Source organism: Aegilops tauschii, chromosome 1, assembly GCF_002575655.3.
Source record: "Aegilops tauschii subsp. strangulata cultivar AL8/78 chromosome 1, Aet v6.0, whole genome shotgun sequence".
Lineage (NCBI taxonomy): Eukaryota > Viridiplantae > Streptophyta > Magnoliopsida > Poales > Poaceae > Aegilops > Aegilops tauschii.
This window is the reverse complement of record NC_053035.3, coordinates 99,899,659-100,043,837: the sequence shown is the minus strand read 5'-3', so window position 1 is coordinate 100,043,837 and position 144,179 is coordinate 99,899,659.

Here is a 144,179-nt window from a genome sequence, read left to right as displayed (position 1 = left end):
ACACTGGGTTCAATTTGTGATGTTTGCAAGTCAAATTAATTTTCATATGGGTAGCAAAATGAAAAAATATAATGCAATCTAGACTTTTCACCTATCATACCAAAGATAAGCTGAAAACGCAATGAAAAGAACTGGTTGGCTTATTACATGGAGCTTATATTCACAGGTGCTTATTTTCTTAGGATAACTCGTAATAACTGTCCCTAAGAAACTTGGCCAATAGAACCGACATACAAATAACATGTCACGATGATTGCAATGGAGGAGTGATGTACCATAGCACACTGTATAGGCTCACCGCTGGCTCTCCTTTTTTTGCGATGTTCCATGAAATTGCCACATACATCTTGTACTTTTTCATTGTGTAACCCAATCTGCAAGTTGGCACGGCTAATTTCAGACATCTCTACATGATAATACATTGCATATCCCTTGCGCATATTTAAACCACCAATTAATGATTGTGTGCGTAGCATAAACTAGCCATGACTATGTGTGCTGGACTAGCAGGCACTCTAAGGGAGCCTAATGTAGTGTACTGGAATTCCTACATGCCACCTACGATTTTGTGTAATGTACTGCCTCTGTTCCTAAATATATGTCTATGCAGAGATTCCAGTATGGACCACATACAGATGTATATAGATGCATTTTCGAGTGTAGATTCACTCATTTTGCTCCGTATGTAGCCTATAGTGGAATCTCTAGAAAGACTTATATTTAGGAACGGAGGTACGAGGTAGTATCATGTATGACATCTACATATCTAATTTAGCAGCCAGTAGTAGAAATCATTGTCTGCACAAAGGGATTACTGGTCGAAAATCCTAGCAAAGCACGCTGGCAGGCACAGAACAATACAAGAGAGAGAGACACGCTTACAAGATCATAGCAATGCCTCGGACCAGGATCTTGGTTGGCCAAGCTGTTAAATCCAGAAGAAACATCGTCCTTGTAGTTTTTGCCAGCTGTATAACAGGTAACAGCGACATGTTAGTATATTTGAAGTACATCGGGCAGGTGATGCTGGACGGGTTTAAAGGTGACAAGTACCTAGGCCGTGGCGGGTGCTTGGCATCTTGCCAGACGGTGGGAATCACGTTAGAAACGTCAAGGGTGATGACGCTGTGCTAGCTGTCGGGGTCCGGTAAGGAGATCTAGAACCATCGAGTAGGGTGTTTGTGGAGCAGCTCCGGTAGGGTGGACTACGGTGTGGGCGAAGCGGATCTGTGGCCGTGGACGAGGGCGTAGGTGAAGCTGCTCCGGTGGTTGGGTTAAGGATGGTGTCGATGATGCGGATATGCGGCCGTGGACGGGGCGTCAGAAGCTGCTCTGGTAGGTTGGATGAGGGTGCGAGGAAGCGAATCTGAGGCCGTGGACTTGTGAGTTGGCAAAGCGGCCCCGGTAGGGTTGAAAATGGTATAGGCGAAGCTACTCCGGTGGGGTTGACGATGTTGTGGGCGAAGCGGCTCTGGTAGGGTTGAGGAAGGTGTCAGCGAAGAGGATCAGAGGCCGTCGACGGGGGCGTCGGTGGGGCGGCTCCGGGGGGGGGGGGGGATGGACGAAGCGTCTCCGATGGGGAGTATGAATGAGCCGCTGCAGATGCGCTGCGGTTGACGAGAGTACCGGCGAAGCAGATCCGGCGTCGTGGACAAGGCCGGCACTGAATGGGCTGTGGTACAGTGGTGGATGAGCAGTCTACTTGTTTCTAGGGGAGGTGGGAGGGGTAGATGCGGCCACAGAAGCAGATCCGGTGAGGTGGACGCCACTGGCAGTGAATGGGCTCTGGTACGCCGGTGGATGAGCAGTCTAGGGTTTCGAGAGGGGAGGGGAGAAAGGCCGATGAAGTACGGACGACGTGATGTGAGATGCTCTGGTGTGGAGTTAGTCATTTTTGCGGGAGGGGGAGAGGAAATGGGGGTGCCGTGTAGTGGGGGGAACCGGAAGTTACCAAAGCAGCCCTGACCTATTATGTAGATGAGGGCGGTATTGTAACTGTTGGTCTCCGTGCACCAAGGACAAAAGGGGAATTTCGCATGCTAAAGACTAAGGTGGCGGAAATTTTAGAAGGAGGCGGGAGATTTTGCCGCCCGCGGGATCGTTCGTATCCAGTTTTAACTAATTTTGGACCGTGCTAGCGGGAAGGTCATGCAAGGCTGTGTACACGGGGCACGCGTGAGCAGTTAATAACTGGTGTGTCCACCCCAGAAAAAAGACAATAACTCGGGATGATGCGCCGATAACTTGGACATTGACACGGGCGCGGCCAATCGTACGGGTGTAGTGGCGCGTTCACAAAAAAGGGATCAAACGCTCAGCCTATGTATTTCTCGTGTAAATAGATAATTTAGTGCAATTGGTTATTTACTTTAAACATAATGCATTGACGTGTTAGTGTAGAGGCACACAAAAAGAAATGGATATTGTAGTTCGCTACTTAAAAGTGTTACCTCATATGATTACATAGCCTCCATTTCATAAATTGCGTACCCGTTGAATTCATATATGAATATTACATATATTACTTCATAATAGAACCTTAAATCATCCAAGACTAATGATTTTGAATGCAAGAGTAACAATGGTGCATGTACATGATAGCTACATTGGTTGTTTGAAGAAACATCACTGTAACTTTGGCATGCACAACTGAAAAGGTTTATTTAAATAGAAAAAAGTGATATGTGAGTGTCCAATCTTTATAGAGTTGAATCGATATTGTACCTTTGGCCACGATACGAAGTAGATATTGATTGATGTTCAAGCGATGCACGTCCACGATCGCTAGATAGTGATACGTGAATGAATTGTGCAATCTCTCTCACACGCATACATATCTCATTTCCCTGTGGTCATCAGAATCACACACGCGCACTTCGTGTATTTCTCTCCCTCCGTCAAGGTTAGAATTCGTCTTTCTACCCAGTCCTACAAGTCTCTCACACAGAAACACACACGCTCTCTCTGTCGAACACGCCCACCCCTTTAATTCCGCCCACCCACAGCCACTAATGTCTCAAAGTATAATAATGTCTCTCACACATATGCCTAAGGTTAACTCGAGTTCCGGAACCATATGGATACATACAATGGGATTCCAACAGAGCACCTTTTGTTTTGAGATTTCGCTCTCTCTCTCTCTCCCACACATTGTTTCTCGCTTCATTTTTTCCGGCACTTGCATGCACACAATTTTGTTTATCTTCGTGATGCTTTAAGTATGCCTCGCACAAATGCTATCTACCTATCCCTTAATATAGCTAGATATGTGTCACACAAACTCCTTCTCCCTACTAGCAAGATGCCCATGCGTTGCACCGAACATCAAGATGCATTTGTATGAGTAGTTTATCTTGTGGGAGAAAAGGATGAACGAGGGAATGCCTTATTTGCAAATGCGGAGAGGGGTGTGGGTATCTTTTTGCAAAATTGCCACAGTTTCCTTCCTATCCGTCGGGTATAAATCGGATGGCCTATATTGTAGGATGGCAGGAACACCATCATCACCAACTCTGTTTTTTATAAGAGTAGGGATATGTAAGTGTCACTGCCCCCCCCCCCCCGACACACACACCCACACCCACACAACCACACACACACACACTTCCCAACACCGAAGGAGTAGGGTGACACCTCGATCTTGATACTAATCTATCGACTGGCTTCTCTCTCAAACACACACACACGCACACACACTACCCGACACCGAAGGAGTAGGGCGGCACCTCGATCTTGATAGTAATCTATCTACTCCTCTTTCAAACACACACATACAAAAACACTCGCTAGTTGTGCCTCTGTGCCTACCGTGCACACTCTCGATACATCTTTCTCTCCCTCCCCTCCCCCCACCACAACAACGACAGTAGAAGGGTGACAACTCAATCTGATCATAATCTGTCAATTGGTTTCTCTCTCGAACATTGTTTCTCTGTGCCTCGCTCAGTAGCCCCCTCGATATGTAGACTTCTCGCGCGCGCACAGCTATAGTGACGATGACGCTGAACCCAGTGTGCCTCGTTTTTATCGGCCTCATGTGATAGTTTTCACCCTGTTTTCTGTTAATTAACAAGGCAACCTTTTCTTTGTTACTACTAGTGAATCCGAAATCATTCGGGGCAAACATAAAATATATCACTTCAACCCAATTATCGCAGTAACTATTTTAAAAGAAACTAGCTAGATGCCAGTGCGTTGCACGGAACATCAAGATGCATTTGTATGAGTAGTTTATCTTGTGAGAGAAAAGGATGAACGAGGGAAGGCCGTATTTGCGAACGTGGAGAGGGGTGTGGGTATATTTTTGCAAAATTGCCATAGTTTTCTTCCTATTCGTTAGATATAAATCTGACGGCCTATATTGGAGGATGGCACGCACACCATCATCACCAACTCTGTTTTCTACTCCCTCTGTTCCTAAATATTTGTCTTTTTAGAGATTTCAACAAGTGACTACATATGGAGCAAAATAAGTGAATCTACACTCTAAAATATGTCTACATACACATCCGTATGTGGTAGTCCATTTGAAATCTGAAAATACAAATATTTAGGAACAGATGGAGTATAAGAGTAGACATGGAGATATATCAGCAGCATGGTCTACAACAAAAATGTGCTGGACTGGTTAGCGCCGGATGCTCGCAACGCGATGAAATGAGTTCGAATTGTGTCTTTAACTTTAGATTTTTATATTATATATTACCCCCTCCGTCCGGAAATACTTGTCATCAAAATGACTAAAAGGGAATGTATCTAGACATATTTTAGTTCTAGATCATCTCTTTTTATCCATTTTGATGACAAGTATTTTCGGACGGAGGGAGTACTTATTTAATATATACTTCTTTCGCTACTGTACTGACAGTGGAACCCACAGAGTACTTAGAATACAAGATTAAGGATGGACTTGTTTCTTTTTAACTTTCTGTATGAAGCTGTAGCCACCCTGCAAGTCACGTGTACATTGTACATGCAATTAACTTTTTATAGAGGGACAATCATACACGCAATTAACTCAAAAGGATTGGATGTCACTCTATTATTTCCAGCATAAGAGCATCTCCAACGGCAGCCGGCAAATTTCTTCCCGTTTCCTTCCGTGGAGGACGACATCAAACGCCAGCGGCATACATTTTCACAACTCTAACCAACCAGATGAAATTCGTGCAAACACAGACTGATTTCATATAAGCATGAAGGATTTCGTATAAAAAAGCCGGATCTTCATATAAACATGATGGATTTCATTACATTTACATGAACTAAGCGGTGCCAATCCGGCTATCTTGGTATAATTAATACTCCCTCCGTCCGGAAATACTTGTCCTAGAAATGGATGTATCTAGACTTATTTTAGTTATAGATACATACAATTTATCCATTCTTAGAACAAAAATTTCCCGCCAGCTGGAGAGGGAGTACATAATCTAAATGGCCGCCCGCGGATCCCTTTGTCTTCCTCATGTCCGGCAGACACTTTGCGGGGTCGACGAAGGTCCTCGAAAGAGACGAAGAAGCAAAGAAACCACCTGAATGCGCAGTCATCGCCTCAGCGGTGGCCTTCATGGGACCCAAGTGGCGGCGGCCTCCCGTGTTCTACTTCTCCTCGATGATGGCGGCGGACACGGAGAAGCTGGCCACCGACTCGTCACTGTCCACGCACCCGGCTTCTGTCTCTGCCTGCATGGCACTGCCGCAGGCACGGGAGGCGCGCCCACAGACACGGGAGGTGCGGTACGACGCGGCAGCGATGACGCCCGTACCGGTGTGCTCGTCGCCGTGCCGGCGTGGAGCAACTCGCCACTCCTCATCGAGCTTAACTGGAGCGGCGAGTTGCTGAACCACGCGCCTGCTTGGGGTGGCAACTGGCTCCATCGGGCCAAGCAAGGTTGGTGAAGCACCGAGCGGCCTCGCCCGTATCCGGAGGGCTCGGCGGGCCACCCAGCCAGGTAATATGCCGGAGAACGGCTCCTCGGAAGCCATCGGAAGAGTGGAGAAAATGGTGAAGGCGGAGATGGGGGAGCGGCGGAGGGGTGCGATTCTTGCCCGCTGTCTGTCTGGCCTCGTGTAAATAGAGGGCGGACGATAGGAGCTTGGCCGGCGTCTGGCCTCGTTTAAACTGAGGGCGGACGTGAGGAGCTCGACCGGTGTTGCGTTTAATTCTGGCCCGCTCATGAACGGACGTGTGGCCGGAGTAGGTTTCTCGGTTTGCATGCGGGTTTAACGGAGTGGTTTGATGGAGGCGAGGAGGCGTGTTCAGCCGGGCGTGCAGCGGGCGGCGCAGTACTATTCGATTTGACAGCGGGCGGCGCAGTTCCTGATACGGCTTTAATGCAGACGAGTGAGGGAGTAGCGGTTCTCGAAATGTTGAACGGCCAATGCATCCTCCTTCAATTAATGCATGAGGGAAGTAATGGGAGGAGGACCGGGAAAAGAGGCTGCACGATGTGAATGCAACGCAGTTTGCCCTCATATAAAGGCGCCCCTCCATTCCAATGCATCTCCACATCGTATGCACCTAAGCATTTGCCTAAGCACCTACACTAAGCGCAAAAGAGCTCACTCCAGACCCATGGCGGCGATGCGCGCGAGCGGCCAGCGGCTGTGCCAGATGGTCCACAACGTCGGCCTGCGGCATGGCGCCGAGGATCGTCTCCAGACGGTGTTGGAGACCGACTGGTGGATGGCCGCCGTCGACGCCAACTACCACTCTCAGTTGGACCAGATGATCGTTGCCACCACCAACAAGTTCACCTTCCTCAAGAAGCTCGTGGATGACATCGCCGTACTCCTCCAGCCCGCGCGCCCGGGCTCCTCATTGCCTGGCACTCTAATTGGCCTCCATGGCCGGAACCTCTTTCAAGCACTGGTGGCTCTGCGACTGCCCGCCGACGCCACGAAAATGTCCACCTGGAGGTCGCGCTCGCCGCGAGGCGCCTCGCCCTGCAAGAATTTGTCGACCTACACATCCACGTGTACGAGCAAATCGTGTACATAGGTATCTACAAGGCCAGTGAGGACGCTACGACATTGGCCTTCCTCAACCGGCTGGAAGCCTTGGATGCCTTTGCTGAGAAGCACCTCGACCTCGCCACAAAAGCCGCCGCTCCTTAGCCACCGGTCGGTGGCCCGGCGCACTAAGTTGAGGAGGAGGAGGTCGTAAGTTGATGGATGCATCTTTCTTCTTGTCTTCTGTAACCACCACTGCGATCGCATCATCATCGTGGCCTTAATTCTTATTGTGGTGTTGCATTCTCGTTCCAGTCAATACCGACATCTGCGATCCCTTTGCTTAATTATGTGCATCACTGTAACTAGTACTCCATCCGTCAATTTATAAGTTGTGCTTACCTTTTCCATCAACTTCGTGCAACGTGCGGGCATCTTGCTAGAAACACTAGAACATGTCGGACCGCGTGTGACCAAACCGACGATGCACCAACCTAGCTACTACGTACCCTGCTTATCTGGCGGAAATAGCCCCGCCCTAGCGTTTCCAATCGTTATTTCTATCTATCGATCATGCCAAGGAGCAGAACCAAAATGTTACAATTTATACATGTTTCTCTACTCCTAATCCTATAAAAGACTAAGTTGGTGATGGTGGTGTGTCTGCCATCCGTCGTTTCTGACCATTAGATCTGCATCTAACGGCTGTGAGGTAAGTTGTGGCATTTTTGCAACAATAGCCCACTTCTCTGCTCCAATTTGCAAAAAACCCCTTATTAACTTGAAAGCAACACACGGGCACATTGCTAGTAAAAGGAAAAGGCCTGCCGCGTTCGTGTCGCACTCCCCCCCCCACACGCCCGGGAATCGGGAGTACTCCACGGCCCGTCCGACACGACACATAGCTTAGGGAAGGCGTGTTGCCTAGCATTTTCACTTTCATGTGGGACCGCCGTTGAGCAAATCGACTATTGGCAAAATGCACCCCGCCCGCCGCCGGGTTGGAAAACAGAAACGAGGGAAGATCTAGCTGTAGCACGGAAGCCAAGAAATTTGGTGTCAGATGGGGCTCGTTGATAGAGTAGGAGCATTCCGTACTACTCTGCTCTTACTAGTACCAAGTTTGTACTATACAACTAGTACTACCACTATACAACTAGTAGGTACGTGCACGACACAACATCGTAGGAACAAAAAACGGGAAGATCTTGTTTTGGGTGATTTATCTTTTTTTTGTCAACGTAGTATGAATAATATGATGTGGGGGGCACCCATGAAGCTTATGTGGCTTGGTTGCATGGCTACGAAAGGTTAGAGAAAAATAAATAGATAATGTGTTTAGAGTGCACTCCACTAAACAGATATACTTTGGATCCATTGCAACAGGCCGGCACATCTATATCTATACCCCCTATATAGTGTGTGAATAACTTTGAAAGTTGGTCGTTGGATGAAGCCAATCCGACGGTACAAACATGGCAAATCCGAGCACTACTGGCCGTTGGATATCATCTACATTCCACCAGATTCTGCCACATGTAGAATCTAGAAGACTCCATGGTTGAACTTCATTCATGACTAACTTTGCCACAACTAAGCTTAGGCAAAGTGTGTCTGAAACAAAAAATGTGGCTAACAAAATGGCCACCACAAGTGTGGCAAGATTTGGCAAGAAGTTGAGTCTATGACATGTGGACCATGTAGCTAGAAAAGTGTGGCAAGCCACAAGTGTAGCAATGAACCAAACACATGCCTGGTGTGTTTGGTAGGGTGTATGAAGGGTGCATGATCCCAAGAGTTCCCTTCTCGACCCATTTTTGGGTGTTTGGTAGAGTGTATGGAGGGTGCATGAGTCCACACTAGATTAGCACAAATACACTAGAAGCATGCATGAAGAGAGCATACATGAAGAGGGGTGTTGAGTTGAGCATGCATGAAGAGGGAACAACTATGCTGAGACGAGAACGCAACCAAACACACTGGTGGCATGCCTAAGCTTAGGCGTGGCAACCTTAGGCTGCAAACCAAACCATAACTTTGAAAGTTGGTCGTTGGATGAAGCCAATCCGACGGTACAAAGATGGCAAATCCGAGCACTACTGGCCGTTGGATATCATCTACATTCCACCAGATTCTGCCACATGTAGAATCTAGAAGACTCCATGGTTGAACTTCATTCATGACTAACTTTGCCACAACTAAGCTTAGGCAAAGTGTGTCTGCCACAAAAAATGTGGCTAACAAAATGGCCACCACAAGTGTGGCAAGATTTGGCAAGAAGTTGAGTCTATGACATGTGGACCATGTAGCTAGAAAAGTGTGGCAAGCCACAAGTGTAGCAATGAACCAAACACATGCCGGCACGCCTAAGCTTAGGCGTGGCAACCTTAGGCTACAAACCAAACCATAACTTTGAAAGTTGGTCGTTGGATGAAGCCAATCCGACGGTACAAAGATGGCAAATCCGAGCACTACTGGCCGTTGGATATCACTGACATTCCACCAGATTTTGCCACATGTAGAATCTAGAAGACTCCACATGTAGAAGCATAATGCACAAACCACCAGAATCTCATGCGTGCAATGCACGTGTACCTTACTAGTAGTTGGTAGTAGTAAGAAACAAATTCCAGGTTTGGCACGAGCTCGTACTGCGGGAGCACCACAAGGCCTGCCGCAGGAGTTACATTTCCCTCTCGGGGCCCACGGGACCGAACTTCAGTGGCTTAGTGCCCGGCCTATGAGTCAATGACATGCGGACCTTAAATGCGGCTGGCCCACATGTCATTCTCATGGTGGTGGTGTGGTTCGCGACTCACTCGTTCGAGATGAACCGGCCGGTGGTGGCGTGGCCGTGGCGAGGGTGCCACAGCTGGGCGTTGGGGCGTTACGAGGCGTAGATGGCCACACCGGCGGGTACTACCTGTAGTACAGAAGTACTCCAGTTGAGGATTGATGCCCGGGACGAAATGTGTCACAGCCGCTGGATGAAAATTCGATGGTGCGGGACGTGTGGTGTCATGGGTTCGTGCGGCGTCGTGGGAATCGCATGTGGCTGTGGTAGAAACTTGATGCTCGCCGCATTTAAGGTGGCCCACATGTCATGCACACAAAGGCAGAGGGGCGGTGCGGCCGAGAGGGGTGAGGCGCACGTCGGGGGACGTGGTGCCGTGGGTTGGAGCGACGTCGTGGGAATCGCGAGTGGCAGTGGATGAAACGTGATGGTCGCCGTAGTTGAACTTCCATGGACAAGCTGTCATGTCTACGGACACATGCATTGCATACCGATCACTAGAAGGAGTAGTAGAGAAAGCTAGGCGGATAAATAGTTCCTTATAGTCAAGCGGACCCACGCTACTACTTGTTCCAAAGACATGCACACCATCGAAATAGTCCATCTATATCAATATACATAGAGAGGGAATAATTTTTTACAAGAGAGGAAATAGTTCATCCATCCATAATGCGCTGCTGCTGGTGCAGCATCTTCTTCTTCTTCTTCTTCTTCTTCTTCTTCTTCTTCTTGTTCTCATTTTCTGTGGGAGACGGCTTCGCAACAAGCTCTCTGGACCTTGCAGCTATCTCAAAACTCACACGGGCATCGAGGGCAGCATATTTTATCCGCTCGTACGTCAAGGGATAATTCTGCCATCAGACGACCTTAATGCCAGCGTCTCGTCACCCTTCTGAAGATTTGTTCCTAGCACAAAATTTGCTACGCCGAATAGGGATGGTGTCGGTTTATCACAATCTTCTACAGGAATTTTTATTCTGGTTTGTAGGTCAGCGATGCTTTTCAAATCAAGGTTGTACGGCTCCAACTTCTGTTTGTCCCCTGCGATGGCTGCCCCATAGAAGTATATATCCTCCCGAGACAAGAAATCGTGAAGCTCACCTGGTATGGAGGGCGCGTGTATGATGTGGTACACCAAAACATCATCTTCGAGGCACAACTAAAGGACAGCGGCGCGTTGGATCTTCCCAGTGGCACGCTCCGTGTACTCTGCGTCGAGACCAATGACATTCATCTCCACCTTTTGGAGGGAGTTGGATACATTGTTGATCCACTTCCGAACAACCCTTGGGTGGTCGGTGACTGTGGCAACTATGCTCAACGAGCCTTTGACGAGGACATGTTGGACGCTAAAAACCTGCATCTCGATCTCTTTCGCCATTTGGAACCGTTGGACCGGAGGGCTATGGTTTGGAGAATTAGGATTAGATGGCTAATCTAACTGAAGAAGATGATTATTTATAGGGGCTTCAGAATTACTCCAGGAGGATGTGAAGAGGTTAAAACAATGTGAAGGCAGTGTGGTTTGGATGCAAATGAAGATCAAGGAGTAGTGAAAAAGCCGAGGAAAATCGGTTCTCGATGGAGAAGTAAACGGGAGAAGTTATGCGCATGCATGAGGAGAGGTGCGGTGGTTTGACTGCTGCATGCAATGGATTAGACGGGCTCTTCGGTTGCCTTTTCTCTCTCCCACACGCACAGAGTGACCCACTTGCATGCTGCAGTTTATTGGCTGGAGTCGGGCTGCAGCTGCTCATGCGTACGCTAATTAATGCTGTGAATGCGGGGCATGGAGGGAAATGGGCACATGCAAAAGGGTATATACACAGACTAATTAGAGAAATACTGAAAAAAGTTATGCGCAGACAAAAGAGGACCGGAGGGAGTACTACTCATGTTCCTACTACGGTTAAGGAATATGCGGTTATCCTCAAAAAAGAAAAGTCCTTCTTCGCGCTTCCGCATGCACGAGAATTTGGTTCTGCTCGCAATATGGATGATAGCTGGAGGATGAAGTGAACCCAGAGGCATGCTAGCATGGGAGTGTACTCATGTTCCTACTACTCCTACTAGTAGTAGTAGTACAACTATAGTACACTTTATGGTCAAAATACTATTATTCATCCGGTCCTCACAGTGAAGTGACAAGACCCTGCGCCCGAGGTGACACCAGTCCAGGCGGCGTGTCCGGGTTACCAAAGTCAGCCTCACCTTGTGCACTGTGCAGTCACTGTCACCATCGCTGTATAGCATGCCTCGCCTCGTCTCCCTCTCCCCTAGCACCACTCCATCTCCATCTCCGTCTCGCCGGAGATCCTGAGGTCACTCTTCATCATCTCACTGTGCCCCCGCGTACGCTCGCCTCGCTCGCCTCCCCCAGTACCACTATTCCCTCGCTAGCCGCTCCAGCACCGACAACCTTCTCCCTCGTAAATCAAGCCCCCCAAAACCCCACCTTCCAAACTGCACCATGGCCGAACGCGAACCGCGCAGGATCCATATGAGCCGCGATTGGAGCTATCTCCCCAGTGACGTCCTCGACCTCTGTTGTTCGTGTATGGATATGTTGAGCGCCCTGCGGCTGGCTGCATGCTCGAGGGGCATGCACACGACCATCGTTGAAGCGAGGCCTAAGCTTTTCAAGACACCCTGCTTGCTGCTATCTGGTCTTGCGAGATTGGCTCACCATGATACGGAGGCGTACATGATGCCCCTCGACTTCAATCCGATCTCCATTAGCCGAAACTTCTTTGCAGGTATGTAGTGGGTCGCCGTACATCATTTCCCTCGACTTCGATCCGATCACCATCGCCCGAAACTTCTTGGCAGGTATGTACTGGGTCGGCATGAACTCCCACTGGATGGCTGCCGTCAGAGAAGACGATAAAAAGTTAGTGCTCGTGAACTTCCAGACCTCCCATGAGATTATCCTTCCTCCGTTGGATTATATAGAGTATTACCATCGCGGTCCTAGTCATCTAGATTACCACGTCAGTTGGACGGACCTTGTTTTGCAAAAGATTGTAATCTGCCAAGTGCCCACACGACATGCGGATTACACAGACTTCAAGCTAACTGCCTTGTTCGACAAGGGACTTGCCTATCTTTACGCCAGTGCCTTCTTTAGATGGAGACAACTCAGCTCGCAGTGGATCGTCGTCAAAGCTGATACACACTTCTGTGATGCTATTGAACACAATGGCATCATCTACGCAATTGACAAAGCAGATGGCACCACGTATTGCTGGGACGAAGCGTGTAAGTTGTTTCCGTCTCATGTTAATGATGACGCCATGACACTGTTTGAACTTTTTGTGACGATTGGCATATCCCCGTTTGAGCAGAATTTGAGTAGAACTATGGCAATGTATTAGAGACGCCGTAAATCAGCTATATTTGGAATGAGTTAATTCATGCGATTGTGATCATGTCATTACAACCAATTTGTACTCCTGAATAATCAAACGGTTAGGAATATATGGATATTCTCCTTATTTTACAGTAATCTATATACTACTATTAAATATGAGTGTGTATCAATGGCCATGTTAGTTTCCTCATTTTCATGATGTAGAAACATGCACCACAGTATTGGTTTCATCTAACCATACATTAGGGAAGTAAATGTGCATATGGAGAACTCTATATTTGGAAGTAGTGAAATCCTGTAATGCTTACCATGTGTACATACCTATATTTGCCCTTCGGCAATCAATGGCTAGAATAATATCCTCACAAAAAATTTGCCCACAGAACACGAGTATATAACAATGCATGGTCTGTTAGTTACCTTGAAGAATTTGTTTGTGAGGATAGAACATGATTCCATAACATGCATGACATGGTAGTTTCCTGTGAAGAATCGATTGCGAGATAACATGAGTATAACCATGCATGGCACTTCTATATTTTCGAACCCAGTATACATTTCCCTGTATTTTCCTCCCAGTTCCAACAGGGACATATCAATGCCGTTTCTTGCATTATCCTACTCATACTCTGAACAATGCTGATCTTACATAACAATGCCTGTCCTTTTTGATATGATGTAGTGTCCCTACAGTTACTGCCCTTTGTAATCACACCACCTTTGCCAAAAACAGGGAAGCACAACTGGTTCCTCGCTCGATCAGACGACAACAAAAGACTGATGATTATTCGGACACATGAGCCAGAAAAGTTATATTACAAAAACCCCACTGTATACAAGCACCGTGAAATGCGTGAGTATCCGGACAGTGGCTGTTACGTCTATGAGCAGGATACCAGCTTGTTGGGGCCTTCAGGATTTTTTAGTTGGAGGCGGGTAAAGAGCCTTGGTTCACACTCTCTGTTTCTCAGACTCAATTATCCGATTAACCAGGAGATCACCGTTGGCAAGGACCTTGATGGTAGAGAGGCTCTGTTTGTTCTGCGATGGCACGCTGGTGAGCTTTGATCGATGGCACCCAGGATGGGGCTCGGTGCCCTCTAAGCTTGAGTTCTTAACAAAGCTTACCTTCCATGACATGCCTCGACGTGCTTGGAACAGTGAGTCCATGAATGAGCTTATCAACGACCTTGGAGGTGAGCTCATAAGTATGTTTGTTCCTCCAGACAGCTGGGCTCTGACGATTATGGCATGGATGAAGAAGCTGTCCACCATACCAAAGGTGATTGGTGTTGAGATACCGGTGCAGGAACTGGGGTTGTACTATTCGTCGCCACCAAGGCCGCCACAGACCACGTTAGGGATGTACCTGTATCGAGTGTTCGTGCATGTCGAAGAAGTGGTCAATCCATCAATCGAAGTCCTGCCGCCGCCGCTGGTGCCAGGGTCCGTCGACGACGTCCATTACAGGAGTCAACGTCAGACTTTTCCCGTGTTGCTCGGAACGATGGATGGCACAGGGCCTACTCCATCACGCGGCAGAGGCCACTGCTTCTTTGGGAGAAGAGGCAGGGCTGGCTGCCTGGATGTGCTCTAATTTGAGGTAACAACTGAATCTTGTCAGATACTAGTTAAATCCAAGCTATGGGTGTGAAGCACTGATGTGCCAGTACATTTGATTGTGACCTATTCTAATTTTGTACCTGAACTTTTTTTAGGAAGGGCTGTACGTCAACTTAATTGTGTTGTCTGTCTGTTTTCTTTGCACAACATTCAAGATATTTCCCTGTCATTGATAAAGAAGATGAACCGTTATGTACGAGTTCGTTGGTTTCAACATAGCGCTACCCGTAGCGATCCACTGCTTCCATCCTGATTGTGCCGCCTCCGTGAAATTTTTGTATGCAAATTAAGTGTGCTATGATGTTCTATATGATTGTGTCAACTATATAAGTTTTTAGTGAGCATCAGCAATGCATATGGCTGAAAGATGTATTTACGAGCATCGACTGATGGGTCTCTCTCTCTCTCTCTCACACACACACACACGCACAAGTGGGACCCGTTGAATTATTTCTTTGCTCGTGACAGCTTTTAATTAGGTTCCACTGTAATCTAACTTTTTTCTTAAGTTATTAGTTGAGCTCAGTGACTTCAAAAAGTTGTACAGAAGCCTTGTTTGGGACTTTCCGGCATCGCTGAATGTGAGCTGAGTAGCCATGTTAGGTTGTACTGTACTACACATGCCTTTTTTTTCAACATCAGCAATGCAACTTGGCCACAGTTGTACACAATATCCGGGTCAACTTGTTATTGTCCGCCCCGCTGGGCTACAAACTTTCCTAGGTATGCATTAGGCTTAACAAGAAAATGGACTTTAAGAAATAATAAATGGATGTAATTATAATAACTGGGCAGTAACTATAAAAAATGCACCAAACGCGTAATTAGTTTAAAAATATATTATTTTCGGAATTTGAAATTTTTAATTTCATTACTTGTTGCGCGCGCAATATTTCGTTGGATTTTAACGTAATACAACTTTATTTTGAAATTATATTTAATCTGACTAGAAATTTCGGATAAAAATATTTCGGATCCCATAAAAATGTGGGATTTTTTTTGAATTCTGTTTTGAGCGGTTGGTTGAAATTATTAATCATTGTCCTAGCTAGAAAATGGGTTGTACTTTTAACAAACTGTAACTGGGCTGTAGTAAATTCCATTAGAATTAAAAAATAGGCTGTACATTCTTACAAATCGCAAATGGGCTATATGTTCTCTGCCACACACTTGTGGGCCTTCTAAGTTGACGCGTCCCCTAAAAAAAACTAAGTTGACGCGTATGCAAGGCTTTGTCAACAACACACGGTTCTGGCAGCTGTGGCCGTTGGATGTCCATCCAACGGATGTCGTGCTTCTTCTTCAATCTCAGATATTCTTGCTTCAGCCGCCCAAAAAATGATTCCTCCCCCTGACATCTGGGGCGCACCGTTTCGGAGGCTGACCTGTGGGCCTACTAAGTTGACGCGTACCAAGGGCTTTGTCAACTTAGTCAATATAAATGATTCTAGCTGCAGTGACCGTACGATGTCCATCCAACGGCCGCAGTGCTTCTTCAACCTCTGTTCTTCTTGCTCCAGCCGCCCAAAGCAGCGCCGGTCGTGCCGCGTGCTCCTGCCTCCCGTGGCCGGCTGTAATGCTGCGGAGGCCTCACCGCCCCCTACTACTCCCACCGCTGGCCAGGCCATCCCTCTACTCACCCACACCCCCTGTTATTCCGCGGCGACGGCAGCCTCACACCACAGCCGAACCAGTGAACCCTTGTACTCCTCTCCGCACGGGCTTCCACTGCCGCGTCTTCCCCGGCTCTGCGTCGTCCCCTTCCTAGGCCTCGCCGTCGTCCACCGCCCTGGTGCTCTCGGCGCGGCGTGGTCAACGTGGTCAAGGAACGGCTTCCATCGGACGTGGACTGTACGTGGAGAGGCTGACAGCTGGGTCCATGACGGCAGCAAGGAAGTGCCTCCTTATTACGCGGAAAATAATGATTCCTCCAGCTGACAGCAGGGACCCACCAGACGGGCCACCGTATTTCGCGAAAAAATGTTTCCCCCCTGACTGCTGGGACCCACCGGACAGGCCACCGTATTGCGCAAAAAAACGTTCCCCCCGCTGTCAGCTCGGACCCACCGGAAGTGCCTCCTTATTACGCACAAAAAAAATGAATACTCCCCCTGCTGGTTGGGGGTGGGAGGCTGACTTGTGGGCCTACTAAGTTGACGGGGACGGAGTGCTTTGTCAACTTAGTCAATATGAACGATTCTAGCTCCAGTGATCGTACGATGTCCATCCAACGGCCGTAGTGCTTCTTCAACCTCTAGTCTTGTTGCTCCAGCCGCCCAAAGCAGCGCCGGTCGTGCCGCATGCTCCTGCCTCCCGTGGCCGGCTGTGCTACTGCGGAGGACTCACCGCCCCTACTATTCCCATCGCTGGCCAGGCCCTACGGCGACGGCAGCCTCACACCGCAGCCGAACCAGTGAACCCTCGTACTCCTCTCCGCGCGTGCTTCCACTGCCGCGTCTTCCCCGGCTCCGCGTCGTCCCCTTCCTAGGCCTCGCCGTCGTCCACCGCCCTGGTGCTCTCGGCGCGGCGTGGTCAACGTGGTCAAGGAACGACTTCCATCGGAAGAGTACTGTACGTGGAGAGGCTGACAGCTGGGTCCACGGCCGCAGCAAGGAAGTGCCTCCTTATTACGCGCAAAATAATTATTCCTCCACCTGACAGCGGGGACCCACCGGACGGGCCACCGTATTTCGTGAAAAAAATGTTTCCCCCTGACTGCTGGGACCCACCAGCTACATCTTCACACGCAAGGAAGTGTGTCCGGGCAAAAAAACGATTCACCCCCCTGACTGTTGGGACCCACCAGCTACATCTTCGCAGGCAAGGAAGTGCCTGACAGTCGGGACCCACCTGGTCGAAGCGTACGTAGCATTGTCATTCTGGTCACGAACGTGTACGTACATACTGGTCGATGTAGAGGCGCGCACGTGTCATAGTAGAGGCGTGCATGTAGCATGTACACATACGTACAGCGGCCAGGGTGCAAGAAAGTAAATACGGCCACGTACGTACATATGGGCGGGGTCTCGAACGCCTACTCGCGTGTATGTACGGCCAGGGCTCGTGTACATGGCTGGGTCGGAACGGAGAAACATCATCGTCGTCGTGTTCATGGGGAGCCAACCGGCTGGGTCGGAACGGAATGCGTCGTCGTGTTCATCGGGAGGGCTTGGACGGAACAGCCGGTGGAAACGAGGCCTGTCGTACCGCAGAACGGAGGAAACGGCCTTGTGTTCGACCGGCCACGTTCGAAACGGGATCCTGTTCATCGGGAGGGGTCTGGCGTACCGCAAAACAGAGGAAACGGACCTCCTACGGTCGAAACGGGGGTCCTGTTTATCGGGAGGGGTGTGGCGTACTGCAAAACGGAGGAAACGGACTTGTGTTGGAGCACTACGGTCGAAACGGGGGTCCTGTTCATCGGGAGGGGTGTGGCGTACCGCAAAACGGGACTCTACGGGACACTGTTCATCTCCACCGTCGACCCCTCCAGCCTCCATGGGCTACTGTTCATCCACCGTCGACCTCCTCCAGCCTCCACCTGCGACTGTTCATCCACGGGCTCCTGTTCATCCAGTCTCCACCGCGCGCTACTCCACCGGCTACTATTCAACCAGCCCTCTCCACGGGCTCCTGTTCAACCACCCCTCCACGGGCTACTGTTCATCCAGCCCTCCACCGTCTACTATTCATCCTGCCCTCCACGGGGTGGTCCTGTTCATCCTGGCCTCCACGGGGTCCTGTTCATCCAGCCCCAATCGGCTCGATTGATCGGGGTACTGTTCATCCAGAGGCAACGCCACGGGGTCCTGTTCATCCACCCCCACCGGGAACTGTTCATCCAACCCCCCCGCAACGCTCACTGTTCATCCAGAGGCAGCATCAATCGGCTTCAGTTAGTAGCAGTAGCGAAGGAATCGCTCGATTGGGTTCAGTTAACAGCCATCGATCGATCGCTCGGGTTCAGTAATGCGTAGCCTGCAGTGCAATCGCTCGGGTTCAGTTAGAACCCAACGCCTCGCACACACGCGCGTACGTACGAGAGAAACGCGCATCGCTCGGCCACGACCACCCATCGTAACCGGGGACTCCCCGATATTTTCCGCGCTCTCGCTTCTACCACGGTTTTCTCCCTCATGGACGACCCAAAGAATGTCATGCAGCCGCGTCTCCGGCCCACCCAGGATGAAAAGCCCATTTTCTGTCATGATTTTTTGTCATAGAAGTAGGACCCCACCACATCTATGATGATACCGGGTTTTGTCACAATTGTCGTCATAGAAGTGTCATAAGTATGACAGAAAAAAATTTCGTTCGGCCCAAAATGTCACGGATGTGTCTTTGTTTGTAGTGCATGGGATCATGCGTTATGGAATGAGTAAATAGAGTTGCCGGTAACGAGATTGAACAAGGTATAGGAATACCGATGATCGAATCTCGGGCAAGTAACATACCGATGGACAAAGGGAATTGTATACGGGATTGATTGAATCCCCGACATCATGGTTCATCCGATGAGATCATCGTGGAACATGTGGGAGCCAATATGGATATCTAGATCCCGCTATTGGTTATTGGCCGGAGAGGTGTCTCGGTCATGTCTGCATGGTTCCTGAACCCGTAGGGTCTACACACTTAAGGTTCGGTGACACTAGAGTTGTAATGGGAATAGTATGTGGTTACCGAAGGTTGTTCGGAGTCCCGGATGAGATCCCGGACATGACGAGGAACTCCAGAATGGTCCGGAGGTGAAGATCGATATATTGGACGAAGGGTATTGGAGTCCGAAATTGTTCTGGGAGTATCGGGTGACGACCAGCATGACCGAAAGGAGTTTCGGAGGCCCCGACAAGCGTTGGGGGGCCTTATGGGCCAAGGGGAGGGGGCACACCAGCCACTAAGGGGCTGTGCGCCCCTCCCACCCTATCTCACGTAACCTAGAGAGGTGGGGGCGCCTCCCCTAGGGCCGCCCCTCCTGGCTTGGGGGGCAAGTTTCCTAGGGTGGGGGCGCCCAAACCCATCTAGGGTTTCCCCTGTGGCCGCCGCCCCTCCCCTAGGGAAACCCTAGGGAGCCTCCTCCCCCCTCCCCCCTATATATAGTGAGGGAGAGAGAGGTCAGCCGCACCCCTTCCCCTGGCGCAGCCGCTCCCTCCTCCAACACCTCCTCCTCCTCCTCCATAGTGCTTGGCGAAGCCCTGCCGGAGAACCACGAGCTCCACCGCCACCACGCCGTCATGCTGTCGGAGTTCTCCCTCAACTTATTCACTCCCCTTGCTGGATCAAGAAGGAGGAGACGTCCCCGGGCTGTACGTGTGTTGAACGCGGAGGCACCATCGGTTCGGCGCTTGGATCGGATCTTCCGCGATTTGAATCGCCGCGAGTACGACTCCATCAACCGCGTTCTTGTAATGCTTCCGCTTAGCGATCTTCAAGGGTATGAAGACGCACTCCCTCTCTCTCGTTGCTAGCATCTCCTAGATTGATCTTGGTGACACGCATGAATTTTTTTGAGTTATTACTACGATCCCCAACAGGTGGCCCACTTGTCATTGTCAGTAACTAAACTATTCTAGTTTATTAGATAAATTAGCTCTAGGGACTCCACATGTCATAGGGGGTTAGTTAGTCTTATTAGTGCTAAACTAATTGGTCGGCCCCATGTGTAGTGCCACAAGCCGTTCTCACGGCCGTGCACACACACACATAGGGCACATGTGGCCATGGCTAGCAATGGCGCGTACGAGGGCGACCAGGAGCAGCGCGGCTGCGGGTACGCATGCAAGTAGGCGCGCGCGTGTGTATGAGCAGCTGCGCGCTGATGACCCACAAGTATATGGGATCAATTGTAGCTCTTTTTGATAAGTAAGAGTGTCGAACCCAATGAGGAGCAGAAGGAAATGACAAGTGGTTTTCAGCAAGGTAATGTCTGCAAGTGCTGAAATTGTAAGTAACAGAGTAGTTTGATAGCAAGATAATTTGTTACGAGCTAGTAATGATGGTAGTAACAAAAGTGCAGCAAGGTAGCCCAATCCTTTTGAGGCAAAGGACAGGCCAACACGGTCTCTTATAATAAGCAAAGCATTCTTGAGGGTACACGGGAATTTCATCTAGTCACTTTCATCATGTTGATTCGATTCATGTTCGCTACTTTGATAATTTGATATGTGGGTGGATCGGTGCTTAGGTGCTGTTCTTACTTGAAAAAACCTCCTACTTATGATTAACCCCCTTGCAAGCATCCGCAACTATGAGAAAAGTATTAAGAATAAATTCTAACCATAGCATTAAACTTTTGGATCCAATCGGTCCCTTACGAAATAGCGCATAAACTAGGGTTTAAGATTCTGTCACTCTCGCAACCCATCATCTAATAACTACTCCACAATGCCTTTACTTAGGCTCAGATATGGTGAAATGTCATGTAGTCGATGTTCACATGACACCATTAAGGGAATCACAACATACATACTATCAAAATATCGAACACATATCAAGTTCACATGATTACTTGCAACATGATTTCTCCCGTGACCTCAAGAACTAAAGTAACTACTCACAAATGATAATCATGCTCAAGATCAAAGGGATATTAAATAGCATATTGGATCTGAACATATAATCTTCCACCAAATAAACCATATAGTAATCAACTACAAGATGTAATCAACACTACTAGTCACCCACAAGCACCAATCTATAGCTCCGATACAAAGATTGAACACAAGAGATGAACTAGGGTTTGAGATGAGATGGTGTTGTTGAAGATGTTGATGGAGATTTCCCTCCCCAAGATGGTAGAGTTGTTGGTGATGATGATGACGATGATTTCCCCCTCCGGGAGGGAAGTTCCCCCGGCGAAATCACTCCACCGGAGGGCAAAAGTGCTCCTGCCCAAGTTTTGCCTCGAGACGGCGGCGCTCCGTCCCGAAAGTCCTCTCCTTATTTTTTCTAGGTCAAAATGACTTATATACAAAAAGATGGGCACCGGAGGTGGGCCAAGGGGAGCACAACCCACCAGGGCGCGCCTGTGTCCCTAGCGCGCCCAGGTGGGTTGTGCCCACCTAGTGGGCCCCTCTGGTACTTATTGGCTCCAATATTCCTCATATATTCCATAAAAAATCTCTATAAAGTTTCAGCTTGTTTGGAGTTGTGCAGAATAGGTAGCCTGACGTAGCTTTTCCAGGTCCAGATTTCCAGCTGCCGGAATTCTCCTTCTTTGTGTGTACCTGGCATATTATGAGAGAAAAGGCATTAGAATTACTCCAAAAAGCATTATTATGCATAAAACATCATAAATAACAGTAGGAAAACATGATGCTAAATGGACGTATCAACTCCCCCAAGCTTAGACCTCGCTTGTCCTCAAGCGAAAGCCGAAATCGAAAAACATGTCCACATGCTTAGAGAGAGAGGTGTCGATAAAAACAAAATATAGACATGGAAGCATCATGTAGATTATTATAACAACAACAAATTTAAACATAAGACTTTTATCATAGACTTATCATGAATAAGTAACAATTCATCACACTATCGAAGTATAAAGCATAAACTCTATTAGAAACCAATAAACTATGTTCTCAGTCAACTTTGCAGCTACAATTCATCATCTTTTCAGGAAGGGTCACGTATCGGGGCCTTTAGGCAAGTCCACATACTCAACCATCATATAGTCTTCTATGATTGCTAACACTCACTACTACAGGATGCTGCTAACGCGACACTACGATCAGAGACCCTTCGACGAAACTGTGTGCGATGCAATAATCGCAAACGGTGGTGTAAAAAACCCGTCAAAAAAGGTGCAAAACGTTTGTGATGGAGGATGCATCAAACACGGTTCAGATTTTAGTTGCGTGTGCGATGCAGGGCACACAGTTCAGTTTAATTAACTATTTGTGATGAGGAGGAACAAAAGAAATAGGCGGCCAGATGGAGGTGTGTGCGATATACAGCATATGGTTCACTCGGATGAACTATTTGTGATTAGGCAACACAGAAGAAACGGTCAGCCAGATCAAGGTGTGTGCGATATACGACATGCGGTTCACTCGGATGAACTGTTTGTGTTGAGATAAGAGAACAGAAATGGTTCAATATAACAAGATGTGTGTGATACGCGGCAAACAGGTCTGTAATCAGAAATGTGTGCGAAGACCGATAATAACACAGACGGTTGCTGCTAATAAGACGTGTGTGTTGTGCGATGGGATTGTATACAGAACAACAAGATACACACACACACACACACACTTATAAGGACATGGTTGCATAACCAAATTAAACATCCACTTACATAGGTGGCTACCACAACCATGGCATTTGCACACACCAAAGTAAACTATTACATGCATAATTACATAGGTGGCTACTACACACATGACATTTCCACACACCAATAAAGTATACTATATATTACATGCATGATTAACTAGCATAAATGATCATCTGATCATCATCTACTTCTTGTGACGCTTGCTCTACTTGTGGCTCGATCTGGGCTCGTCGATTTGGGTAACGAGGCACTTCCTCATGTCAAAGATCCACCTGTGCATCTCGTAGCATGTGTACATGCTCTTGGCCGCGAACCTGAGGCGAGGTTCATCCAGTTGCCGCATCCAGGTCCTGTGCCAGGATACGGGACTTGTTCTCTAGGCATCCCGCTTCATCTTTTCGTAGTAGGGGTTGATGATGGCCGAGGCGAGTTCGACCAGGGAGTCCTTCTTCGTGCTGCCCCAGACCCTGTAGTGGTCACGGATTTCGACAAGGTTCTTGCAGGCCAAGCCCGTAACACTGAGCGCTTTTACATCGTCGGTGGTTTCCACCGTGGCGAACTTGTAGTCGGTGCTGTTGACAAACCTATTGAAACGGTCGCAAGGCTATGTGGCCATGCAGTAGTGGTAGATGAGGACATGACGGCAACCTTCTGATCTATGCCGGGACGACCGGCGGTGTACTGGAAGTCGATGCCGACCACCTTGTACTTGTCTCGAGCAAGCAACTGCTCAACGTTGTTGATGTAGTTGTCCACCACGGCCAGGTCGATGGTGCACACCACCGAGAGATCCGTCTCCTTCGCGTGGGTCTCCACTCTATGCTCGCCAAACTCCATTGGAGCGCCACTAGACATCCCCTCTCTATGTGTCGTCGTGGGTGCTTGTTGTGTTGTGGGGCGTGATCGAAAGGTTGAAGAGACTAAGGTTATAATGGCCGCGGGGATTAAAGGGGAAGCCGGACGACCAGGAATATCGGTAGGCCCTGATGGCAGTTCTAATTTGCAGCACGTAACTCCATCGTGCGGCACGTAACTGCATCGTGTGGCAACGCGCGCGGCGCAACCGCATGCATATGGGCCCCCTGATGTGATCGTGCGCACGCCCAACCGCTGGCAGAGCGCGTGTGGAGGGGCACGAGCAGAGCGCTCCGCGGTCGCCTCAAGGGCGAGCAACCATATATATATATATATATGCATATAGCAGTTGAACACACAAGGAAAAGCTGTCGACAAGCCGAGTGCGCGATGGACGCGAGCAGAGCGCACCGCGGCGCCTAACGGCGAGCACAGCGCGCTGCGGCGCCTAACGGCGAGCAGAGCTTGCCGAGGGACGCGAGCAGAGGCTGACACAGTGATACATGGCAAATGAAACGAACTGTGCGAGCGATATAGGAGACATCAAGCACGAATCAGATTAGAGTTGCGTGTGCCATACATGGCATACAGTTGATCCATCCGAGCTCTTTGTGACGGAATAAGCCGTATATAGTGCTCTGTCCTATTAGTTGAATTAACCTCGAGGTCCATGTTTTGGAAACATGTCGTAAAGTAACGGGATAGACCTTCATTCAAGCCAATCAACATGTGTTCAAAAACAATTTATCAAAAAGTAATGAGATAGACATTGGCAACACAACTTATAAATTGACGGATGGAGTACTAGTTACAGTGATGCATATAATTAAGCAAAGGGACTGCACATGTCTGTATTGACTGGAACGAGAATGCAATAGAACAAAAAGAATTAAGGCCACGATGATGTGATCGCAGTGGTGGAGGCAAGAAGAAAGATGCATCCATCAACGTACGACCTCCTCCTCCTCAACTCAGTGCGCCGGACCACCGACCGGCGGATAAGGAGCGGCGGCTTTTGTGGCGAGGTTAAGGTGCTTCTCAGCAAAGGCATCCAAGGCTTCCAGCCGGTTGAAGAAGGCCAACATCGTAGCGTCCTCACTGGCCTTGTAGAATACCTATGTACACGATTTGCTCGTACACATAGACGTGTAGGTCGATGAATTCTTGCAGGGCGAGGCGCCTCACGGCGAGCGCGACCACCAGGTGGACATTATTCGTGGCGTCGGCGGGCAGTCGCAGGGCCACCAGTGCTTGAAAGAGGTTTCGACCATGGAGGCCGATTAGGGTGGCAGGCAATGAGGAGCCCGGGTGCGCGGGTTAGAGGGGTACGGCTACGTCGTCCGCGAGCTTCTTGACAACGGTGAACCTGTTGGTGGTGGCAACGATCATCTGGTCCAACTAAGAGTCTAGCTGGCGTCAATGGCGGCCATCCACCAGCTGGTCTCCAGCACCGTCTGGAGACGATCCACGGTGCCATGCCGCAGGCCGGCGTCGTGGACCATCTGGCACAGACGCTGGCCGCTCGCGTGCATCGCCGCCATGGGTCTGGAGTGAGCACTTTTGCGCTTATTAGTGTAGGTGCTTAGGCAAATGCTTAGGTGCATACGATGTGGTAGATGCATTGGAATGGAGGGCGCTTTTATATGAGTGCAAACTGCGTTGCATTCACATCATGCTGCCTCTTTTCCCGGTCCTCCTCCATTACTTCCCTCATGCATTCACACGATGCTAATTGAAGGAGGATGCATCATTGGCCGTTCAACATTTCGGGAACCGCTACCCTCTCCCTCGTCTGCATTAATGACGTATCGGGAACTGCGCCGCCCCTGTCAAATCAAATAGTACTGCGCCGCCCACTACACGCTCGGCTGAACACGCCTCCTCGCCTCCATCTATGCTTAGTTACTGAATTTTAGTTGCAAAAATTAGATACTGCTAGTGATTTTTAGCTTCATATTTTGACAAATCGCAGTGTTACAAGGTTGACAAATGGCAATGTTACTAGATCAACAAATGTCAATCTTTCTAGTTTGACAAATGGCAACATACCCAATATGACAGATGCAAATCTTACCAAATTGTTTGTAAGTGGTTGCACACGGGTCATCCAAAAGAACCGTTTGCGTTCAAGAGATGCACAAATCCTGCTCTCACTTTGCATATGGGTGTTCTATCTAAAATGTTTGCGATCAAGAGCCATTAAAATCTATAGCCATTAAAACCAAGACACGTGGCCTCACGTTTGAGATATTAAAGTGGCAACTATTTTTTCGAAATGCCTTTGTTGGCTGTTATTCGAGTGCGCCTTCTCTCAAAATGGACACGAAAAATACCACAACATGTCGGGTGCCACTCCATGATAGCATGCCAAGTTTCATGAATTTCAGACGAGTTTTGGATTTACTAGAATTTTATAACAAAGTATCTCAACGTTTTGCCGGCAATCAACGGTGCCCTGGTGTTTGAAATTCATTCCCATTTCTTGCATTGGACCTAAGGATGCACCCAAGGACAAAGATTTGATTTTTCAGCCAATTCATATGCACTGGAGCATGTGCATGTAGTTCAAATTTGAATTATGCACATAAATGCATTGAAAACTCAGTTAATGCATAAAAATGTCCAAACGAACCCCGAAAAATCACAAAAATTGACACAACACTCCTGTTGTTCTATGTTGACACGAGAATTTTTTTGAAAGCAATAAGAGGCAATGGATATCGTTTCGTCACCAAAGGTAGGACGTCCCCTACCGAAACCATCAGGCTTGTTGTGAGAAGCTCTAGTTTGTGAGAAGCACATACCCAAACCTGCCCCAAATGGGACAATTTTTTTTTACCATGGCATATTGATGCCGCTCCATGACAGCATGCCAAGTTTCATGAATTTCAGACGAGTTTTGGATTCACTAGAATTAAAAAACCAGGTATCTCAATGTTTGCGACCGAGTGACGGTGGCAGGGTGTTTGACGTTCATTCCCATTTCTTGCATGGGACCTAAGCATGCAACCAAGGACACATATTTGAATTTTCAACCAATTTATATTCATTAGAGCATGTGCATGTAGTTCAAATTTGAATTATGCACATGAATGCATTGAAAACTCAGTTAATGCATAAAAATGTCCAAACGAACCCTGGAAATCCAAAAATTGACACAACACTCCTGTTGTTCCATGTTGACACTAGGAAAAAAATTTGAAATCGAGAAGAGGCAATGGATATTGTTTCGTCCCCAAAGGTAGGACGTTCCCTACCAAAACCATCGGGCTTGTTGTCAGAAGCTTTAGTTTGTAAGAAGCATATCCCCAAACCTGCCCCAAATGGGACAAAAAAATTAACAGGGCATGTTGATGTCGCTCCATGATAGCATGCCAAGTTTCATGAATTTCAGACGAGTTTTGGATTTACTATAATTTAAAAACCAGGTATCTCAATGTTTGTGGCCGAGTGACAGTGGTAGGGTGTTTGACATTCATTCCCATTTATTGCATGGGACCTAAGCATGCAACCAAGGACACAAATTTCAATTTTCAACCAATTTATATGCATTAGAGCATGTGCATGTAGTTCGAATTTGAATTATGCACATGAATGCATTGAAAACTCAGTTAATGCATAAAAATGTCCAAACGAACCCCGAAAAATCCCAAAAATTGACACAACACTCCTGTTGTTCCATGTTGACACTAGGAAAAAAAATTGAAATCGAGAAGAGGCAATGGATATCGTTTCGTCACCAATGGTAGGATGTTCCCTATCGAAACCATCCGGCTTGTTGTGGGAAGCTCTGGTTTGTGAGAAACATATCCCCAAACCTGCCCCAAATGGGACAAAAAATTTACCACGACATGTTGATGCCGCTCCATGATAGCATGCCAAGTTTCATGAATTTCTGACAAGTTTTGGATTTACTAAAATTTTAAAACCAGGTATCTCAATGTTTGCGGCCGAGTGACGGTGGCAGGGTGTTTGACATTCATTCCCATTTCTTGCATGGGACCTAAGCATGCAACCAAGGACACAAATTTGAATTTTCAACCAATTTATATGCATTAGAGCATGTGCATGTAGTTTGAATTTGAATTATGCACATGAATGCATTGATAACTCAGTTAATATATAACAATGTCCAAGCTAACCCCAAAAAATCCCAAAAATGGACACAACACTCCTGTTGTTCCATGTTGACACTAGGAAAAAATTGAAATCGAGAAGAGGCAATGGATATCGTTTCGTCACCAAAGGTAGGACGTTCCCAACCGAAACCATCAGGCTTGTTGTGAGAAGCTCTGGTTTGTTAGAAGCATATCCCCAAACCTACCCCAAATGGGACAAAAAATTTACCACGACATGTTGATGCTGATCCATGATAGCAAGCCAAGTTTCATGAATTTCTGACAAGTTTTTGGATTTACTAGAATTTAAAAACCAGATATCTCAATGTTTGCAGCTGAGTGACGGTGGGAGGGTGTTTGACATTCATTCCCATTTCTTGCATGGGACCTAAGCATGCAAGCAAGGACACATATTTGAATTTTCAACCAATTTATATGCATTAGAGCATGTGCATGTAGTTCAAATTTGAATTATGCACATGAATGCATTGATAACTCAGTTAATGTATAAAAATGTCCAAGTGAACCCCAAAAAATCCCAAAAATTGACACAACACTCCTGTTGTTCCATGTTGACACTAGGAAAAAATTGAAATCGAGAAGAGGCAATGGATATTGTTTCGTCCCAAAGTTAGGACGTTCCCTACCAAAACCATCGGGCTTGTTGTGAGAAGCTCTAGTTTGTGAGAAGCATATCCCCAAACCTGCCCCAAATGGGACAAAAAATTTACCAGGGCATGTTGATGCCGCTCCATGATAGCATACCAAGTTTCATGAATTTCAGACGAGTTTTGGATTTACTAAGATTTAAAAACCAGGTATCTCAATGTTTGTGGCCGAGTGACAGTGGCAGGGTGTTTGACATTCATTCCCATTTATTGCATGGGACCTACGCATGCAACCAATGACACAAATTTGAATTTTCAACCAATTTATATGCATTAGAGCATGTGCATGTAGTTCGAATTTGAGTTATGCACATGAATGCATTGATAACTCAGTTAATGTATAAAATTGTCCAAGCGAACCCCAAAAAATCCCAAAAATTGACACAACACTCCTGTTGTTACATGTTGACACTAGCAAAAAAAATTGAAATCGAGAAGAGGCAATGGATATTGTTCCGTCCCCAAAGGTAGGACGTTCCCTACCAAAACCATCGGGCTTGTTGTGAGAAGCTCTGGTGAAGCATATCCCCAAACCTGCCCCCAATGGGACAAAAAATTTACCAGGGCATGTTGATGCCGCTCCATGATAGCATGCCAAGTTTCATGAATTTCAGACGAGTTTTGGATTCACTAGAATTTTAAAACCAGGTATCTCAATGTTTGCGGCCGAGTGACAGTGGCAGGGTGTTTGATATTCATTCCCAGTTATTGCATGGGACCTAAGCATGCAACCAAGGACACAAATTTGAATTTTCAACCAATTTATATGCATTAGAGCATGTGCATGTAGTTCGAATTTGAATTATGCACATGAATGCATTGAAAACTCAGTTAATGCATAAAAATGTCCAAACAAACCCCGAAAAATCCCAAAAATTGACACAACACTCCTGTTGTTCCATGTTAACACTAGGAAAAAAATTGAAATCGAGAAGTGGCAATGGATATCGTTTCGTCACCAAAGGTAGGACGTCCCCTACCGAAACCATCAGGCTTGTTGTGAGAAGCTCTGGTTTGTGAGAAGCATATCCCCAAACCTGCCCCCAATGGGACAAAAAATTTACCACGACATGTTGATGCCGCTCCATGATAGCATGCCAAGTTTCATGAATTTCTGACAAGTTTTGGATTTACTAGAATTTTAAAACCAGGTATCTCAATGTTTGCGGCCGAGTGACGGTGGCAGGGTGTTTGACATTCATTCCCATTTCTTGCATGGGACCTAAGCATGCAACCAAGGACACATATTTGAATTTTCAACCAATTTATATGCATTAGAGCATGTGCATGTAGTTCAAATTTGAATTATGCACATGAATGCATTGATAACTCAGTTAATGTATAAAAATGTCCAAGCGAACCCCAAAAATCCCAAAATTGACACAGCACTCCTGTTGTTCTATGTTGACACTAGGAAAAAATTTGAAATCGAGAAGAGGCAACGAATATCGTTTTGTCCACAAAGGTAGGACGTTCCCTACCGAAACCATCACGCTTGTTGTGAGAAGCTCAGGTTTGTGAGAAGCATATCCCCAAACCTACCCCAAATGGGACAAAACATTTACCACGGCATGTTGATGCCGCTCCATGATAGCATGCCAAGTTTCATGAATTCTCTACGAGTTTTGGATTTACTAGAATTTAAAAACCAGGTATCTCAATGTTTGCGGCCGAGTGACGGTGGCAGGGTGTTTGACAATTATTACCATTTCTTGCATGGGACTTAAGCATGCAATCAAGGACACATATTTGAATTTTCAACTAATTTATATGCATTAGAGCATGTGCATGTAGTTCAAATTTGAATTATGCACATGAATGCATAGAAAACTCAGTTAATGTATAAAAATGTCCAAGCGAACTCCAAAAAATCCCAAAAATTGACACAACACTCCTGTTGTTCTATGTTGACACTAGGAAAAAAATTTGAAATCGAGAAGAGGCAACAGATATCTTTTCGTCCAGCAAGGTGAAACGTTCTCTACCGAAACCATCACGCTTGTTGTGAGAAGCTCTGGTTTGTTAGAAGCATATCCCCAAACCTGCCCCAAATGGGACAAAAATTTTACCACGTCATGTTGATGCCGCTCCATGATAGCATGCCAAGTTTCATGAATTTCGGACAACTTTTGGATTTACTAGAATTACAAAAGCAAGTACGTTAACGTTTGCCGGAGAGCCATGGTGCCGTGGTGTTCGAAATTCATCCCCATTTCTTGCATGGGACATAAGCATAAACCCATGGACACATATATGATTTTACAACCCATGTTGGTGCACCGGAGCATGTGCATGTAGTTTAATTTTGAATTGTGCACCTGAAATGGCTGGAAAACCAATTTAATGTATAAAATGTCCAAACGAACCCTGAATAATTCCAATTCTTTTACGACACACATATAGTTGCATGTTCACTGCAGATAAAAGGTCTAGCAATTCAAACACCGTCCATTGCCGCTGTGACCCCATTATGTAATTTAAATCCTAGACGAAAAATCAAGTAGATCCCACACTGTTTATTATAACCAACCGTGTGAGATGCAACACAAAAATATCTTGGAGCACCGGCGGAGTATAGTACGCATACGGCTTACGCGAGAAGGTGTGACGGCTACAGTCCACGGCCCGCTCTGAATAAGGGACCGTGTCTGATGACACTTTGCGCACCAGTTTTTTCGTTGAACCGATTCCAAATTTTCGGCTTTCGCAGAAATATCTACCTCCCCAACCCTCCCCCTTACCAAAAGCCACATTTCTCATGTTTCCGCCTTCCTTTCCAAGTTCAAACCTTCACTCCTTGCTTGCAGCGCCGCCTCCTCGCCGGTGACCCTACTTCACGTTGCTCGGCCTCGCCTATCCAGGCAGGTAATCCACACCCGACCCCATCCTCCTCCTCCTTCCACATCCCACAAGCCCCGACCGCCAGCGCGAGTGCGACACCTTCCACCCAAATCACCGACCCCTCCACCAAATAAGCACCGCCCTAAGCCATGGTGCACGCAATATAGCCAGGATCTCAAGGAGCATTTGGCAGCGGAGAAGCAAATCGCGGCCGCACGTGCGGATGAGGTCGCGATGGCTGCCATTCGTGCCGACCCCCAGATCTTGGAGGAGCACCTCGCCATCGAGGCCACCGTCGACGCCTCGCGCACCGACGCCGCGACGCGGTTGGCTACTTTAAACGACAGTTCGTGGCGTTTTCTCGAGGCCATCGTTGGTGCCTTCGACAAAGACTACGAGGTGTTTTCTCAGCGTGCACGTGCTTATCTCATCTCGAGAGCCAACAGGTTGGTGCCCGGAGCGTCTCAGGCAACTCACCACTATGACGAGGGCACCCACGATGCGGAGGCCTCGCCCTCTTCCATGTCCAAGGAGCCAATCGTCATCGATATCTCAGACGATGAGGAGTAGCTTGTCTTACTAGCTCACTATAAGGACCCATGTTCAGTTTGCTAGCTATTGCCTTTTACCATGCAATCTTCTGCTCTAGAGTATATGTTCTATATGTCGTGCAATGTGGTGTTCAGTTAACTGTTTGGTTCAATTCTGCAAATGCGATGTTCAATTCTTCAGGGTGTAATTTTCCAAGTTGTCAAGCATGCTTGTTTGGTTAATTGTCCGATCTTCTATTAGGAGTATGTTATATTGTGCAATGTGGTGCTCAGTTAACGTTTGGTTCATTTGTTGTGGTGTTTAGTTAACTGGTTGGTTCAATTCTGCAATGCGATGTTCATTGTTGTGGGTGCATTCTGTTATTGTATACCATGTGAGAAATAAATCGAATTTGGCTGTACTAAATACATGAGAAACAAGCTATATTTCCAAGTTGTTAAGCATGCTTGGTTTGGTTAACTGTCTGATCCTCTATTAGGAGTATGTTATATTGTGCAATGTGGTGCTCAGTTAACGTTTGGTTCATTTGTTGTGGTGTTTAGTTAACTGCTTGGTTCAATTATGCAATGCGATGTTCGATTGTTGTGACCGCATTCTGTTATTGTATACCATGTGAGAAATAAATCGAATTTGGCTGTACTAAATACATGAGAAACAAATACAATTGATATATTTCCAAGTTGTTAAGCATGCTTGGTTTGGTTAACTTTCTGATCTTCTATTAGGAGTATGTTATATTGTGCAATGTGGTGCTCAGTTAACGTTTGGTTCATTTGTAGTGGTGTTTAGTTAACTGCTTGGTTCAATTCTGCAATGCGATGTTCAATTGTTGTGGCTGCATTCTGTTATTGCATACCATGTGAGGAATAAATAAAATTTGGCTGCACTTAATACATGAGAAACATATACAAGTGCTATATTTCCTAGTTCTTAATCATGCTTGGTTTGGATAAATGGGTTTTCCATGTGGCTTGAATTAATCTGATGAATCTGTAATGTGCTTATTTATCATCAACATATTTTACTTATAGCATGCAAACCCTTACTTAACCTGATGACTAAATACCTTATATGTGTTGCAGGGAAACAATGGGAAGCACTGAGGTTTACAAGATGGTACTAACTATTATACCTTGCCTTTTTTTATTCCTTTGCCCCATTTCCAATATAGAGAAGATATTTATGCACATCCTTGTTTTCAGGGTTCACTGATGATTGAAGGAAATATGCCCTAGAGGCAATAATAAAGTTGTTATTTATATTTCCTTATATCATGATAAATGTTTATTGTTCATGCTAGAATTGTATTAACCGGAAACTTGATACATGTGTGAATACATAGACAAAACAGAGTGTCCCTAGTATGCCTCTACTTGACTAGCTCGTTAATCAAAGATGGTTAAGTTTCCTAGCCATAGACATGTGTTGTCATTTGATGAACGGGATCCCATCATTAGAGAATGATGTGATGGACAAGACCCATCCATTAGCTTAGCATAATGATCGTTTAGTTTTATTGCTATTGCTTTCTTCATGACTTATACATGTTCCTCTGACTATGAGATTATACAACTCCCGAATACCGGAGGAACACCTTGTGTGCTATCAAACGTCACAACGTAACTGGGTGATTATAAAGATGCTCTACAGGTGTCTTCGAAGGTGTTTGTTGGGTTGGCACAGATAAAGAATAGGATTTGTCACTCCGTATATTGGAGAGGTATCTCTGGGCCCTCTCGGTAATGCACATCACTACAAGCCTTGCAAGCAATGTGACTAATGAGTCAGTTGCGGGATGATGCATTACGGAATGAGTAAAGAGACTTGCCGGAAGCGAGATTGAACTAGGTATGATGATACCGACGATCAAATCTCGGGCAAGTGACATACCCATGACAAAGGGAATGACGTATATTGTTATGCGGTTTGACCAATAAAGATCTTCATAGAATATGTAGGAACCAATATGAGAATCCAGGTTCCGCTATTGGTTATTGACCGGAGATGTGTCTCGGTCATGTCTACATAGTTCTCGAACCCGTAGGGTCCACACGCTTAACATTCGATGACGATTTGTATTATGAGTTATGTGATTGGAGGACGAAGTTTGTTCGGAGTCTCGGATGAGATCACAGACATGACGAGGAGTCTCGAAATGGTCGAGAGGTAAAGATTGATATATTGGAAGGTAGTATTCGGACACCGGAAGGGTTCTGGAGTGTATCGGGTACATAACGGAGTACCGGAGGGGTTACCGGAACCCCCCGGGGATAGATATGGGCCTTATGGGCCATAGGAAGGAGGCTAACCAGCCCACAAGGGGCTGGTGCGCCCCCCGCAAGGGAGGAGGCTGGATTGGACTTGGGAAGGGGGCGACACCCCCCTTTCCTTCTCCTACTCCCTCTCTGAGGGAGTCCTGGACTAAGGGGTCCTCGGGCGTCCGGCCTGTTATCCATGGGCCAGACTGATGGGCTGTGAAGACATGAAGACCGAAGACCATACTCGTGTCCGGATTGGACTCTCCTTGGCGTGGAAGGCAAGCTAGGCGACCAGCTGTGAAGATTCCTTCTTATGTAACCGACTCTATGTAACCCTAGATCTCTCCGGTGTCTATATAAACCGGAGAGCATAGTCCGGATAGGGGAGATTCATTACCATATTCACATAGGCTAGGCTTCTAGGGTTTAGCCATTATGATCTCGTGGTAGATCAACTTTTGTAACACTCATATTCATCAAGATCAATCAAGCAGGAAGTAGGGTATTACCTCCATAGAGAGGGCCCGAACCTGGGTAGACATCGTGTCCCCCGTCTCCTGTTACCATCGATCCTAGACGCACAGTTCGGGACCACCTACCCGAGATCCGCCGGTTTTGACACCGACATTGGTGCTTTCATTGAGAGTTCCACTGTGCCATCGGCAAAGGACTCGATGGCCCCTTCGATCGTCAGTAATGGCGCCGTTCAGGGAGAAACTTTCCTCCCCGGACAAACCTTTGTGTTCGGCGACTTCGTACTGTGGGCCAACTCGCTTGGCCATCTGGAGCAGGTCGATAGCCACGCCCTTGGCCATCAGGTCAGATTGGGAAGCTTGAACTACGTCGCAGATACCCGTGGAGACTTGATCTTCGATGGATTCGAGACTGCGACAGTCGCTCCCCTTCTCTCCGATGAACATGACTTAAATCTGTCACCGGATCACATCCAGGAGATGGATCCTGTCGCTGCAACGGCCTCAGAACCGAAGCACATCATGCCCTCCGAGGCCACAAAGTCCACGCTGTTGGAGCCACACACGGACTCGACATCCTGCAATACTTGCGCCGATGGAACTCCGGACTCGTTTCCGGCTACACATTCCGGATTAGGTGCGCCTGCGGACACCGAGCTGGATCGGTTATCGATTTTTGAATTTTGCGCCGCAGACTGCTTCCAGCACCCACCTTTTGGTGACGTGCTAAATTCTTTAAAGAACTTATCCTTGGAGGACTCACAGCCGAACTATGTTCGGTTCGAGTTAGAGGCGGATGATGAGGAATTTTTCTTCCCACCCGCCACCCACTTCATAGCCACTGTCGATGACTTAACCGACGTGCTTGACTGTGGCTCTAAAGACATCGACGACATGGACGACGATGCCAACAAGGAGCAAGGCCAAGACCCGCAGTTTACTGGACACTGGACGGCCACCTCTTCATACGACATGTACATGGTTGATATGTTGGGGATCGTTGCAGAAATTAAAAAATTTCTACGCATCACCAAGATCAATCTATGGAGAGACTAGCAACGAGAGAGAGGGGAGTGCATCTTCATACCCTTGAAGATCGCGATGCGGAAGCGTTACAAGAACACGGATGAAGGAGTCGTACTCGTAGCGATTCAGATCGCGGTTGATTCTGATCTAAGCGCCGAACGACGGCGCCTCCGCGTTCAACACACGTACAGCCCGGGGACGTCTCCTCCTTCTTGATCCAGCAAGGGGGGAGGAGAAGTTGAGGGAGAGCTCCGGCAGCACGACGGTGTCGTGGCGGTGGAGCTCGTGGTTCTCCGGCAGAGCTTCGCTAAGCGCCGCGGAGGAGGAGAAGGTGTAGGAAGGGGGGAGGGCTGCGCCAGGAGAAGGGGTGCGGTTGCCCTCCCACCCCCACTATTTATAGGGGGGAAGGGGAGAGGGGGCTTCCCCTCGGGGGGGGGGGGGGGGCAGCGGCCCCCTAGGGTTTCCAACCCTAGGCGCCTTGGGCCCTTGGGGAGGGGGGGCGCACCAGCCCACTAAGGGGCTGGTTCCCACCCAACTACAGCCCATTAGGTCCTTCTGGGCAGGTGGACCCCCGGAACCCCTTCGGTGGTCCCGGTACAATACCGATAAACCCCGAAACCTTTCCGGTGACCGAAACTGGACTTCCCATATATAAATCTTCACCTCCGGACCATTCCAGAACTGCTCGTGACGTCCGGGATCTCATCCGGGACTCCGAACAACTTTCGGTAACCACATACAATTCCCATTACAACTCTAGCGTCACCGAACCTTAAGTGTGTAGACCCTACGGGTTCGGGAACTATGCAGACATGATCGAGACATCTCTCCGGCCAATAACCAACAACGGGATCTGGATACCCATGTTGGCTCCCACATGTTCCACGATGATCTCATCGGATGAACCACGATGTCAAGGATTCAATCAATCTCGTATACGATTCCCTTTGTCTACCGGTATAGCACTTGCCCGAGATTCGATCGTCGGTATACCGATACCTTGTTCAATCTCGTTACGGCAAGTCTCTTTACTTGTTCCGTAACACATCATCCAGTGACCAACTCCTTAGTCACATTGAGCTCATTACGATGATGTCTTACCGAGTGGGCCCAGTGACACCTCTCCCTCATACTGAGTGACAAATTCCAGTCTCGATTCGTGCCAACCCAACAGATACTTTTGGGGATACCCGTAGTGTACCTTTATAGCCACCCAGTTACGTTGTGATGTTTGGCACACCCAAAGTACCCTTACGGTATCCGGGAGTTGCACAATCTCATGGTCTAAGGAAAAGATACTTGACATTAGAAAAGCTTTAGCAGACGAACTACACGATCTTGTGCTATGCTTAGGATTGGGTCTTGTCCATCACATCATTATCCTAATGATGTGATCCCGTTATCAATGACATTCTATGTCCATGGTTAGGAAACCATAACCATCTATGGATCAACGAGCTAGTCAACTAGAGGCTCACTAGGGACATGTTGTGGTCTATGTATTCACACATGTATTACGATTTCCAGATAACACAATTATAGCATGAACAATAGACAATTATCATGAACAAGGAAATATAATAATTACCATTTTATTATTGCCTCTAGGGCATATTTCCAATAGTCTCCCACTTGCACTAGAGTCAATAACCTAGTTACATTGTGATGAATCGAACACCCATAGAGTTCTGGTGTTGATCATGCTTTGCACGTGGAAGAGGTTTAGTCAACGGATTTGCGACATTCAGGTCCGTATGCACTTTGCAAATCTCTATGTCTCCATCTTGAACATTTTCACGAATGGAGTTGAAGCGACGCTTGATATGCCTGGTGTTCTCGTGAAACCTGGGCTCCTTGGCAAGGGCAATAGCTCCAGTGTTGTCACAGAAGAGAGTCATCGGGCCCGACGCATTGGGAATAACTCCTAGGTCGGTAATGAACTCCTTCATCCAGATTGCTTCATGTGCTGCCTCCGAGGCTGCCATGTACTCCGCTTCACATGTAGATCCCGCCATGACGCTTTGCTTGCAACTGCACCAGCTGACTGCCCCACCATTCAAAATATACACGTATCCGGTTTGTGACTTGGAGTCATCCAGATCTGTGTCGAAACTAGCATCGACGTAACCCTTTACGACGAGCTCTTCACCTCCATAAATGAGAAACATATACTTACTCCTTTTCAGGTACTTCAGGATATTCTTGACCGCTGTCCAGCGTTCCATGCTGGGATTACTTTGGTACCTTCCTACCAAACTTACGGCAAGGTTTACATCAGGTCTTGTACACAGCATGGCATACATAATAGACCCTATGGTCGAGGCATAGGGGATGACACTCATCTTTTCTCTATCTTCTGCCGTGGTCGGGCATTGAGCCGTGCTCAATCTCACACCTTGCAATACAGGCAAGAACCCCTTCTTGGACTGATCCATATTGAACTTCTTCAATATCTTGTCAAGGTACGTGCTTTGTGAAAGACCAATGAGGCGTCTCGATCTATCTCTATAGATCTTGATGCCTAATATGTAAGCAGCTTCTCTAAGGTCCTTCATTGAAAAACACTTATTCAAGTAGGCCTTTATGATTTCCAAGAGTTCTATATCATTTCCCATCAATAGTATGTCATCCACATATAATATGAGAAATGCTACAGAGCTCCCACTCACTTTCTTGTAAACACAGGCTTCTCCATAAATCTGTGTAAACCCAAACGCTTTGATCATCTCATCAAAACGAATGTTCCAACTCCGAGATGCTTGCACCAGCCCATAGATCGAGCGTTGGAGCTTGCATACCTTGTCAGCATTCTTAGGATCGACAAAACCTTCCGGCTGCATCATATACAATTCTTCCTTAAGGAAACCATTAAGGAATGCCGTTTTGACGTCCATTTGCCATATCTCATAATCATAGAATGCGGCAATTGCTAACATGATTCAGACAGACTTCAGCTTCGCTACGGGTGAGAAGGTCTCATCATAGTCAACCCCTTGAACTTGTCGATAACCCTTAGCGACAAGCCGAGCCTTATAGATGGTTACAGTACCATCCGCGTCTGTCTTCTTCTTAAAGATCCATTTATTTTCTATGGCTCGCCGATCATCGGGCAAGTCAGTCAAAGTCCATACTTCGTTTTCATACATGGATCCTATCTCGGATTTCATGGCTTCAAGCCATTTGTCGGAATCCGGGCCTGGCATCGCTTCTTCATAGTTCGAAGGTTCATCATTGTCTAATAACATGATTTCCAGCAAAGGGTTGCCGTACCACTCTGGTGCGGAACGTGTTCTTGTGGACCAACGAAGTTCAGTAGCAACTTGATCTGAAGTTTCATGATCATCATCATTAACTTCCTCTCTAGTCGGTGCAGGTACCACAGAAACATTTTCTTGAGCTACGCTACTCTCCGGTTCAAGAGGCAATACTTCATCAAGTTCTACTTTCCTCCCACTTACTTCTTTCGAAAGAAACTCTTTCTCTAGAAAGGATCCATTCTTGGCAACAAAGATCTTGCCTTCGGATCTGAGGTAGAAGGTATACCCAATAGTTTACTTAGGGTATAATATGAAGACCCATTTTCTGATTTGGGTTCGAGCTTTTCAGGTTGAAGTTTCTTGACATAAGCATCGCATCCCCAAACTTCCAGAAACGACAGCTTAGGTTTCTTCCCAAACCATAATTCATACGGTGCCGTCTCAACGGATTTCGACGGAGCCCTATTTAAAGTGAATGCGGCAGTCTCTATAGCATAACCCCAAAATGATAGCGGTAGATCGGTAAGAGACATCATAGATCGCACCATATCCAATAGAGTGCGATTACGACGTTCGGACACACCATTACGCTGAGGTGTTCCAGGTGGCGTGAGTTGTGAAACAATTCCACATTTCCTTAAGTGCGTGCCAAATTCGTGACTCAAATATTCTCCCCCACGATCTGATCGTAAGAACGTGATTTTCCTGTCACGTTGATTCTCAACCTCACTCTGAAATTCCTTGAACTTTTCAAAGTTCTCAGACTTGTGTTTCATTAAGTAGACATACCCATATCTACTTAAGTCATCCGTGAGGATGAGAACATAGCGATAACCACCACGAGCCTCAACGCTCATTGGACCACACATCAGTATGTATGATTTCCAATAAGTTGGTTGCTCGCTCCATTGTTCCGGAGAATGGAGTCTTGGTCATTTTGCCCATGAGGCATGGTTCGCACGTGTCAAATGATTCATAATCAAGAGACTCCAAAAGTCCATCTGCATGGAGTTTCTTCATGCGTTTGACACCAATGTGACCAAGGCGGCAGTGCCACAAGTATGTGGGACTATCATTATCAACCTTACATCTTTTGGCATTCACACTATGAATATGTGTAACATCACGTTCGAGATTAAATAAGAATAAACCATTGACCAGCGGGGCATGACCATAAAACATGTCTCTCATATAAATAGAACAACCATTATTCTCAGATTTAAATGAGTAGCCATCTCGCATTAAAGGAGATCCAGATACAATGTTCATGCTCAAAGCTGGTACTAAATAACAATTATTGAGGTTTAAAACTAATCCCGTAGGTAAATGTAGAGGTAGCGTGCCGACGACGATCACATCGACCTTGGAACCATTCCCCACGTGCATCGTCACCTCGTCCTTCGCCGGTCTCCGCTTATTCCGCAGCTCCTGTTTTGAGTTACAAATATGAGCAACCGCACTGGTATCAAATACCCAGGAGCTACTACGAGCGCTGGTTAGGTACACATCAATAACATTTATATCACATATACCTTTGGTATCGCCGGCCTTCTTATCCGCTAAGTACTTGGGGCAGTTCCGCTTCCTGTGACCGTTTCCCTTGCAATAAAAGCACTCAGTCTCAGGCTTGGGTCCATGCTTTGGCTTCTTCCCGGCAACTGGCTTACCGGGCGCGGCAACTCCCTTGCCGTCCTTCTTGAAGTTCCTCTTACCCTTGCCTTTCTTGAACTTAGTGGTTTTATTCACCATCAACACTTGATGTTCCTTTTTGATCTCCACCTCCGCTGATTTCAGCATTGAATATACCTCGGGAATGGTCTTTTCCATCCCCTGCATATTGAAGTTCATCACAAAGCTCTTGTAGCTAGGTGGGAGCGACTGAAGGATTCTGTCAACGACCGCATCATCCGGGAGATTAACTCCCAGCTGAGATAAGCGGTTGTGCAACCCGGACATTTTGAGTATGTGCTCGCTGACAGAACTATTCTCCTCCATCTTACAACTGTAGAACTTGTCGGAGACTTCATATCTCTCGACCCGGGCATGAGCTTGGAAAACCATTTTCAGCTCTTGGAACATCTCATATGCTCCGTGCTGCTCAAAACGCTTTTGGAGCCCCGGTTCTAAGCTGTAAAGCATGCCGCACTGAACCATGGAGTAATCATACGCGACTGCCAGGCGTTCATAACGTCTTGAGTTGCTGGGAAAACAGGTGCATCACCTAGCGGTGCTTCAAGGACATAAGCTTTCTTGGCAGCTATGAGGATAATCCTCAGGTTACGGACCCAGTCCGTGTAGTTGCTACCATCGTCTTTCAGCTTGGTTTTCTCTAGGAATGCGTTGAAGTTGAGGGCAACATTAGCGTGGGCCATTTGATCTACAAGACATATTGCAAAGTTTTAGACTTTGTTCATGATAATTAAGTTCATCTAATCAAATTATTTAATGAACTCCCACTCAGATAGACATCCCTCTAGTCATCTAAGTGATACATGATCCGAGTCAACTAGGCCGTGTCCAATCATCACGTGAGACGGACTAGTCATCATCGGTGAACATCTTCATGTTGATCGTATCTTCTATAAGACTCATGTTCGACCTTTCGGTCTTCCGTGTTCCGAGGCCATGTCTGTACATGCTAGGCTCGTCAAGTCAACCTAAGTGTATTGCGTGTGTAAATCTGGCTTACACCCGTTGTATGCGAACGTTAGAACCTATCACACCCGATCATCACGTGGTGCTTCGGAACAACGGACCTTAGCAACGGTGCACAGTTAGGGGGAACACAATTCTTGATATTTTAATGAGGGATCATCTTATTTATGCTACCGTCGTTCTAAGCAAATAAGATGTAAAAACATGATAAACATCACATGCAATCAAATAGTGACATGATATGGCCAATATCATTTTGCTCCTTTTGATCTCCATCTTCGGGGCGCCATGATCATCATCGTCACCGGCAGGACACCATGATCTCCATCATCATGATCCCCATCATCGTGTCTTCATGAAGTTGTCTCGTCAACTATTACTTCTACTACTATGGCTAACGGTTTAGCAATAAAGTAAAGTAATTACATGACATTTATGTTGACACGCAGGTCATAAATAAATTAAGACAACTCCTATGGCTCCTGCCAGTTGTCATACTCATCGACATGTAAGTCGTGATTCCTATTACAAGAACATGATCAATCTCATACATCACATATATCATTCATCACATCCTTTTGGCCATATCACATCACACGGCATATGCTGCAAAAACAAGTTAGACGTCCTCTAATTGTTGTTGCAAATTTTTACGTGGCTGCTATAGGTTTCTTAGCAAGAACGTTTCTTACCTACGCCAAAACCACAACGTGATATGCCAATTTCTATTTACCCTTCATAAGGACCCTTTTCATCGAATCCGATCCGACTAAAGTGGGAGAGACAGACACCCGCTAGCCACCTTACGCAACTAGTGCATGTCAGTCGGTGGAACCTGTCTCACGTAAATGTACGTGTAAGGTTGGTCCGGGCCGCTTCATCCCATGATACCGCCAAATCAAGATAAGACTAGTAACGGCAAGTAAATTGACAAAATCGACGCCCACAACAACTTGTGTTCTACTCGTGCATAGAAACTACGCATAGACCTAGCTCATGATGCCACTGTTGGGGATCGTTGCAGAAATTAAAAAAATTCTACGCATCACCAAGATCAATCTATGGAGAGACTAGCAACGAGAGAGAGGGGAGTGCATCTTCATACCCTTGAAGATCGCGATGCGGAAGCGTTACAAGAACGCGGATGAAGGAGTCGTACTCGTAGCGATTCAGATCGCGGTTGATTCCGATCTAAGCGCCGAACGACGGCGCCTCCATGTTCAACACACGTACAGCCCGGGGACGTCTCCTCCTTCTTGATCCAGCAAGGGGGGAGGAGAAGTTGAGGGAGAGCTCCGGCAGCACGACGGCGTGGTGGCGGTGGAGCTCGTGGTTCTCTGGCAGAGCTTCGCTAAGCGCCGCGGAGGAGGAGAAGGTGTAGGAAGGGGGGAGGGCTGCGCCAGGAGAAGGGGTGCGGTTGCCCTCCCACCCCCCACTATTTATAGGGGAAGGGGAGAGGGCGCCGGCCCCCTAGACCCATCTAGAGGGGGGGGTGCCCGCCCCCCCGGGGGGGGGGGGGGGCAGCGCCCCCTAGGGTTTCCAACCCTAGGCGCCTTGGGCCCTTGGGGGGGGGGCGCACCAGCCCACTAAGGGGCTGGTTCCCACCCAACTACAGCCCATTAGGTCCTTTGGGGCAGGTGGACCCTCCCGGTGGACCCCCGGAACCCCTTCGGTGGTCCCGGTACAATACCGATAAACCCCGAAACCTTTCCGCTGACTGAAACAGGACTTCCCATATATAAACTTCACCTCCGGACCATTCCGGAACTCCTCGTGACGTCCGAGATCTCATCCGGGACTCCGAACAACTTTCGGTAACCACATACAATTCCCATTACAACTCTAGCATCACCGAACCTTAAGTGTGTAGACCCTACGGGTTAGGGAACTATGCAGACATGACCGAGACATCTCTCCGGCCAATAACCAACAGCGGGATCTGGATACCCATGTTGGCTCCCACATGTTCCATGATGATCTCATCGGATGAACCACAATGTCAAGGATTCAATCAATCCCGTATACGATTCCCTTTGTCTACCGGTATAGCACTTGCCCGAGATTCGATCGTCGGTATACCGATACCTCGTTCAATCTTGTTACGACAAGTCTCTTTACTCGTCCCGTAACACATCATCCCGTGACCAACCCCTTAGTCACATTGAGCTCATTACGATGATGTCTTACCGAGTGGGCCCAGAGATACCTCTCCGTCATACGGAGTGACAAATTCCAGTCTCGATTCGTGCCAACCCAACAGATACTTTCGGGGATACCCGTAGTGTACCTTTATAGCCACCCAGTTACGTTGTGACGTTTGGCACACCCAAAGTACCCTTACGGTATCCGGGAGTTGCACAATCTCATTGTCTAAGGAAAAGATACTTGACATTAGAAAAGCTTTAGCAGACGAACTACACGATCTTGTGCTATGCTTAGGATTGGGTCTTGTCCATCACATCATTATCCTAATGATGTGATCCCGTTATCAATGACATCCTATGTCCATGGTTTGGAAACCGTAACCATCTATTGATCAATGAGCTAGTCAACTAGAGGCTCACTAGGGACATGTTGTGGTCTATGTATTCACAATGATATTACGTTTTCTAGATAACACAATTATAGCATGAACAACAGACAATTACCATGAACAAGGAAATATAATAATAACCATTTTATTATTGCCTCTAGGGCATATTTCCAACATGATACACCTAAAGAATCTGGCGACGACAAAGAAGAGCTAGACACGAATAAGCCTTCTGCAACACAGTCGAAACCCCGGCGCCCCAAACACCGCTCTAAGCCTCGACACTCAAAAGATGGCAACACTGGCACTGGAGAAAATAGCACTCCGGGCGATGCCGAAAACAATGAAGACCCTGTCGGAGCTACATCCGAACAGGAGGAAAAGGACAACGGGCAAGATAACCCCGATGAATAGGCTGTAGAAGATGACTCGGAGGATGATAGTTACCGTCCACCCTCCGAGGAGGAGACAAGCCTCGGCCACGACTATTTCATCGTGCCTGAGGATCCTTTGGAGCAGAAGCGCTTTAAGCTTCAGCTCATAGCCACTGCAAGGAGCTTGAAAAAGAAACAGCGGCAACTTCAAGCCGAACAAGATCTGCTCGTCGACAGATGGACTGATGTCCTGATAGCTGAAGAATACGGACTCAAGCGCCCAGCCAAGAGCTACCCAAAACGCAGATTGCTACCTCAGTTCAATGAGGAGGCACCAGATCCCATACCTCCCTCGCGCAACGTGGACCGATCACCACGTGGTCGGGATAGAGTGGAGGACCGGCCACCCTGTGGTCGGGATAAAATGGCAACTCAGGTCGAACAGTAGCCCGCCCCACCGCCTCGCAGAAACAGGGACAGACCAGCTCAGGACCATACATACGATCTCCGGCAGGAACTGGACAGTAGAGCAGGACATACAAGGTCGATCTACGGATCGCGAGGTCGTGCCTCGAGGCACGACGACGGATACATATTCGGACGTGACAAACGTAGCCATGCCCGGGCCGAATGCCGCAGACGGACTCCACCAGAGCTACGCCGCGATGCGGCCCGGTACAGAGGTGCCGCACACCCTCTCTGCTTCACAGATGAAGTACTGGATCACGAATTCCCCGAGGGGTTCAAGCCCGTCAATATCAAATCATACGACGACACAACCGATCCTGCAGTATGGATCGAGGATTTTATTCTCCATATCCATATGGCCCGAGGAGATGACCTCCACGCCATTAAATACCTCCCACTAAAGCTCAAAGGGCCAGCTCGGCACTGGCTTAACAGCCTGCCTGAAAATTCTATCGGCAGCTGGGAGGACTTAGAAGAAGCTTTCCTGGACAACTTCCAAGGAACCTATGTCCGGCCACCAGACGCCGATGACTTAAGCCACATAGTTCAACAACTTGGAGAATCAGCCAGAAAATTCTGGACTAGGTTCCTAACCAAAAAGAACCAGATCGTTGACTGTCCGGATGCCGAGGCCTTAGCAGCCTTCAAACACAGCATCCGTGACGAATGGCTAGCACGTCACCTCGGCCAAGAAAAGCCGAAGTCCATGGCAGCCCTCACGACACACATGACCCGCTTTTGCGCGGGAGAGGACAGTTGGCTGGCTCGCAGTAACAACACAGCCAGTGAGGCAGGCCCCTCTGAGGCCAAGAATAGCACTGGCAGGCTCCGGCGCGATAGACACAAACGCCGAAGCAATGACAACAACACCGATGATACCACAGTCAATGCCGGATTCACTGGCTCCAAGTCCGGCCAACAGAAGAAGCCCTACAAAAGAAACAATGAAGGACCTTCCAGCCTGGACCGCATACTCGACCGCCTGTTCCAGATACACGGCACCCCGGACAAGCAAGCCAATCATACCAATAGGGATTGTTGGGTTTTCAAGCAGGCTGGCAAGTTAAATGCCGAAAACAAAGAAAAGGGATCACAAAGTGAGGACGAGGACGAAGAGCCCCGGCAGCCGAACACTGGGGGTCAGAAGAAATTCCCCCTCACATCAAAACAGTGAACATGATATACGCTACGCACATCCCCAAAAGGGAGCGTAAGCGAGCGCTTAGGGACGTCTACGTGGTAGATCCAGTCGCCCCAAAATTCAACCCGTGGTCGTCGTTCCCGATCACCTTCGATCGTCGAGACCACCCGACTAGTATCCGCCACGGTGGTTCAGCCGCACTAGTCCTCGACCCAATTATTGACGGGTTTCACCTAACACGAGTCCTGATGGACGGTGGTAGCAGCCTCAACCTGCTCTATCAAGACACAGTGCGGAAGATGGGCATTGACCCCTCACGAATCAAACCAACAAAGACTACCTTCAAAGGAGTCATACCAGGCGTAGAGGCCCACTGTACGGGCTCAATCACACTGGAAGTGGTCTTCGGTTCTCCGGACAACTTCCGAAGCGAGGAGTTAATCTTTGACATCGTCCCCTTCCACAGCGGCTACCACGCACTGCTCGGACGAACAACGTTCGCTAGATTCAATGCAGTGCCACACTACGCTTATCTCAAGCTCAAGATGCCCGGTCCACGCGGTGCCATAACAGCCAATGGCAATACGGAACGCTCCCTCCGAACAGAGGAGCACACCACCGCCCTAGCAGCAGAGGTACAGAGCAGCCTTCTCAAGCAGCACCATAGTGCGGCTGTCGAGCCCCTGGACATCATCAAGAGGTTCCGGACTACACTGCAGCAGGACAGCGCGGCTCGTCAAGAGCTCGATTAGCAATTCGGCCTCCGTCCCAGTCCCGATGAAGTAGTGGCATTCGCACCACGCGTACATAATTACGCACTCAAAATCCCATGGACATCGACGGAGGCAGAAGCTAACCCGGGATCTACAGTTCGGCTAGACCGATCCCGGACACACATACTTTTCACATTTTTATTTTTATTTCAGGTTCCTTTTCCCACGGGCCTGCTGACCGGTCCCTTTGAAGGATCGGCATATAAAGGATGCGAGCAGCATAGGTGCGTAGAGTAACCTCTATACGTCTTCTTGATGGTATTTATATTTATTTCTCAGGATCCGCACGCTGCGCCCTCTTGATTCCGGCATGTTAAATAGCCCGGAGGCCTATCGCACTATTTGTACAATATACGCCTTGACGTATCCATCCAGTTATAATGAAAATGGTTTGCGGCCCAGTTTCTGTGGTTTTCGCCTCTTACTTCATTTTGCTTCCATGTGCTTATCGGCTGAATCGGTACTTTTTGGTACGTCTCATATTCGCCAGGGGCTATTTATCGCCCCACAATACGGCAGCACAGTCTGAACACTTCTTATACATAAGTTCGGCACCCCGAATTCAGCATTATATGCATTGGCTCCGAATCATATCTTTGGTCAATAGTTGGGTTGCTCGGCTCCTGTGCTTGCTACCCTACGTTCCGCTCTATCGGCTAGGGTAGTAAAGGGAGAACTACTGCGATTGTGCCCTGACCTTGACCGGATGAGCACCTCAGTAGAGAAAGCCGAAAACTGACTGTCATGATATGGCGAGAGCCGGTCAGCTGTTTGAGGGTTACAAAATCGTTGGAGATTTTTTCCGCGTCATGTGAAGGATCGGCGCTTCCCGATCAGATGCTGACAGCACCCTGGCTCGGACCAGGGGCTGCACACTTGCTTAATTATAAAACTCCTATGGCTAAGTGAGGGCGTTCAAGCCGTATAGTCTGATTGCCTTGTAATTGGATAAAGATTGTTTAGATCCCATCCCAAACACCTCCGTACTACCTACGCGAGGGAAGAAGCCGACGACTGGCCAACCCTCAGATTACAAACAATACGGCTGCACAGGAGGAAACAGTTAAAGCATAACAACATTACATTACAGGCTCTGTTTCCATAATACAATGCAAGGGCAACATGAATACATTTATTCAAACACAATGTCCCGCAAACATTGAGCGGCCACAAGTCGAGACCCTTCTATGACATCGGCAAAATATCTCTCGGGTTTGGGGTGCTCCTTGCCCTCCAGCGGCCCGCTGGCAACTTCAACGGCGTTCATCTTCGCCCACCACGTCTTGCAACGAGCGAAGGCCATACGGGCACCTTCAATACAGGCAGAGCGCTTGACGACGTCCAGCCGCGGACAGGCTTCCACTAGCCGCCTCATGAGTCCAAAGTAGCTCCCGGGCATAGCTTTGGGTGGCCATAGCCGGATTGTCAAATCCTTCATGGCTAGTTCGGCCACCCTGTGCAGCTCCACCAGCTGCTTCAGCTGATCGGTGAAGGACACGGGATGCTCTGGCGTCGCATACTGCGACCAGAATAGCTTCTCCGTAGAACCCCCTCCTTTGACTCAGTAGAACTCTGCAGCGTCTGATACGCTGCGTGGTAGATCCGCAAAAGCCCTTGGGGAACTCTGAACCCGGGTTAGTAAAAGGTACTGCCTCTCCGCATACTTGCTTTGCATCTTAAATGCCTTACCCGCCGTGATCTTCATGGCCTCCTAGATCTCCCGGAGGGCGGCCTGGGCCTCATTCCGTGCGGTCTCTGCGCTCTGACGAGCCTTGGTGAGTTCGGCCTCTTGAGCCGACGCATCATTCTCCAAGGTCTCACATTTTTTCACTGCATCTTGGAGCTCCTGCTGGACTTCTTTGACCCGGGCCTTGAGCTTCTTACGAGCGGCCTGCTGCTAGACAGCCTTCTCTTCGGCCTCGCCCAAGGCCTTCCTCAGGGCCTCGACCTCGCTCGCGGCTCCTGCACATATTACGACATTACAGTCAATGCACAGCGCCTATAGTTTCAGAACACACAGCAAGACGTTACTCACCTTGCTTCTCCTGAAGCCGCATTGTAACCTCGCCGAGCTCGTTCTCGGTCCGCTCCAGCCTCCGCTTCAATTCAGAGACTTTGGCAGCATGCGAGGTTGCGACCAACAAAGACGCCTGCTTATGCATACATGCTGTTAGTCTCCTACAATAGATCCTCTGTCCTGTTCTTCTTGCCGAACACCGGACAGTGTCTCAGGGGCTACTGACTACATGGGGTTTTTTCTCTTCACTTACCTCGAAACCTGTCAATAGGTTGCTGCAGGCTTCGTTCAGTCCACTCTTGGCGGACTGAACCTTCTCAATCACCGCGCCCATAAGGACACGGTGCTCGTCCATAACGGAGGCGCCTCGTAGCGCCTTCATCAGGTTGTCCGGCGCCCCTGGATGGACAGGGACCACCGACGGAAGCGGCGCACCCCCCTCCTTCAAAGGGGGCTACTCGCCCGACTCTAGAGCCATATGGGTCTCCGGAATCGTATTCGGCTGAGGGCCAAACTGGATGCGGCCCTCTTTGCCAGTCTCCATGGTGATCTTCTCCTCCATGTGTCCGGCAGTGGAGGCTTCGCCTCGTGGCGCCTCCCGGACAGCGTCCTGGGCTCCTCCCCGGTTCGGATCGGCCCTCCGGGACAGCACTTCGGTGTCGTCCCTGGCCCCGCGATGGAGCCAATGAACCTCCAGACGAGGATCGCTGGATTAGGTCGCGGGCCGGACTGCAATAATACAGTTAACTACACCAAGATAATGGAGAGAAAGGGCTGGATGTGCGCACGAGCGAGCCCTGTCACTTATGATGCGGCCTGGGGCTTAGTGCGGGGGCGTCGTTCTGGACTGCTGTCAACGTCCCACGCGGTGTTGACCGCTGGAACGCTCTTCCCCTTCTTGGGCGTCTCCGCCTCCAGATGCGCCGGAGCCGCCCTCTTCTTCTTCCTCTCCTCAGGGGAGGATTGTTTTCTTCCCCCTCCTCCTCTTCCTCGTCGTTGTCCTCAGGGACAGAGGAATGAGTTTCGTCATCTTCGGACGCCACGTCCGAAGTGCCCTTACGGCGGAGGCCACTCTTGGCCCCCTTTGCCTTCTTCTTGGCCTTCTTCTCCGGCGCCTTATATGGCGCCGGCACCAGCATCTTCGCTAGACGCGAGATGACTGGTTCTTCAGGCAGCGGAGCCGGACACTGGATCCGCTTCGCCCTCTCCATCCAGTCCTGAAAAAGCAATAATAAAAGCTCACACCTCATCCTCGAAACAATTAAGTCAGGGGCACATCAAAAATAACATACCTCGCTGGCGGGGTTTTTACAGTCGTGACCACGGTCTGAATCCGTGGCCGGTGGTTTCTCATTGCCCTTGAAGAGCAACTTCCATGCACCTTCGTGCGTAGTCTCGAAGAGCCTCACCAGGGTCCGTTCGGGTTTAACTCCCACAACGGGCGGCTTCAGCGCTGGCACGGAAGGATCCGGCGAACCAACATCACCCGGATCACATCGACGAGCTTGACGCTCTTGGTTACCATGCTCTGAACACGCGTTTGCAGCATTATAAGCTCGTCAGGAGAACACTAGTCCGGACTCTTCTCGACCCAAGAGGTGAGTCACATAGGAGCGCCATAGCGGAATTCGGCAGTTGCGGCCCAGGTGGTGCCGCGTGGTTCTGTGATGTAGAACCACTGCTTCTGCCACTCCTTTACCGTATCCACAAAGTTGCCCTTGGGCCAGGAGACATTGGACAGCTTGCTCACCATGGCTCCTCCGCACTCCGCGTGCTGGCCATCCACCACCTTCGGCTTTACGTTGAAGACTTTGAGCTACAGCCTGAAGTGGGGCTGGATGCGGAGGAAGGCCTCACACACGACGATAAACGCCGAGATGTTGAGGGAGGAATTCGGGGACAGATCATGGAAATCTATCCCGTAATAATACATCAGCCCGCGGACGAAAGGGTGGAGTGGAAACCCAAGCCCGCGGAAGAAATGAGGAAGGAATACTACCCTCTCGTTGGGCTCCGGTGTGGGGACGATTTGTCCCTCGGCCGGCAAGCGATGGGCGATTCCCTTCGCCAAATATCCGGCCGCTCGGAGCTCAGTAATGTCCGCCTCCTTGACGGAGGAGACCATCCACTTGCCCTGACCACTGGATCCGGACATGGTTGCTTGAGTGGAAAGGAGATGAGAACTTGGGCGCTGGTGCTCGAGATCGGGAAGGCGGAGACAGAGAGAGCGTGAGAAGAGGAAGAGGGAATCCTTATCCCCTTATAAAGGCAGCAAATATTAAACGCCTCCTCACTCGCCTTAAGATTCACCTATTCCCAAGGGCTGTGCAAACGGCGCGGTTGGGTTACCCATGCCTGCATTGATGAGAATCCCGCAATAAGGGGACACGATCTCTGCTTCGACAAGACATGCCAATAGCAACCGCGTCTCGAAACGTGGGATGGTGGAAGAAAAACGGTTCAAAATTATGACCGGACAAACGCGATGTCGTGTTGTAAAGAAGCTGTCAACAGATTAGATTCGTGCAAATATTATATTCTCTCTGCGGTTGTGTATGGTGTGTGTAACAGGTCTGGATACAATCATCCATCCGAAGACTATCTTGGAGTTCGGAGAAAGGGGAACCCGCCTTGCAATGCCGAAGACAATCTGCGCGCCGGACTCCTCGTCATTGAAGCCAGGTTCAGGGGCTACTGAGGGAGTCCTGGACTAAGGGGTCCTCGGGCGTCCGACCTGTTATCCATGGGCCGGACTGATGGACTGTGAAGACATGAAGACCGAAGACCATACTCGTGTCCGGATTGGACTCTCCTTGGCGTGGAAGGCAAGCTAGGTGACCAGCTGTGAAGATTCCTTCTTATGTAACCGACTCTATGTAACCCTAGATCTCTCCGGTGTCTATATAAACCGGAGAGCATAGTCCGGATAGGGGAGATTCATTACCATGTTCACATAGGCTAGGCTTCTAGGGTTTAGCCATTATGATCTCGTGGTAGATCAACTCTTGTAACACTCATATTCATCAAGATCAATCAAGCAGGAAGTAGGGTATTACCTCCATAGAGAGGGCTCAAACCTGGGTAAACATTGTGTCCCCCGTCTCCTGTTACCATCGATCCTAGACGCACAGTTCGGGACCCCCTACCCGAGATCCGCCGGTTTTGACACCGACACTCTCCTTCCCCTTTCCCCCCTCAGGTAGAAGGAAAAAAGGGTGGGGCCAAATCCTACTAGGACTGGAGTCCTAGTAGGACTCCCCTCTCCCTGGCGCGCCCCTTGTTGGCCGGCCTCCTCCTCCCCTCCTTTATATACGGGGGCAGGGGGGCACCCCAAAGGCATAGTAGACAATCTCTTAGCCGTGTGCGGTGCCCCCCTCCACAGTTCAACACCTTGGTCATATCGTCGTAGTGCTTAGGAGAAGCCCTTTGCCGGTAACTTCATCATCACCGTCGCCATGCTGTCGTGCTGACGGAACTCTCCCTCGTCCTAACTAGATCAAGAGCTCGAGGGATGTCATCGAGCTGAACGTGTGCTGAACACGGAGGTGCCGTACATTCGGTACTTGGATCGGTTGGATCTTGAAGACGTTTGACTACATCAACCGCGTTACTAAACGCTTCCACTTTCGGTCTACGAGGGTACATGGACACACTCTCCCCGCTCGTTGCTATGCATCTCCTAGATAGATCTTGCATGATCGTAGGTAAAAAATTTGAAATACTGTGTTCCCCAACAGTGGCATCCGAGCCAGGTAGGGATGAAAATGGAGTGGAAACTTTCCGTTTTTCTGGAGGAAAAATGGAAACGAAGAGGAAATATGAAAACGGAAATGGAAATTTGCAAAACGGAAGTGGAAATGGATTTTTTTATGCGAAAGTGGAAACAAAAATGGAACGGTGTTTTCCGGTGGAACTTGCATGGAAATGGAACTTTCCGTTTCCGTGAGTATGGAATTTCTGTTTTTACTATAGACCTATAACTGCTTTGTAACCCAACCACCAAAGAGAACATAATGACACAATTAGTAGAATGGATCTAAGGCCCAACTTCTACTACCACACATATACTCAGCTTGACCCTCTACGCTATTGTCCGTACTACTACAATACTACACTAAGTTGCTAACATAATGATATTATTTTGTAGCCATGTTAACAACTCATTAAATTTGTTTATTTTTGTGTGTATTTCTCTATGATTCAAGGGGTTTTTAAGTTCCGATCAATGCCTATTCTGTTTCCGTATCCGCTTTGTATTCGCTTCGTGTCCGTTTCCGGTAGTATCTGTTTCCGTATTCATTTCTGGGGTTTCTGTATTCGTTTCCGCTTCTGCAAAAAAATGTGAAAACAAATATGATAGCACTCAGTTCCGTCCGTTTCCGCTCCGTTTTCATCCCTAGAGCCAGGTTTATGTGTAGATGATATGCACGAGTAGAGCACAAAGAGTTGTGGGCGATAATAGTCATATTGCTTATCACCAACGTCTTACTTTGATTCGGCGGTATTGTTGGATGAAGCAGCCCGGACCGACATTACTGACTGCGCTCATGAGACTGGTTCTACCGACGTGCTTTGCACACAGGTGGCTGGCGGGTGTCTATTTCTTGAACTTTAGTTGAATCGAGTTTGACTACAGCCGGTCCTTGTTAAAGGTTAAAACAGCACACTTGACGAAAAATCGTTGTGGTTTTGATGCGTAGGTAAGAACGGTTCTTGCTAGAAGCTCGTAGCAGCCACGTCAAACTTGCAACAACAAAGTAGAGGATGTCTAACTTGTTTTTGCAGGGCAGGTTGTGATGTGATATGGTCAAGACGTGATGAGATATAAATTGTTGTATGAGATGACATGTTTTGTAAAAGTTATCGGCAACTGGCAGGAGCCTTATGGTTGTCGCTTTATTGTATGAAATGCAATCGCCATGTAGTTACTTTACTTTATCACTAAGCGGTAGCGATAGTCGTAGAAGCAATAGTTGGCGAGACGACAACGATGCTACGATGGAGATCAAGGTGTCAAGCCGGTGGCGATGGTGATCATGACGGTGCTTTGGAGATGGAGATCAAAGGCACAAGATGATGATGGCCATATCATGTCACATATTTTGATTGCATGTGATGTTTATCCTTTATGCATCTTATTTTGCTTAGTACGGTGGTAGCATTATAAGATGATCCCTCACTAAATTTCAAGGTATAAGTGTTCTCCCTGAGTATGCACCGTTGCTACAGTTCGTCATGCCGAGACACCACGTGATGATCGAGTGTGATAAGCTCTACGTTCACATACAACGGGTGCAAGCCAGTTTTGCACGTGCAGAACACTTGGGTTAAACTTGACGAGCCTAGCATATGTAGATATGGCCTTGGAACACTGAGACCGAAAGGTCGAACGTGAATCATATAGTAGATATGATCAACATAGTGATGTTCACCATTGAAAACTACTCCATCTCACGTGATGATCGGACATGGTTTAGTTGATATGGATCACGTGATCATTTAGATGACTAGAGGGATGTCTATCTAAGTGGGAGTTCTTAAGTAATATGGTTAATTGAACTTTAATTTATCATGAACTTAGTCCTGATGGTATTTGCATATCTATGTTGTAGATCAATAGCTTGTGATGTAGCTCCCCGTTTATTTTTGATATGTTCCTAGAGAAAAATAAGTTGAAAGATGATAGTAGCAATGATGCAGACTGTGTCCGTGATATGAGGATTATCCTCATTGCTGCACAGAAGAATTATGTCCTTGATGCACCGCTAGGTGATGGACCTATTGCAGGAGCAGATGCAGACATTATGAACGTTTGGCAAGCTCGGTATGATGACTACTTGATAGTTTAGTGCGCCTTGCTTTACGGCTTAAAACCGGGACTTCAAAAACGTTTTGAATGCCATGGAGCATATAAGATGTTCCAAGAGCTAAAATTGGTATTTCAGACTCATGCTTGAGTCGAGAGGTATGAGACCTCTGACAAGTATTTTGCCTACAATATGGAGGAGAATAGCTCAACCAGCGAGCATGTGCTCAGAATGTCTGAGTACTACAGTCGCTTGAATCAAGTGGGAGTTAATCTTCGAGATAAGATAGTGACTGACAAAGTTCTCTAGTCACCATCACCAAGTTACTGGATCATGATGTGATGGACAAGACCCATCCGTTAGCTTAGCATAATGATCGTTTAGTTTTATTGCTATTGCTTTCTTCATGACTTATACATGTTCCTCTGACAATGAGATTATGCAACTCTCGAATACCGGAGGAACACCTTGTGTGCTATCAAACGTCACAACGTAACTGGGTGATTATAAAGATGCTCTACAGGTGTCTCCGAAGGTGTTTGTTGGGTTGGCATAGATTAAGATTAGGATTTGTCACTCCGTATATCGGAGAGGTATCTCCGGGCCCTCTCGGTAATGCACATCACTACAAGCCTTGCAAGCAATGTGACTAATGAGTTAGTTGTGGGATGACGCATTACGAAACGAGTAAAGAGACTTGCCGGTAACGAGATTGAACTAGGTATGATCATACCGATGATCGAATCTCGGGCAAGTAACATACCGATGACAAAGGGAATGGCGTATATTGTTATGCAGTTTGACCGATAAAGATCTTCATAGAATATGTAGGAACCAATATGAGCATCCAGGTTCTGCTATTGGTTATTGACCGGAGATGTGTCTCGGTCATGTCTACATAGTTCTCGAACCCGTAGGGTCCGCACGCTTAACGTTCGATGACGATTTGTATTATGAGTCATGTGATTTGATGACCAAAGTTTGTTCGGAGTCCCAGATGAGATCACGGGCACGACGAGGAGTCTCGAAATGGTCGAGAGGTAAAGATTGATATATTGGAAGGTAGTATTCGGACACAGGAAGGGTTCTGGAGTGTATCAGGTACATAACGAAGTACCGGAGGGGTTACCGGAACCCCCCGGGGAAAGATATGGGTCTCATGGGCCATAGGAGGGAGGCTAACCAGCCCACAAGGGGCTGGTGTGCCCCCCACAAGGGAGGAGGCCGAATTGGACTTGGGAAGGGGGCGCCACCCCCCTTTCCTTCTCCTACTTCCTCTCCTTCCCCTTTCCCCCTCTGGTAGAAGGAAAAAAGGGTGGGGCCGAATCCTACTAGGACTGGAGTCCTAGTAGGACTCCCCTCTCCCTGGCGCGCCCCTTATTGGCCGGCCTCCTCCTCTCCTCCTTTATATACGGGGGCAGGGGGCACCCCAAAGGCACAACATACAATCTCTTTGCCGTGTGCGGTGCCCCCCTCCATAGTTCAACACCTCGGTCATATCGTCGTAGTGCTTAGGAGAAGCCCTTTGCCGGTAACTTCATCATCACCATCGCCATGCCGTCGTGCTGACGGAACTCTCCCTCGTCCTCAACTAGATCAAGAGCTCGAGGGACGTCATCGAGCTGAACGTGTGCTGAACACGGAGGTGCCGTACGTTCGGTACTTGGATCGGTTGGATCGTGAAGACGTTCGACTACATCAACCGCGTTACTAAACGCTTCCGCTTTCGGTCTATGAGGGTACGTGGACACACTCTCCCCGCTCGTTGCCATGCATCTCTGCTACCTCTTGAGCATGCGTTGGTTTTCACTTGAAGAGGAAAGGGTGATGCAGCAAAGTAGCGTAAGTAATCCCCTCAGTTGTTGAGAACCAAGGTATCAATCTAGTAGGAGGCCACACACAAGTCCCTCGTACCTACACAAACAAATAAGAACCTTGCAACCAACGCAATAAAGGGGTTGTCAATCCCTTCACGGCCACTTGCAAAAGTGAGATCTAATAGAGATGATAATATTTTTGGTATTTTTATGATAAAATTGAAAGTAAAGATTGCAAAGTAAAAATAGATTGGAAACTTATATGATGGAAAACAGACCCGGGGGCCATAGGTTTCACTAGTGGCTTCTCTCAAGATAGCATAAGTATTACGGTGGGTGAACAAATTACTGTCGAGCAATTGATAGAAAAGTGCATAATTATGAGAATACCTAGGCATGATCATCTATATAGGCATCACGTCCGTGACAAGTAGACCGACTCCTGCCCGCATCTACTACTATTACTCCACACATCGACCGCTATCCATCATGCATCTAGAGTATTAAGTTCATAAGAACAGAGTAACACATTAGGTAAGATGACATGATGTAGAGGGATAAACTCAAGCAATATGATATAAACCCCATTTTTATTCTCGATGGCAACAATACAATACGTGTCATTTCCCTTTCTGTCACTGGGATCGAGCAACGCAAGATTGAACCCAAAGCTAAGCACTTCTCCCATTGCAAGAAAGATCAATCTAGTAGGCCAAACGAAACTGCTAATTCAAAGAGACTTGCAAAGATAACCAATCATACATAAAAGAATTCAGAGAAGATTCAAATATTGTTCATAGATAATCTTGATCATAAACCCACAATTCATCAGATCTCAACAAACACACCGCAAAAAGAGTTACATCGAATAGATCTCTAAGAATCGAGGAGAACTTTGTATTGAGATCCAAAGAGAGAGAAGAAGCCATCTAGCTAATAACTATGGACCCGAAGGTCTGTGGTAAAATACTCACACATCATCGGAGAGGCTATGGTGTTGATGTAGAAGCCCTCCGTGATCGATTCCCCCTCCGGCGGAGCGCCGGAAAAGGCCCCAAGATGGGATCTCATGGGTACCAAAGGGTGCGGCGGTGGAATTAGGTTTTTGTGGTGCTCCTGGGTAGTTTCGGGGTATGTAGGTATATATAGGAGGAAGAAGTAGGTCGGTGGAGCCACAAGGGGCCCACGAGGGGCCCACGAGGGTGGAGGGCGCGCCCAGGGGGTAGGCGCGCCCCCTGCCTCGTGGCCTCCTCGTTCGTTTCTTGACGTCCACTCCAAGTCCTCGGGATCACGTTTGTTCCAAAAATCACGCTCCCGAAGGTTTCATTCCGTTTGGACTCCGTTTGATATTTCTTTTCTACGAAGCACTGAAATAGGCAAAAAAAATAGCAATTTGCACTGGGCCTTGGGTTAATAGGTTAGTCCCAAAAATAATATGAAAGTGTATAATAAAGCCCATTAAACATCCAAAACAGAATATATAATAGCATGGAACAATAAAAAATTATAGATACATTGGAGACGTATCAAGCATCCCCAAGCTTAATTCCTGCTCGTCCTCGTGTAGGTAAATGATAAAAATAGAATTTTTGATGTGGAATGCTACTTAGCATATTTCTCAATGTAATTTTCTTTATTGTGGCATGAATGTTCAGATCCGAAAGATTCAAGATAAAAGTTTAATATTGACATAAAAATAATAATACTTCAAGCATACTAACCAAGCAATTATGTCTTCTCAAAATAACATGGCCAAAGAAAGATCATCCCTACAAAATCATATAGTTTGGCCATGCTTCATTTTCGTCACACAAGAATGCTCTCATCTTGCACAACCCCGATGACAAGCCAAGCAATTGTTTCATACTTTAGTAATCTCAAACTTTTTTCAACTTTCACGCAATACATGAGCGTGAGCCATGGATATAGCACTATGGGTGGAATAGAATAATGATGGGGGGTTGTGTGGAGAAGACAAAAAAAAGAGAAAGTCCCACATTGACGCGGCTAATCAACGGGCTAGGGAGATGCCCATCAATTGATGTCAATGCAAGGAGTAGGGATTGCCATGCAACGGATGCACCAGAGCTATAAATGTATGAAAGCTCAACAAAAGAAACTAAGTGGGTGTGCATCCAACTTGCTTGCTCACGAAGACCTAGGACATTTGAGGAAGCCCATCGTTGGAATATACAAGCCAAGTTCTATAATGAAAAATTCCCACTAGTATATGAAAGTGACAAAACAAGAGACTCTCTATCATAAAGATCATGGTTCTACTTTGAAGCACAAGTGTGGAAAAAAGGATAGTAGCAATGCCCCTTTTTATTTCTCTTTTTTTTCTTCTTTTTTCTTCTTTTTTTGGGACTTTTTTTGGCCTTTCTCCTTTTTTTATTTGGGACAATGCTCTATTAATGATGATCATCACACTTCTATTTATTTACAACTTGATACTTAGAACAAAAATGACTCTATATGAATGCCTCCGACGGTGTACCGGGATGAGCAATGAATCAAGAGTGACATGTATGAAATAATATGCATGGTGGCTTTGCCACAAATACGATGTCAATTACATGATCATGCAAGGCAATATGACAATGATGAAACGTGTCATAAAAAACGGAACGGTGGAAAGTTGCATGGCAATATATCTCGGAATGGCTATGGAAATGCCATAATAGGTAGGTATGGTGACTGATTTGAGGAAGATATAAGGAGGTTTATGTGTGATAGAGCGTATCGTATCACGGGGTTTGGATGCACCGGCGAAGTTTGCACCAACTCTCAAGGTGAGAAAGGGCAATGCACGGTACCGAAGAGGCTAGCAATGATGGAAGGTTGAGAGTGCGTATAATCCATGGACTCAACATTAGTCATAAAGAACTCACATACTTATTGCAAAAATCTACAAGTAATCAAAAACCAAGCACTACGCGCATGCTCCTAGGGGGATAGATTGGTAGGAAAAGACCATCGCTCGTCCTCGACCGCCACTCATAAGGATGACAATCAAAGAACACCTCATGTTTCAAATTTGTTACACAACGTTTACCATACGTGCATGCTACGGGACTTGCAAACTTCAACACAAGTATTTCTCAAATTCACAACTACTCAACTAGCACAACTTTAATATCACTATCTCCATATCTCAAAACAATCATCAAGTATCAAACTTCTCCTAGTATTCAATGCACTTATATGGAAGTTTTTATTATATCCATCTTGGATGCCTATCATATTAGGATCAATTTTATAACCAAAGTAAATTACCATGATGTTCTAAAGGACTCTCAAAATAATATAAGTGAAGCATGAGAGATCAATAATTTCTATAAAACAAAACCACCACCGTGCTCTAAAAGATATAAGTGAAGCACTAGAGCAAAATTGTTTAGCTCAAAAGATATAAGTGAAGCACATGGAGTATTCTAATAAATTCCGATTAATGCGTGTCTCTCTAAAAAGGTGTGTACAGCAAGGATGATTGTGGTGAAATAGAAAGCAAAGACACAAAGCATACAAGACGCTCCAAGCAAAACACATATCATGTGGTGAATAAAAATATAGCTCCAAGTAAAGTTACCGATGGACAAAGACAAAAGAGGGGATGCCTTACGGGGCATCCCCAAGCTTAGGCTTTTGGATGTCCTTGGATTTTACCTTGGGGTGCCTTGGGCATCCCCAAGCTTAGGCTCTTGCCACTCCTTGTTCCATAATCCATCAAATCTTTACCCAAAACTTGAAAACTTCACAACACAAAACTTAACAGAAAATCTCGTGAGCTCTGTTAGCGAAAGAAAACAAAACACCACTTCAAGGTACTGTAATGAACTCATTCTTTATTTATATTGGTGTTAAACCTATTGTATTCCAACTTCTCTATGGTTCATAAACTCCATTACTAGCCATAGATTCATCAAAATAAGCAAACAACACACGAAAAACAGAATCTGTCAAAAACAGAACAGTCTGTAGTAATCTGTATCAAACGCATACTTCTGGAACTCCAAAAATTCTAAAATAAATTTCTAGACGTGAGGAATTTATATATTAATCATCTGCGAAAAGAATCAACTAAATATCACTCTCCAGTAAAAAGTTGTAGCTAATATCGTCAGTGCTAAAGTTTCTGTTTTTTACAGCAAGATCAAAAAGATTTCACCCAAGTCTTCCCAAAGGTTCTACTTGGCACAAACACTAATTAAAACATAAAACCACATGTAAACAGAAGCTAGATGTATTACTTATTACTAAACATAACCAAAAAGCAAAAAACAAAAATAAAATTGGGTTGCCTCCCAACAAGCGCTATCGTTTAACGCCCCTAGCTAGGCATAAAGGCAAGAATAGATCTAGGTATTGTCATCTTTGGCATGCAATCCATAAGTAGCTCTCATAATAGATTCATAAGGTAATTTTATTTTATTTCTAGGAAAGTGTTCCATGCCTTTCCTTAACTGAAATTGGAATCTAATATTCCCTTCTTTCATATCAATAATTGCACCAATCGTTCTATGGAAAGGTCTACCAAGAATAATAGGACATGAAGGATTGCAATCTATATCAAGAACAATGAAATCTACGGGCACATAATTCCTATTTGAAACAATAAGAACATCATTAATTCTTCCCATAGGTTTCTTAATGGTGGAATCCGCAAGGTGCAAGTTTAAAGAACAATCATCAAATTCACGGAAACCTAGCAAATCACACAAAGTTTTTGGAATCGTGGAAACACTAGCACCCAAATCACACAAAGCATAGCATTCATGATCTTTAATTTTAATTTTAATAGTAGGTTCCCACTCATCATAAAGATTTCTAGGGATAGAAACTTCCAATTCAAGCTTTTCTTCATAAGATTGCATTAAAGCATCAATGATATGTTTAGTAAAAGCTTTATTTTGACTATAAGCATGCGGAGAATTTAGCACGGATTGCAACAAGGAAATAAAATCTATTAAAGAACAATTATCATAATTAAATTCCTTGAAATCCAAAATAGTGGGTTCATTGCTATCTAAAGTTTTGACCTCTTCCATCCCACTTTTACCAAATTTTGCATCAAGATCTAAAAACTCCGAATCATTGGGACGCCTTTTAACTAAAGTTGACTCATCTCCAGTCCCATCATTATCAAGATTCATATTGCAAAACAAAGATTTAATAGGGACACATCAATCACTTTTAGATCTTCATCCTTATTATCATAAAAACTAGAAGAACACGCTTTTACAAAGCAATCTTTCTTAGCACGCATCCTAGCGGTTCTTTCTTTGCACTCATCAATGGAAATTCTCATAGCCTTGAGAGACTCATTTATATCATGCTTAGGTGGAATATATATAAGTTTCAAAGAATCAACATCAAGAGAAATTCTATCCACGTTCCTAGCCAACTCATCAATCTTAGGCATTTTTTCTTCAAGCAAAGCATTGAAATTCTTTTGAGAAATCATAAATTCTTTAACACTAGTCTCAAAATTAGAGGGCATATTATTAAAATTCCATAAGAGTTGTTGTAGGAATTACCATAATTATTAGAGGAATTACTAGGATACGGCCTAGGATTAAAGTTTCCTCTATAAGCATTGTTACCAAAATTGTTCCTACCAACAAAATTCACATCCATAGATTCATTATTATTCTCAATCAAAGTAGACAAAGGCATATCATTGGGATCATAAGAAACACTCTTATTAGCAAACAATTTCATAAGTTCATCCATCTTTCCACTCAAAACATTAATCTCTTCAATTGCCTGCACCTTTTTACTAGTAGATCTTTCAGTGTGCCATTGAGAATAATTAACCATAATATTATTTAGGAGTTTAGTAGCTTCTCCTAAAGTGATTTCCATAAAAGTAGCTCCCGCGGCCGAATATAAAAGATTTCTAGAAGCAAAATTCAGTCCGGCATAAATTTTTTGTATAATCATCCGTAAGTTCAAACCATGTGTAGGGCAATTACGTATCATTAATTTCATTCTCTCCCAAGCTTGTGCAACATGTTCATGATCAAGTTGCTTAAAATTCATAATATCGTTTCTAAGAGAGATGATCTTAGTGGGAGGAAAATATTTAGAGATAAAAGCATTTTTGCACTTATTCCAAGAATCAATACTATTTTTAGGCAAAGACAAAAACCAAGTTTGAGCACGATCTCTAAGCGAAAACGGGAATAACTTCAGTTTAACAATATCATTGACCACATCTTTCTTCTTTTGCATATCACACAAATCAACAAAGCTATTTAGATGGGTAGCAGCATCTTCACTAGGAAGGCCGGCGAATTGATCTTTCATGACAAGATTCAACAAAGCAGCATTAATTTCACAAGATTCAGCATCGGTAAGAGGAGCAATCCGAGTGCTAAGAAAATCATTGTTGTTGGTATTGGCAAAGTCACACAATTTAGTATTATCTTGAGCCGTCATGACGAGCAAATAATCCAACACAGAAGCAAATAAGAAGCAAGCGAAAAAGAGGCGAACGGAAAAAGAGGGCGAATAAAACGACAAAGGTGAAGTGGGGGAGAGGAAAATGAGAGGCAAATGGAAAATAATGTAATGCGAGGGATAAAAGTTTGTGATGGGTACTTGGTATGTCTTGACTTGTGTGTAGACTCCCCAACAACGGCGCTAGAAATCCTTCTTGCTACCTCTAGAGCATGCGTTGGTTTTCCCTTGAAGAGGAAAGGGTGATCCAGCAAAGTAGTGTAAGTATTTCCCTCAGTTTTTGAGAACCAAGGTATCAATCCAGTAGGAGGCCACACGCAAGTCCCTCGTACCTACAAAAAAAAAGAACCTTGCAACCAACGCGATAAAGGGGTTGTCAATCCCTTCACAGCCACTTGCAAAAGTGAGATCTGATAGAGATGATAATATTTTTGGTATTTTTATGATAAAGATTGAAAGTAAAGATTGCAAAGTAAAAATAGATTTGAAACTTATATGATGGAAAATAGACCCAGGGGCCATAGGTTTCACTAGTGGCTTCTCTCAAGATAGCATAAGTATTACGGTGGGTGAACAAATTACTGTCGAGCAATTGATAGAAAAGTGCTTAATTATGAGAATATCTAGGCATGATCATGTATATAGGCATCACGTCCGTGACAAGTAGACCGACTCCCGCCTGCATCTACTACTATTACTCCACACATCGACCGCTATCCAACATGCATCTAGAGTATTAAGTTCATAAGAACAGAGTAACGCATTAGGTAAGATGACATGATGTAGAGGGATAAACTCAAGCAATATGATATAAACCCCATCTTTTTATCCTCGATGGCAACAATACAATACGTGTCGTTTCCCTTTCTGTCACTAGGATCGAGCAACGCAAGATTGAACCCAAAGCTAAGCACTTCTCCCATTGCAAGAAAGATCAATCTAGTAGGCCAAACCAAACTGATAATTCGAAGAGACTTGCAAAGATAACCAATCATACATAAAAGAATTCAGCGAAGATTCAAATATTGTTCATAGATAATCTTGATCATAAACCCACAATTCACCGGATCTCGACAAACAAACCACAAAAAGAGTTACATCAAATAGATCTCCAATAAGATCGAGGAGAACTTTGTATTGAGATCCAAAGAGAGAGAAGAAGCCATCTAGCTAATAACTATAGACCTGAAGGTCTGTGGTAAAATACTCACACATCATCGGAGAGTCTATGGTGTTGATGTAGAAGCCCTCTGTGATCGATTCCCCCTCCGGCGGAGCGCCGGAAAAGGCCCCAAGATGGGATCTCACGGGTACAGAAGGTTGCGGCGGTGGAATTAGGTTTTCGTGGTGCTCCTAGATGGTTTTGGGGTACGTAGCTATATATAGGAGGAAGAAGTTGGTCGGTGGAGCCATGAGGGGCCCACGAGGGTGGAGGGCGCGCCCAGGGGGGTAGGCACGCCCCCTGCCTCATGGCCTCCTTGTTCGTTTCTTGACGTCCACTCCAAGTCCTCTGGATCACGTTTATTCCAAAAATCACGCTCCCGAAGGTTTCATTCCGTTTGGACTCCGTTTGATATTCCTTTTCTGCGAAACACTGAAATAGTCAAAAAAAAAACAATTTGCATTGGGCCTTGGGTTAATAGGTTAGTCCCAAAAATAATATGAAAGTGTATAATAAATCCCATTAAACATCCAAAACAGAATATATAATAACATGGAACAATCAAAAATTATAGATACGTTCGAGATGTATCAATCTCCTAGATAGATCTTGCGTGATCGTAGGTAAAAAAAAAATACTGCGTTCCCCAATAATGATTACCTCTCAAACCACCTCTGTTGTCAGGAGGGGAGGAAAGTTTTCATACAACACCCACGGTTCAATATTGAAGTGTTCCTAAAGAGGTCGAAGGATGGACGGTCAATCATCCGCAGGCACTGGCCTAAAGTTGCAAAGACCTTCAACATGAATGAAGGCTCAATATTTGCCTTCCACTTCAGTAGTTTTCCAGATGAGATGCATCTGTCTATGTACCGTCTATGATGCTAATTTCAAAAGGTTCTAGATGTTGCATGTGAAACTTGGTGCTGGTGCAGTTGTGTAATGGGGTAGCTGAGTGCTGAAGCTATATCATGTTGTACTCGGATGTATTTCAATTATGAAATCCTGCTTCCTTAATATGGAAATGAAATATATTATGTGCTTAATATGAATGTCAATTAGATTAGTAAATGGATTATTAATAATAGGGCAATTAGCCTGCTAATTGGGTTTTCCTATTGCAAACGGTTATTGAGAAAACACCATGGGTGATGACCTCAGGCAATGCACACAGTTTCTAGGAATAATCCGTGTTGGATCAATGAACAATAACACACGACATTCTCTTGAAAACTGTTTGCGTTACGCCACCTTGCGCAAACGTTTTCCTTGGAGTGACTGTGTGGGATGTATATACAAACAGAAATGTTTAGCGGGGATTGACTATGTGGGATGTACTTACGACCGAAAACGATTTCGCCTGTATAATTCTATTTTTAGCATTACTGTACGTATAATCGTATTTGGTCGCTCGCCAGTCGCACACGACCTCATTTTGCCGAGCGTGTGTGTGCCAGGATGGCATATCCCCAACGGTTTCTAGGTCGTGTGGGAAAGACCCCCCTATCGCAGTCACTCACTTGGTGACGGTTCCGAACGCCGTCGCGAGAAGGGGTTAAAAACCGTTTGTATTGCACCGACGTGTACCAGTGAGTCACCGCATACACATGAGCACAATGTTTCAACCGGACACATAGAAAGATAGGGGCTTATAGTTTCGCCTCCCAACGTATTCACCTCAAGGGTGATGTCAACAATAATAACTCATGCCACCCATATTCAACTGGACATATATGTGCCTAGATCTTTCCTCACCACATGATGCTTGCCAAGGGAGAACAATAAAAAAGGAATAGAGAGAAAAACTTTGACTCTTGCATAAAAGTAAATACATAAAAGTAAAAGATAGGGCCTTCGCAGAGGGAAGCAGAGGTTGTCATGCGCTTATTTGTTTGTATGCTCAACCCCTTTGTGCAAAATAACATCACGTTGCATTGCCCCTTGTGATGGCAACCTTTATTATGCAGTCTGTCGCTTTTATTCTTCACCATCACAAGTTCGTACGACGCTCAATTTTCTCTTACACTAAATGATCTCACACTTTTAGAAGCAATTTTTATTGCCTTATTGCACCGATGACAACTTACTTGAGGGATCTTGCTCAATCCCTGGGTAGGTATGGTGGACTCCTGAAAATAAGATTTGGGTTTAAGGGTTTTTGGATGCACAATTAGTATCTCTACTTGGTGCGGAATTTTTGCCTAGCAAAGATAGGGCGCAAGCACCACATGTTGAAGGATCTATGACAATATAACTTCTATGTGAATATGAACAAACATAAATCATTACGCTGTCTTCCTTGTCCAACGTCAACAATTTTGGCATATAATATTTTGATGGGGGCTCACAATCACAAAAGATTTCCAGCATAGTGTATTTATGTGTGAATCTTCTCTTCCCTTATTAATTCTTTCATGAGTTGCATCATTGACCAATGCTATGTTTGTCAATCTCTAATAAGATTTTCTACTTATACTTTTCCTTATGTGGTGTCATCACCTACCATAAGATGAGCATATGATCTTTTTCATTTATTTCCTTTCTTTTTATTGCAACATGAAAGTAAAGAAAGCAAAAACTCAAACTAAACTTTATTATATATCTCGCACACGATTACAAGGATAGATTACTAAGCAAACTCTCAAAAAGAAAGGATTGAACTAAACTTTTATTCATCTAAAGCAAAAGATAGCTATGGATTGAACTAAAATAAGTAAAGGCAAAAGATAGTGGGGATGATACGATACCGGGGCACCTCCCCCAAGCTTGGCGAAATCCAAGGGGAGTGCCCATACCCGATACTCAATTTTCTTTTGGTGATGAACAAGAAGGTGGTGGTGATGGAGTAGAGGGTTTGTCCTTCTTCCTCAGCTTATGCTTGAGGATGGAATTTTCCTCCTTAAATTCACCAATCTCCCGCTCAAGCTCCAGTACCTTTTTGCATAAATCTTGCTTATTTTCCTGCAAAAGGCGAAAGGGTACAAACTGAACCTTAGGCCTCTTTGCTTTGTTGGGGAGGCTTGACTTCTTGAATTCCACATGCATGTCCCCAGGTTGAGGCAATGGAGTTTCGTCCTCATCTGAGCTCGTCTCCTCTTTCTCCCTACAATAATAGTCTTCCTCTTCCTCCGAGGTCCAGCCATAATGCTCCACATCCCCATAGGACTTGGGGTTTGCGACAAAATCAGCAGCATAGGTCTCACCCTCAGAGTCTTGGGACGACATATTTTCAGATCTCACTACAAAAAAAGACACATCCGTGACATTTTGGGGCAAACAAATTTTTTCTGTCATACTTATGACGCTTCTATGACGACAATTGTGAAAAAACCCAGTATCATCATAGATGTGGTGGGGTCCTACTTCTATGACAAAAAATCATGACAGAAAATGGGCTTTTCGTCCTGGGCGGGCCGGAGACGCAGCTGCATGACATTCTTTGGGCCGTCCATGACGGAAAAAACCGTGGTAGAAGCGAGGGCGAGGAAAATATCAGGGTGTTCCCGGTTATGGTGGGTGGTCGGGGCCGAGCGATGCGCGTTTCTCTCGTACACGCACGCGCGTGGGTGCGAGGCATTGGGCTCTAACTGAAACCGAGCGAGGCGTTGGGCTCTAATTGAACCCGAGCGATTGCACTGCAGGCTACGCGTTACTGAACCCGAGCGATCGATCGATGGCTGGATGAACAGGACCCCGTGGAGGGCTGGATGAACAGGACCACCCCGTGGAGGGCTGGATGAACAGGACCCCGTGGAGGGCTGGATGAACAGGACCACCCCGTGGAGGGCTGGATGAACAGTAGATGGTGGAGGGCTGGCTGAACAGTAGCCCGTGGAGGGGTGGTTGAATAGGAGCCCGTGGAGAGGGCTGGTTGAACAGTAGCCGGTGGAGTAGCGCACGGTGGAGGCTGGATGAACAGGAGCCTGCGGATAAACAGTCGCAGGTGGAGGCTGGAGGAGGTAGACGGTGGATGAACAGTAGCCCGTGGAGGCTGGAGGGGTTCGATGGTGGAGATGAACAGTATCCCGTGGAGTCCCGTTTTGCGGTACGCCACACCCCTCCCGATGAACAGGACCCCCGTTTCGACCGTAGCGCTCCAACACAAGTCTGTTTCCTCCGTTTTGCAGTACGCCACACCCCTCCCGATAAACAGGACCCCCGTTTCAACCGTAGGAGGTCCGTTTCATCCGTTTTGTGGTACGCCAGACCCCTCGTGATGAACAGGATCCCGTTTCGAATGTGGTTGGTCGAATACAAGGCCGTTTCCTTCGTTCTGCGGTACGCCAGGCCTTGTTTCCATCGGCTGTTCCGTCCAAGCCCTCCCGATGAACACGACGACGCATTCCGCGCCGACCCAGCCAGTTGACTCCCCATGAACACGACGATGACGCTGTTTCTCCGTTCTGGCCCAGCCATGTACATGGGGCCTGGCCGTACATATGCGCGAGTAGGCGTTCGAGACCCTGCCCGTATGTATGTACGTGGCCGTATTTTCTTTCTTGCACACTAGCCACTGTACGTACGTGTACATGCTACGTGCGCGCCTCTACTACGTCACGTGCGCGCCTCTACATCGACCAGTATGTACGTACACGTTCGCGACCAGAATGACAACGCTACGTACGCTTCGACCAGGTGGGTCCCGACTGTCAGGCACTTCCTTGCATGCGGAGATGTAGCTGGTGGGTCCCAGCAGTCAGGGGGGCGAATCGTTTTTTTTGCCCGGACGCACTTCCTTGCGTGCGAAGATGTAGCTGGTGGGTCCCCGCAGTCAGGGGGAAACATTTTTTTCACGAAATACGGTGCCCCGTCCGGTGGGTCCCCATTGTTAGGTGGAGGAATAATTATTTTGCGCGTAATAAGGAGGCACTTCCTTGCTGCGGCCGTGGACCCAGCTGTCAACCTCTCCATGTACAGTCCATGTCCGATGGAAGCCGTTCCTTGACCACGTTGACCACACCGCGCCGAGAGCACCAGGGCGGTGGACGCCGGCGAGGCCTAGGAAGGGGACGACGCGGAGCCGGGGAAGACGCGGCAGTGGATGCCCACGCGTAGAGGAGTATGAGGGTTCACTGGTTCGCTGCGATGTGAGGCTGCCGTCGCCGCAGAATAACAGGGGGTGTGGGTGAGTAGAGGGATGGCCTGGCCAGCAGTGGGATTAGTAGGGGCGGTGAGGCCTCCGCGGCATCGCAGCCGGCCACGGGAGGCAGGAGCACAAGGCACGACCGGCGCTGGTTTGGGCGGCTGGAGCAAGAAGACCAGAGGTTGAAGAAGCACTACGGCCGTTGGATGGACATCGTACGGTCACTGGAGCTATAATCATGAATTGACTAAGTTGACAAAGCCCTCCGTCCCCGTCAACTTAGTAGGCCCACAAGTCAGCCTCCCAATATACTGGGTCCTAGCTAGCAGGGGAGTATTCATTTTTTTGTGCGTAATAAGGAGGCACTTCCTTGCATGCAAAGATATAGCTGGTGGGTCCGAGCTGTCAGCGGCGGTAACATTTTTTTCGCGAAATACAGAGGCCCTTTCGGTGGGTCCCAGATGTCAGGTGGAGCAATCATTATTTTGCACGTAATAAGGAGGCATTTCCTTGCGTGCGGCCGTGGACCCAGCTGTCAGCCTCTCCACATACAATCCACTTCAGATGCATGTCGGTCGTTGACCATGTTGACCAGGCCGCGCGGAGAGCACCAGGGCGGTGGATGATGGCGAGGCCTAGGAAGGGAACGACACGGAGGCAGGGAAGACTCGGAAGTTGTTTCCCACGCTGAGGGGAGTACGACTGTATGAGGGTTTACTGGTTCGTCTGCCGTCGCCGGAGAATAACATCAGGTGTGGGTGAGTAGAGGGATGGCTAGGCCAGCGATGGGAGTACGGTGGGGCGGTGAGGCCTGCGCGGCAGCACAGCCGGCCACGGGGAGGAGGGAGCAGGCAGTCCTGCCTCAAGATGGCAACGGGGACGAAACCCACCGGGTTTTGCTTGCACAAACCCATCCCCACGAGAAAATCGCAAACCCATCCCCGTCCCCACCAACGTGCGCGGGGTTAAATTTTTGCCCGTCCCCTAAACCCGTCGGGTTTTCAAAACCCACGGGGAACCCGTCCCCATGAGCAGTCAATGAAAACAACAACATTTGAAAGAAGAACAGGAGCATATTACAGCAACAGGCGACGGCTGGGGGACCTAGGTTTAGGTTTAGGTGTTGTGTTGTGCGGGAGAGAGAGGCCTGAAGAGCGAGGGACACTGCAGCGATCGGGCGAGGGGTTGGTTTGTACTTCAGGGCCTCGACGCTGTGGGGCTCGGCTGCTCGGGCACTGTGTCTTTGGGCCACTTGAGTCAAGATGGATTGGTGCATGCTAAATAATGTATTTTGACGGGTTTTGTCAGGTTTCGGGTTCGGGTAGTACTCAAATGGGTTTAAACCCGCGAAACATGCCGGGTTTTATAATGTACCCACGAGCAGCCCCACAGGTATAGAAAGTCGCCCATCCCCGTCCCCTAATAGGGTAAAAACCCACGGGGACGCGGGTTTCGGGGCCCCATTGCCATCTTGAGTCCCGCCGGTGCTTGTTTGAGCGGCTGGAGCAGGAAGAGCAAGATTGAAGAAGCACGACGGCCGTTGGATGGACATCCAACAGTCACTGCTTGTGCGTCAACCTTTTTTAGGAAAGCCTCAAATCTGTGGAAAATAGCATACATCCCATCTGCCATTATTTCTAATAATTTACAGCCCATTTGCTAATTCTTAAGGTTTTTTTGGAGCCCATATTCTTTTTGTTAGCATTACAGCCCATTTGTGGCCACGGTTAAAAAATTATACGAAATTTTGCATATTTCGGTGCGGTCCGAACTGTTTTTAATCCCGAAATTTTGAGTCACATTCAAACAGATTTTAAAAATAAATATATATCAATATAAAATCCAAAAAAATTTCCACGCATAAAAATCAATGCAATTTAAAATCTCGAAATGAAAAAAAGAAATTTGAAACTAATTTACAGCCCATTTCTCATTACTGATAGGCCATTTTCTCGGCCAGCCGAATGAAGGCCAATTCTTTTGGTGGCTTCTAGAATAAGCTACAATAAGCTGCACCCTACCTAGTTTATTCTAAAAGCCCAACCAAATTTATTTTTTTAGAAGCCTAGTAGTTAAGAATTAACTAATAGGCTTCTAGAATAAGCTGGGTAGGGGGTAGCTTATTCTGGAAGCCCGAAAAAGCTAGCAAAAGAACTGGCCCTGAAGCTCTCTTCGTCTTGAAAGATTTGCAGCCCAACAGGCCTGACAAAGCGACTTACTTGGCAAATCACAAAAAACTGGGCTGTGGCCGTGGACCCAGCTGCGGCCCTGGACCCAGCTGTCAGCCTCTCCACGTACAATACTCTTCCGATGGAAGTTGGTCGTTGACCACATTGACCACGCCGCACCGAGAGCACCAAGGCGGTGGATGACGGTGAGGCCTAGGAAGGGGACGACGCGGAGCCGAGGAAGATGCGGCAGTGGATGCCCACGCGGAGAGGAGTACGAGGGTTCACTGGTTTGGCTGCGGTGTGAGGCTGCCGTCGCCGCAGAATAACAGGGGGTGTGGGTGAGTGGATGGATGGTCTGGGCAGCGGTGGAAGTAGTATGGGGGCGGTGAGGCCTCCGCGACAGCACAACCGGGCACGGGAAGCAAGAGCAGGCGGCACGACCGCGCTGCTTTGGGCAGCTGGAGCAAGAAGACCAGAGGTTGAAGAAGCACTAAGGCCGTTGGATGGACATCGTACAGTAACTGGAGCTAGAATAGTTCATATTGACTAAGTTAACAAAGCCCTCCATCCCCATCAACTTAGTAGGCCCATAAGTCAGCTTCCCACTGTGGTGGGTCCCAGCTGGCAGGGGGGTATTCATTTTTTTGTGCGCAATAAGGAGGCACTTCCTTGCGTGCGAAGATATAGTTGGTGGGTCCGACCTGTCAGCGGAGGGAACGTTTTTTTCGTGAAATACAGAGGCCCTTCTGGCAGGTCCCAGATGTCAGGTGGAGGAATCATTATTTTGCGTGTAATAAGGAGGCATTTCCTTGTGTGCGGCCGTGGACCCAGCTGTCAGCCTTTCCACGTACAGTCCACTTCCGATGGATGTCGTTCGTTGACCATGTTGACCACGCCGCGTCGAGAGCACCAGGGCGGTGGACGACGGCGAGGCCTACAAAGGGAACAACAGGGAGCCGGGGAAGACACGGCAGTGGCTGCCCACGCGGTGGAGAGTACGAGGGTTGACTGGTTTGGCTGCCGTCGCCGGAAAATAATAGGAGGTGTGGGTGAGTAGAGGGATAGACATGCCAGGGATGCGAGTATATGATGGGGCCGTGAGGCCTGCCCGACAGCACAGTCGGCCACGGGAGGCGGGAGCAGGCGGTTCCGACGGTGCTGGTTTGGGCGGCTGGGGCAGGAAGATCAGAGACTGAAGAAGCACGATTGTCGTTAGATTGACATCTAACGGTCTGACGCTGGTAGAGTCGATTGTTGACTAAGTTTCTTTTTTGATAAACCTTGTGTACGCATGAACTTAGTAGGCCCACAAGTCAGCCTCCAAATCTGTGGCAGACAACATAGAGCCCATTTGCTATTTTTTAATAATTTGCAGCCCATTTGCTAATTCTTAAGTAATTTATTACAACCCATTTTCTGCCCAGGACCACGGTCAAAAAGTTCAACCTTATTTTGCATATTTCGGTGGAGTCCGAACTTTTGTAATCCCGAAATGATAAACATTTTTTTAAGAACTTATTGATTTGCCAAAAAAAATCATTTTGTTTTTGTAAGCAAATAAGTCGTGGGACAATTGAGTTGGTTTAAGGGAAAACCAGTGGCAAAATAATCAGCGCTGGGAGGGAAAACAACAATAAAAATAAGGATGTAAATATGAAAAGGGAATTTTATGTATTTTCAATATAATGATATGTGTATATGAACTAGTAAAACTATAGGTAGAGATTAGAAAATGGATGTAGGACATGCGTTTAAAGAGGAAAATAGAACTTGGCTGTGTGTTTGATTCAGTAAAATAACTGCCTGCGGATGTTGTAAGACAAAATATAACTAACGTTGGCGGGCCAGAGGCCAGTAGATACCTGCTGGTTCTTTGTGCCCCGTTGTCGTCATGGGTTGGGCCTGTTAAAAGCAAAACCAAGCCTGGGCAGTCTACAGCCCAGTTGAAACTTGCTCGACCTGAAAAAACATATACGTGCTCAATAAACGAGAGAATACTGCAAGTACAGAATGATAACTGGGATGCAGCAGGGATATTGTTTTTTCATCGTGATAATAAGAGCATGCACTTGTTTCGAAAAATTTGGAGAACTGGGAATTCGAACGGTAGGTGCTTATGCTACCCATCAAATAAAACTCAGGTGCCTAAAAATTCGTTTCAAAACAAATGATTCAGCTTTATATCCACGTCGACCCTCGGCATGATGGTTGGAAGCAAATGCCAAGTTCATACCAAAAGATCGTTAACAACAATACCAACTTGCGGACGACATGGTAGTACAAGTACCAATACCAAACTAACTTGTAATCTTTTTACTCCTGGCCCTAGTGTTCGTCTGGTAGAAAATCTTGCAGAGGACCAGCTCCCGCTCCTTATCTTGCTCCAGGTCCCCGAGGTGGTACTGGTGCATCACATAGTTGGTCCTCTGCTGGTCCAAGTTCTTGTTGGTGTGCAGCACCAGAACCTTTTTGCTGCCCGTCTGCCGACCGTTGACCATCACCGGCAAGGTATTGCCGGTGTTGTGCCACATCGCGTGCACGCCGCACTCCGACTGTATCTTGCGACACGTCCACGTGCCCCTTTTGAACGCCCTGGAATTGCGCTGGAAGAAATGCTTGCTTAGGCCACTCAGTGTGATACCTGCAGTATTGTCGAATACAGGTTCTAGTGTACGTAGTTGGCATTTTCATAACATCTTTGGAATGTTGCAGTCACTTGTTTCACTTTTTATTAACTGTCAAATTGTAATTGCTTCACCAGGTCTGCGTCTAAAAAGAAAAATAGAGCTATAAACAAAGGAATATGTTTGTGCAAGTAGACGGCCGATCGGTGTCTTACCTGGAAGTTTCTCAAGATGGGTGTAGCATATGCCGTGCTCGTTGTCGATGGTTGGTATGAACAAATCGATGAGGGTGAGATCTCGCGCTGTCAGCACTCACTTTGGCCTCAAGGTGCTCGATCAGCTCCTGATCCGTGGGATCGAACTTGACGCCAGCCGGCAGCACCGACCAATCCTTCTTCGACTTGCATGGGTTAATTCCAGTTATATGGTACTCAATGTATGATCAATCGACTGTTTTAAGTGAATTATGAAAGATTTCGATAGATAAGTGGTACTCCAAATCTGAAGTCCAGAATACCCGAACACGCCGCCGGGATTCTTGTGTCACCTCACGCGCAGCGTGTTGTCACGTCAATTCAATGTGTGGACATGATGAATAATTTGACCGACGTATACTAGTACTGCTACTGTACTACTTACTAGTCGTATTTAGTGTCACATTTTAACCATAGGTTTAACTAACAAGTACACACTTGAAGCCTAAGTGATATATACATACATACATATATATATATATATATATATATATATATATATATATATACTGCACAACATCTCCATCATCATTATCGGTACATCCTGCGCAGGTGAGTTAGGATGCACTTGATCCCAGAAAGGTATCTATCCTTCAAACCAGAGGAGTGCTTTTAACTAACAACAGTACATAATATCCAACAAAAGAGGGTCGTGCTACAGCAGCAGAATACATGGCTCAGTCTACATATCAGTACGAATCAAGTTGTGCATATTTGTTGTTGGCATGAACCACATCGCCGCATGTCGGGTTTGCAAAAGCCATCCATCGCATGGAAGCTTGATGCCTTTCACACGCTGAAGATTATCTGGCAACAAGCTGTGTCGATGAATCTCTGGATATGGTGATTCATGAAACCCATGGTATGATGTGTAAACACAGTCCCCCCTGGCGAATGGAAGTTGCATAGCACGGTAATCATCGCTGGTGATATGATCGATGATTGGTTGGATGATCGGATAATTGAGCCCGAGGAACATGGAGTGGTTGCCGAGGCTGTAAACCCACCTCCAGTTGAATACGCCTGGCCCAACGGAGCTGGGATCTTTCTCGAACACGAAGCAGCCATAGCCATCAATGTCACGAACGCCCGAGGCATTGTACTACATGTGGTTTGATGAAATGGTTTGGTCAATTTGGTACGTGCAAATGAGCATCAAATGACCACCGTCAGCTGAACGAGTGATAAACCACCACCTATCGGCTGGTATGATTCCAGGTCCTGGAATCATGAAGGACAACGCATTTGCGTCTGATGCAACAATTCAAATTGGAGACCAAAAGGATAAAAATAAACAATCATGTTCGGAGTATGTGTGGAATTAAGATTATTATAACAGTGACACATATCATAGACAGAGAATTGCAATGCCGTGGTCATAATCATACCCCAAGTTAAAAAAATAAGCCAATGGCTTTCATATTCTAGCAATATATCATGGTTCAAACATCATGTAACAATGAGAGGAAAACAGATATGACAGGGCCTACTCATATTCTACCATATCACTTACTACAGTTATCATATCAACTCTAAGCAATAACATGCGTTGTTATAAAAATCCTGGAAATGAGAGTAACATATAGCAATCATGAGGTTATACTCATAATATCTATTCTAACAATCATTAGATACCAATTGTTCTCATATCAACTCTAACAAGAACATGTGTGGTCATGAAAATCTAGGAAATGAGAGGAACATATAGCAATGATGTGGTTATAGACATACTATATATTCTAAATTTGTAACAATGAATAGGCAGTCGTATTCTTAAGGTAAAGATGAGATGAGATAGAACAATTACATGATGATAGATTCCACCAGTATAGGCAGCCAATCTGTGCGTCAACCGCATAAATGATGCCATCGTGCACTATAGCATCACACAGAAGTGTTGGGTAAAGAGGATCGACGATGAGCCATAACCATGTATGGCGACCGAATTCCAGATAGACTAATCCCATGTTGAACACGACAATGAGCTTGTAATCCATGTAGTCTTCTGATGGTGTGGGCACTTCGCAGATTACAACCTTCAGTAAACAGAGGTCGAGCCAAAAGCTCGACGCGTCTCGTGCGTAGTAGGCAGGAGTGTCCGGCCGGCCGCGAGGCTCGATGGCGGCGGTATAAAAAGATGGAAGGGTGATCTCTCGCTGGGTGTAGATATCCACGAGACGCCACGGACTACCGGATTGGTGGATGAGGACGATCCAGTTGGCCTTCATCCCCGCCCAGTAGTGGCCGCGCATGAAGGACATGTGGACGGGTAGTGGTAGCATGTAGAGGGGCACCACGACAACCTCCGTAGGATCGTCAAGTCGGTGTCTGGGCCACCTGCGAGGATCGGGCATCAGCAAGCAGGGTGTCTTGAAAAGAGCCGGCCGGTTGCAGACGAGTAGACGGTACAAAGACACCGAGCATGCGGCCAGACGGACGTTGCTGAGTAGGTCCATACAATTACAGATCTGCTCCAAGAGAACATCGGGGAGGGAATTTGTGACGCCCCCGATTTGACCGTACACTAATCATGCACGCAAATGTGTACGACCAAGATCAGGGACTCACGGGAAGATATCACAACACAACTCTAAAACATAAATAAGTCATACAAGCATCATAATACAAGCCAGGGGCCTCGAGGGCTCGAATACAAGTGCTCGATCACAGACGAGTCAGCGGAAGCAACAATATCTGAGTACAGACATAAGTTAAACAAGTTTGCCTTAAGAAGGCTAGCACAAACTGGGATACAGATCGAACGAGGCGCATGCCTCCTGCCTGGGATCCTCCTAACTACTCCTGGTCGTCGTCAGCGGCCTGCACGTAGTAGTAGGCACCTCCAGTGTCGTAGGTGTCATCGTCGACGGTGGCGTCTGGCTCCTGGACTCCAGCATCTGGTTGTGACAACCAGATAGAAAAGAAAAGGGGGAAAAGAGGGAGAGAAGCAACCGTGAGTACTCATCCAAAGTACTCGCAAGCAAGGAGCTATACTACATATGCATGGGTATATGTGTAAAGGGGCATATCAGTGGACTGAACTGCAGAATGCCAGAATAAAAGGGGGATAGCTAGTCCTGTCGAAGACTACGCTTCTGGCAGCCTCCATCTTGCAGCATGTAGAAGAGAGTAGATTGAAGTCCTCCAAGTAGCATCGCATAGCATAATCCTACCCGGCGATCCCCTCCTCGTCGCCCTGTTAGAGAGCGATCACCGGGTTGTATCTGGCACTTGGAAGGGTGTATTTTATTCAGTATCCAGTTCTAGTTGTCATAAGGTCAAGGTACAACTCCGGGTCGTCCTTTTACCGAGGGACACGGCTATTCGAATAGATAAACTTCCCTGCAGGGGTGCACCACATAACCCAACACGCTCGATCCCATTTGGCCGGACACACTTTCCTGGGTCATGCCCGGCCTCGTAAGATCAACGCGTCGCAGCCCCACCCAAGCACAACAGAGAGGTCAGCACGCCGGTCTAACCCTATGCGCGCAGGGGTCTGGGCCCATCACCCTATGCACACCTGCACGTTGCGTACGCGGCCGGAAGCAGACCTAGCCTAGTGGCGTTCCAGTCCAATCCGGCGCGCGCCACTCAGTCGCTGACGTCAAGAAGGCTTCGGCTGATACCACGACGCCGGGATACCCATAACTACTCCCGCGTAGATGGCTAGTGCGTATAGACCAAATGGCCAGACTCAGATCAAATACCAAGATCTCGTTAAGCGTGTTAAGTATCCGCGAACGCCGACCAGGGCCAGGCCCACCTCTCACCTAGGCGGTCTCAACCTGCCCTGTCGCTCCGCCACAAAGATCCACTTGCGGGTACTCCTACGAGCCGACCCGACTTTAGTCATCACATGTGTCATGTATGTAGTATATAAGTATATACCTGTGATCACCGCCCAGGTGATCACGGCCCGATAGTATAGCACAGCAGACGGACAAGAATGTAGGGCCACTGATGGAAATCTAGCATCCTATACTAAGCATGTAGGATTGCAGGTAAAGGTATCAACAGTAGTAGCAAGGATAGGCTATGCATCAGGATAGAATATCGAAAAGCAGTAACATGCTACACTACTCTAATGCAAGCAGTATAGAGAAGAATAGGCGATATCTGGTGATCAAGGGGGGGGGGGGGCTTGCCTGCTTGCTCTGGCAAGTAGGAGGGGTCGTCGACTCCGTAGTCGAACTGGGCAGCAGCAGTGTCGGTCTCGTAGTCTACCGGAGAGAAGAGGGGGAAGAAACAGTAAATACAATGCAAACATAAGCATGACAATGCGTGACATGACAATGAGCGGTGCTAGGGGTGTCCTAACGCGACAGTAGGTGGTACCGGTGAAGGGGGGGAACATCCGGGAGGTATTCCCGATGTTTCGCGTTTTCGGACAGACGGACCGGAGGGGGAAAGTTGCTAGTTCGATAGGTTAGGAAGGTGTGGTGGACGAACGGACTGCGTATTTGGATTCGTCTCGTCGTTCTGAGCAACTTTCATATAGAAAACATTTTCATCCGAGTTACGGTTTAAAAGATATGAATTTTCAAAGTTTATTTGAATTTCTGGAATTATTTATATTAAGCAAAAATGAAATATGACGTCAGCATGAGGCAATGCTGACGTCAGCAGGTCAACAGGTCGGCTGACCAGTCAAACCAGACAGGTGGGTCCAGTGGGACCCACATGTCAGCCTCTGTTAGTCTAATACTTATTTAAACTAAACTAACAGTGTTATTAGAGGGGTGGGCCCCATATGTCAGTAAGTGATTAGTTAATCTAATTATTTTTATTTATAAAACATTTTCTTTTTCTTTGCGGCGGGGCCCGCATGTCAGTGACTGGGCCTGCCCAGTCAGCAGTTGACTGGGTCAACCCAGTCAACTGGGGCCCGTGGGGGCCACTGGCAGGGGCACTGGGGTGGCCCCAGGCCAACCACGTCGGCGGCCGGCGCCGGAGCGGCTCCGGCGAAACAAACGCGGCGGCGCGGCTCGGGAGGGGGTGCGGGTTTGCGCTACGGTGGGTTTGCGGGGGCGTGGCTGGGCGCGTTCGACACGGCTCGGCATCGCGCGTCCAACTGCGGTGGTCGGAGGGGCTGGAACGGCCGGGGGCGAGCGCTACGAGCTCGCCGGCGGCGAGGTGCTACGGGTGCCCGACGGAAACGCGGCTACGGCGGCCTATCGAGCAAGCGGAGGGGCTGGGGGGCATCTATGGACGGTGGGGAGTGCAACGGGCTTGAGCCCGTGACCAAAAGGTCACCGGAGACCCGCCGGCGGCGAGCTCCGCGGCGCGGCGTTCGGGCGCGCGTGGGGGAGCAGCTAGGGAACGCGGGCGAGCTAACGGAGAGGGGGAGGAGAAGGAGAGGCTCACTGCGAGGCTGTAGGGGGACGGCAGCGTGCTCGGGGAGGCTCGAGGCGGCGAAATGGGGCGGCGATCATCGGCGGCCGAAGGTTGAAGACGAGCTCGTTGCGGCCGGTGCAGTGGCTCCAAGCTCCAACAGAGAGGCGGAGGTGACGTAGTCGAGGGCGGCGACGGCGTACGACACGGCGAGGTGGCGATTGGGGCACGGTGGCCGCGAGTTCGACGGTGAACGGCGGTGAGCGCGCTCGGGCAGAGGGGAACGAAGGGGAGAGGGAGGTGGATCTGGCGGGGGGGGGGGGGGGAGGCGCAGAGGCCGAGGGACGAGCGGGGGCGAGTGGGAGAGAGGCCCGAGGAGGCGGGGGAGCTGGCGCCCTTATCCTCCCCGTCGCCGGCGAGGGGGTGCGGCGGGGACGGCCACTGTTCGACCCCGGTCGGGGGAACAGGGAAGGGGGCGAGGGGGAGAGTGGGCTGGGCCGGGGGTCGGGGGGTGGCGGCCCAGTTTGGGCCGGGGGTTCGGTCCAGATGGGCCACGGGTCGAGTGGGGGGGGGGGGAAGGGCTTCTCCTTTTCTTTTTCTGCTCTGTTTGTTCTGTTTTCTGTTTTCTTTTTACTTGTTTATTTTCCTTGCTGTTTTATTTCATTTAGAAGTATTTAGGTGTTTTATAAAAATGTGTTTTCTCCACCATAATTACCAGTGTATTATTTAGCACCCACAGAACATTTTTGTTTAAATTTTTGAAAACTTTTATTTTCCACTTTTAAATTTAATTGAAGTTTGAACTAGGAGTTTGAAAAGGGTGTGATTCAAATGTGATCAAGCCCTGTTTAGCAACATGATTAGCTTAATCACAGGGGGTTACTGTAGCATGATTCTCAGGGTGTTACAAATCTCCTCCACTACAAGAAATCTCGTCCCGAGATTTAGGAGGTAGAAGGAAACAGTGCGGGGTATTCTTCGCGCAGACGATCCTCTCGTTCCCAAGTGGCCTCATCTTCAGAATGGTGCGACCACTGGACTTTGAGAAACTTGATCGCCTTCTGACGTGTGCGGCGTTCAGCTTGGTCGAGAATGCGGACCGGATGCTCCTTATAGGAGAGGTCTTGCTGCAATTCGAGCACTTCATGATCCACAGCTCGGATTGGATCCTTGAAGCAACGGCGGAGCTGTGACACATGGAACACATCATGAACCTGAGAAAGGTTCGGCGGTAGCTCCAGTTGGTATGCCACTTTTCCACGCCTTTCGAGAATAGTGAATGGGCCAATATAGCGAGGAGCTAGTTTGCCCTTGATCCCGAAGCGGTGAGCACCCTTCATAGGTGTGACTCGAAGATAAGCCTTTTCGCCAGGTTGATAGACCATGTCTTTATGATGACGGTCATACTGACTCTTCTGCCGTGATTGAGCAGTCTTGAGATTCTCACGAATAATGCGGACTTGTTCTTCGGCATCTTGGATAATATCCGGACCGAAGAGTGGACGTTCCCCAGTTTCTGACCAGTTCAGAGGGGTTCGGCACTTTCGTCCATATAACACTTCGAAGGGGGCCATCTTCAGACTAGCTTGATAGCTATTATTATAAGAGAACTCAGCATACGGGAGAGATTCCTCCCATTTCTTGCCGAAGGAAATAACGCAAGCTCGAAGCATGTCTTCGAGAACTTGATTGACGCGTTCAACTTGTCCTTGCGATTGAGGATGAAATGCAGTACTGAATGACAGATGAGTTCCCATTGCTTCTTGGAAACTTGCCCAGAATCTTGAAGTGAATAAGCTACCACGGTCTGAACTGATAACCAATGGAATACCGTGGAGTGAAACAATCCTGGACATATAGAGCGTTGCCAACTGGCTAGCAGTGATCGTTTCTTTGACCGCCAGGAAATGTGCAACTTTGGAAAGCCGGTCAATGACGACAAGAATAGCATCATTACCTTTTTGTGATTTGGGAAATCCAGTGACGAAGTCCATCTCAACATGGTCCCATTTCCATTCAGGAATAGAGATAGGTTGCAGAGTTCCAGCAGGCCTTTGATGTTCTGCTTTGATACGACGGCAAACGTCACACTCAGCAACATAACGAGCAATGTCTTGCTTCATATTAGTCCACCAGAATCTCTGACGGATATCTTGGTACATCTTTGTACTACCAGGATGGATACATAGAGGCGTATCATGAGCTTCTTTCATAACTTCCTGTGTCATATCCAGGTTTTTCTCTGCACATGGCACCACTAGGCGGCCCTTGAAGTATAGGGTGCCATCTTCAGAAATGGTGAAGAATGAGGGCTTTCCTTCTGCGAGGTAGCGCTTAATCTTGTGGGCTTCAGAGTCATACTTCTGTAGCCTTTTGATGCTGTCCTCGAGATCTGGTTTAGCAACTAGGGTATTGAGGGAACCCTGGGTAACAACGTGGAGGTTCACCTTGCCAAATTCCTTAGGAGGGGGAGCGAGTGCACCCGGAGGAACAATATGGAGGTTCAGCTTCCTGAATTCTTCAACAAGCGAGGGCTGAACTTTATGAACCTGGAGGTGGTTGCAGTAAGACTTGCGGCTCAAGGCATCAGCCATTACATTAGCCTTGCCTGGCGTATAGGAAATACCCAAGTCAAAGTCCGCAACAAGCTCCATCCATCTCTGTTGACAGAGGTTCAGATCTGGCTGAGTAAACAGATATTTCAGACTTTGGTGGTCAGTGAAGATCTCGCAACGATTACCGAGAAGGTAATGTCGCCACTGCTTCAGCACATGAATGACAGCAGCAAGTTCGAGGTCGTGAACTGGGTAGTTCTCTTCGTGAGGGCGCAATTGCCGAGAGGCATAAGCAATCACTTTGCGGTCTTGCATTAGGACACAGCCTAATCCTTGACGGGAAGCGTCGCAGTAAATGACAAAGTCCTTCTTAGTATCAGGTGGAGCTAGAACTGGAGCAGAAGTCAACTTGTCTTTGAGTGCCTGGAAACTTTCCTGACACTTGTCTGTCCATTGGAACTTGACACCCTTATGCAACAGGTTAGTCAGAGGCCTGGCGATCTTAGAGAAGTTCTCGACGAATCGACGGCAATAGCTGGCGAGACCGAGAAAACTTCTGACTTGCTTAACGTTCTTGGGAGGAGTCCAATCAAGAATAGCCTGAACTCGTGCAGGGTTGACGGCAATACCATCCTTAGAGATGACATGCCCGAGATAGGTTACTTCGGGTAGCCAGAATTCACATTTGGAGAACTTGGCATATAGTTGATGTTCTCGTAGCTTCTCCAGCACAAGTCGAAGATGTTCGGCATGTTCTTCTTCGTTCTTGGAAAATACCAGGATATCATCCAGATAAACCACGACGAACTTGTCGAGGTAATCCATGAATATATAGTTCATCAGACGAGAGAAGGTGGCTGGAGCATTGGTTAAACCGAAAGACATGACGGTGTACTCGTATGAACCATAGCGAGTCACGAAGGCGGTCTTTGGGATATCCTCTTCGCGAACACGGATCTGATGGTATCCCAACCTCAAGTCGAGCTTAGAGAACACTGACGAACCCGCCAGTTGATCATACAGATCATTGATCCGAGGAAGAGGGTATTTATTCTGAATGGTAGCTTGGTTTATAGGACGGTAGTCTTGAACTAACCGGTTTGTCCCATCCTTCTTCTTGACAAAGAGAGAAGGTGCTCCCCAAGGAGAGCAACTTGGGCGAATGAATCCTTTGCGAAGAGATTTGTCGATTTCCTCCTTAAGCTCAAGGAGTTCATGTGGCGGCATTTTGTAGGGTCGCTTGGCTATAGGAGTGGTGCCTGGTTTCAAGTCGATGATGAATTCGACAGCTCTAGCAGGGGGAATCCCTGGAAGTTCTTCAGGAAAGACGTCGAGGAATTCACGCATGATGGGAATGTTTTCAATGCCCTCGAGTGGTGCAGCGTTCAATGCATTCAATGCATAGAGCCTTGTCTCGGCATTTTGCACCAGAATAGCTTGGTAGGCAACTATTTCATCTGAAGGGTGTAGCAGATGGACGGTTTTAGTGGCGCAAACTATAGAAGCAGTATGCGCTTTCAACCAATCCATACCCAAAATGAGGTCGATGTTAGACGACTTCAGGATAATGGGAGAGGCATAGAATTCCAGCCCTTCGATTTCCACGGGGACATCGATGCCAACCAAGGAGGTTTGACACTGTCCCACGGGGTTTTTGACCAATGCAGAGGTGTTCATCTCCTCATATTTAACGTCGTGCTTGTATGCAAAATCTTCTGACATGAATGAATGCGATGCACCTGTATCAAATAAAACGGATGCTGGTACTGAATTTACGAGGAGTGTACCCATCACAGTAGCAGGCTGGTCTTGAGCTTCGTTGAGATCAACGTGGTTGGCATGAGCACGACCATAAGACTTAGCATTGTTGTTGCGGGGCTGATTGTTACCACGGCCAGTTGCTGGAAGGGCCAGCTGATTCTGGTTCTGGTTGCATTCTTTAGCACGGTGTCCTGGTTGACCACACCTGAAGCACAAGCCATTATTCGGAGTGGGAACAGGAGCTTGGGATGGTGGAGCTGGAAGTCTTGACTGCCTAGATGGTGGTGGAGGCAGACGAGGTGCAGCATATGTCTGCCTTGGGGCAGATGCATTTGGACGGTACATGCTGTTCGGGATCCATATCTTACGCTTCTATGAGGGCGGGCCCGAAGATGAGCCCGTGTCACGGTTGCGCCTGTGAGAGCTCTGGTATTCCTGCAGACCAGTTTCGACATTGATGGCCTTGTTCACCAAGGTGGAGAAATCAGCAAAGTCATGCACTAGAAGTGCGAGCTTGATGTCAGCTTGAAGGCCATCACGGAACTTCTCCTGTCTGCGTGCATCAGTTGCAATGTCTTCTTCAGCATAGCGGGACAAGTCCAGAAACTCCCGCTGATAAGCTTCAACAGTTTTGTTGCCTTGGGTGAGGTTGCGGAACTCACGCTTCTTCCGGTCCATGACTCCTTGAGGAATGAAGCGGGCACGGAAAGCTGCTTGGAAGTCTGGCCATGTGATGATTGTTCCAGCTGGCAGAGTACGCCTGTGGCTGTCCCACCATTGAGCTGCGGGTCCCTTCAAGAAGAAGGAAGCAAAGGTGACATAGCTGGCAGGGGCTACATCAGCAGACTCCATCTCATAGGTGATGTCACGGAGCCAGTCATCAGCATCCAGAGGCTGAGTTGAGCTGCGGTAGATGGTTGGGTTGAGGCGTATGAAATCTTGAAGAGTCACTTGAGCTGGCTGCTGGTTCATATTGGGGCGAGGGAACTGAGCCATCATATTTTCCATGAACTGGCGGTTCAGTTCAAACTATTGGATCATACCAGCCATGTACTCAGGTGGTGGTGGGGCATCACCACCACGACCACGACCACCTGGTCTAACCATCCTGCTAATATATAACAGGGGTAGTTCAGCATTGAGAAAATTTGCAATGACAAGAATCATTCATGATGAAACATGCATAATGAAAGGAGCACGATAGCTACTACATAGTAGTCGGCATAGCTTACAAAAGGGGTCATGCATAGAGTTCAGTACATAGAGTTCAGTACATAGACTAAAACAACATAGGCGGCACACAGGCTCGCGGCGACTGCAACTAATACTACAAGCAAGCCTACATCAGTCCCAAGAGGTACTGTGGAGGTAATCGTAGCCCGACAGCTGGTAGTGAGGCAACTGATAGCCCTCGACGTCAACAGACTGGGGGCCGCGGATACTCAGGTGTAGAGCCCGACGCTCAGGTGGCAGAAGAGGGCCAAGTGCGGGAGAGTAGCCTCCCACCTCTGGCCAACCGACACCGTGGGGCATCACGGTCCTGGCTGGGTAGATCGCAGTACGCGGTACCTGTCCAGATCGGACAAAGGGGTGCAGCAGCGTCAGAGCACGGTAAAGGTGCGGACGGGTGGTGTACATCTCGTGGCGAAGAGCCCGGTTAGCTCGATCCAGCCCATCAGCATGCAGAACCAGGTGCTGATGGTAGAAGGCTCTCGGGTGACAGTGGAGTAGGCAGCAGTATAGTATCCCTCCGTACCAACATCGGATGTGATAGCAATGTGCCTGAAAGGGGAGGTGTCCATCTCCCGATACTCTCCACGAAGACGTGTCAGAGCAGCATAGGCAGCATCGTGGACAGCCATATCGATGGTCACACCAACACCATGTGCGGTGTGCAGCACAGTAGTGGAGTCATACTCCCGCGAGTAGAGGTGGACGATGGCACGGTACTGCTCCTGGTTAAAGTCCTGGTACTCCTCGTAGACGGTGTACTCAGGGTGCCAGCGATAACCCAGATAGGACATCATCTCAGCTAGCACCGCAGGTGATCCCGAGGCACCAATGGTCGTCGTGTGACGAACGACCTGCCTCGTGGGTTCCATCTGAAAGCAAAGACGTTTCAAAGGAGTCAAATGACAGTGTGTGAATTGTTCAATATACTATTCTAGGAAACAACTATGGCTTATCCAACTTTGGGGTGAATGCGGTCACGGGATCCTAGTGTTAAAGTTAGTAAATTCGTTTAACCCGAGTAGAAGAGAGTTCAGAGTCCCAGAGTAAAGGTCGAGGAGTAAAAGATCCTAGTACCACCCAATGGCGACGTGGGCCCATAACCCACAGGTCCCAGGATCGAAACCTGGCTCTGATACCAACTTGTGACGCCCCCGATTTGACCGTACACTAATCATGCACGCAAATGTGTACGACCAAGATCAGGGACTCACGGGAAGATATCACAACACAACTCTAAAACATAAATAAGTCATACAAGCATCATAATACAAGCCAGGGGCCTCGAGGGCTCGAATACAAGTGCTCGATCACAGACGAGTCAGCGGAAGCAACAATATCTGAGTACAGACATAAGTTAAACAAGTTTGCCTTAAGAAGGCTAGCACAAACTGGGATACAGATCGAACGAGGCGCAGGCCTCCTGCCTGGGATCCTCCTAACTACTCCTGGTCGTCGTCAGCGGCCTGCACGTAGTAGTAGGCACCTCCAGTGTCGTAGGTGTCGTCGTCGACGGTGGCGTCTGGCTCCTGGACTCCAGCATCTGGTTGTGACAACCAGATAGAAAAGAAAAGGGGGAAAAGAGGGAGAGAAGCAACCGTGAGTACTCATCCAAAGTACTCGCAAGCAAGGAGCTATACTACATATGCATGGGTATATGTGTAAAGGGGCATATCAGTGGACTGAACTGCAGAATGCCAGAATAAAAGGGGGATAGCTAGTCCTATCGAAGACTACGCTTCTGGCAACCTCCATCTTGCAGCATGTAGAAGAGAGTAGATTGAAGTCCTCCAAGTAGCATCGCATAGCATAATCCTACCCGGCGATCCCCTCCTCGTCGCCCTGTTAGAGAGCGATCACCGGGTTGTATCTGGCACTTGGAAGGGTGTATTTTATTCAGTATCCAGTTCTAGTTGTCATAAGGTCAAGGTACAACTCCGGGTCGTCCTTTTACCGAGGGACACGGCTATTCGAATAGATAAACTTCCCTGCAGGGGTGCACCACATAACCCAACACGCTCGATCCCATTTGGCCGGACACACTTTCCTGGGTCATGCCCGGCCTCGTAAGATCAACGCGTCGCAGCCCCACCTAAGCACAACAGAGAGGTCAGCACGCCGGTCTAACCCTATGCGCGCAGGGGTCTGGGCCCATCGCCCTATGCACACCTGCACGTTGCGTACACGGCCGGAAGCAGACCTAGCCTAGTGGCGTTCCAGTCCAATCCGGCGCGCGCCACTCAGTCGCTGACGTCAAGAAGGCTTCGGCTGATACCACGACGCCGGGATACCCATAACTACTCCCGCGTAGATGGCTAGTGCGTATAGACCAAATGGCCAGACTCAGATCAAATACCAAGATCTCGTTAAGCGTGTTAAGTATCCGCGAACGCCGACCAGGGCCAGGCCCACCTCTCACCTAGGCGGTCTCAACCTGCCCTGTCGCTCCGCCACAAAGATCCACTTGCGGGTACTCCTACGAGCCGACCCGACTTTAGTCATCACATGTGTCATGTATGTAGTATATAAGTATATACCTGTGATCACCGCCCAGGTGATCACGGCCCGATAGTATAGCACAGCAGACGGACAAGAATGTAGGGCCACTGATGGAAATCTAGCATCCTATACTAAGCATGTAGGATTGCAGGTAAAGGTATCAACAGTAGTAGCAAGGATAGGCTATGCATCAGGATAGAATATCGAAAAGCAGTAACACGCTACACTACTCTAATGCAAGCAGTATAGAGAAGAATAGGCGATATCTGGTGATCAAGGGGGGGGGGCTTGCCTGGTTGCTCTGGCAAGTAGGAGGGGTCGTCGACTCCGTAGTCGAACTGGGCAGCAGCAGTGTCGGTCTCGTAGTCTACCGGAGAGAAGAGGGGGAAGAAACAGTAAATACAATGCAAACATAAGCATGACGATGCGTGACATGACAATGAGCGGTGCTAGGGGTGGCCTAACGCGACAGTAGGTGGTACCGGTGAAGGGGGGGAACATCCGGGAGGTATTCCCGATGTTTCGCGTTTTCGGACAGACGGACCGGAGGGGGAAAGTTGCTAGTTCGATAGGTTAGGGAGGTGTGGTGGACGAACGGACTGCGTATTTGGATTCGTCTCGTCGTTCTGAGCAACTTTCATATAGAAAACATTTTCATCCGAGTTACGGTTTAAAAGATATGAATTTTCAAAGTTTATTTGAATTTCTGGAATTATTTATATTAAGCAAAAATGAAATATGACGTCAGCATGAGGCAATGCTGACGTCAGCAGGTCAACAGGTCGGCTGACCAGTCAAACCAGACAGGTGGGTCCAGTGGGACCCACATGTCAGCCTCTGTTAGTCTAATACTTATTTAAACTAAACTAACAGTGTAATTAGAGGGGTGGGCCCCATATGTCAGTGAGTGATTAGTTAATCTAATTATTTTTATTTATAAAACATTTTCTTTTTCTTTGCGGCGGGGCCCGCATGTCAGTGACTGGGCCTGCCCAGTCAGCAGTCGACTGGGTCAACCCAGTCAACTGGGGCCCGTGGGGGCCACTGGCAGGGGCACTGGGGTGGCCCCAGGCCAGCCACGTCGGCGGCCGGCGCCGGAGCGGCTCCGGCGAGCCAAACGCGGCGGCGCGGCTCGGGAGGGGGTGCGGGTTTGCGCTACGGTGGGTTTGCGGGGGCGTGGCTGGGCGCGTTCGACGCGGCTCGGCGTCGCGCGTCCAACTGCGGTGGTCGGAGGGGCTGGAACGGCCGGGGGCGAGCGCTACGAGCTCGCCGGCGGCGAGGTGCTACGGGTGCCCGACGGAAACGCGGCTACGGCGGCCTATCGAGCACGGAGGGGCTGGGGGGCATCTATGGACGGTGGGGAGTGCAACGGGCTTGAGCCCGTGACCAAAAGGTCACCGGAGACCCGCCGGCGGCGAGCTCCGCGGCGCGGCGTTCGGGCGCGCGTGGGGGAGCAGCTAGGGAACGCGGGCGAGCTAACGGAGAGGGGGAGGAGAAGGAGAGGCTCACTGCGAGGCTGTAGGGGGACGGCAGCGTGCTCGGGGAGGCTCGAGGCGGCGAAACGGGGCGGCGATCGTCGGCGGCCGAAGGTTGAAGACGAGCTCGTTGCGGCCGGTGCAGTGGCTCCAAGCTCCAACGGAGAGGCGGAGGTGACGTAGTCGAGGGCGGCGACGGCGTACGACACGGCGAGGTGGCGATTAGGGCACGGTGGCCGCGAGTTCGACGGTGAACGGCGGCGAGCGCGCTCGGGCAGAGGGGAACGAAGGGGAGAGGGAGGTGGATCTGGCAGGGGGGAGGCGCAGAGGCCGAGGGACGAGCGGGGGCGAGTGGGAGAGACGCCCGAGGAGGCGGGGGAGCTGGCGCCCTTATCCTCCCCGTCGCCGGCGAGGGGGTGCGGCGGGGACGGCCACTGTTCGACCCCGGTCGGGGGAACAGGGAAGGGGGCGAGGGGGAGAGTGGGCTGGGCCGGGGGTCGGGGGGTGGCGGCCCAGTTTGGGCCGGGGGTTCGGTCCAGATGGGCCACGGGTCCAGTGGGGGGGGGAAGGGCTTCTCCTTTTCTTTTTCTGCTCTGTTTGTTCTGTTTTCTTTTTACTTGTTTATTTTCCTTGCTGTTTTATTTCATTTAGAAGTATTTAGGTGTTTTATAAAAATGTGTTTTCTCCACCATAATTACCAGTGTATTATTTAGCACCCATAGAACATTTTTGTTTAAATTTTTGAAAACTTTTATTTTCCACTTTTAAATTTAATTGAAGTTTGAACTAGGAGTTTGAAAAGGGTGTGATTCAAATGTGATCAAGCCCTGTTTAGCAACATGATTAGCTTAATCACATGGGGTTACTGTAGCATGATTCTCAAGGTGTTACAGAATTCCAATCACGGCTCTGCGTGTCAGTTGGTTCAGCCATTGGGGTTTTCGGTGCCTGCGAGCCAGCGGGGAAGTGGATTCGGGCGAGCGAGCGAAGAAGCTTCTCCTCGTGTGGCCGAGCAGTGAGCGGGGGGATATGGTACGTGCGAGCTACCAAGGAAGATAGCGCGGGTGGGCGAGCAGTGAGCGGGGGGAAATGGTGTGCGGCCGACGATGGGGAAGAGAGGAGGGAGAATAAGGGAGGAGGAAGAAGAGTGGAAGACGGGGAAGAAAGTGCATTAAATCTCAATTCTACTACTACTACTACTAGGATATACCGTCCTTCGAAGTGTAAATAGTTACACCGATGACATGTGGGTCTACCACAAGAGGGCCCATATGTCAGTTAATGGAGGACAGAAGCGTGCTCTACTGGCAAACATGATGGCAGTACTGGGTAAGGCTGCTTTAGTAACACCAACACGCTGGTTCAACTAAGTGTCCCATCTGCTGCAGTGTGTATTGTCACTTCACTGGGAAGACTAGTTGAATAGTTCTCTCTGACCGAGATGGGGAATAATGGATCGTGAAGACTTCCTTTCTACATTATCCCTATGCCTGTACGCTCATTTCACTCATTTTGCTCCGTACGTAGTCACTTGTTGAAATCTCTAGAAAGACAAATACTCCGTATTTGGGAACAGAGGGAGGATTTTACTCCGTATTTGGGAACAGAGGGAGGATTTTACTCCGTATATGGGAACAGAGGGAGTATCACCATATGGAGGGATCAGAGGAAGCTTGAAATATGAACATGTCAATGGGAGGGAGTAAGCCCCATGCATGCATGCAACATGCAACACTCACACGTACACATGGATGCACGCAACACTCACGCACCCATGTGGCACACAGCACACGACGCAACACACACGCTCACGCTCAAGTGCTCAACCTACTCCCTACGTCCGTGAAAGATTGTACATTTAGAGATTTACACATTGACCAGGGCATAATTAACGCCCAAAAGTGGCAGACTTATGTGTGCATGCGACCATTGAGAGAAGAAGATTAATGAAGGTCGTTGCATGCTGTAATTAAGGATAGACATGTAGCCTATACCTAGAGCACAAGTTGGTGCATTAGTCAATCAATATCGATTTAGATTAAAGGCTAAATGCATTGGAAGTGTAGATGTACTACACTCTTTGTTTTTTAGCTGATTTCTTTGCTCTGCCAACTGACAGGTGGGGCCCAGAAACCAGGTGACAATTTAACCAGTCAACAAAGTGCCACGTTGACTATGTGGCCGGTCAGTAGGGTGCAATACGCTGCTCTACGATGACCTAGTGATCGTATAATCACCGCAAAACTATATATAGTGACCGTAAAGAGCGTATTGTTACATACATTGACCGCCAGTGTATTTCTCTCGTTTCAAATTAAGCCATATTAACCGGAAAGGACGCATTATGGACTAGTACTAGTACTGCTTTGATGTGTCCCATCAACTCGCCGAACGAGGAGAAGCTTTCTTACTACGCCTCTCCCTCGCCCACGCGCGCGGTGGTTCGCAGGACGAGGAGAGGGTTTTGACTACAATGCCCTCTCCCTCTCCCTCTCCCTCGCGGTGGACGTGCATCAGTTCAATCGGTGTCAGATTGCGAGAAGCATAATGTGTAATGTAGTATCATCATTGTTGGACCTTCCGAAGAGGCGAAGAGCCAAGTGCAAGGTTCACACGAGTATGAACTGTTCAACCTCCCGAAGAGGCAAAGAGCCAATCGCAAGGTTTTATAGGAGTTGTTGTCCTAGTAGGAGCGTACTACAACTATAGCGAATGATGCTACTATATGGTGCCGCCACGTCACGTATATCCAAAGTTGTGCCACCTTTTTTCTCAAAGAGTGTGTTGGAGCCCGTGCAACAACCACACAAGTTGCACGTACACATAACACATTTACTAGTAATAATTTCTAAAGGACAAATGCCAGTATGCCACACAAGTTCATCTCCAACTCATGTGATAAATTTGTGCACGACTAGTCTACATATATTCACGGCGCTACCGTTCACAATTTACCGTACTCCACTTACACGTTATAGATGGGCTACATGTCCTCCTCCAGGTTCCAGTCCCATGTGTTCTTCATGGATGGCACGATCCATAGCGGTGGGCAACGGGAATCATTGTCGCTGCTTTCTAGTCCAGTTCCACACGATGGAGACTCATCCAAGCTGAAGCGGCATAAATCAAGGATAGCGTGTCCCAGCATGTCGTTCATCCGGCTGTGCGCACTGAAGACACAACCATGCTTCATGAACGGCAGGCCTTCCGTGTCGTGCATGGAAGGTGGCATCTGCTTCACAATGGGGTAGCTGTCCCCAATGAAAAGTGAGTACTCTGCAAGAGTGTTCCTCGGCATCCACGTAGCATCACGGGGGTCGAACTCGGCGCCGTTCATCTGGTACACGCGGCATCTCAGATCTGGACACATGTGACGTACATAGTCAAGGTGCATGCATAATAATGTTGTGCTCAAATATGGCGGTCAGTAATACTGTGCAGCAAACAGTACTACTCCGGTATAGAGGAAGTAAAATAACCGGCTTATTATATATAGCCACTCTTGGCTACATGGATGAGATAGTAAGACATGGAAAAACAAAAATGGTGGCAGCTAGTGGGTTCAAGTCTTCAAGGGCCTAGCTAGCTATACGCGTCCTCCAAGGTAAAAAGTACTCATACTAGTACAACAATGAAAGAGAAGGCGAGAGGGTTAAAAAAAATGGAATACCTGGGTAGATGGTGACGGTCCGATCGTGGTAGATTGTGTGACCATGTTGCACATCAGTGGTACCATGGGTAACGACTGCTAAGATAGTTGATCCCAATATGCCAAAGTCAGCTACAAGGTTCCAGGTTAGACCGAATCGCGGATGCAAATGCACATCCAGGATCAGCGATCTTATTTTGATCGTGGGATGACTGGTTCCTGCAAAATAATGGAGTACCGTTAGGGATGCAAATGATGGTTTGTGCATTCCGTTTGTAATCTCCCGTACCGTAGGATGGCAACCAGATGAAACAAGTCCCCTGGCTTGTCACCGCGAAGATGCGGCCTAGATGGCGCATGGTGTCTTCGAACGTGTAGGGGTACAAATTTGCCGCCGCCAATATGCGCCAGCCTTTGCCGTTACTGCCTCTTGCATTGATGGCAATCCTTATGTCGAACACCGCGATGAGATAGTAATCGTCGTAGCCGCGTCGCTTTGTCGGCGGGTCCGCAATTGCTATCTTCTTCAATCTCATGTAGGCATCATCATACGTATTCAAGCCCAGCCAGTCCGGAAGGCCGATCCCAATGGTGGAGAAGGGGTCTACCGGAACGGCCGCACTGTTGTGGATGTTGTGCAAAATGATGGTGGTATCCGGCCGGAGGTATGCAAGCCAATCTTGTTGGCACCGACCCAGACCTATATATAAGACGGTGGGCAGCGGAGAAATTACGGGATGGAAATGGAATAACTAAGTACTACATGATCAAACTCCATTACTGACCTGCTCATCGGACAAAATCCGACTACCTCTCAACATCGGCAACTCTAGCGGAGTCAACGTGCAACCATGGCCAGGGAGCGGTGGACTGTTCGAAGGATTGTCCCATAGAAGAACCCTCTCCTCAAGGACGCATGGAAGACCAACAAGCATGGCCTTTTTCCAAGCCATTTTAAGCACCATCTTGAAAAAGTTGGTGCAGGAAGCACCGAGTCTTGCGGCGGTGAGGACATCGGAGCGGCGTGCGATTTCTCCCAGAGGATCGTCGTCCAAGGTCTCCCAGCCCCGCCGAGGAGGAGAACCACCTGGCGAGTCCATGGGAGCAGCGACGAACTACCTTCTCTTCGGGGGGAGGGGAACTGGCGAGGAGGAGATAAGAGCGTAGTAACCGCAGGGCCTCGTCCCTTCCAACTGTAGATCGTTCCTTAGCGAAGGGGTGAGGCTATTATTTACTACTAGAACTAGCATTATGGGACGTTATGGGATTGCATTATACTGTAAATAATAGCACTAGTAAGAAATTTTTGGCACTAGCTAGTAGTTTTTGGCGTGGATTAAGAAATTTTGGGTATGTTTTTGCTATTTTTTGTACATGCCAACTAGTGTCAAAAAAGTCTTAAATTATGCGACGGAGGAGTACGTACTCGTACTATAGCAGTACTAGTACTACTTTCTCAACTAGTAGTGCGATGTATTATACTTCTAGTATAGTGCACCAGTTTTGAACTCTTGAATCTCAGGGCCAAGGAGCTACAGTTGGAAGTGGAGGGTACTATTGTTCTCTAGAACCATCGCTGTACTATCAATGCAGGGAAAGTACACCTACGTAGTGGCCTAGTGGGTACTCTCGGTGCTCTATTCAGCCGCTCCTCTCACGTAGCTGGCCTACTCAGCCGCTCCTCTCACGCACACACTAGCAGCCTGTTTATCAGCAACGGTTACTGCGGGGGCAGAACATTTGAGTTATTTGATACAGCGAGACTAGGCTTTTCGCTTCCATTTGTGGAGGTGTAATGGATCTCTTCGAACTTTGTTAGTAGTTCCTTCTTTATGAATGAGATGAAGCAAAGCTTTTGCCTCCGTTTCAAAAAAAACACGTCAAGAGGAATTTCTTTTATAGTAGAGCCGATAATGGAGTGAAGTCCATGCATGCAACGCCACAAGCTACAGAGTATTAGTAGAGCACTTTACGTACATAGCCATATTGCACAGTTCCCAATGCCCCACCAGGCTTTTCCGGCTCCTCGGGCTTAATTGGGAGGCGCTAGTTTAAATATGCTACTAGCTGATGAGGAAGCTGCAAGCGAGGTGCGGCTAGGGCGAGCACGCGAGCCACGAGATGCTGGGAAGGAAAACCCGTTCACGTGGCTAGGCTATCCAGTGCACCCAAATTGTGGTGCCACACGTTCGTTTGACTTCAAAACTCAAACTAGCCGTGTAAAATATTGGCTCGCAGCGAAGTTACTATTTAAAAAAGGCCGTCGTGTGTTCGGCCGGGATCGAACCCACAAAACAAGGTATACACTCCACGACCACTAGTAGTACCCGTTGGAGTACAACACAACCTAGAATCACCTTTTGTCGCTAGTAGTACATTGTTCCTTACAAGAAACCCCTAATAATGCAAGAAACCACTAATAATGCCAAGAAACTACTACCACTTGCATACGTGGCAGACTTAAGATAAGACTACCTTATCAACCATTGTACATGCTCTTACCAACCAGCCCTACCAAGAAACGACTACTCTACAAAGTGTCGTTATAGGCACGTTTCAACCCATGGCCCTGTTTGGATACATTTGTTGTCAATCTAACCCTGCCATCCAAACACCACTTTGGTTAGAGTTAGTTCAGGGTTAGAATCTAACCTCTGACTTAGAGTATCCAAACAGGGCCCATGTCGCCCATTAAGTCAACGCCTTCTATTCGACCGGGCATTATGACTTGTGGGACCTACATGTCAGTCTGCACAAAAATCCCCGAGTGACCTCCTACCTCCGGCCCGTCCACCTAGTCATCCTCGGCCATGGGACACAGCTACCGCCGCCGGCAGAAGGCAAGGTCAAAACCGCCGGCGATGCGGAGCCCATCTTGCGGCAGCCCGGATGCCAGCTCCGTCCGGCGCTCGCGGCCACTAGCTAGCCAAGGTAGCTCCGTCTAGCTGCTTGTCTGCAAGGTTTGCTAGCTAGATTGGCACGGCGACGCGGCGGCTTGCTCGCGCACGCCGCGCTAAGGCCAGCCATCTGGCTCGAGCGAAGGCCAGTGCGGCGGCTTGCTCGCTCGTGAGTCACGCTCGGGCCAGCCTGCCAACCCGTGCAGAGGCCAGCGCGGCGTCCGGCCCGTCCGACGGAGCGGCGACCAACTCGCTCATCACCGGCACCACCGACGAACACACATCGGTACTGTTTGAAGTAATGTTCAGGAAAAATAATGATTTGAGGGGGAATAACAGGATAGAAGGTTAGATGTGGGTCCCTCGTGTCAACGGTAAAACAAAATGTGTTGGTTTAAGCTGCCTCGTCAGCACGGACGTGTGGGCCAACCCTGTCATAAATGGGTTTAAACTAACCTAATCGGTAGGTAGTTGTTTTTGGCGTGGATTAAGAAATTTTGGGTATGTTTTTGCTATTTTTTGTACAATAGATTCTTCCCAGGGCTGGTTGAAAGTGATAGTTTTTTGTTAAATACTCTACATATTGTAACTAGGAGTGAAAGTTAAGCTTTGGAACCCAATAAGCAAGGCTAGTTACATAATGCATATGTGTACATGATTGAAAGTAAATATCAACCATGAGTGACTAATATCTTGATGGAAAACTCGAAACTATGGAATACTAGGGAAAAAATTGCATGGTTGGAAATACTAGCAATGTTCATGTGCGTTGCAACGAATCATAATTAGAATAATACTTATTCACAAACTTGATACAAAACACTCTAATTTTGATATACATATATCACTAGAGATATATTATGTTTCAATTAGAATATATTCCTTGGGTTGTTTTGGTGAGGTTAGGGAGGGATGTGGTTGGTTTTAAGATACTAATTATGGTTTTTCTGCAAATCGGTAGACAAGTGGGATGTTTGTGAGAAAAGGCAGCAACTTATCTCATAGTCGTTAGATGTAGATCTAATGGTCACAAACGACGGATGGCAGACACACCATCATTACCAACTTAGTCTTCTGTAGGAGTACTAGCAAGATCCGTGCATTGCACGGAACATCAAGATGCATTTTTTTATAAAAACACTCGTTGTGATTGACCCATGCGGGAGTAATCCCATGTGTAAAAACTAATGATATCTCGAGAAATAGGAGATAAGGTGAAGAGGAGTGGGGCGTGCTGGTGATTGGTGGTCGGACTGAGGGGAGGCATGGGGATTGACGACGCCGGTAGCGGCCACCAGGCCAGTTTGTTCCAGAGGCTTCCTTTCTTAATTTCTCAACAATGAGGTTGTTGGAGATAAGGATGAACGAGGGAAGGCCTTGCCTGCAAATGTGGAGAGGGGTGCGGGTATCTTTTAGTTTAATTTCCATCAGTTAGATATAGATCGGACGGTCTATATTGTAAGATGGCACGCGTACCATCATCACCAACTCGGTTTTGTATAAGAGAAGAAATATAAGTATGAGATACAAACGTATTATCGATACTTGTTTCCGTAAACTAGCATCTACATTCTATTCAACGCCTCAGCATGTGAGGCCTTAGCACAATGACTTCTCGGCTCTGTAAAACAAAGGTTTTCCCGTCGCCGATAAGGAGGGGGTGATGGCTTTTTGGCTTGCTCTAGTCCTAGTAGTCATACTAGGTGGTCTAAGCACGTGTAGATTTATTCTTTTTCACGTCTCGTGTTCACCGTACTGCCACGACTGTTGATGAATAGACGGTAAGTTATTCACGGGGAAACCCTTGTTGAGCGTGTTTGCGAGAGAGAGAGACAGTGTGCGTGTGTGATATGTCTAGAGACTGAGGCAATGATAACAGATTCTTTGTGTCTATGTGTGTGGAGGATAGAGAGAGACATGTACATGGGGCTTTGTGTTGTGTAACGTGGAGACACATATACATAATTAGAGAGTGAGTGTGCGAGATACACATGCGGACATGGGGAGCGGTGAGGATCCAGATTAATGGGTGTTTGTGCATGTCTGTGTGTGTTTGTGCGTGCGTTTGTGTGTGAGAGGGAGTGTGTGTATGTGGAGTAGACAGACCACTAATGATGTAAACCTAGTATAAGGGAAGGGGGAATGGTGTGACATGTGTAGTAGCGGGATAGCATGGGTGCGGGCGGGGGAGCAGACTATTTGGAAGATACATCGATTGTGTGTGGGAGAGGGGTGAGAGAGAGAGAGAGCTAGCGATGGAGAGAGAGAGAGAGAGAGAGAGAGGAAGAGAGGGGGATTTTGTGTCTATAAATAGTGTATAGATAGAGAGACAATGTTGATGTTGTTTGAAATTGGCCTATGTACGGAGACGCAAGGGAAGCAAGTCATCGTGTGTGTGATAGGGACGTCATGAGAGATCTAGAATAGATGGTGTAGAGAACAATGTGCGAGATCAAGAACGATGATACATTAGGGAGCTATGGAAAGAGTCACGACATATATGTATACAGGGAGGAGCTGGGGCAGGTCCGCATGTGGGAGAGATAGAAAGAGGAGAGTGGTGCGCAAGGAGACAAAGTGTGCTTGTTTTGCAGTGGGGTGGTGTGTGAGGTGAGTGTGCGAGAACCACATAACTAGGGAGATAGACGTTTGGGGGCGACGTTTTGTGTGTATGGGAAAGATACACTCTACATAGTGCATGTGCTTGGGGAAGAGAGATGCCGGGAGACCTAGCTAGAGAGTGGGGGAAGAGATGTGTGCATGCCCAAGAGACAAAGTGATAGAGACCTATATTGGGGTCCGGACTTTAGAAGAGAGAGGGGTGTTAATGTGCTCGTGTGTTGGTGTTTGGGGGAGAGAATGACTTCTCTGTGTGTGTGTGGGGGGGGGGGGCGACGAGGGGTGGGGGGAGGGTTGGCTTCAGATAGAGTGAGGTGTCTATATTTGAGGGACTTTAGCGTAATTGAGATATACATGGTCAATAGTGTGTGCACTCAAGGTTGATCAATTTGTTTCACAGTTTGGACTATGAGATAACGATACTTTTGAACATGTGTGATATACTTTGATGTACCAGAATTAGAAACCCAAGATTGGAATTTTGGAATTCGACTCCATCATTAGCTTTTGTAATTCATTTAAACGGAGGTACATTTTAAGCCGGGACTTCGTGATTTCAAATTCATATAGCAAACCTAGAGATATACACATACGGGCATGTTCAAACTTTATAATCATCCACTTTATTCATACACATACACATTTTTGCTTTTGTCATCATATTTAGGATAAAAACATTTGGAATTTCATTTGAATTGTACCATATGATGGTATTTGCTTGTAGTAGCTCAATGGACAATCTAAGTTTCGAGTTGGAGACATTGATTTTCAAAACTTGCACTTTTTTTTGCGTGCAAAACAAACAAATTCTCGGCCATGATATCTGATACATCTCCAACGTATCTATAATTTTTGATTGTTCCATGCTATTATATTATCTCTTTTGGATGTTTAATGGGCTTTACTAAGCACTTTTATATTATTTTTGGGACTAACCTATTAACCCACAGCCCAGTGTCAGTTTCTGTTTTTTTCCTTGTTTCAGTGTTTCGCAGAAAAGGAATATCAAACGGAGTCCAAACGGAATGAAACCTTCGGGAGCGTGATTTTTGGAACGAACGTGATCTAGGAGACTTGGAGTTGAAGTCAGGGAAGCTTCAAGGTGGCCACGAGGCAGGGAGGCGCGCCTGCCCCCTAGGCGCGCTCCACACCCTCGTGGGCCCCTCGTGGCTCCCCTGACCGACTTCTTTCGCCTATATATATATCCATATACCCTAAAACCATCGAAGAGCAGAATAGATCGGGAGTTCCGCTGCCGCAAGCCTCTGTAGCCACCAAAAACTAATCGGGACCCTGTTTCGGCACCCTGCCGGAGCGGGGATCCCTCACCGGTGGCCATCTTCATCATCCCGGCGCTCTCCATGACGAGGAGGGAGTAGTTCACCCTTGGGACTGAGGGTATGTACCAGTCGCTATGTGTTTGATCTCTCTCTCTCTCTCGTGTTCTTGAGGTGGTACGATCTTGATGTATCGCGAGCTTTGCTATTATAGTTGGATCTTATGATGTTTCTCCCCCTCTACTCTCTTGTAATGGATTGAGTTTTCCCTTTGAAGTTATCTTATCGGATTGAGTCTTTAAGGATTTGAGAACACTTGATGTATGTCTTGTCGTGCTTATCTGTGGTGACAATGGGATATCACGTGATCCACTTGATGTATGTTTTGGTGATCAACTTGCGGGTTCCGCCCATGAACCTATGCATAGGGGTTGGCACACGTTTTCGTCTTGACTCCCCGGAAGAAACTTTGGGGCACTCTTTGAAGTACTTTGTGTTGGTTTGAATAGACGAATCTGAGATTGTGTGATGCATATCGTATAATCATACCCACGGATACTTGAGGTGACATTGGAGTATCTAGGTGACATTAGGGTTTTGGTTGATTTGTGTCTTAAGGTGTTATTCTAGTACGAACTCTATGATAGATCGAACGGAAAGAATAGCTTCGTGTTATTTTACTACGGACTCTTGAACAGATCGATCCGCGAGAATAACTTTGAGGTGGTTTCGTACCCTACAATAATCTCTTCATTTGTTCTCCGCTATTAGTGACTTTGGAGTGACTCTTTGTTGCATGTTGAGGGATAGTTATATGATCTAATTATGTTATTATTGTTGAGAGAACTTGCACTAGTGAAAGTATGAACCCTAGGCCTTGTTTCCTAGCATTGCAATACCGTTTGTGCTCACTTTTATCATTAGTTACCTTGTTGTTCTTATATTTTCAGATTACAAAAACCTATATCTACCATCCATATTGCACTTGTATCACCATCTCTTCGCCGAACTAGTGCACCTATACAATTTACCATTGTATTGGGTGTGTTGGGGATACAAGAGACTCTTTGTTATTTGGTTGCAGGGTTGCTTGAGAGAGACCATCTTCATCCTACGCCTCCCACGGATTGATAAACCTTAGGTCATCCACTTGAGGGAAATTTGCTACTTTCCTACAAACCTCTGCACTTGGAGTCCCTACAACGTCTACAAGAAGAAGGTTGTGTAGTAGACATCAAGCTCTTTTCTGGCGCCGTTGCCGGGGAGGTGAGTGCTTGAAGGTATATCTTTAGATCTTGCAATCGATTCTTCTAGTTTCTTGTTTTATTACTAGTTTAGTTTATAAAAAAACTACAAAAAATGGAATTGAGTTTGCCTCATACGCTTCATCTTTTTAATATCTTTCGTGAGAATGATGGAAAGGAAAATTGTGCTCAAGTACTAGAATAAGAATTAGATAGAATGCTTGGCATAAAATATGTGAATGATGAGCATGATTGCAATGTTGTTAGTATGAATTCTTTGAATACCCATGATGCTAATGATATGCAAAGCCACAAGCTTGGGGAAGCTATGTTTGATGAAGATGATATTTTTTGTCCCCCAAGTTTTGATGAGCAAATTTATTATGATGAAAGCATGCCTCCTATCTATGATGATTATTGTGATGACACGTATGCCATAAAGAATAAAGATAACCATGAAACTTGTCATCATGATTTTAATTTTCAATTGGATTATGCTTCACCTGATAGTTATTTTGTTGAGTTTGCTCCCACTACTGTTGATGAGAATAAATTTGCTTATGGGGAGAATAATAAAATTTCTATTGTTGTAGATCATGAAAAGAATGCTTTATGTGCTGGTTATATGGTTGAATTCATTCATGATGCTACTGAAAATTATTATGAGGGAGGAATATATGCTTGTAGGAATTGCAATAATATCAAGTTTCCTCTCTATGTGCTTAAAGTTTTAAAGTTATGCTTGTTTTGCCTTCCTATGCTAGTTGATTATTGTTCCCATAAGTTGTTTGCTCACAAAATCCCTATGCATAGGAAGTGGGTTAGACTTAAATGTGCTAGTCATATTCTTCATGATGCTCTCTTTATGTTTCAATTCTTATATTTTATGTGAGCATCATTGAAATCATCATGCCTAGCTAGGGGCGTTAAACGTTAGCGCTTGTTGGGAGGCAACCCAAATTCATCTAGCTTCTTTTTAGATGTGTTTTTATGTTTTAATTAGTGTTTGTGCCAAGTTAAACCTATAGGATCTTCTTGGATGATAGTTATTTGATCTTGCTGAAAATTCCAGGACTTTCTGTTCATGAAAACAATTGTTTAAAATCACCATAACATGATAAAATACTGATTCCAATTGCAGAAGATCAATAATCAAATTATCTAGGTTGTCCTATTTTGGCAGATTTTTCTGAGTTCTAGAAGTTTGCGTTTGATACAGATTACTACGGACTGTTCTGTTTTTGACAGATTCTGTTTTTCGTGTGTTGTTTGCTTATTTTGACAAATCTATGAGTAGTATCGGAGGGTATGAACCATAGATAAGTTGGAATACAGTAGATTTAAAACCAATACAAATAAAGAATGAGTGCATTACAGTACCTTGAAGTGGTGTTTTGTTTTCTTCCGCTAACGGAGCTCACGAGATCTTCTGTTAAGTTTTGTGTTGTGAAGTTTTCAAGTTTTGGGTAAAGATCCGATGGACTATGGAATAAGGAGTGGCAAGAGCCTAAGCTTGGGGATGCCCAAGGCACCGCAAGGTAATATTCAAGGACAACCAAGAGCCTCAGCTTGGGGATGCCCCGGATGGCATCCCCTCTTTCGTCTTTGTTCATCGGTAACTTTACTTGGAGCTATATTTTTATTCACCACATGATATGTGTTTTGCTTGGAGCGTCATTTTATTTTCTTTTGTTTTGCTTGCTGTTTGAATAAAATACCAAGATCTGAAATTCTTAAATGTTAGAGAGTCTTCACATAGTTGCATAATTATTTCGGCTACTCATTGATCTTCACTTATATCTTTCGGAGTAGTTTGTCGGTTGCTCTAGTGCTTCACTTATATCTTTTAGAGCACGGCGGTGGTTTTATTTTGAAGAAATAGATGAACTCTCATGCTTCACTTATATTATTTTGAGAGTCCTAAACATCATGGTAATTTGCTTTGGTTATGAATTTAGTCCTAATATGATGGGCATCCAAGAGGGATATATTAAAAACTTCCATATAAAGTTCATTGAATACTATGAGAAGTTTGATTCTTTATGATTGTTTTGAGATATGAAGATGGTGATATTAGAGTCATGCTAGTTGAGTACTTGTGAATTTGAGAAATACTTGCATTAAAGTTTGTGATTCCCGTAGCATGCACGTATGGTGAACCGTTATGTGATGAAGTCGGAGCATGATTTATTTATTGATTGTCTTCCTTATGAGTGGTGGTCGGGGACGAGCGATGGTCTTTTCCTACCAATCTATCCCCCTAGGAGCATGCACTTAGTACTTCGTTTTGATAACTAATAGATTTTTGCAATAAGTATATGAGTTCTTTATGACTAATGTTGAGTTCATGGATTATACACACTCTCATCCTTCCACCATTGCTAGCCTCTCTAATACCGCACACCTTTCGCCAGTATCATACACCCACCATATACCTTCCTCAAAACAGCCACCATACCTACCTATCATGGCATTTCCATAGCCATTCCAAGATATATTGCCATGCAACTTACCACCGTTCCATTTATTATGACACGCTTCATCATTGTCATATTGCTTTGCATGATCATGTAGTTGACATCGTATTTGTGGTAAAGCCACCGTTCATAATTCTTTCATATATGCCACTCTTGATTCATTGCATATCCTGGTACTCCGCCAGTGGCATTCACATAGAGTCATATTTTTGTTCTAAGTATCGAGTTGTAATTCATGAGTTGTAAGTAAATAAAAGTGTGATGATCATCATTATTAGAGCATCGTCCAAGTGAGGAAAGGATGATGGAGACTATGATTTCCCCACAAGTCGGGATGAGACTCCGGAATAAAAAAAAGAGGCCATAAAAAAAGAGAAAAGGCCCAAACAAAAATTAGAAAATGCAAGAAAAAGAGAGAAGGGACAATGCTACTATCCTTTTACCACACTTGTGCTTCAAAGTAGCACCATAATCTTCATGATAGAGAGTCTCCTATGTTGTCACTTTCATATACTAGTGGGAATTTTTCATTATAGAAGCTTGTATATTCCAATGATGGGCTTCCTCAAAATGCCCTAGGTCTTCGTGAGCAAGCGAGTTGGATGCACACCCACTTAGTTTCTTTTGTTGAGCTTTCATACCCTTATAGCTCTAGTGCATCCGTTGCATGGCAATCCCTACTCACTCACATTGATATCTATTGATGGGCATCTCCATAGCCCGTTGATACACCTAGTTGATGTGAGACTATCTTCTCCTTTTTTGTCTTCTCCACAACCACCATTCTATTCCACCTATAGTGCTATGTCCATGGCTCATGCTCATGTATTGTGTGAAGATTGAAAAAGTTTGAGAACATCAAAAGTATGAAACAATTGCTTGGCTTGTCATCGGGGTTGTGCATGATTTAAATATTTTGTGTGGTGAAGATAGAGCATAGCCAGACTATATGATTTTGTCGGGATAACTTTCTTTGGCCATGTTATTTTGAGAAGACATGATTGCTTTGTTAGTATGATTGAAGTATTATTGTTTTCATGTCAATATTAAACTTTTGTTTTGAATCTTATGGATCTGAATATTCTTGCCACAATAAAGAAGATTACATGGATAAATATGTTAGGTAGCATTCCACTTCAAAAATTCTGTTTTTATCATTTACCAACTCGAGGACGAGCAGGAATTAAGCTGGGATGCTGATACGTCTCCAACGTATCTATAATTTTTGATTGTTCCATGCTATTATATTATCTCTTTTGGATGTTTAATGGGCTTTACTAAGCACTTTTATATTATTTTTGGGACTAACCTATTAACCCAGAGCCCAGTGCCAGTTTCTGTTTTCTCCCTTATTTCAGTGTTTCGCAGAAAAGGAATATCAAGCGGAGTCCAAACGGAATGAAACCTTCGGGAGCGTGATTTTTGGAACGAACGTGATCCAGGAGACTTGGAGTTGAAGTCAGGGAAGCTTCGAGGTGGCCACGAGGCAGGGAGGCGCGCCTGCCCCCTGGGCACGCCCCCACCCTCGTGGGCCCCTCGTGGCTCCCCTGACCGACTTATTTCGCCTATATATATCCATATAGCCTAAAACCATCGAAGAGCAGAATAGATCGGGAGTTCCGCCGCCGTAAGCCTCTGTAGCCACCAAAAACCAATCGGGACCCTGTTCCGGCACCCTGCCGGAGGGGGGATCCCTCACCGGTGGCCATCTTCATCATCCCGGCGCTCTCCATGACGAGGAGGGAGTAGTTCACCCTCGGGGCTGAGGGTATGTACCAGTAGCTATGTGTTTGATCTCTTTCTCTCGTGTTCTTGAGGTGGTACGATCTTGATGTATCGCGAGATTTGCTATTATAGTTGGATCTTATGATGTTTCTCCCCCTCTACTCTCTTGTAATGGATTGAGTTTTCCCTTCGAAGTTATCTTATCGGATTGAGTCTTTAAGGATTTGAGAACACTTGATGTATGTCTTGCCGTGCTTATCTGTGGTGACAATGGGATATCACGTGATCCACTTAATGTATGTTTTGGTGATCAACTTGCGGGTTCCGCCCATGAACCTATGCATAGGGGTTGGCACACGTTTTCGTCCTGACTCTCCGGTAGAAACTTTGAGGCACTATTTGAAGTACTTTGTGTTGGTTTGAATAGATGAATCTGACATTGTGTGATGCATATCATATAATCATACCCACGGATACTTGAGGTGACATTGGAGTATCTAGGTGACATTAGGGATTTGGTTGATTTGTGTCTTAAGGTGTTATTCTAGTACGAACTCTATGATAGATCGAACGGAAAGAATAGCTTCGTGTTATTTTACTACGGACTCTTGAATAGATCGATCCGAAAGAATAACTTTGAGGTGGTTTCGTACCCTACAATAATCTCTTCGTTTGTTCTCCTCTATTAGTGACTTTGGAGTGACTCTTTGTTGCATGTTGAGGGATAGTTATATGATCTAATTATGTTATTATTGTTGAGAGAACTTGCACTAGTGAAAGTATGAACCCTAGGCCTTGTTTCCTAGCATTGCAATACCGTTTGAGCTCACTTTTATCATTAGTTACCTTGCTGTTTTTATATTTTCAGATTACAAAAACCTATATCTACCATCCATATTGCACTTGTATCACCATCTCTTCACCGAACTAGTGCACCTATACAATTTACCATTGTATTGGGTGCATTGGGGACACAAGAGACTCTTTGTTATTTGGTTGTAGGGTTGCTTGAGAGAGACCATCTTCATCCTACGCCTCCCACGGATTGATAAACCTTAGGTCATCCACTTGGGGGAAATTTGCTACTGTCCTACAAACCTCTGCACTTGGAGGCCCAACAACGTCTACAAGAAGAAGGTTGTGTAGTAGACATCAATATCATAGTCGGCCGTACAAGAGCAGAATATAATTTCAGGCGCCAAAAGCTTTCAAACTTCCCGCTCACATCGAAATATCTCGCTCCCGAAAGTTTAGCCCTGCGATATTCCTGTTTTACCCCTGCCACATGAATGGAAAAGGGCTGCTTTGGTAACTCCATTGTTCCTCTCTTTGCCCCCAACATTCTTCTCCAGGGCCCCTCCCCTTCCCCTCCCCGACCCGCCAACCACGGCAAGCCGCCGAATCTAGTCCTCCGCCGCAGCGGTGGACCTCACACCACGACGGATCTACCTTCCGCACCTTGGAACCCCCAACTGCCAACTCACCACTTCACCGGAGCCGCTTCAGCGACTGGCTTGTACACCGCTCCAGATCTCCTTGACCGCCATCATGGTCCACCGCACCGGATCTGCTTAACCGGCGCCCTCGTCCACCACAGTGTAGGCCCTTCACTGACTCCCTCGTCCGTCCCTTCGCTGGCCCTTCATACAAGCCCTCGTCCGCGGCAACAGATCCGCCTCACCGAAAGCACTGTACAACGCGCCCGCCGAAGCCTTCGTCCACTGCACCGGACCCGCTCCACGGACGCAGTATTCAACTCCACCGGCCCTGCTTTACCGACGCCGCAGCCTCATCAGGTTATTTCGATCTGTACTCCTTCGGTTTTTCTCTTTATCGTGAAACTGTTCACTTACCACAGATGAGCTTTCTTGTATGTCGACAGGCGCCGCAACCGTAGCACCGGAGCCGCTTCAGCGACGGCGACAGCCGGCCCAAACTCAACCACAAGACGAGCACCATCGACGATCCTTACTATCAAGTATGCCAACGATACCCATACACCGCCGAGAATCAGGTACTATTATCCAACGGCCAGCGCCTACGTTCACTTTCTTAGCATAAGCACCGCACCTTTGAATTTTTTCAGGGCATCATTCAGTTTTTATGAGACGCATTATTATTCTTGCACCTGTAGGGCAATACTTCTGGCAGTGAACATGTTACATGTGCTAAATTACATACCAGTGCACATATAGTTAATATGCTTTAGTTTTGTCCTAAGTATTACTGTACTTCCTAGATATCACTGCCTACTATTTTACTTCTTGCATGCTATATTTATGATAATGGTGTTGTTCTGATGCCACCTGTTGGTTCCATCAGACTGCTTCATGTTCTCTATGCTTAATTACACATCAGCAAACTAGCATGTGGTTCCGCTGGTTTTTGTTTGTTTTACCCTACATTTTCTGATGCTAGCTATTACATCACTGCTACGAGCCTCTGTTCATTACTTTTTTGTGTGTTCTTGATCTTCCCAAGTTGCATGACTAATTTGATGCTTCTATTAATTATGGAGCTGCCAACCCCATCAAGCAAAATATTTGTTCTTTTGGGGCTGGCACCTCGAACAAGCATAAAAATAAAGGGAAGCAGATATATTGTCGTGTATGCACACACCCTTCTTTCATTAGTTTAGATGAACCATTGATGATCAATTCGAACCAGTGCATGCGATTAACATTAATTTTACCTAAATAGAGGGTGCAGAATAAACTACAACAAGTAGATTTGCAACCATGGGATGTTGACGATATCTTCAAAGAACATTGCAACAGCAGCGAGGCTTCACAACAACATATGGTAAGCCAGTGTGTTTTAGTACATGTGAAATGTAATGCGTGTGGGTTGCTTTCTTGGCTTGTGCCCTCAACCTGTAATCCTACAGAATAACAAATAGTTCAGTTTCTGCTTTGCTGTATTGCTTGATTCGAATGCTTGTTTGTTACTTGTTACGCTATACCTGAGTTGGCCAATATGTCAGCAGTGCCTGCTGTACTATCGTAAAGAAATGCATGCCTAGTTCATTTGAGTCCTTAACTTTTCCTCTGAACTTCATCACAAGACTGTCTTCGTAGTTTATATGAGGCCACACTGTTAAGTGCTTTCTCAGATTATTTCAACTACTTAGATGCCTTGGCAACTTAAATATAGCGGTGGTACACCCCCTTTCAACTAGGGATGTCAACTAGGTCCCGTTTAATCCCGATTAAAGTTCACTAGTGGTATGATAGTTCAAAAGAGTTTTTATTTTTTGAGGAAAATGAACCAGGGAGCTAGCAAAAACTAACTAGATGGGACTGGCGGATGTCGTTTATTTGCCACTTACATCCCTAGTTTCATCTTACCATTTTAATTTCTTTTCGGCTGATGCTGCTTCGAACCATTTAAATATAGCTTGCCATGCTCGGCAATAATTCGTATGTCGTTTACCATGTAAGCTTACTGCCTGGATCATGCGATAACTATCTCTTACTTATGTCCAGCGGAAACCTTTCAGGATGCCGTTCACACTAGGACACAATGTACAATCCCAAAATCTATTTGTGGAAGCAGTGCGCCATCCATGTTACTAGATGGTAGCAGTTCAGAGGCAACACCGCCGGAGAGCTGTCTGAGCACATATATTATAGTTCTTGAGGCTCTACTAGAGGCAGAAAGAGATGTTGTGGCTGCCATAAATGAGGTAATCTCGATCTTGAAGCTGGAAATTATGCAATTAGTTGCACGCATTATGCAAGCAACCCAATAATTGGAGGAAGTAAGAATGTTGCATTTGAAGACGGAGGAGGTCCTGCTGCTTCTGCTATCTGAAGCCCAGGGTAATCCCAGTTCTTCTTTAGATAGCAGTTGAAATTGTCATTAGATTATTGTACTTGCATGTTGTGTCATGTCTCTGAATGGATTATGTTCTAAGACCCCCTATGTTGTCCATGTGTTGTAATGATCCGAATTTTTTAGGCGAGGTAATCCTCAGTACTTGTATGATTGACATAAGGTGAACTGTTTTTCGTGTGAGCATATTGTATTGGATGAAATAACTGTTTGACTCAAAGTGTATCCAACCTACTGAATTCGAAGATCACGACGTTTCTAAATCATAATCATATATAAAGGTAGAATAAATCTTTGTTGTGGTTTTGAAGAAATAAATAACAGAACATAGAATTATCTATGGATATTCGTAATCGAATAAAAATTGAATTTGGATTTAGTTGCCAGGGCCCAGGGCAAACGTGAATGCTAATTCTCCCAAGTTTTGAACGAAGCGGCTAAACACCCACTATCGTTTGTGGGCTGCCCGAAGCAAGTGTTTGCGAGATGGAAATTACTGTCTACCCCTGACACTTGACATCCTTATCGACCGGATTTACACTGGTGTCGATAGGGGTAGACTAGTAACTTCAGTCAGAAGTGACATGACGGCCTCTGAGCCCATTCAGACATGGTGGGCGCCAAACGTGGGCGGCAAAACACATTTGATTCAAGCTCATCCGAAAGACATGTGTCTGTCCCTCCATTTCCCCATTCATCCACGGTGGGCGGCAAAACAAACTCTCCTCGTCCGAAATCGATGTAGGCTAATATTTTAAATAGGGGCAGATGTGTAACTTCCCTCAGACGTGACACAACCGCCCTACCTGTCAGCCCCGTTCATACACCGTGGGCGCCAACTGTGGGCGGAAAAACACCCTCTCCTCACTCGAAATCGTTACCAACAAATATTTGGGAGATGCGAGATTACCATCCTATCCCCAACCGACGTGATGTATGAAATTTTAAACGGGGGATAAGTTCGTAACTTTCCCACATTTCAGACAAGCGCGTCCCAAAGTTTGAGATCCCCTCCCCCTCCATTTCCCCATTCATACACCATCGGCGCCACGACAACCTCCCCACTGCGGCCAGCCTCCTCCGTCCGCCACCCCATCCTCCACCTTGCCGGAGCCGCTACCCCTACCCCGTCGTCCACTGCAAGAGATGGATGTCTCTCATCCACGGCGCCGGACCAGGATCCTTTCATCGTGTCGTCTCGCTTCATCGGTGCCATCGTCCACTTTGCCGTTGCCGCTCCTACGACCGCATCGTCCACGGCAACATGATTTATCCCCCGACCCGGCCGTCTGCCATCTAAAGTCTTCTTCCCCGCCGCCAACAGCCATCGCACCCGCAGCACCCTCAACGTATCAGCAGGGGCCTACACCGCGTCGCAAGAGAGGTGGTACTCTTCCATATGTGCTTAAGTTATTGATCTCACCCAGAAAATAGATCTTAAATTGTTTACTGTACTTTTCTTGTCTGTACCAAATCGTAGTGGCTAGTTGAATGCAAACATTGGTTGCGAAGTAGCTTTGTCCGGTTTGCACCTTCAGATCCGCCATGTCACGGTCACTATACTCGTAAAGCTTATGGTTTCCCCCCTTTATATTCACTACCATCATCGTAGGTGCTTCACTGCTTCGTGTCGTGCTAGCACTACTCCTTTAAGACCTCAACCCATCAAGCGAAACAACATGCCACTCATAATTCCAAAGCTTACGTGTTGAAATACGAATATGATATGATGCTCATATTACTAAAACAGAGAACGTTTAATTGGTCACCTAATGTTCCTATATTTGTTTCAAAAAGCATGTGCGCCACCCACTGGTCTAGCTAGTTCCACTTTCCTGATTTTACTCTTGATGCTTAGGGTTTTCCCCTTTTATCTACTCTACTATGATCTGCGTAGGTGCTTTCTGTCATACTAGCATTACTCCACCCTTCAAGCTAAACAACACAACACTCAAAATTCCAAAGCTTAGTTGTTCAAATATGATTGTGATATGATACTGCTATTAGTTAACAGACACATTTAATTGGTTAGCTATAGGTCCCACTTGAGTTTCCAAATGCATGTCGCGACATATAGATAGACAACAGAATTGCATTTCTTTTTTACTTGTTGACTGTACTTTCTTGTCCATACCAAATCTTAGTTGTTATTTAAAAGCAAACATCGATTGCTAACTACCCTTTGCGCGGTTTCCAGCTTCAGATCTGCCATCCCACTGCCACGGTCAACACTATACTCATCATGCTTATGGTTTCCCCATTTTATGATGACCACGATCAACCTACGTGGTTTGTGTTGTAATAGCACTGCTCCACCCATCGAGCTAAACAAGCTTAGTTGTACAAATTCAAATATGATATTATGCTGATATTAGTAAAACTGAGAGATGTTTAATTGGTCAGCTAAATGTTCCTACTTTAGTTTCGAAATGCATGTGAGCCACATATGGAGAGACCGGAAGGAATAGTATTTCTCTGTGCGCTCTGGTTCATCATGGGTGGCCAACCGACATTGTATAGAAAGACTTGTAATATCTTCAATCCGCTTGCTCTTCTGCTCTTCTTTAAGATGATCCTCTTCTCTTGCGGTCGACTGGTCAGGTCGAGTTATTCTCCCTTAGTATATTTTGAACCTGTCAGGTCAGGTCGACTTGTTCTTCTTTACTATATGTTGAAGCTGTCATCTGCGAAGTATCATCACTTCTGGAGCTCTCATATTTTGAGTAGTAGGCCACATTATATTAATGCACACACCAAATTACAGCATGCATGGCACCTCTTAGAAGAATTGCAGAGATAGCACAAAGGGGTTTACAAGGAGGAAGTATTGGATTAGAATCACTTCTGCATTACAAAGATAATCTCACTTGTTTTTATGTTTTCATGCATGTCAGGTATTGAACATTATCAAAATGATTATGAGAATGGGCGCACGAGAGGAATATTGCAGAACAATCCACTAGCTAACAAACTTGGCATGGTGGAGGATGGCCTATCTTATTCACCCATCAAGGTGCATGCTCTAACTTGGCAAGGTTGTATTGGTCGCACATATTTTGCATCTGACCTCTTGCATTACTTCTACTTTGTTACACCATCTGCTTAGTTTAAGCATCATATATGAGTATATGCCATACCTATCTATTTCTTGTACCTATTCCATGTGTCGTCATACTATGTTTTTCCAGTCAAATGTTGTTCTTTCGTAATAAATGTCCAAAAGGAAGAGGGTGAGTGCAGATCCTCAAGGAGTACAAACTAGGTATTTGGAAAAGTTAGTGATACCTGTTAAATCAGATAGATCAGCAGCCACAGAAAACACAGGCCCAACTGTAACAGACTTTACCCCTACTCCAGTGGCCAAACCCCTATTAGAAGATGCTGACATCCCAGCGTCAGGTACTGTCTATAATATCAATTCAAAATTTGAACTCCTAAATTTCTGCATGTGCCTTACCTTCTCTCTTGTATAAAAACTAATTTCAGATGAATCTCCTTGCTCAAAGGATCATAGGATCTCACGACAATACTGGGCTCTGCATTGCTCTTGTCAGTACCTCTTGCCCTTTGTCAGCATACTTACACTCATTGCTGTTTAATTATGTAGCATCACTGTAAATGTTCGCTTCTTTATCCTCCCTTTGCTTGAAATTATAAGATCTATATTTACTCTTAGATAAATGTAGAATTAACACAATGGTTATGAAGTTTTGGATTGCTCATGTAAGTACCTGTTGTCATGTACTCCCTCTGTATCGAATTAATTGTTGATCAATTGGATGTATTTAGAACTTAATAGTGCTAGATACATCCATTTGAGCGACAAATAATAACGGACGGTGGCGGTATTACTGTATATCCATCGCGAGATAGTTGATTGTCTAGCATTACTCTGCATCTTATCTGCCCTGCCCTCCACTTTCTCCAAATTATCATATCTACATTTACTCTTACCAAAATGTTGAATAAAGCCAATGCCACTACACACGTTGATGTCTGCATTCCTCTTGTCAGTACCTTTTGCCTTGTAACGCTGTACTTAATTAATTGCTATTTGATTATGTATCATCAGTCTGCACCTGAGCTTCATTATCCTCTATTTCTTCCAATATTATTTGATCTATATTTACTCTTTGCAAAATGTAGAATAATGGCAACGCTTATAAAGAATTTTCTTTGGGGAATTTATTGAATTATCCTTCCATCAACATGGAGAAGGGCTTTGTCCAGCCCGTGTTAACATGTAATGTAAGTTCATCCTTCTCAAGCCTTCAAACTTTGTTCTAGTATAGATTTGGATAGGCATCATTTCCTCCACTGTTGTTTACATCTGATTGGATGTTTGCAACAACTACCAGTTTTAAATTGTAGTTGTAAAACATGTTCCTTATGCAGAACAGATCCATTTATTTGCTTATATAATTGTGAAACCTGTTACGTGTCTCCTTGTTTCTCTTTCAGAGTTGTATCTCTTATTCCAGGCATAACTTTAGGAAAGATAGTGAGCCAAACCATCTTGAGGACAGCGAGATGACCCCAAGGTCCTGTCTTGATGAAGACAGTGAGTTGAAGCTACTCACCAGCAGGTGTGAGACAACCTCTGTGCAGTCGCTGCCTCAACCAGTTCGACTTCTTCAGTCTCAACTTAAAGCGGAAAGGCTTGCTTCAGCTCAGCTCCGACTTGAAGTCAAAGATGTAATGAAGATGTCAGGGGACTGCCTTGCGCACTATGGTGCCATATAGTTGGGGATGAAGCATCTATCGTTGACACAACTGAGGTCTCATCAGCTTGTTCGGCTGCTTGCGGGGGCCCGAGCTTGCCAGGTCTAGTGCCTTCTGAAGTGCTCTCAGTTTTGTATATTCTTTTGTCGGCGCGTTTATATGCACTGGTGGCAACCTTTGATGCCCAGTGAATGTAATCCGCGGTCATGTTGCACTTTATTATCACCGGGTAGCGAACTTTGATTCCTAATATGCCGTAATTTCTTTGTTGTATAGTCTAGGTTTATTCTTTGGTCGGTATGCTATAATTTAAGGCGGAAGGTTCAGTGGATCTCAGTGTTGTCGGTCTTCAGGCCGGCCCGTTCCTCATATGGGCCAAAAATGGGCCTATAATCAGCTTGGGCCATTAGCAGGTCTAAACCTATAGTAGTTTCCCGCCTTTAACAGGCCATGGGCTACATATTTACTGTAGTGACACTGGGCCTTCTACGGGCCGTAGAAACAATGGGCCTTCTACGGGCCGTATCACCAATGGGCCTTAGACAGGCCGTATGATCGATTGGCCAAACATGGGCCAAAAACAGACCGCATTATGGCCATAAACGGGCTAGAGTTGGAGTCGTCCATTCATGGGCCGACCATAACGGGCCATCGTTAATAGGCCGTATTTGATGACGCTATGAAAACGGCCCAACATATTAACGGGCCACAAACGGGCTGACTGTAACCACGGGCTGAATTTGGCCCACAAGCAGAAAATGGCAGTAACGGGCCGTAAGTAACCGAATGCTGGAAATGAGCCCAAGAATAAATGGGCCCTGAGAAGGCCGAAAGATAACATGGGCTGGAAATGGCCCAATGGAATAATGGGCCGTTAATGGGTATAAAGTGATACACTATTCATTACGGGCCAGTTTTCCCATGGGCCGTTAATGGGCTAAGGGTTACTAAGAGCCTCATATGGGCCGAAAGACATCATGGGCCATACATGGGCCGGAAGTTAAAAACGGGCTGGAATTATATTGGACGGCCCAGATGACGCTACTGGGCCTAATTCGGATAGGCCGTAAACGGGCCCTGGGTTAGCGGGCTGTAAATGGGCTATATGCGAGCATGCCGTTAACAGGCTTGCCGTGGGCCGGCCTGCCACCTTTTGACCAAGTCAAACGGGCCGGCCTTTTCACAGGAATGGGCCTCTGTTGGGCCTTGCCACGTGTCGACGTATCATAGGCGCCATTTATCATCATGGAAGTGGACACTTCCGTGATGATAACTTTGGTAATGTCATGGAACACTTCTACGACAGCACAGGTATGACTATCTTGATTCTGTCATAAATTTGTCATGGATATACATTCATGACAGAAAACGTGACCTACTGTGACAAACACGTATCATCATGAAAGTGTATTTTTTTGTAGTGTCTATCAGGAAAACAGCAAGAAAAGAAAACAGAAGATTTCTCCACGATAAGGTGGTCAATAGGTTCAGGGGGTATATAAAGATTTTTAATCTTGGGAGACAAGCAAACGGTAGAAAAATGAAGTCCGGAAGGTACCCGAGGTGGGCACAACCCACCTGGGCGCACCTTGTGTCTTGTGCCCACCATGGTGACCTTCCTGGTTGTTTCTTATTTTCCTAAATTTTTTGTATTCCAAAACTGACAAAAAATATTTTTGCAAATTTTTCGGAGTCCGTTTACTTACCGTATCACGTACCTCCTTTTTTTCATGATTCTAGAGTGTTTCGGAAGGACTCTTTTATGTGTTCTTCCAGTGTCATAGTTTGGATAATATTACTTTCAACATTAATGGGCGTACCTGAGATATAATGTTTTATTCGTTGCCCATTAACAACCTTCGGGTTATTACCTTCGGCATTATTTATTTTGATAGCTCCAGACCGATAAACCTCCTCGATAAAATAGGTTCCTTCCCATTTGGAGAGAAGTTTTCCTGCAAAGAATCTAAAACGAGAGTTGTACAAAAGAACATATTCTCCAACTATGAACTCACGCTTTTGGATTCTTTTATCATGCCATCTTAGAACTTTTTCTTTAAATAACTTGGCATTTTCATAAGCTTGGGTTCTCCATTCATCTAATGAGCTAATATCAAAAAACCTCTTTTCACCGGCAAGTTTGAAATCATAGTTGAGTTCTTTGATTGCCCAATATGCTTTATGTTCTAACGCAAGAGGCAAATAACAAGCTTTTCCATAAACCATTTTATAAGGAGACATACCCATAGGGTTTTTATATGTTGTTCTATAAGCCCAAAGTGCATCATCTAATTTCTTAGACCAATTCTTCCGGGACCTATTGACAGTCTTTTGCAAAATTAATTTTATTTCTCTATTACTAAGTTCAACTTGACCACTAGACTGAGGATGATAAGGTGATGCAATTCTATGGTTAACATCATACTTGGCAAGCATTTTACGGAAAGCACCATGAATAAAGTGTGAACCACCATAAGTCATTAAATATCTAGGGACTCCAAACCTTGGGAAAATAACTTCCTTAAGCATTTTAATAGAGGTGTTGTGATCAGCACTACTGGTTGGAGTAGCTTCTACCCATTTAGTAACATAATCTACCGCAACCAAAATATGTGTATACCCATTAGAGGAAGGAAAAGGTCCCATGTAATCAAATCCCCGAACATCAAATGGTTCAATGATGACCCAAAACTATATGGGATCAATTGTAGCTCTTTTCGATAAGTAAGAGTGTCGAACCCAACGAGGAGCACAAGGAAATGACAAGTGGTTTTCAGCAAGGTAATGTCTGCAAGTGCTCAGATTGTAAGTAACAGAGTAGTTTGATAGCAAGATAATTTGTAATGAGCAAGTAACAATAATAGTAACAAAAGTGCAGCAAGATAGCCCAATCCTTTTGAGGCAAATGACAGGCCAAAACAGTCTCTTATAGTAAGCAAAGCGTTCTTGAGGGTACACGGGAATTTCAACTAGTCACTTTCATCATGTTGATTCGATTCGTGTTCGTTACTTTGATAATTTGATATGTGGGTGGACCAGTGCTTACGTGATGTTCTTACTTGAACAACCCTCCTACTTATGATTAACCCCCTCGCAAGTATCCGCAACTATGAGAAAAGTATTAAGAATAAATTCTAACCATAGCATTAAACTTTTGGATCCAATCGGTCCCTTACGGAATAGCGCATAAACTAGGGTTTAAGCCTCTGTCACTCTCGCAACCCATCATCTAATTACTACTCCGCAATGCATTCCCTTAGGCCCAAATATGGTGAAGTGTCATGCAGTCGACGTTCGCATGACACCACTAAGGGAATCACAACATACATACTATCAAAATATCGAACACATATCAAGTTCACACGATTACTTGCAACATGATTTCTCCCGTGACCTCAAGAACAAAAGTAACTACTCACAAATGATAATCATGCTCAAGATCAGGGGGTTATTAAATATCATATTGGATCTGAACATATAATCTTCCACCAAATAAACCATATAGTAATCAAGTACAAGATGTAATCAACACTACTAGTCACCCACAAGCACCAATCTATAGTTCCGGTAACAAGACTGAACACAAGAGATGAACTAGGGTTTGAGATGAGATGGTGCTGTTGAAGATGTTGATGGAGATTTCCCTCCCCAAGATGGGAGAGTTGTTGGTGATGATGATGACGATGATTTCCCCCTCCGGGAGGGAAGTTCCCTCGGCGAAATCGCTCTGCCGGAGGGCAAAAGTGCTCCTGCCCAAGTTCTGCCTCGAGACGGTGGTGCTCCGTCCCGAAAGTCATCTCCTTATTTTTTCTAGGTCAAAATGGCTTATATACCAGAAGATGGGCACCGAAGGTGGGCCTGGGTGAGCACAACCCACAACAAAAAAAAGACACATCCGTGACATTTGGGCCGAATGATTTTTTTCTGTCATGCTTATGAAACTTCTATGACGATAATTGTGACAAAACTCGGTATCATCATAGATGTGCTGGGCTCCTACTTCTATGACAAAAAATCATGACAGAAAATGGGCTTTTCCTCCTGGGCGGGCCAGAGACGCAGCCGCATGACATTCTTTGGGCCGTCCATGACGGAAAAAACTATGATAGAAGTGAGGGCGAGGAAAATATCGGGGAGTTCCTGGTTATGGTGGGTGGTCGGAGCCGAGCGGTGCGCGTTTCTCTCATAAACGTACGCGCGTGGGTGCGGGGCGTTGGGCTCTAACTGAACCCGAGCGAGGCGTTCGCCTACTGAACCCGAGCGATTGCACTGCAGGCTACGCGTTACTGAACCCGAGTGATTGATCGATCTGGCTGTTAACTAAAGCCGATCGAGCGATTCCTTCACTACTGCTGCTAACTGAAGCCGATCGAACCTGCTGCCTCCTTCCCTTGATGAACAGTGAGTGTTGTTGGGAGGGGGGTTGGATGAACAGTTCCCGGTGGGGCGGTTGGATGAACAGGACCCCGTGGTAGTAGAGGCCGTTGCCGCTGGATGAACATGACCCCGATCGAGCCGGTTGGGGGTGGATGAACAGGACCCCATGGAGGGCTGGATGAATAGGACCCCGTGGAGGGTTGGTTGAACAGTAGCCGGTGGAGGGCTGGATTAATAGTATCCCATGGAGGGGTGGTTGAACAGGACCCTGTGGAGAGGGCTGGTTGAACAGTAGTCGGTGGAGGAGCAGTGGAGGCTGGATGAACAGGAGCCCGAGGATGAACAGTCGTAGGTGGAGGCTGAAGAGGTCGACGGTGGATGAACAGTAGCCCATGGAGGCTGGAGGAGGTCGACAGTGGAGATGAACAGTAGCCCGTGGAGTCCCGTTTTGCGGTACGCCACACCCCTCCCGATGAACAGGACCCCCGTTTCGACTGTAGCACTCCAACACAAGTCCGTTTCCTCCGTTTTGCGGTACGCCACACCCCTCTCGATCAATAGGACCCTGTTTCGACCGTAGGTACTCAAACACAAGTCCGTTTCCTCCGTTTTGTGGTATGTCAGACCCCTCCCGATGAACATGATCCCGTTTCGACCGTGGTCGGTCGAACAGAAGGCCGTTTCCTCTATTCTGCGGTACGCCAGGCCTCGTTTCGACCGGCTGTTCCGTTCAAGCCGGTTGGCTCCTGATGAACACGACGACGCAGTTTCTCTGTTCCGACCCAGCCATGTACATGAGTCCTGGCCGTACGTATGCGCGAGTAGGCGTTCAAGACCCCGCCCGTATGTACGTACGTGGCCGTATTTTTTGGCGTGTGGCTGTATGTACATGTACATGGTTTAGACGAGACAGCCTGAACTGCTATGTGGGGGGCTCTACTATGACATGTGCCGCTACTTACTCGACCACGGTTCATCGTTGCAGAGCGACCGATCGACCAGTATGTACATACACATTCGCGACAAGACAAACAACAGTACGTATGCTTCGACCAGGTGGGTCCCAGTTGTTAGGGAGGATAAGGACGCACTTCCTTGCATGAGAACATATAGCTGCTGGGTCCCAGCTGTCAGGGGGGGAATCTTTTTTTTGCCCGTAATAAGGACGCCCTTCCTTGCGTGTGAAGATGTAGCTGGTGGGTCCCAACAGTCAGGGGGAGAAAACATTATTTTTCAGGGTAAAAAGTATGCAATAGCATGCATGCATCCATGGGCGTGGTGCGTCCCCACTTTCAGCCTCTCACGTACAGTCATCTTCCGATGACTCTCGTTTGTTGACCACGTTGACCACACCATGCCGAGCGCGCCAAGGCCGATGGACGACGGCGAGGCCCCAGACTAGAACGACCTGGAGATGGGGAAGACACGACAGTGGAGTCGCAGATGGAGAGGAGTGGGAAACTTGACTGGTTCGGGTGCGCGGCAGCACTGCCGCCCACGGGAGATAGGAGCAAGAACAGAGGTTGAAGAAGGAGCACGGCTGTTGGATTAACATCCAACGGTCCAGCTGCTAGAATCATTTGTTGATTAAGTTGACAAAGCCCTGCATACATGTCCGCTTAGTAGGCCCACAAGTCAGCCACCAAATATGTCGGGTCCCAGCTATCATCGGGAGGAATAGTTTTTTTCACATAACAAGGAGGCACTTCCTTCCATGCAAAGATACAGCCGGTGGGTCCCAGCTGTCAGGGGATGAAAACTTTTTTTCCAGCTTAATAAGGAGGAACTTTCCTTGCGTGCGACCATGGACCTCGTGGGTCCCAGCCGTCAGGCTCTCTACGTACAGTCCTCTTTTGATGACTCTCGTTTGTTCACCATGACGCGCCGACCGCAGCGAGGTAGTGGACGACGGCGAGGCCCCGGACGGGAACGACCCAGAGATGGGAAGACGCTGGAGTGGAGTCGCAGATTGAGAGGATTACAAGGGTTATAACTAGTTCTGGTGCGGCGTGGGGCTGCAGTCGGTGGAGAATAACAGGAGCTGTGGAGGGGTGGAGGGATAGCCTGGCCGGCGATGGGGTAGCGCTTCGCGTCGATGCATGCTAAGCAGAGCCGCTAGCCGCCGGAGGCCGGAGCAGGCGGTCCCGGCGACGCTGGAGGAAGAAGATGGGAGATTGAACGTGCATGCCGGCCATTGGATATAAATCCAATGGCTGTGGATGTCATAATCATTTGTTGGCCAAGTTGACAATGCCTTGCGTAGGCTTCGACCTATTGGCCCACATGTCAGCCTGCAAAAATGTGGCATATATTTAACCCATGTTTTCTAGAATTTACAGTCCATTTGCTGGGCTGGGTGAACAAATAATTTCGCGTCAATGCGGCCCATTTAATATTTTCTAAGAAATCCCAGCCCATTTGCACTTTCTTGAAATACACAAATTAGCTGGGCTCGTTCTATATATAATGTTAGGTTTGAAGGAGCAATTAATATCAAAAAATAAACTGGAGTGACATATTTTTTAAATATAAAAATAACAAATTAGCGAGTTATTGCTCAAAACAAAAATGAGCGCGTTATTATTACATTGGTCCTTAAAATCTTCGCAAACTTTTGTACACAATCACCAGGATTTTCCTTGCCTGTGAGTGAAAAACAACCATGATTTTCCTTGCCAACTTCTGTTAAACATTTACTTTTATAAGTTAATAACACGTGGGATGTTTTTATAATGTATATATAAGTCTCTATAAAATATATGATAATAGTAATAATATAAATATATATAATGTGGTTAGAAGGGAAAACATAAATTGGACACAACATTATTATTCTTATATATAGATAAATAGAACAGAGATCTGCGTTTTATTTAAAAAATACTTTGGGCTGCCGATCTTTAAGAAAAAGTAAAACCTACGCTGGGAGACCCATAGGCCGGTATGGACCTCAAAAAATAAGTTGAAACCACTATCTCCGTATGTCGTGGGCTACGCATGTTAAAAAACAAAACCTAGGCCTAGCTGATACTTGTTCGCCCTCTGGAAAAAAAATGATACCAGCTTGATCCCCGATACCCCTTTCGCGCAACAACAACAAAAAGAAGAAAGATCCCCGATACCCCTGAAAAAAGCTCCCCAATGACAGTCATCGTTGGAAATTTATTTTGTTTATTGACTAAGGTTGACAAACCCATGGGCCCCAACGTTAGTATACAATTAGGAGGAAGCTTTTTTCCAATGGGGCACTTGCTTGCGTACGGCTTCGACCTGGTTGAGCATGTTGACAACGGCATACGGCGGTGCCACGGCGAGCGCACACGGACAGGAAAGAACCGGAGCCGGGGAAGACAACTTCATTCTTTCGAACATACCACACTAGCCTGGTGGCTGCATCCCTCTCACCAAAAGCTGTACTGCCCAGGTTTGATTCCAACTGGTGCAGTTGAAAAATATCTAACACTTGTCGTCCCTAGTTTACCCAGTTTTTCGCACACTCAACATTGTCTTGCCATTCCCAGTAAAAAAAACGTTGTCTTGCCATTTGAGAATAGCATATCTTTTTGACTTTGCATCATATGAAGATGTGTTATGCATGAATGTTGATCAGCATGATGTTAACTTCTTGTTAGTTCCATTTTTTTACCATGAATAAAATTTCCAACATTTCTGTTATCCATGTTTGAAAAGTGCATGTTGATTTAAATGCTCTGCCTCTGAAACATGCAATTTCTTATATGAAAATCACTTGGACAAGCAGCCACCATCGGTGTTGGATTCAATGCCACACTTCTTCAATTCCCTGGAAGGCACGAGGGGGAAATAAACTTCCATCCTGTCCTGCCGGTTGGGGAATGGAGCGAACTGGATTAAAGAGGGGGCCGGCGGCGCGACTGAAGAAGCACATTAGATGTGATTTTTTTAAGTGGATGGCTCTCGATGGCATTTTTTTTACTTGCCTCTGCACCATACAACTTGTTTTTTAGCCTCCCAGTCTGTGGTGGACCAGCAGCCCATTTGCTGGGCGGGCCAACCTACAGAAACCAGCACTCGATTTTTCATCAAGCCCCAAAAACAATGTAGTACTATGTTTGTTTTGAGGCCGAAAACATTACGGCAGGGGTTGAGCGGGGGAGGGGGAAGACAGAGCAAAAAGATTAAAAAGAGCTGATGCACCGTTGCTACCCTAACAAAGCATGTGCAATTCTTCTCGGGAGAAGGTGTGTCGTTGACACCCACACGTCACAAATCCCACAGTAGACATACTAACAAGTTCACACACAAGTACAACAGAAAAGGTAAACATTCGTATCAACCTTAGGTTCACAGGACACGTTCATATTCATAGCCAACATTCACGATCAACAACTCAAAAGATTCATATATACACAAGTTCAGCATGTCTATGCATCCAAATGATTGATAGATCACATGACAATATTCAGTGATAATTCACAAAAAGATTTAGATATACACATGTTCAGTCTGTTTATGCATCCAAATGATTGAGATCACAGCCAATATCATCCATGGACGAACTTTAATTACCTAGGGTACAGACTGGTAAATGGTGTTCAGTCGGAGGTACTTGTTGCTAAAATTAATGCTTGTACGATTAAACTTTCGAGTACATAAGAGGCAGCACAGACAATCTGAACTTTGCTTGTAGGTTTATCCATAAATAGTGGCCTCGTGCCGAGGGAGGTTTGAGAAACTTGGCCACTACTTTCATCCAACTAGTTTACTGGCTCATCTTGGTCCTGTAGCTCACAAAAATTCTATATTGCAGACAAGAAAGGAGGCGGTTGAGAAAATGAACCACCCAATTTTTTTGTGCAGTTCAACTGAAATGGAGCATCCCTGGCGTGCAGACTGATTAAGTACCAGATGAATATATGCGTCAACCAACTTGTCTGGAATCTTTAGACTCCATGCCAAGGTTATCAGAATCGCAATTTTGAATCGGATCGAAGCTTCAATGGTAGGATCGCAAATCGTAGAATCTTCACTAGCAGGATCGTAGAAACATAGATTCTAAGAACTAAAATCGTAGAATCAGAGGGGTAATCTTGGATCGTAAAGTCGTAGAATCGTATAATAGAATCGAAATTCTGACAACCTTGCTCCATGCCATACAATTCGCTACCATATGTGCCGATAACCAAAAGGCACAAGTTGGGACCAAAGACTGGACTGCGTTTTTCTGGGTTATGCGCCAAGCAATATTTTTGGCGTTCACTCTCCTAATACTTGGAGTTTGACAACCGGGTGATGCCGGTTGAGACTTGAATGAATATAGGCACTTCTTCTTGTCAACATCAATGCTTGTCTGAGTGAACTTTGAAGTACATAGTAGCAGCATAAGTATATGTCCATCTGATCTTTTTGTGCATTTCTACTGAAATCGCCCAATGTAATGATTTGCCTGCGAGTTCAGGCTCCAAGTTACTCCTTTATGAAATCAGCAAACAGTAGCACAATACCAAATTACCAATACATATGACAAGCACAATAATCAGGATAAAGACAGGTACCAACCTGTGTGAGGTAGTGTATCAATTACTATTTCCTTTGACTGGAACCTGAGATAAGCGAAGCTACTAATAGGAAAGGAAGGAAGCAAGCCGAGATAAGCGACTGACAGGAAAGGAAGGAAGCAGTCAAGGCAATGAAGCACCCAAAGTTTTTGTGCAGTTCCACCAAAATCGAGCATCCCTGTTGGCACATATATGGAGAGAGTGAGATTACTGTAATAGTGCGACTAGTTGATCAAACATACACTAACAAATAGAAGCACCCTCATTATCTTAATGGGTAAAGTTAGCAACATAGTAGTCTTGCTTAAAGAGAGGTATTAGTTTATTTAATCAGTGCCAATTAGCTCAACACTCAAAGCATTGCCATGTTTCATAGGTTGCAAAACTTTAATGTGCAAAGATAAAGGAGTTTCTCACGACAGTAGCACCATACAAATAGAGATGGCAACAAACTAATATGGATGAAGGCCTTAGGTCAGTACCAACCTGAGCAAAAAAGCTTATTCATGTAGTCCCAGAAGAGATGATAAAGCACTAACTGGAATCACTCAATAGTATATATTTTTGTGCACTTCAAATGTATGGTTGAAATCACTCTTGTTTACACTTGCTAAGATTATATCAAAAGATTATCAAGAACTTTCAGCAGAGTTAAAGCACTGGCTGGGATACAGTTCATTGTATTGTCTTGCGTAGTTCCACTAAAATGTATGATTGGCACAACATGATCCCTGTTTGCACAAGTAGGAACAAGGTGAAACCTTCATTAGCTTAGTGAGAAAGGATAGAAAGACATTAGCATATTACTCTAACAGTAGCATCAAATTCATGATGGACAATACGCAAAACATTGCCTCATTGAACCAATGGCAATAAATTGACATGCAAAACAATAGCACTATTATGTCATGACACTACCAAGATTCCCTCCCTACTCCACCACATGATTCACCTCCACATACACACATACACACATACATGATTCAGCATAGGGTGCTACTAAAGATTTGTTTAACTCCGACAGGAAAATTAGGCAGCAATAAAATAGTGCTACTTAAGTACTCCTAATTAATTAAGTGACCTTGCAGGAGAGACAGCAGAAGTGGAAGGGCTCCCTGGAGGATCGTCTCACATGTAAGGTAGACATTGCCGGAGCCCTTGAATGGCCTCGACTGAGGCCTCGGCTTCAGCAAGATCACCTTGGCACCGTTGATCGTGTAGAGCTAGGTCACAGATGCATCCAAAATCAAGTTAATTAGTATGATGTGTCGTCAACCCAAGTACTACTCTGCTGTATTTCTCTATCTATCTCTACTCTATTCTTATCTACTCTACTCTTATAAAAAATAGAGTTGCTCATGATGGTGGGCCTGCCATCTGCAATATAGGCTGTCCGATTTATATCTGACGGATAGGAAGGAAACTATAGCAATTTTGCAAAAAGGTACCCACACCCCTCTCCACATTTGCAAATAAGGCCTTCCCTCGTTCATCCTTTTCTCTCACAAGGTAAACTACTCATACAAATGCATCTTGATGTTACGTGCAACGCATGGGCATCTTGCTAGTCTTCTAAGTAAATTAAGACTAGTAGCAACACATCATACAATACCACTAGCAAGATGTCAGGATAACATAGGACAGTACCATCTGTGATCTCCATTTCCTCTTTATTCTTCTTCTTCCTCTTCATGCTATGTTTCTCTTTTTCCTCACCAGTTGGTGAAACCAAGTACATGATTGGCCTTCTATTTCAGAATTGGTTTTGTCAGTGAGGGAGTACAAGTGTACTAGTAAACAATAACATTATTTTCTCATGGCAGTCGCAAAATAGAGATGAACACATGCATTAAATATCATTCTTACCTAAAGGAAGGTTATGGTGCCAATATGGATGATGAGGATTGGAACACAGATCTCCCTTTGTGCAGTTCCACCAAAATGAACCAACTGTTCCATTCTGACATTCCAGTTAAACAGCACAAAAGTCACTTCTTTTAAGAAGTGTTTTGTGCAGTGCACCAAAAGGTCACAATAGCAACGAGGTGAAATGGATATCCCTATTTGCGCAAAAAGCTACAGAGGAAACAGGCAGAGTCTCAAACAATTACTGGCAAAAACATTTGGCTAAACTTGTCATGGCTTATAACAATGGCATGGCTTCATTTTACCAGGGGCATTAGATTAAGAACAGCTAAATATTTGGTATAAGGGCATGGGACAGTGGGTGCACCAGCAGTCCAGCACCATGTACCTAAACCGGAGCATAAAGTGGTGATTCAGAGTTTGTTGCCTCGAGAAACAAACATCCAAGAAACATATCTGGGTTGGTCCCATTTTTGTTCACTCTAGCCACCTACTCCTATGTGTGGATAGCAAATCTAGTCCTGGTCATACCACTGTGTATAGCGTTTCCCCTATATTTCCCTTTTCTACCAAGAGACCGGTTGGATGACCAGTCTGTACTACTTTCACCCCCTTTCCTTCCTGTTTGTACCAAGTCCAATGTACATACTAAATCCCCCCTTTATTTCTTGTTTGAACCAAGTACGAGATTCGACTCCATGAAGTAGCTTTACCTCTAACAATAGAAAAAAAAGGTGACGTTGGACCATCCGATCAAGAGGGACTAAGAGGTAGAAAATGATGCACATGCAGTGACGTAGCGAGCTAGGGAAGTAGAGCTAGGCCGGTTTCGAAGGAAGATATACCTGAAGGTCCTCGGGATGTGGATAGGTGGGCGGCAGGAGGCCGGATCCGCCCACACTAGGGCAACGACGAAGGGATCAGAGGACCTCCCGCGCCGGCGCTCGACCAGAGATAACGGTGCGGCCGGCAGTGGGTCTCCTCCCTCGCTGTCGGCGATGGCCTAAACACTGCCCCTCCTACCCTTCACCGGTGGAGGGAGATACGTCCAGATCTGTAACCAGTGGTGAGGATAGAAAGACAGTGTTACCACCGCTATCTTGTTTAGATCTGGAGAGGATGAGAGTGTGTGAATAGAGCGACCCTAGCAAGCAAGCGCGGAGGCTCCGGCCTATATATATGTAGTGGGGTAGTTTTCCTTTTTCACTCCAACAAAACAATCGTTTAAAATTGTGTACATGTCAGGTCACCATTTTTTTGAGTTATTGATTTTTTTTTGAGATAGCTACCCGCTTATCCCAAGTGGTATTACGGTGTGCCAGGTCGCACTTTGTATCGTTGAAGTTTGGTACAAGACCCTCCATTAAATGAACAACCACCGCCACGTAAAATTTGTGAACAAGCCCACGGCTAAAATTATCAGAAACGTGGGCTGCCCCAACATGCATAATTATTTATATTTTCTATGTGGGAGTATCCTCAAAACAAAATGTGAGAGTACAATATTTATTGGGCCCCTTTGTAATTTGTGCTAAATTTTGACGAAAGATTTAACTGACAAAATTTTAGTGCATGTTAACAAAAATTATATCCTTTGATTCGTATTTGAACATAGTTTTCAATGATGTAATTGTTTTGACATGCATGAACATTTGGTTAGTTAAATTTATAGTCAAAATTTGGCACAGATTATCATAGGGACCAATAAACCAGGACGGAGCTCCTCGTCTATCGTCCCTCCTCGTGCACAACCATCTCTCGCTTTAGGGTCGGGGCATTACAAAGCTTTACCGTCACATATTCATACTACTTCAAGGTGCACTAAATCTACACATGCATGTATCAAAAGGAAAGTCACGGCATGCATGCATGCGTTGTAACTAATGCATCGGTAAACACAAATTAGTGAAATATATCGAGTGCACTGCTTTGTTGTGTTGCGCCAACTCGTACAACAACGAGAAGTTTGATTACAACACCCTCTCCCTCGCCCATGAGCGTGGTGGCTGGCGGGACTAGGAGAAGCTTTCGCTACATGCTCTCCCTCCCGCACACGGTGGACATGCAACAGTTCATTCGGTGTCAGATGGACAGAAGCATACTGTAGTACTCCACTGCAGTAGTACCATCATTGTTTGACTTCCCGAAGAGGCGAAGAGCCAACCGCAGCCCGGACGCTCGTGTGGCAGTTTCATGTGTAGAGTAGTCTAGGATAGCGTGTACCATGCCTCTAAGTTTAAAATCATTGGGGTCGGCTCCATGCTATGAGGCTGTCTCGAAGCATTTTTTGATTAAAATAATCTTCTGGCCCTACCTGTCATCCTGGTGATTGTAGTTTGCACGCTCATCTGGTCAAGACAGAAATATATATTTTAATTTGTGGTGGCGTAAATGTTAGAGGTTGCAGCAAATATATTATACACCACGGGTCTTTTAGCCAAGTTTAGAGGCAAGCATGTGGGGCCAGTGCTATGTTGTGTTGCGTCAACTCGTACAGCAAGGAGAAGCTTGATTTTACTACTACACACCTTCTCCCTCGCCCATGCGCGCGGTGGCTCGCAGACGAGGATAGGCTTTTGCTTACTACAACAAGCTATCCCTCCCGCACGCGGTGGACGGACATGCAACAGTTGATTCAATACTGTAGAAGTAGTAACATCATTGTTCGTCTTATCGAAAAGGCGAAGAGCCAAGCGCAACCTGAACGTGGCAGTTGCGAACGCTCGCGTGGCAGTCTTTGTGTATGGGTGGGGCGTGGTGCGAAGCCTTGGAGCACGCATATAGCGAGGCTCTTGCATGAGACAAAATTGCTATGTGAGCCCACTATTGTAGTACTTGCTAGTATAGCCCTGTAAACCGGAAAGGAGTATTTGCCTTTCTAGAGATTTGAACAAGTGACTAGAGTACACCCTAAATGAGTACATATGGAGCAAAATGTGTGAATCTACACCGTAAATAAATACGTAATTCTCTTGTTTTCCTCTCCTTCTTGGTCGCAGTGCACAATATTGAGTATATGACTAGCCGCTCTATCTACATGCGGGACATCAAAGCATCTGAGCCCGCGTGCCATCCACCAAATCACAGCAAGGTGCTACAGTCGAGACTCACCGGTCACCCCGGTGTGGCCGTCATGACCCGTCATATCACAAAACCCACACCTTTACCAGCAGTGGTAAAGTGGCCTCGAAGTGGCCTCGAAGTTGGACTGGACGAAGCAACCATCATTTCACTGGAATGCTCGTTGAAGCCCTTTCTCCCCTTTCTTGAAGAAAACCTCACTCTAGGCTACTCACTTCTACCATTTTTCTTCTATACCGACGAAGGAAAGGTGGGCGAATCAGTGATGCTACTATATTTTCATTCCAAGAATCTTCTTTTTGCAAAGCACCGACCGACTCTCACAGCCCATTCTTTTCCCGTTCTCATTGCGATTGTGGTTTCCTTTCGATTGCTTTTTGTTTGTCAGTTCATTGATGGATCCTGGAGCACTAGGCAAAGAGTTGCTGGTGGACAACCCACTCGAGACAGAGATCTCCAGGAAGCGAGCACCGACCAACGAGTTGACCATGTTGGCAGGCCAACCCATGGAGACGAAGAACTCCAAGAAACAAGCACTGGCCAAAGAGTTGACGACGTTGGCTGACGAACTCCTTAAAGAAAGCTGGAAGAACAGCAAGGGCCCCACCGTGCCTACCCCAGAAACTCTAATGGCCACCTATGAGAGGCTCAAGGCCGAGTTTGAGGAGATAGTCGCCGTTGAGAAGCAGTATTCCCCTGGCAAAGGTGATGGCCCCCATCGAGGACGAGGAGATGGCCCCCGGAGGGATGGGATCCCCCGGTGAGCTGCACAAGGTAAAAAGTAATGGCTTACCATAGTTGTGGTTTTTGATTATTTGCAATGTGCTTGCTAATATGTTAGGGTTGTGCAGGTGCTGGTGGACATCCTTGATGATTCCGATGTCGTGGTCCGTACTGTGGACAACGCCCAGAGATCGTTTTCGATGTCGTGGTCCGTCCTGTGGACACCGCCCCGGAGATTGATTCTGATGCCGCTGTCCATCCTCTGGACATCGCCCCAGAGATCGATTCCGATCTCGCGGTCCGTCCTATGGACATCGCCCCAGAGATCGATTCCCATGCCGCTGTCCGTGCTGTGGTCATTGCCCGAGAGATCGATGACAAGAAATAGTTGGTTGCGCTAATCCTTCAAGGTAGTTTGCATTGTGTTTAATTACCAGAACAATGCGTGTCATCAAGCCATCTTTGGAATAGTGCACTGTCTTGTGTGGGCGGTACTTGCTACTTTTGTTTGATAGTGAATCATGCGAACCCTCTCCGAGTTATGGAGATAGATGTATCCTCACCAGCTTTTGATGTAATATATGGCATGCTTAGATGTAAGTTTGAACTATTTATCATATCAGCAGGGCTTGTTTGATGATTCTTGGTGTTAGTAGGCTAGCTACTGTGTGAGCTATAGTACTTGCAAAACACTCACTGAAGAGAAACATTGGGGCTGATGAGCTCATGGTACACTTATAGGTCCGACCCAAGCTCCTAAAATTGTAGGCTTAGCGATCGATCAGACAATAGTCGACACAGATACATTCATGCCTCATTTGGTTCATAGGGTAGGAAAATTGTAGCAAAAGTACATAGACGTACTTTTTTGAGAACACAAAAATCATAGCATTACGGAGACGTACTCCCTCTGTTCCAAAATAGATGACTCAACTTTGTACTACTAACTTTGAAACGGAGGGAGTACAAATCCTAGGCGGGCTAGTCTGGCCTAGTGGGTTTCAGTGATATGACGTGGTATAGTGCCGTCCAGTCTTCGCGTGTGGTAGTAGTATTGCGGGTATAGTAAGTTTTCTTGAAGAAGCAGAATTCAACGAAGTCATGATGGTTCCTTCGTCCAACCAACTTACAGTGGGAAAGGTTGGGCCTGCGCTACCGATACGTCTCCAATGTATCTATAATTTTTTATTGTTCCATGCTATATTATATTCTATTTTGGATGTTTATTGGGCTTTATTATACACTTTTATATTATTTTTGGGACTAACCTATTAAGCGGAGGCCCAACCCAAATTGCTGTTTGTTTGCCTATTTCAGTGTTTCGAAGGAAAAGGATATCAAACGGAGTCCAAACGGAATGAAACCTTCGGGAACGTGATTTTCGGAACAAACGTGATCCAGAGGACATGGAGTCTACGTAAAGCAATCAACGAGGAGGGCACGAGGTAGGGGGCGCGCCCACCTCCCCCAGGCGCGCCCTCCACCCTCGTGGGCCCCTCGTTGCTCCATCGACGTACTTCTTCCTCCTATATATACCCATGTACCCTGGAAACATCATATACGGAGCCAAAATCCTATTTCCACGGCCGCAACCTTCTGTACCTGTGAGATCCCATCTTGGGGCCTTTTCCGGCGCTCCGCCGGAGGGGGCATTGATCACGGAGGGCTTCTACATCAACACCATAGCCCCTCCGATGATGTGTGAGTAGTTTACCTCAGACGTTCGGGTCCATAGTTATTAGCTAGATGGCTTCTTCTCTCTCTTTGGATCTCAATACAAAGTTCTCCTCGATTCTCTTGGAGATCTATTTGATGTAACTCTTCTTTTGCGGTGTGTTTGTCGAGATCCGATGAATTGTGGGTTTATGATCAAGATTATCTATGAACAATATTTGAATCTCCTCTGAATTCTTTTATGTATGATTGGTTATCTTTGCAAGTTTCTTCGAATTATCAGTTTGGTTTGGCCTACTAGATTGATCTTTCTTGCAATGGGAGAAGTGCTTAGCTTTGGGTTCAATCTTGCGGTGTCCTTTCCCAGTGACAGCAGGGGCAGCAAGGCACGTATTGTATTGTTGCCATCGAGGATAAAAAGATGGGGTTTATATCATATTGCATGAGTTTATCCCTCTACATCATGTCATCTTGCTTAAAGCATTACTCTGTTCTTATGAACACAATACTCTAGATGCATGCTGGATAGCGGTCGATGTGTGGAGTAATAGTAGTAGATGCAGAATCGTTTCGGTCTACTTGTCGCGGACGTGATACCTATATACATGATCATACCTAGATATTCTCATAACTATGCTCAATTCTATCAATTGCTCGACAGTAATTCATTTACCCACCGTAATACTTATGCTCTTGAGAGAAGCCACTAGTGAAACCTATGGCCCCCGGGTCTATTTTCCATCATATTAATCTTCGAACACTTAGTTATTTCTTTTGCCATTAATTTTACTTTGCATCTTTATCATAAAAATACCAAAAATATTATCTTATCATATCTATCAGATCTCACTCTCGGAAGTGACCGTGAAGGGATTGACAACCCCTTTATCGCATTGGTTGCGAGGTTCTTATTTGTTTGTGTAGGTGCGTGGGACTCGAGCGTGATCTCCTACTAGATTGATACCTTGGTTCTCAAAAACTGAGGGAAATACTTATGCTACTTTACTGCATCACCCTTTCCTCTTCAAGGGAAAACCAACGTAGTGCTCAAGAGGTAGCAAGAAGGATTTCTGGCGCCGTTGCCGGGGAGTGCTACCTCTTGAGCACTGCGTTGGTTTTTGCTTGAAGAGGAAAGGGTGATGCAATAAAGTAGCGTAAGTATTTCACTCAGTTTTTGAGAACCAAGGTATCAATCCAGTAGGAGATCACGCTCGAGTCCCACGCACCTACACAAACAAATAAGAACCTCGCAACCAACGCGATAAAGGGGTTGTCAATCCCTTCACTGTCACTTACGGGAGTGAGATCTGATAGATATGATAAGATAATATTTTTGGTATTTTTATGATAAAGATGCAAAGTAAAATAAACGGCAAAAGAAATAACTAAGTGTTGGAAGATTAATATGATGGAAAACAGACCTGGGGGCCATAGGTTTCACTAGTGGCTTCTCTCAAGAGCATAAGTATTACGGTGGGTAAACGAATTACTGTCGAGCAATTGATAGAATTGAGCATAGTCATGAGAATATCTAGGTATGATCATGTATATAGGCATCACGTCCATGACAAGTAGACCGAAACGATTCTGCATCTACTACTATTACTCCACACATCGACCGCTATCCAGCATGCATCTAGAGTATTAAGTTCATAAGAACAGAGTAATGCTTTAAGCAAGATGACATGATGTAGAGGGATAAACTCATGTAATATGATATAAACCCCATCTTTTTATCCTAGATGGCAATGATACAATACGTGCCTTGCTGCCCCTGCTGTCACTGGGAAAGAACACCGCAAGATTGAACCCAAAGCTAAGCACTTCTCCCATTGCAAGAAAGATCAATCTAGTAGGCTAAACCAAACTGATAATCGAAGAGACTTGCAAAGATAACCAATCATACGTAAAAGAATTCAGAGGAGATTCAAATATTGTTCATAGATAATCTTGATCATAAACCCACAATTCATCGGATCTCGACAAACACACCGCAAAAGAAGATTACATCGAATAGATCTCCAAGAAGATCAAGGAGAACTTTGTATTGAGATCCAAAGAGAGAGAAGAAGCCATCTAGCTAATAACTATGGACCCGAAGGTCTGAGGTAAACTACTCACACATCATCGGAGAGGCTATGGTGTTGATGTAGAAGCCCTCTGTGATCAATGCCCCCTCCGGCGGAGCGCCGGAAAAGGCCCCAATATGGGATCTCACGGGTACAGAAGGTTGCGGCGTTGGAAATAGGGTTTTGGCTCCGTCTCTGATGTTTCCAGGGTATATGGGTATATATAGGAGGAAGAAGTACGTCGGTGGAGCAACATGGGCCCCACGAGGGTGGAGGGCGCGCCTGGGGGGTAGGCGCGCCCCTGCCTCGTGCTCTCCTTGTTGATTGCTTTACGTAGACTCCAAGTCCTCTGGATCACGTTTGTTCCGAAAATCACATTCCCGAAGGTTTCATTCCATGTTGGACTCCGTTTGATATCCTTTTCCTTCGAAACACTGAAATAGGCAAAAAACAACAATTTGGGCTGGGCCTCCGGTTAATAGGTTAGTCCCACAAATAACATAGAAGTGTATAATAATGCTCATTAAACATCCAAAACAGAGTATAATATAGCATGGAACAATAAAAAATTATAGATACGTTGGAGACGTATCAAGCATCCCCAAGCTTAATTCCTGCTCGTCCTCGAGTAGGTAAATGATAAAAACAGAATTTTTGATGTGGAATGCTACTTAGCATAATTTTCAATGTAATTCTCTTATTTGTGGTATGAATATTCATATCCGAAAGATTCAAGATAAAAGTTTAATATTGACATAAAAATAATAATACTTCAAGCATACTAACTAAGCAATTATGCCTTCTCAAAATAACATGGCCAAAGAAAGTTATCCCTACAAAATCATATAGTCTGGTTATGCTCTATCTTCATCACACAAAGTATTTAATCATGCACAACCCCGATCATAAGCCAAGCAATTGTTTCATACTTTTGGTGTTCTCAAACTTTTTCAATCTTCACGCAATACATGAGCGTGAGCCATGGACATAGCACTATATGTGGAATAAAATGGTGGTTGTGGAGAAGACAAAAAAGGAGAAGATAGTCTTATAGGGGAACGTAGCAGAAATTCAAAATTTTCTACGCATCACCAAGATCAATCTATGGAGTAATCTAGCAACGAGGGGAAGGGGAGTGCATCTACATACCCTTGTAGATCGCGATGCGGAAGCCTTGCAAGAACGCGGATGAGGGAGTCATACTCGTAGCGATTCAGATCGCGGTTGATTCCGATCTAAGCACCGAAGAACGGTGCCTTCGCGTTCAACACACGTGCAGCCCGGTGACGTCTCCCATGCCTTGATCCAGCAAGGAGAGAGGGAGAGGTTGGGGAAGACTCCATCCAGCAGCAGCACGACGGCGTGGTGGTGGTGGAGGAGCGTGGCAATCCCGCAGGGCTTCGCCAAGCACCGCGGGAGAGGAGGAGGAGGGAGAGGGGTAGGGCTGCACCGAAAGAGAGACGTTCTCGTGTGTCTTGGGCAGCCCAAACCTCAACTATATATAGGGGGGAGGGGGCTGCACCCCACTTAGGGTTTCCACCCCCAAGAAGAGGCGGCCAGCCCTAGATCCCATCAAGGGGGGCGGCCAAGGGGAGGAGAGGGGGGGGCGCCCCACTAGATGGGCCCTAAGGCCCATCTGGACCTAGGGTTTGCCCCCTCCCACTCTCCCATGCGCCTTGGGCCTTGGTGGGGGGCGCACCAGCCCACCTGGGGCTGGTCCCCTCCCACACTTGGCCCACGCAGCCTTCTGGGGCTGGTGGCCCCACTTGGTGGACCCCTGGGACCCTCCCGGTGGTCCCGGTACATTACCGATTTCACCCGAAACTTTTCCGGTGACCAAAACAGGACTTCCCATATATAAATCTTTACCTCCGAACCATTCCGGAACTCCTCGTGATGTCCGGGATCTCATCCGGGACTCCAAACAACATTCGGTAACCACGTACATACTTTCCCTATAACCCTAGCGTCATCGAACCTTAAGCGTGTAGACCCTGCGGGTTCGGGAACCATGCAGACATGACCGAGACGTTCTCCGGTCAATAACCAACAGCGGGATCTGGATAACCTTGTTGGCTCCCACATGTTCCACGATGATCTCATCGGATGAACCACGATGTCGGGGATTCAATCAATCCCGTATACAATTCCCTTTGTCTAACGGTATGTTACTTGCCCGAGATTCGATCGTCGGTATCCCTATACCTTGTTCAATCTCGTTACCGGCAAGTCTCTTTACTCGTTCCGTAACTCACATCATCCCGTGATCAACTCCTTGGTCACATTGTGCACATTATGATGATGTCCTACCGAGTGGGCCCAGAGATACCTCTCCGTTTACACGGAGTGACAAATCCCAGTCTCGATTCGTGCCAACCCAACAGACACTTTCGGAGATACCCGTAGTGCACCTTTATAGCCACCCAGTTACGTTGTGACGTTTGGCACACCCAAAGCATTCCTACGGTATCCGGGAGTTGCACAATCTCATGGTCTAAGGAAATGATACTTGACATTAGAAAAGCTCTGAGCAAACGAACTACACGATCTTGTGCTAGGCTTAGGATTGGGTCTTGTCCATCACATCATTCTCCTAATGATGTGATCCCGTTATCAACGACATCCAATGTCCATGGTCAGGAAACCGTAACCATCTATTGATCAACGAGCTAGCCAACTAGAGGCTTACTAGGGACATGGTGTTGTCTATGTATCCACACATGTATCTGAGTTTCCTATCAATACAATTCTAGCATGGATAATAAACGATTATCATGAACAAGGAAATATAATAATAACCAATTTATTATTGCCTCTAGGGCATATTTCTAATAGTCTCCCACTTGCACTAGAGTCAATAATCTAGTTCACATCACCATGTGATTAACACTGACAGGTCACATCACCATGCGACCAACACCCAAAGAGTTTACTAGAGTCAACAATCTAGTTCACATCACTATGTGATTTAACACTCAATGAGTTCTGGTTTGATCATGCTATGCTTGTGAGAGAGGTTATTAGTCAACGTGTCTGAACTTTTCAGATCCGTGTGTGCTTTACGAATATCTATGTCATCTTTGTGGATGCTACCACGCGCTACTTGGAGCCATTTCAAGTAATTGCTCTACTATACGAGTCCGGTTTACTACTCAGAGTCATCCGGATTAGTGTCAAAGTTCGCATCGGCGTAACCCTTTACGACGAACTCCTTTTCACCTCCATAATCGAGAAAATTCCTTAGTCCACTAGGTACTAAGGATAAGTTCGACCGTTGTCATGTGATCCATTCCCGGATCACTATTGTACCCCTTGACCAACTCATGGCAAGGCACACTTCATGTGCGGTACACAGCATAGCATACTGTAGAGCCTACGTCTGAAGCATAGGGGACGACCTTCGTCCTTTCTCTCTCTTCCGCTGTGGTCGGGTCTTGAGTCTTACTCAACACTCACACCTTGTAACACAGCCAAGAACTCCTTCTTTGCTGATCTATTTTGAACTCTTTCAAAATCATGTCTAGGTGTGCGTTCTTTGAAAGTATCATCGGGCGTCTTGATCTATCTCTATAGATCTTGATGCCCAATATGTAAGTAGCTTTTATCCAGGTCTTCCTTTGAAAAACTCCTTTCAAACAACCCTTTATGCTTTCCAGAAATTTTACATCATTTCGGATCAACAATATGTCATTCACATATACTTATCAGAAATGTTGTAGCGCTCCCACTCACTTTATTGGAAATACAAGTTTCTCATAAACTTTGTATAAATCCAAAATCTTTGATCATCTCATCAAAGCGTATATTCTAACTCCGAGATGCTTGCTCTAGTCCATGGAAGGATCGCTGGAGCTAGCATACCTTTTAGCATCCTTAGGATCGACAAAACCTTTCTGATTGTATCACATACAACCTTTCCTTACGAAAACTGGTAAGGAAACTTGTTTTGACATCCATCTGCCAGATTTCATAAATGCAGCTAATGCTAACATGATTCCGACGGACTTAAGCATCGCTACGGATGAGAAAATCTCATCGTAGTCAACTCCTTGAACTTGTGGAAATACTCTTTGCCACAAGTCGAGCTTCATAGACGGTAACATTACCGTCCACATCCGTCTTCTTCTCCATTTATCTCGAATTTCATGGCTTCTAACCATTTGTCGGAATATGGGCCCACCATCGCTTTTCCATAGCTCGTAGGTTCAGTATTGTCCAACAACATGATATCTCAGACAGGATCACGTACCACTCTGAAGTAGCACGCATCCTCGTCGTCCTACGAGGTTTGGTAGTGACTTGATCCAAAGTTTCATGATCACTATCATAAGCTTCCACTTCAATTGGTGTAGGTGCCACAGGAACAACTTCCTGTGCCCTGCTACACACTAGTTGAAGTTATGGTTCAATAACCTTATCAAGTTTCCACCATCCTCCCACTCAATTCTTTTGAGAGAAACTTTTCCTCGAGAAAGGACCTGTTTTTAGAAGCAATTACTTTTGCTTCCAGATCTGAAATAGGAGGTACACCCAACTGTTTTGGGTATTCTATGAAGATGCATATATCCGTTTTGGGTTCGAGCTTATCAGCCTGAAACTTTTTCACATAAGCATCGCAGCCCCAAACTTTTAAGAAACGACAACTTAGGTTTCTCTAAACGGTGTCGTCTCAACGGAATTGCGTGGTGCCCCTTTTAAAGTGAATGCGGTTGTCTCTAATGCCTAACCCATAAACGATAGCGGTAATTTGATAAGAGACATCATGGTATGCACCATATCCAATAGGGTGCAGCTATGATGTCCGGACACACCATCACACTATGGTGTTCCAGGCGGTATTAATTGTGAAACACTTTCCACAATGTCTTAATTGTGTGCCAAACTCGTAACTCAGATACTCATCTCTATGATCATATCACAGACATTTTATCCTCTTGTCACGACGATCTTCAACTTCACTCTGAAATTACTTGAACCTTTCAATAATTCAGACTTGTGTTTCGTCAAGTAAATACACTCAACATCTACTCAAATCATCTGTGAAGTAAGAACATAACGATATCCACTGCATGCCTCAGCACTCATTGGACTGCACACATCAAAATGTATTACTTCCAATAAGTTGCTCTCTTGTTCCATCTTACTGAAAACGAGGCCTTTCAGTCATCTTGCCCATGTGGTATGATTTGCATGTCTCAAGTGATTCAAAATCAAGTGAGTCCAAACGATCCATCTGCATGGAGTTTCTTCATGCATATATACCAATAGACATGGTTCGCATGTCTCAATCTTTTCAAAAACGACTGAGTCCAAAGATCCATCTACATGGAGCTTCTTCATGCGTTCTATACCAATATGACTCAAATGGCAGTGCCACAAGTATGTGGAACTATCATTACTATTTGGCATGAACATGTGTATCACTACGATCGAGATTCATTTTAGGTGCAAGACCATTGAAGGTATTACTCAAATAAACAGAGTAACCATTATTCTCCTTAAATGAATAACCGTATTGCGATAAACATAATCCAATCATGCTCAACGCAAACACCAAATCTCGATGGTAGAGGGAGCATGCGATGCTTGATCACATCAACCTTGGAAACACTTCCAACACTCATCGTCATCTCACCTTTAGCTAGTCTCCGTTTATTCCGCAGCTTTTATTTCGAGTTACTAACACTTAGCAACCGAACCGGTATCTAATACCTGGTGCTGCTAGGAGTACTAGTAAAGTACACATTCATATAATGTATATCTAATATACTTCTGTCGACCTTGCCTGCCTTCTCATCTACCAAATATCTAGGGTCGTACTGCTTCAGTGACCGTTCCCCTCATTACAGAAGCACTTAGTCTCCGGTTTGGGTCCAACCTTGGGATTCTTCACTAGAGCAGCAAATGACTTGCTATTTCATGAAGTATCCCTTTTGCCCTTGCCCTTCTAGAAACTAGTGGTTTTACTAACCATCAACAATTGATGCTCCTTCTTGATTTCTACTTTCGCGGTGTCAAACATCGCGAGTTGCTCAAGGATCATCATAACTATCCCTGATATGTTATAGTTCATCACGAAGCTCTACTAGCTTGGTGGCAGTGACTATGGAGAACCATCACTATCTCATCTGGGAGATTAACTCCCACTCGATTCAAGCGATTGTGGTACTCAGACAATCTGAGCACATGCTCAACGATTGAGCTTTTCTCTCTTAGTTTGCAGGCTTAAGAAACTTGTCAGAGGTCTCATACCTCTTGACGTGGGCACTAGTCTAAAATCCCAATTTCAGTCTTCGGAACATCTCATATGTTCTGCGACGTTTCACAAACGTCTTTGGTGCCACAATTCTAAACCATTAGAACTATCACGTAGTCATCAAAACGTGTATGTCAGATGTTTCGCAACATCTACAGACGACGCTGAGGTTCAGCACACCGAGCGGTGCATTAAGGACATAAGCCTTCTGTGCAGCAATGAGGACAATCCTCAGTTTACGGACCCAGTCCGCATAATTGCTACTATTAACTTTCAACTAAATTTTCTCTAGGAACATATCTTAAACAGTAGAACTAAAGCGCAAGCTATGACATAATTTGCAAAGACCTTTTGACTATGTTCATGATAATGAAGTTCATCTGCTTATTGAATGAACTCCCACTCAGATAGACATCCCTCTAGTCATCTAAGTGATACATGATCCGAGTCAAACTAGGCCGTGTCCGATCATCACGTCAGACGGACTAGTCATCATCGGTGAACATCTCCATGTTGATCGTATCTTCTATACGACTCATGCTCGACCTTTTGGTCTCTTGTGTTCCGAGGCCATGTCTGTACATGCTAGGCTCGTCAAGTCAACCTAAGTGTTTCGCATGTGTTCCGAGGCCATGTCTGTACATGCTAGGCTCGTCAACACCCGTTGTATTCGAACGTTAGAATCTATCACACCCGATCATCACGTGGTGCTTCAAAACAACGAACCTTCGCAACGGTGCATAGTTAGGGGGAACACTTCTCTTGAAATTTTAGTGAGGGATCATCTTACTTACTACCGTCGTTCTAAGCAAATAAGATGCATAACATGATAAACATCACATGCAATCAAATAGTGACATGATATGGCCAATATCATCTTGCTCCTTTGATCTCCATCTTCGGGGCACCATGATCATCTTTGTCACCGGCATGACACCATGATCTCCATCATCATGATCTCCATCATTGTGTCTTCATGAAGTTGTCACGCCAACGATTACTTCTACTTCTATGGCTAACGCGCTTAGCAATAAAGTAAAGTAATTTACATGGCGTTATTCAATGACACGCAGGTCATACAAAAATAAAGACAACTCCTATGGCTCCTGCCGGTTGTCATACTCATCGACATGCAATTCTTGATTCCTATTACAAGAACATGATCAATCTCATACATCACATATATCATTCATCACATCCTTTTGGCCATATCACATCACATAGCACATGCTGCAAAAACAAGTTAGACGTCCTCTAATTGTTGTTTGCAAGTTTTTACGTGGCTTGTATAGGTTTCTAGCAAGAACGTTTCTTACCTACGTAAAACCACAACGTGATATGCCAATTTCTATTTACCCTTCATAAGGACCCTTTTCATTGAATTCGTTCCGACTAAAGTGGGAGAGACAGACACCCGCTAGCCACCTTATGCAACTAGTGCATGTCAGTCGGTGGAACCTGTCTCACGTAAGCGTACGTGTAAGGTCGGTCCGGGCCGCTTCATCCCACAATGCCGCCGAAACAAGATAAGACTAGTAGCGGCAAGAAGAATTGGCAACATCGACGCCCACAACTACTTTGTGTTCTACTCGTGCATAGAAACTACGCATAGACCTAGCTCATGATGCCACTGTTGGGGAACGTAGCAGAAATTCAAAATTTTCTACGCATCACCAAGATCAATCTATGGAGTAATCTAGCAACGAGGGGAAGGGGAGTGCATCTACATACCCTTGTAGATCGCGATGCGGAAGCATTGCAAGAACGTGGATGAGGGAGTCGTACTCGTAGCGATTCAGATCGCGGTTGATTCCGATCTAAGCACCGAAGAACGGTGCCTCCGCGTTCAACACACGTGCAGCCCGGTGACGTCTCCCATGCCTTGATCCAGCAAGGAGAGAGGGAGAGGTTGGGGAAGACTCCATACAGCAGCAGCACGACGGCGTGGTGGTGGTGGAGGAGCGTGGCAATCCCGCAGGGCTTCGCCAAGCACCGCGGGAGAGGAGGAGGAGGGAGAGGGGTAGGGCTGCACCGAAAGAGAGACGTTCTCGTGTGTCTTGGGCAGCCCAAACCTCAACTATATATAGGGGGGGAGGGGGCTGCGCCCCCCTTAGGGTTTCCACCCCCAAGAGGAGGCGGCCAGCCCTAGATCCCATCAAGGGGGGCGGCCAAGGGGAGGAGAGGGGGGGCGCCCCACTAGATGGGCCCTAAGGCCCATCTGGACCTAGGGTTTGCCCCCTCCCACTCTCCCATGCGCCTTGGGCCTTGGTGGGGGGGGCACCAGCCCACCTGGGGCTGGTCCCCTCCCACACTTGGCCCACGCAGCCTTCTGGGGCTGGTGGCCCCACTTGGTGGACCCCCGGGACCCTCCCGGTGGTCCCGGTACATTACCGATTTCACCCGAAACTTTTCCGGTGACCAAAACAGGACTTCCCATATATAAATCTTTACCTCCGGACCATTCCGGAACTCCTCGTGATGTCCAGGATCTCATCCGGGACTCCGAACAACATTCTGTAACCACGTACATACTTTCCCTATAACCCTAGCGTCATCGAACCTTAAGCGTGTAGACCCTGCGGGTTCGGGAACCATGCAGACATGACCGAGATGTTCTCCGGTCAATAACCAACAGCAGGATCTGGATACCCATGTTGGCTCCCACATGTTCCACGATGATCTCATCGGATGAACCACGATGTCGGGGATTCAATCAATCCCGTATACAATTCCCTTTGTCTAACGGTATGTTACTTGCCCGAGATTCGATCGTCGGTATCCCTATACCTTGTTCAATCTCGTTACCGGCAAGTCTCTTTACTCGTTCCGTAACTCACATCATCCCGTGATCAACTCCTTGGTCACATTGTGCACATTATGATGATGTCCTACCGAGTGGGCCCAGAGATACCTCTCCGTTTACACGGAGTGACAAATCCCAGTCTCGATTCGTGCCAACCCAACAGACACTTTCGGAGATACCCGTAGTGCACCTTTATAGCCACCCAGTTACGTTGTGACGTTTGGCACACCCAAAGCATTCCTACAGTATCCGGGAGTTGCACAATCTCATGGTCTAAGGAAATGATACTTGACATTAGAAAAGCTCTGAGCAAACGAACTACACGATCTTGTGCTAGGCTTAGGATTGGGTCTTGTCCATCACATCATTCTCCTAATGATGTGATCCCGTTATCAACGACATCCAATGTCCATGGTCAGGAAACCGTAACCATCTATTGATCAACGAGCTAGCCAACTAGAGGCTTACTAGGGACATGGTGTTGTCTATGTATCCACACATGTATCTGAGTTTCCTATCAATACAATTCTAGCATGGATAATAAACGATTATCATGAACAAGGAAATATAATAATAACCAATTTATTATTGCCTCTAGGGCATATTTCTAACAAGTCTCACATCAACTAGGCGTATCAATGGGCTATGGAGATGCCCATCAATAGATATCAATGTGAGTGAGTAGGGATTGCCATGCAACGGATGCACTAGAGCTATAAGTATATGAAAGCTCAACAGAAGAAACTAAGTGGGTGTGCATCCAACTCGCTTGCTCACGAAGACCTAGGGCATTTTGAGGAAGCCCATCATTGGAATATACAAGCCAAGTTCTATAATGAAAAATTCCCACTAGTATATGAAAGTGATATCATAGGAGACTCTCTATCATGAAGATCATGGTGCTACTTTGAAGCACAAGTGTGGTAAAATGATAGTAGCATTGTCCCTTCTCTCTTTTTCTCTCATTTTTTTCTTTGTGCCTTTTCTCTTTTTTTATGGCCTCTTTTTTAATTATTTTTCGTCCGGAGTCTCATCCCGACTTGTGGGGGAATCATAGTCTCCATCATCCTTTCCTCACTTGGGACAATGCTCTAATAATGATGATCATCACACTTTTATTTACTTTACAACCCAAGAATTACAACTCAATAGTTAGAACAAAATATGACTCTATGTGGATGCCTCCGGCGGTGTACCGGGATATGCAATGAATCAAGAGTGACATGTATGAAAGAATTATGAACGGTGGCTTTTCCACAAATATGATGTCAACTACATGATCATGCAAAGCAATTATGACAATGATGGAGCGTGTCATAGTAAACAGAACGGTGGTAAGTTGCATGGCAATATATCTCGGAATGGCTATAGAAATGCCATGATAGGTAGGTATGGTGGCTGTTTTGAGGAAGGTATATGATGGGTGTATGATACCGGCGAAAGTGCGCGGTATTAGAGAGGCGAGCAATGGTGGAAGGAAGAGGGTGCGTATAATCCATGGACTCAACATTAGTCATAAAGAACTCATATACTTGTTGCAAAAATCTACAAGTTATCAAAGCAAACTATTACGCGCATGCTCCTAGGGGGATAGATTGGTAGAAAAAGACCATCGCTCGTCCCCGACGGCCACTCATAAGGAAGACAATCAATAAATAAATCATGCTCCGACTTCATCACATAACGGTTCACCATACGTGCATGCTACGGAAATCACAAACTTTAACACAAGTATTTATCAAATTCACAACTACTCAACTAGCATGACTCTAATATCACCATCTTCATATCACAAAACAATTATCAAGCATCAAACTTCTCATAGTATTCAACACACTCAAAAGATTTTTTTTTACTAATCTTGGATGCCTATCATGATTAAAGCAAATTACCATGCTGTTTTGTAGGACTCTCAAAATAATATAAGTGAAGCATGAGAGAGCAATAGTTTCTATAAAACAAACCCACCACCGTGCTCTAAAAGATATAAGTGAAGCACTACAGCAAAAATTATATAGCTCAAAAGATATAAGTGAAGCACATAGAGTATTCTAATAAATTCCGAATCATGTGTGTCTCTCTCAAAAGGTGTG